This window comes from Tauraco erythrolophus, chromosome 3, assembly GCF_009769465.1.
Source record: "Tauraco erythrolophus isolate bTauEry1 chromosome 3, bTauEry1.pri, whole genome shotgun sequence".
Taxonomy (NCBI): Eukaryota; Metazoa; Chordata; class Aves; order Musophagiformes; family Musophagidae; genus Tauraco; species Tauraco erythrolophus.
Genome location: NC_141467.1, coordinates 60,454,561 through 60,598,739, shown reverse-complemented (window position 1 = coordinate 60,598,739; position 144,179 = coordinate 60,454,561). Strand labels below are relative to the sequence as shown.

Genomic DNA, 144,179 nt, shown 5'->3' with positions numbered 1-144,179 from the left:
TACATTAGTGTGGGTGATAGAACAAGAGGAAATGGGCATAAGCTTAGTCAGGGGAGATTCAGGTTGGATGTTAGGAAGTATTCTTCTCTGAAAGGTTGTCAGCCACTGGAATAGGCTGCCCAGGGAGGTGGTTGAGTCCCCATCCCTGGATGTTTTTAAGAATAGGGTGGATGATCTACTTAGGGATATGGTTTAATGGGGATTAGGGACGGTTGGACTGGATGATCTCTAAGGTCTCTTCCAACCTAGAAATCTATGAAATCTATGAAAAGAAGCATGGCCAGCAGGTCGAGGGAGGTGATTCTGCCCCTCTACTCTGCTCTCATGAGACCCCACCTGCAGTACTACGTTCAGCTCTGGAGTCCCCAACACAAGAAGGACATGGAGCTGTTGGAGTGAGTCCAGAGGAGAGTCACAAAGATGATCCGAGGGCTGGAGAACCTCTGCTATGAAGGCAGGCTGAGAGAGTTGGGGCTGTTCAGCCTGGAGAGAGAAGGCTCTGGGGTTATCTTATAGCAGCCTTCCAGTACTTAAAGGGGGCCTACAGGAAAGCTGGAGTGGGACTTTTTACAAGGGCATGTAGCGATAGGACAAGGGGCAATGGCTTTAAACTGAAAGAGGATAGGATCATAGAATCATAGAATGGTTAGAGTTGGAAGGGATCTCAAAGATCATCTAGTTCCAATCCCCCTGCCATGGGCAGGGAAACCCTCCACTACACCAGGTTGCCCAAAGCCTCATCCAACCTGGCCTTGACACTTCCAGGGATGGGACATCTACAACTTCTGTGGGCAACCTGTTCCAGTGCCTCACCGCCCTCTGAGTGAAAAATTTCTTCCTTATATCTAATCTAAATCTACCCTCTTTCGATGGATATGATGGATAGTGGCTTAGCAACTTCATCTGCCAGTTCCCTCAGGACCTGCGCATGCACCTCATCAGGTCCCATGGACTTGTCCACCTTCAGGTTCTTTAGATGGTCTCGAACCTGGTCTTCTCCTACAGTGGGCGGTTCTTCATTCTCCCAGTCCCTGCCTTTGCCTTCTGTGACTTGGGCCATGCCGCTAGAGCTCTTGCCAGTGAAGACTGAGGCAAAGAAGTTGTTGAGAACCTCAGCCTTCTCCATATGCTGAGTGGCCAGGTCCCCCGTTTCCTTCCGGAGAGGGCCTACATTTTCCCTAGATCTCTTTTTATCACTGATATATCTATAGAAGCCTTTCTTGTTTCCCTTGATGTCCCTGGCCAGATTTAACTCTATCAGGGCTTTAGCTTTCCTAACCTGATCTCTGGTTACTCGGACAATTTCTCTGTATTCTTCCCAGGCTACCTGTCCTTGCTTCCACCCCCTATAGGCTTTCTTTTTGTGCCCAAGTTGATCCAGGAGGTCCTTGTTCATCCATGCGGGCCTCCTGGTGTTCCTAGCTGACTTTCTCTTTGTTGGGATGCACTGCTCCTGAGCTTATTTATTCTCCTTAAGATTTTATTCTCCTTAAGTGAAGCTTGCTTAACCATATTAGTAGACACCATGGTGAAAGAAGTTAGCAGAATCCTAAAAAAAAACATGACAGGTATTCAGTAGGATGAAGTTCTGTATGGAGGGGAGAGGTGGGAAGTCTGAAAAATAAAATAGATATCACAGCTTAGAGACGGTCAAAAATCAAAATTAGGGGAGCAAATTAACACAGAACAAGAAAAAGCAGAAGAAGAATACAACGAAATTGATAGCAAGGAAATACAAGGATTAGCCATAATTTAACATTTATCAGGAAGAGACAAGAAAATTAAGAAAGGTTGAAGTGAGGAAATAAGTGATTTGTTAATATTAATCAAAGCAGCTAGGGGAAATCAATTAATGCGTCAGGGTGATACATCCTAGAAAGAAGAAACTGCACCACCACGAATATAAATGATTCAATAGAGGGAAGACAGCCTGAATAAACAGGAGGTGAGTTATATCTCATTAAAGAGCAGATGTAGGAGTACTTGAAACACTGTGAACATGCTCATATTGACTATCTGAGACAATATATACTTCCCATGATACTGGTAAACAAAATTCATTAGCACTGAATAGTCATGGAACACAAGGAAAGTAGCAGATGACCAAGACTTTTTGACTATGGATAGATACTCACAGCATTTATTTTGTGTGTATTTGTGTGTATTTATTCACAAAAAGGACAAAGTGTTGCTGTGGCAGCTTTTATTCTTTGCATTTCTGCCACTTTTTCTTGAGCATGACATGAGTGAGAGAAGGATAGAATCAAGAGAATGGTTAGGATTGAAGGTACCTCAAAGATCATCTAGTTCCAATGCCCCTGCCACAGGCAGGGACACTCTCCACTACATCAGGTTGCTCAACACCTGGATGTAGTGTTCACCATCCAACCTGGCCTTGAACACTTCCAGGGATGGGGCATCCACAACTTCTCTAGGCAACCTAGTGCCTCACCGCCTCAGAGGGAAGAATTTTTTCCTCAGATCTAATCTAAATCTCCCCTCTTCCCGTTTAAAAGCCATTGCCCCTTGTCCTATCACTACATGTCCTTGTAACAAGTCCCTCTCCAGCTTTCCTGTAGGCCCTCTTTAAGTACTGGGAAGGCTGCAATAAGATCACTCTGGAGCCTTCTCTCTCCAGGCTGAACAGCCCCAACTCAGCCTTCTTCACAGGAGAGGTGCTCCAGCCCTTGGATCATCTTCGTGGCCCTCCTCTGAACTGTAAGATCTGTAGAAAGGAAAGAAAAGATCACCAAAATAAAATTTTGCCCTGCTTCAGTACTCATTCCCACATTCCCACGTTCCTAGGGAGGAAAAAAAAAGTGTTTTTTTAATTTTGTAGTATTGTAGTTATTTTTTTATAGAACTTTATGAATATTGGCATATAACTTAGCTATTGAAGGGAATGGATAACTCCTACTGATAAGTTTCTTTAGATGTTTAATGTTTATGGATGTGGAAAGAACAAATAAAAGGTACCATAAAGGCTTCCCAAATATAACTCCTAGGATAATATGAAAATTTGGATAAGATTAAATGTCAGGCCATGGTTTAAAGCAATAAATTTAGTTAAGAGGTATAAACTTTATTTTGCCTTAGGAAAAATATTTTGCCAAATGTAAGGAAGTTGCCACATCTCAAGAGCCTTTACAGGGCTGACTTTTTATTTTTATAGTATTTGTTCTGTGAATATAAAAGTAGAGAATTTTAAAGCACATTTTAAGAGTTCTAGAAAAAAAGTAGGTTTAGCAGACTAAAGGAGAGTTCTTTCTCAGATGATGCTAATAAACAAAATATGACAGTAAATCTTTCCCTGTAGGACCACAGGAACTTTCCTACGTAACCAGAAGACAGAGAAGACATGTCATTAACTCTGAGAGACCTTTGTTCAATGAAGGAATCAACCAATAGAGAAGGAAGATTTCCCAAAGCTCTTCCTTGTAGACAATACGGAAGAAAGCATGAGGAATGGGAGAAATGGAATTGCTAACATCCAAGATTTCCATGCTACCTATGAAGGAAAATGGAAGATTTCTCAATCCTTTGGAAAGTTTGTTTCTTTTCGACTATGTGTACACATGCATGCAGAGACAGAAAATATGACACTTTGAAATACAGTAGTAAGGAATAAAGAAGGAAATAAAATGAAATGCCAATGAGATGAAAAGTGTAGGGAACAAAAAGATAGGATGCCAACGCTATTGGAGATGGTAAGGAAATAATCAACTAGTGCATTTTAGTCATAGCGTAATGTTAGCCCCTGTGTTAGAAAAGTATCTTTAAAGGGTATATAGACTGAAATACTGCCTTTTTCCCCCCTTGTGATTCCTAGAATAAAGTTAACAAAGTCTCTTTGCTGTTCTTTCTCTCAAACTGATTTGCTGTCCTGTTTGATTTCTCCTGAACACTTTTTGGTATGTCTTAACAACTGTAAGGACATCAGGACACTGTGAATAACAAGCCTCTGTATAAAAGGCCCAAGAAGTAGTACTAGACCTAAAACATATGAGAGGAAAACAATTGAATCTGTTGCATTATTCCTGAATGAGGGGTAATGCTTACAAGATCACAAGCTGTCGTGGTTTTTTGGACTGAGGGTCGAGACAAGAACCGAGAGGGAGCACCCACCAACCATGGTCCCGGGCAAAACATGACTCAGGCTTTCTTCATAAAACAAAACAATTTATTAACAGTTACTTAACAGGAGACATAAGGGAACGAAACCGGTTACTTGAGAGGAGAGAAGAGAAAACAAGGCCAGATCTTAAAACAACACCTCCCCACCCCGTTTCCTTTCGTTCCTGCTCAACCTTTCCCCCGGCGGCGCAGGGGGACAGGGAATGGGGAGTGCAGGTCAGTTCATCCATGTTGTTAACTGCCGCTCCTTTCTTAAAGGAGGAGGAGTCTTTACACCATTTTTCCCTTGCTTCGGTGGATCCCCTACTCATGAAGAAAAAAGTCCCCAAACTTTTCCAACGTGAGTCCTGCCCGCAGGATTGCATCCTTCCCCATGGATTGTACCAGTTCGGGCTTTACCAGTCCTCGGCCTCTTAGGGAGCTGCTGCCACTGACCTGGTCGTTGTGGTTGTTTCCTCTTAGATCTTAATCTCCCTAGAGGAGCTCGGCCGGCGGGCACCCCGGGAGCGAGGCGCTTCCCGCCCCCCATGCGGCTCCCCCGTCGCCATCTTAGCACATGGCGCCGGCCCCGGCCCGGGCAGTCGCCCAGCCGGGAGCGAGGGCAGCGCCCTCCTGCTCTCTCCTCGCTCCTGAGTAAAAAGCTCTTTCCCGCCCCTTTGTCCCAACTTAAATAGGGCAATTCGCAGAGGCGCCAATTTGGCTCACCCCCCGAGGGGGGATGGGACTCAGATCTGTGGCACAGGGAGCAAATCCCCTCTCCTGCCACCAGAACAACCCCCCCACACAGTCAAACTATCACACAAGCTAATGCGTATTCTATGCTTCTACGAGGCTACAAAGGAGCAAATCTTCCATTCGCACTGGGACTCAGCCCTAGTGAAAAGTGAGTGATGCACATACAACCTAGTGTAGTCCAGATTTAATTTAACATATGCTTGCTGTTGCAAATTAATCTTAACTATCAGTTTTCATCATGAAAAAGCAGATGTGTCTGAAATAAAATTTATATAATATATTGATTGCAGAATAAATAACAGGAATCACTTAGACATAAATGATTAGATGAAAGCTACTTATTTCCATGCAACCAGTAAGATGACAACTAAAAAAAGGTATGACTGATTGCTACGAAACAGAAGAAGACACTTGATTCACTTTACTATTGACCCTAAAAAGTCAGTAAATTTGGTGATGTGGGGGTATATTTATGAACAAGCCTGCTTATGTTTTCTGATACCATTTATTTTTTCAAAGTCAAGCATTTACTTTATTTATAGAGAGATGTTCATCACATTTCTTAAAATTCTGTCATTCTATCCAAATCACTTTTCATTATTTCTTACTAAGGAAGGTTTTTCAGTTATGGATGTTATATGCTGTAGCTAGGAGTATTTATTCTTAGATATATTGTGCTCAGACTGAAAAACAAATGCAGATCTTGTTGCTGTTGTTCAATTTAACCCTGCTATTTAATACAGGATATTTCTTTTTCAGCTATCTCCATATCTTTTCTTTTCCTCTTTTAGTTCCAGTTTTGAATTTCTCAAAAGTAAGTGAGACAAGTGTTAAGTATTAAGGGCAAATATATTGAATCTGGAAGTAAAATGGAAACTTTGCTAACTGCCAGCTGTTGTAAATTATTATTATTACTGGATTTTCATCTTGATCAGATAACTGAAGTATAAACATACATGAAGCCAAAGTTTGACCAAAAAAAAACCCCGAAGTGTTGATGATTCCTTTGATACGCCAAGAACAAATCTTGAAAAGGCTACACCTTGAGATACTGGCCATACCATTTTATGCCAGTATGGAACCATAGTCACAGAATCACATAATCAAAGAACAGCTGAGGTTGCAAGATGCTTCTGGAAGTCATCTAGTCCATCTGTTACCCAACAATAAAGGGGTTAAAGTTTTGTGTAGCAGTTTCATGAAGGGTTCAGTCGGCAGTAGGTAATTTACACATACCTAAAGAAACTAACAAGAGGTCCAGCCTTGAAGCTGTCAGCAGTGATTAAAACAGAGACTCTTTATCAAGAACTGTCTGCCCTTGGAGGGAACATCCCAGAAACTGCAGAAACTGCATAAACTTTGTTATCATGTTTTCTAAACTGTGAACATGCAGTGACTTGGGGGAAAGGTAATTCCGGCAAGGGGAGATCGCGACCACCGACCTCACGACCACCTACCCTAATTACACACCCCAGACCCAAAAGAAAGGGGCGGAGGAGGAAAACTGAGCATGCGAAGTGATTTACATAAAAAGCGAGAGAAAATTAACCAATTGTTTAAGAATATGTAAATATGTTATGAATTATGCATGATTGTAGTGTATAACTAATTTTCGGTCCAGAAGCCGGTGTGCACGCTAGGAGGAGAAATCCCCCGTGCACCCAGCGCTGCAATAAAGAATACCTGCTTTCTAAAACTTTAAAACAAGTCTTGGAAAGTTCAGTTTCCTTTTCAGGTATCACATCTGCCTGCTCAGAGAAGGTCAACTCGAGCAGACAGCCCTGAAAGTGTTCAAGGCCAGGTTGGATGAGGCTATGAGTAACCTGGTGTAGTGGAGAGTGTCCCTGCCCGTGGCAGGGGGGGTTGGAACTAGATGATCTTTGAGATCCCTTCCAACCAAAACCATTCTAGGATTGTATGATTCTATAGCTGTGTTCAGTTGGGTTTTGAATATCTTAGAAGAATGGGCATCATTTTCCAGTGTTCAGTCATCCTTATAGTAAAAAAGGGTCCTTTTTTTGTATGTTTAAGCAGAATTTCTTGTGTTTCAGCTTGTGCCCATTGTCACTCGTCCTTTCACTGGATGCCACTGAGAGACAGTGAGTCTATCTTCTTTACTCCTCCCATCAGGTATTTATATGTAAAGTTAAGGTCACCTTGAGCCTTCTTTTCCCCAGTTTAAACAGTCCAAGGTCTCTCAGCTTTGTATGACACTTTATCTGCTGCAAGGACACATTGCTGGCTTGTGTTCCACCTGGTGTCCACCAGGTCTTTTCTGCCAAGCTGCTTTCCAGCCTGTTGGCTCCCAGCCTATGCTGGTGTCTGGTGTTATTCCTACCCAGGGGCAGACTTTGCATTTTCCTTTGTTGAACTTAATTAGATTCTTGACAGCCCATCTCTCCATTCTCTTGAGGTTCCTCTGAAAGGCAGCTGAACCCTCTGGTCCCTCAACCACTCCTCCAGTTTTGTATCATCAGCAAACTTGCTGAGGGTGCACTTTGTCCATCTAGATCATTAATGAAACACTAACAGTATGGGAATCAGTATTGACCCTTGAAATCTTGCATATGTGTAGTAGGCCATTGTGTATGTGTGGGGTCATGAGTTCTGTCTCCATGAATTAGCGACTCTGAATCTACTGCTTATCTCATAGTTTTTGTTGTATTTGAGAAGTAAGGCAGAAATACAAACACTTTGCTTTGTCTTGTTAGTGCTTTATATGACAGGAGACTGGCACTGGTGGAATAGGAGTGCTCAGCAGAGAACTACCAAGAATATTGGAGAAATTGTACTTATTTTTTTAATCTTTTCCTTTTCTCTCATATGGGTTCTAAAACATTCTTCCACTACTAGTACTGTTCACAATATACACAATATATACACAATGCAGCACGATGTCCACACTACACACAATACATATGAGTACTGTCAGAACTGAATCCTAATTGATAGTGACAGTCTAGCTAGGCAGGGAACTTCTCTTAACAAACTCGTCAGAATTTCTGAAGTTCCTACTGATGATTTCCACATCAGGACATAATTGGCATCACAGAGACATGGTGGAATGACTCCTGCAATTGGTGTGTTGGACTAGAGGGTATAAAACTGTTCAGGAAGGACAGGCAGGGCAGATGAGGAGGGGGTGTTGCCCTCTATGTCACAATGGCTAGAATACATGGAGCATTTCATCATCACCTGGCAAGTGATGACAAAAGAACCAAGTGCCTGTGGGGCCAGGGTGAAAGGAAGGGTAGGAGACTTTACAGTGGGGTGTGCTACAGACCACCCAATCAGGAGGACCAAGTGGACGAGACCCTACATAGGCAGGTAGGAGTTAGAATCATAGAATCACAGAATGTTTAGGGTTGGAAGGGACCTTAAAGATCATCTAGTTCCAATGCCCTGCCACAGGCAGGGACATCCTCCACTACACCAGGTTGCCCAAGCCTCATCCAACCTGGCCTTGAGCACTTCCAGGGATGGGGCATCCACAACTTCTCTGGGCAACCTGTTCCAGTACCTCACCACCCTCAATGTAAAGATTTCTTTCTTGTATCTAACCTAAATCTGCCCTCTTTCAGTTTAAAATCCATTGCCCCTTGTCCATCACTACATGCCCTTGTAAAAAGTCCCTCTCCAGCTTTCCTGTAGGCCCCCTTTAGGTGCTGGAAAGCTGCTATAAGATCACCCTGGAGCCTTCTCTTCTCCAGGCTGAACAGCTCCAACTCTCTCAAGCCTGTCCTCATAGCAGAGGTGCTCCAGCTCTCGGATCATCTTCGTGGCCCTCCTCTGGACTCGTTCCAGTAGTTTCATGTCCTTCTTGTGTTTGGGACTCCAGAGCTGAAACACAGTATTCCAGGTGGGGTCTCACGAGAGCTTAGTAGAGGGGCAGAATCACTTCCCTCGACCTGCTGGCCACACTCCTTTTGATACAGCCCAGGATACAGTTGGCTTTCTGGGCTGCCAGCGCACATTGCCGGCTCATGTTGAGCTTCTCATCGATCAGCACTCCCAAGTCCTTTTCCTCAGGGCTGCTCTCAATCCATTCTCCGCCCAGCCTGTACTTGTGCTTGGGGATTGCCCCCGACGCACATGCAGAACCTTGCAACTTGGCCTTGTTGAACTTCATGAGGTTCTCACAGGCCCATCTCTCCAGCCTGTCAAGGTCCCTCTGGATGGCATCCCTTCCCTCCAGCGTGTCCACAACACTACACAACTTGGTGTCATCTGCAAACTTGCTGACGGTGTACTCAATCCCACTGTCCATGTCTCCAAAGATGTTAAATAGCACTGGTCCCAGTATCGACCCCTGTGGAATCATACATACAGTTACAGTTGGGGTTTGACCTTGATGATTTAAGCCTGTGCTCTTTCTGAAGTTGGAAAACACTGATAAAGAGGATAGAAAAGAAAAGGGATAAGAGCAGCTGGCATGGGGAGTGTGAGAAGCTAGCGCAGGAGTGTGAGAAGCTGACATAGGGAGTATGGGAAGATGATACAGAGTGTGTGAGAAAATGATATTTAGTTTAGGCAGGTGGAAAATAGCTCCTTTTCAGGCATAGCCAATAGTAAAGTTAAAATAGGTGCGTGCACTGTTGTTTGTAACCATCACAGCTGGGTGAGGGGCGCGTGGACACATCGTGGGCTAGAGTAATAATCTATAAAAGCTGCCTGTATAACATAATAAAGGTCACTCTGCTATCACATCTATGGAGTCCGTGCATTTAGCCGCTGTAGACCCCTGAGGAACACCATTCGTCACTGCCTTCACGTGGACACTGAACCGTTGACCACAACTCTTTGAGATCGGCCATCCAGCCAATTCCTTATCCACCAAGTGGTCCATCCATCAAAACCACCTCTTCCATTTTAGAGATAAGGATGTCATATGGGACAGTATCAAATTCATAGAATCATAGAATGGTTAGGGCTGGAAGGGACCTTCAAAGGTCATCTAGTCCAACCCCCCTGCAAGGAACAGGGATATCTCCAACTAGATCAGGTTGCTCAGGGCCTTGTCCAACCTGGCCTTGAACGTCTCCAGGGATGGAGCATCCACCACCTCTCTGGGCAACCTGTTCCAGTGTTCTACCACTCTCATGGTAAAAAATTTTTTCCTAATATCCAACCTGAACCTACCTCCCTCTATTTTAAAACCATTACCCCTTGTCCTATCATAACTGGCCCTCCTGAACAGCCTCTCCCCATCTTTCCTGTAGGCCCCCTTGAGGTACTGGAAGACCGCTATAAGGTCACCCCGGAGCCTCCTCTTCTCCAGGCTGAACAGCTCCAACTCTTTCAGCCTGTCCTCATAGGAAAGGTGCTCCAGCCCTCTTATCATCTTCGTGGCCCTCCTCTGGACCCTCTCCAACTGGTCCATGTCCTTCTTATGTTGGGGACTCCAGAACTGGACGCAGTACTCCAAGTGAGGTCTCACGAGGGCAGAGTAGAGGGGGAGAATCACCTCCCTCGACCTGCTGGCCACGCTCCTCTTGATGCAGCCCAGGACGCGGTTGGCCTTCTGGCCGCAAGAGCACATGTGCCGGCTCATATTGAGCTTCTCGTCCACCAGTACTCCCAAGTCCTTCTCCTCAGGGCTGCTCTCGATCCAATCACCACCCAGTCTGTATTTATGCCTGGGATTGCCACGACCCAGATGTAGGACCTTGCATTTGGCCTGGTTAAACTCATGAGGTTGGTACGGGCCCACCTCTCCAGCCTGTCAAGGTCCTCTGGATGGCATCCCTCCCTTCCAGCGTGTCGACGGCACCACACAGCTTGGTGTCATCGGCGAACTTGCTGAGGGTGCACTCCATGCCACTGTCCACGTCACCGACAAAGATGTTGAAGAGGGCCGGGCCCAACACGGACCCCTGAGGGACGCCACTTGTGACCGGTCTCCACTTGGACATTGAGCCGTTGACCACTACTCTATGAGTGCGGCCATTGAGCCAATTCCTTATCCACCGAGTGGTCCATCCATCAAACCATGACTCTCTAATTTAGAGAGAAGAATGTCATGCGGGACAGTGTCAAAAGCTTTGCACAAGTCCAGGTAGATGACATCCATTGGTCGACCCTTGTCCACCGATGCTGTCACCCCATCGTAAAAGGCCACCAAGTTGGTCAGGCACGAACCAAGTTGGTCAGGCACGATCAAATTCTTTGGATAAGTCCAGGTAGATGATGTCAGTTGCTCTTTCCCTATCAATCAATGCTGTAACCTCATCATAGAAGGCCACCACATTAGTCAGGCAGGATTTGCCCTTAGTGAAGCCATGTTGGCTGTCACCAGTCACCTCCCTGTTTTCTATGTGCCTTAGCATAGTCGCCAGGAGGATCTGCTCCATCATCTTGCCAGGCACAAGATCCTCAGTACTATGGGCAGGTGTCTAAAACCCATAGGTTACAATTAATTTTAATCTATTTCTCCAAAGTTCCACACCTGAAGAAAGAGTAGAGGAGCCTTAGCCTTTTTTCTAACAACATGGCATGTAACCAAGTGTTTAGGTGTGTGTTGGGAATCTGGGAGCTGTAACAATAAATCAGGCAGAGGAGGTAGAAAGACATACTCTGAATAGTACTCCAACAAATACGTTCTAGTCTGAGGCAGGCTTTTCCTCCTGCTGTATTTTATAAGAAAGCAGTAGTTATAAATGCTTTCTACTTGAACTGTCAGGATGAGACTCCAATTCAGGCCCTGTGTATACACACAGTTTGAGTGAGCCTACCAGACTGACCCCATCTGGGAGAGAAAAGCTCACTCTGTGGCTCTTCAACTTGTTTAAATATGCTGGTTATTTGTTCAGTGATGTTCAAGCTGGATAATTCTGCACATATGCCAGAGAGGTACCTGGTGAACTTTAGAGTCAGAAAACCCTCACCATCCAGGCTTATTTCTAAGGAATTAGAGATTCCCAGGGGTGAAATAGCAGCTGGATGAAGGTTTCTGAGGTTATTTTGGATTAGTGAGAAAGTTAAGTCACTCACTCTCACTTAAGTGCATTTTTTATTTGAGCTGGCTACGGGAATAAAGTTAGGTAGATAGAATCATAGAATCGTCTGGTTGGAAGAGACCTTCAAGATCATCAAGTCCAACCATTCACCCTGCACTGTCAGGGTCCCTAAACCATGTTGCACAGCACCAAATCCACACGGTTTTAAACACCCTCCAGGTATGGGGACTCCACCACCTCGCTGGGCAGCCTGTTCCATTACTTCACAACCCTCTCTGTAAAGAAATTCTTCCTGATATCTAACCTAAATTTCCCCTGGCGTAACTTGAGGCCATTCCCTCTCATCCTGTGTTCGTACATCTCCCTACAACTTCCTTTTAGGTAATTGTAGAGAGCGATAAGGTCTCCCCCTGAGCCTCCTCTTCTCCAGACTAAACAGTCCCAGCTCCCTCAGCCGCTCCTCATAGGACAAGTTCCTCTAAACCCTTCACTAGTTTCGTTGCTCTTCTCTGAAACCTGCCCCAGCACCTCAACGTCCTTCTTGAAGTGAGGGGTCCAAAACTGGGACACAGTACTCCAGGTGTGGCCTCACCAGTGCTGAGTATAGGGGGACAATCACTTCCCTGCTCCTGCTGGCCGCACTGTTTCTGATACATGCCAGGATTCCATTGGTTTTCTTGGCTGCTTGGGCACACTGCTGGCTCATGTTCAATCGGCTGTTGACCAGCACCCCCAGGTCCTTCTCTGCTGTGCAGCTTTCCAGCCACACTTCCCCAAGCCTGTAACACTGCAGGGGTTGTTGTGGCCCAAGTGCAGGACCCGGCACTTGGTCTTGTTGAATTTCATACAGTTAGCGTCAGCCCATCGATCCAGTCTGTCCAGGTCCCTCTGTAGAGCCTCCTGACCCTCAGGCAGATCAACACTACCTCCCAATTTAGTGTCATCTGCAAACTTGCTGAGGGTGCACTCAATCCCCTCATCCAGATCATTGATAAAGATGTTAAAGAGAACAGGCCCCAACACTGAGCCCTGTGGAACACCACTGGTGACCGGCCACCAGCTGGATTTAACTCCATTCACCACCACTCTTTGGGCCCAGCCATCCAGCCAGTTTTTGATCCAGCGAAGCGTACACCCATCCAAGCCATAAGCAGCCAGCTTCTGCAGAAGAATGTTATGGGAAACAGTGTCAAAGGCTTTGCTAAAATCAAGGTAAACAGCATCCACAGTTCTTCCCTCATCCACTAAACGGGTCATTTTATCATAGAAGGAGATCAGGTTGGTCAAACAAGACCTGCCCTTCATAAATCCATGTTGACTGGGCCTCATCATCTGACTGTCCTGTACATGACGCATGATAACACTAAGGATGATCTGTTCCATGAGTTTACCTGGCACTGAGGTCAGACTGACGGGCCTGTAGTTCCCTGGGTCTTCCCTCTTACCTTTCTTGTGGATTGGCATCACATTTGCCAGCCTCCAGTCAGTTGGTACCTTCCCTGTTAGCCAGGATTGTTGGTAAATGATGGAAAGTGGTTTGGTAAGCACTTCCGCCAGCTCCCTCAGAACTCTTGGGTGGATCTCATCTGGTCCCACAGACTTCTGCACATTTAAGCTGTGCAGCAGTTCGCTTACCATTTCCTCTTGAGAGAAAACCTTGATGAAGCTCTCCATCTCCACCATTTGGTTCTAGAGGCATATCACCCAGTGATTTAGCTGACCATTAAAGACTGAAGCCAAAGAAGGCATTGAGTACCTCAGCCTTTTCTTCATCCGCAGTCACTATTTCTCCCTTGCATTTAGCAAGGGGTGGAGATTCTCCCTAAACCCTCCTTTTACTGTTAAGGTATTGTAGAAACATTTCTTATTGTCTTGTATGTTAGCTGCCGATTAAGCTCCAGCTGGGCTTTTGCCTTTCTAATTTTCTCCCTGCATCGTCTCACAGAATCCTTGTAGTTTTCGTGAGTGATTAGCCCCTTCTTCCATAGGTCATAGTCTTTCTTCTTGAGCTCTAGCAAGAGCTCTCTGTTCAGCCAGGCTGGTCTTCTGCCCTTCCGGCTCATCTTGCAGTTCACTGGGACAGCCTGCTCCTGGGCTCTGAAGATTTCCCTCTGAGAATTGTCCAGGCTTCCTGGACCCCTTTGCCTTTCAGGACCAACTCCCAAGGGACCCTTCCAATCAGTCTCCTAAGAAGGTTGAAGTCTGTCCTCCGGAAGTCCAAGGCAGCAGTTCTGCTGACCCCTCTCCCTACAGCTTCTATGACTGAAAATTCTGTTATTTCATGATCACTATGTCCAAGACAGCCTCCAACCTTAACACTGTCAATGAGTCCTTCTCTGTTGGTTCTCTGTTGGACCTTCTCTGCAGGTCCAGCAGGTAGCCTTCTCTGGTTGGTTCCCTCACCAGCTGTATTAGGAAGTTAATCAGCTGTAAAGTTGCCTTTTTCTGCCCTTTAAAAGGAAATTGAAAATAGCAAATCAATTTAGGTCATAAGTAACTACAATGACTTCTTAATTGCCTCAGTGCAGGTCACCACTCCAGCTGATGTTCTGATGGGCTATTCAGAGATAATCTTCTGACATTTTCTAAGATCCCTTAGAGATGTCTGACAAAACCAGTGGTAGCGGCTGAGCATCCAGATGACCTCCCTGCTGCACTGTGTAAACCGCAGGTTGCTCCAGTGGTTTGTGAACGTGCATCTCACCACACCATTTAACTGCCGGCTCAATCAGATTTGCTGTTGGTGAAAGTGGATGAAATTAAGCAGCTAAACCATCAACTAGGGAAGCAAGGTAGAAGCGTACGTTCCCTTTTCTTGTCTCCCTACAAGGATGACCTGTTAGTGATGGGACAGAGAAGACGATCATCATTTGTATGTGAGTTACTAAAGGATATCTTCTGAATCCTTTTCTGAATCCAGGAAAAGGATTTGGAAGTGTGTGTCCTTCCCTGCTTTTTTCTAGCTCCTTATGCTGGCTGCCAGAAGAAAGAGACCCAGCTAGAGAAGAGATTTTGATGACCTGCAGACTCCTGTAGACAAACAGGGAAAGGTGGTGGTCACACTGAGGAGGAAGGAACTGAAGAGTCAGGGTGAGATTTGGTCCAAGCTGTGTCAGATGATGGTTTTCCCTTCCTTCACCTCCCCAGGGAAATCATGCTTATTTTGTCTATTGCCTGTGTGCATCATGTTTATCTTCTCTACCCCAGGAACTTCTAAACTCCTAGAACTGGTTTCAGATTGAGTGCTGCACAACACTGAGCTTTCCCATTTCACATCTGCTTATCAGAAGGTCTCTAGGATTGTCTCTAATGCCTGCCTCAGGACTTTCATCTGGAGGACAGTCCAAACATAGTATTTTGCAGAGAGTCTATGGAGAGGAATCACAGTGGTGAAGGATGACTCGTGCTGAAAGAGAGCTAGATGGGTGAAACTTGGGCTTTTTTACTAATTGTATATCCACTGTGTTGTCCTGCCACTCTGACACAGAGAAAACAGGACATTTCTGACTTGGACTGGACTGTAAATTTTCTTCATTCAAGCTATGTGCATTCTCCTTTGCCTGAAGAATAAAAATATTTAAGTCATAAACAAATATTAATATTTATTAACATTTAATTTATTTTTAATATTGCAAACATATTCAGAGGTCAAATCCTGCCCTGCTGAAACTAAGTGGTAGAACTTCATCCAACATCAGAAAAGCTAAGACATTGTCTGCTCTTAGATATTGTGTGTATTTCAAATAAAACAAGGCAACATTTGTTTTTTAACTTCAGGGTTAACTTTTAATACTATCATTGCCATACTGATGTGGCTTGTGTGGTATTTGGAAGTAGAAAAAGAGAGGCTTAATGCAGATGATGTAGTCTCCTCCTCTTTGTTCTTGTTATAGTCTAGATGACAGAGTGTTTTCTTATTGCAAGGCACATGCTTTTGGAAAACCAGTTTGTATGCTTTAGAAGTTCTTCAGTCATATAGATTTAAATATCATTTCTAGTTGACATCAAAATGCATATATGTAATACTTATTAGAAACTACATGTTTCCATGTGAGTGGGGAATGTGGCGTGCACATAGTGAGGATTGTTTCTAGCACCTTACTTTTCCAAAGCAAAAATTATGGCATTACTAATGAAATCAGATCTTTCCATTTCCCACAGCTTAGACTTCAGACTAAGTTGACAGAGATGTTTCACTTTTTGTTTTTTTCTTTGTTTGTTTTTGAAAGGATTGAAGAAAGACGCAATATTTTGAGAAGTTTTCGAGCCTTCCTGAGTCTTAAAAGATCACGGTGATCATGTTTAATAAGATCTGTAGTTGGAAATTTCCATGGAAAACCCAAAAGTCTCAGGATATTATTTTATATCAGATGCAATTCCTGTGTCTGAAGTAGTATCCTTCAATTTCACAGCAAGCAGGAGAGAATTTTCTTTCCTGGTAATGTGTCCTTCCTGTTCACTAAAAACTCTTATTAGCCAGCCAAGAAGTAGGGGTATTCTGTTCTCTTTAGGGTGGCATCCTGCTGCATCCAACAAAGGATGGAGAGTGTCCTTAGCCCTCCTTTTGTTGCTAATGTATTTAAAGAAACACTTTTTAATTGTCTTTTATGGCAGTAGCCACATTATGCTCTAGCTGGGCTTTGGCTGTTCTAATTTTCTCCCTGCATAACCTCATGACATCCTTGTAGTCCTCCTGAGTTGCCTGCCCCTTCTTCCGAAGGTCATAAACTCTCTTTTTTTTCCTGAGTTCCAGCCAAAGCTCTCTGCTCAGGCGGGCTGGTCTTCTTTCCTGCTGGCTCATCTTCTGTCACATGGGGATGGCCTGCTCCTGAGCCTTTAGGATTTTGTTCTTGAAGAACATCCAGCCTTCCTGGACTTCTTTGCCCTTCAGGTCTGCTTTCCAAGGTACTCTGTCATCCAGGACCCTAGTACAAACCAAAGTCTGCCCTTCAGCAGTCCAAGGTAGCAGTTCTGCTGACGCCTCTCTTTAATTCTCTGAGAACCAAAACTCTTATCATTTAGTGACCACTATGCCCAAGATGGCCTCCAACCATCACATCACCTACAAGTCCTTCTCTGTTTGCAAACAACAGGTCCAGCAGGGTGACTTCCCTTGTTGGCTCACTCACCAGCTGTGTCAGGAAGTTATCTTCCACACACGCCAGGAATCTCCTAGACTGTTTCCTTTTTGCTGCACTGTATTTCCAACAGATATTTGATAAGTTGAAGTCCCTCACAAGAAGAAGAGATAGTAATTGTGAGATTTCTCCCAGCTGCTCATAGAATATTTCATCTGCCTCTTCATCCTGGTTGGGTGGTCTATAACAGTCTCCTACCATGAAATCTGCCTTGTTGGCCTTCCCCCCAATTCTTACCCATAAAGACTCAACCCTTTCATCACCATAGTCAAGCTCTAGACAGTCAAAACTCCCCCTAACATACAGGGCTACCCTACTGCCTCTCTTTCCTTGCCTATCCCTTCCGAAGAGTTTATAGCCATCCATTGCAGCACTCCAGTTGCCAATTCATCCCATGTTTCCATGGTGGCAACTCTATCATAGTTTTCCAGATGCATAATGGCTTCCAGCTCATTCTGTTTGTTGCCATGCTGCCTGCATTAAAAGAGGTTGGAGGAGGAAGGAGGAAAAGAAAACAAAGGGTTTGGTTTTGAGTATATTTGACTGAACGTACTCTCTTTTTAACTTGATAATTTGAATCTAAATTTTGAAAATAATTTCTAATTTGGAAAGCAATTTCCAAAAACACTTCTAGCTAGCCTTTTCAGAAAATGAGAATTCTGTTTTAATGAAAAAATGATGTTCCAAATCTTGTTTTTCTTCCACAGTTAAATTAAAATGAAAATAAACTTTCAAAATGAAAATAAGTTAAAGTGAGAATAAACATATTCAAAAATAGCCAAAAGCCTGTTATTTATACACAGGTTCAAATCTCAAGACTCTCTTGCTCTCAGATACTTGCATTCTAACCTGAGAAAACTTCTGCTTTTACTGCTGTTATTATTTTAATGAGAGTTCCATAACAAGTCTTTTCAGAAATTTGAATTTTTAAGTCCTTATTTGTCCATTTGTCAAATAAGTGCCATTAAATATAGCATATGCTTTATGCTTTATCGTAATTATGTCAGACATTTACGGAAATTCCATTCTCTGCTTTATTGGGCTTTTCCTTCCACACACACATACCATATTTCAGATCACAGTAGGACTGCACAAATAAAAAGGCTGAGTACTGGTTAATATTGAAGGCTATCATTAGTGAAAATGAAATTAATTGGATTATGCGTTATGTGCTGTTGGTTCTCACAGAAATACTAGAATAAAACAGCAGGCTTTCTTGAGAAGGAAAAAATCATGTAAACAAAGCAACAAAAACCTCACCAGGCAGCATTAAAGTTCTGAAAACTAGAAAAAAAATAACCATAATTGCTAGCCTACTGGGGAGATTACAACCACAGACTCTTAAATATTGTATGCACTTTCTCAAGAAAGCAGACTTTTTTCCTATAGAGGTGAGATCTACTGAATTGGCTGCCAATACCCCTCTAATGGCAGAGAATCCCTCTAGCCAGGCATTACACAGAAGAGTTTGTGGTGTTTATTCCATTTACCTCAGTGCAAAAAGGCATGTGTCCCTGCATGAGGCTGCTGGCCCTTGCTGGGATTTGTGAGGCCAGTGGCAAACCACGTCCTGTGGCCAGTGGCACCACTGCAGCCGTGAATGCCCTGCTGTCCCCCCGAAAGTCAACTAGCATTTAATTCCCTTAACTTGCTGGGATGAGGCTGCCTCTTTTGCACATAAAGACTTGCACACAAAGAGGAAGACAGATGATTAGGGGTGGTCTTTTGCTCTCCACCCTTCTCCCACCATACACATCCAGCCCCCCGTCTCCCTCATTTGCAGTCAGGAGCTTCAAACTTTCCTGCTCCAATACCTCCCGTCCCCGTGGCGAGGCTGCCTGATTTGCGACTTGGTCACCAGCAGCTTTTGACACAAGGATTGTGGGACAGGGATGTGGCGTTGTGCTAAGCCGAGGACCCACTGCCTTGTGGGACCCCCTGTGTGTGTATCCCCACTGCCAGATACAAGCCCGCTTTGGCTGCAGTTTAGGGGCTCCTGCCCCTCTCAGTCACTGGATCGGACTTTCACTTGTTACATGGCTCTATCGGATCTTGGAAATGAAGAAGATATGAAGGTGTTTTGGGTCTTTTTCTACTGGTAACTATGGGGTTTAGTAAAATTTACTACTCTAGCAGTTCCCCTTTTAGGACTCCAGAGAAATTTCTGACGCTAAAAGATTCAAGTGTATTTTCATTAAATATTTGGTTACTGGATGTTTTCTTGTTGTTTTGTCTAGCTCCATTAGACATTCTCTGCAGTGACCATGGCACAGAACTAGTGTGGATGCTTGGCCTCCTGTTACTGGGCACCTGAGAGCTGCCTCCACCAAACCTGTGGAATTCCTTTTGGTGATGTCTTCTTCCACAATTAAATCTTCCCACCTTTTACTGTGTGGAGCATTACTCACTCTTCAGTGCTCTTCTTATCTTACATCAGTGAATTTCCTTAGTCTTTTTAGACTATTGCTGGTAAATTCAAGTAGTCTTCAGAGTAACTTGTTCCCACCACAGAAATGTTTTTCAAACCCTGGGCATCTGGATAGGACTACAGATCATGTTTAAACATAGTGCTCAGACTGTTCGTCATTTACTTCATTCTGCTTGAGAAATTCATGAAAGTTTTTTAAAAGTTTTTCTCTTTAAATGACAGAGAAAAAAATCTAGCAAGACTAGATTGCAAAAATCTAGCAGAAGGAATTGTTCTCCTCCATCCAAATGAAGTTTTAAATCTTTTCCTTTTCTGTGCATGTAATTTTGTATCGATTACATGTATATCAAATTGATCCATTAATTTTTAGTACGCTAATCACTATGCTATCTAGAATGTGAATAAAATACTGATAGGTTAGCCAAGCTTGCTGTTATTCAGGAAAACTAGCCTTAGCCTTAAAAAGCATCCCAGTTGAGTTTTGCAGTTTAAAGGCATGCAAATTTAGTGAGTTACATTTGTACAATGCCAAATGTAGCTGATCAAATGCTTTTTTATGCATCACAAGGTCTTGTAGCCTGTTCTTATCTGGAGTCTGCAGGCTACATAGGCCATCAACATCTTCTGAGTATTTACAAATTTACTTCTATTTGGAAAAGTCATCAGAAGGAAACATACGCCCTCCAATGACTTTTCCAAATAGAAGTGAGCCTGAAGTGTCTATTAACGTTTCTCAATTTTTGTGAAACTTTTAATATAATATTGGTATTTAATAGTCACTAAAATGCAAAAGTTTAAATACTTAGGCTGTGTACAATGAGGTATTTAATTCAAATGAACACTATGAAAATGAAAATACTGCATTACTGTAGTAAGCTGTCAGTGGTGTTTGCTTGCTTATCTATTTTCTTCTTGCTTTACAGATGAGAATTAATGCAAACCAGACAGCAAAATATAAGTATTTCTACTTCTTTTTTTCATTTTTCCTCAGCTATTAATTTAGTGATTCACTTCTTTTGGTCTCCAGCTGCAGATTATGCTGCAGATCAGTATGAAAATGCATATTAATTTGCCTTCTCTTCTCTTCTCTTCTCTTCTCTTCTCTTCCTCTTCTCTTCTCTCTCTTCTCTTCTCTTCTCTTCTCTTCTCTTTTTCTCTTCTCTCTTCTCTTCTCTTCTCTTCTTCTCTTCTCTTCTCCTTCTCTTCTCTTCTCTTCTCTTCTCTTCTCTTCTCTTCTCTTCCTTCTCTTCTCTTCTTCTCTTCTCTTCTCTTCTCTTCTCTTCTCTTCTCTTCTCTTCCAAAATATTCTGAAGCCTGTCTAAATGGGAAGACTTCTCTCTGCCCTTGAAGACTGTGCAGAACTGCTGATTGTGCTCCTGGCTGATATGAATTTCATTTAGAGTAAGGCTGGCAACTGTCTTTCTTTCCAGAGAAAAGTCATCCAGTCTAGAAGGAAGCAGCCTGGATCCTAAAGATAGCTCAACTCCAGAAGAAAACTTAAACCAAGGATTACAGTATTTGATTTTGACTTATTCAAATATATATGTAGTGCTGTGAAGTGGCATTTAGGATGTGGCTTCTCTAATACATATTTAGTGGATGTGTAGCACAGATACTAAAGCAAACTGAGACACTGTGTTATAAACTGCAAAGTATGACTCTTGGGATTTTCACATTGGATTGGTGTTAGTGCTTTTAATATTCAAACAGAATTTTTTATCCCTTTACCCCAAGATCACATATCGTATAATTTTTTATCAATAGAGTTTATCTGGAAATGAAGTTTAATTATATTCATGGATCGCTATTCCAAAACTTTTGATTTTATGAAGTATTTTGCATTAGATAAGCTAAAATGTAAGTAATACTGCAGTCTTAACCCCCTTGGTAAAATCAGTGTCATTATCTATAGGACGTCTTGATGAACTAATTGATTTTCAAAACCAATCTCCTGAAATGTAGATTTCAGCTTACAGCTGATTTGAGGAGACGAACGAGAATCATAAGATAATATACAGTTATAAAGGTGAGAATGTATGTGGTGGAAACTGATCTATGAAAGTAAGTTGGAAAGCAGGTTTTAGTACAGCAAAATACAATAGATAACTGAGAGATGGGGCTAAAATTTTGAATGACCACGAAGCAGCAGTTTGGACCAGCTTGGGAAGTAAGGATTTTGCTGAGACATATAAAGAGAAGAAAATGACACATTTTAATGGCATGTGAACGTGACTGCTAGTTGGTCAAGTGGAACAACAGGACATGAGTTAGAGAAGAAAAAGACAAGGACTCTAAAGAGTGTCAGTGATGTAAACAGAAAACTGGAATCTGTAAAACAAACCCCTTGACTTGGAGTTGTGAAGTGAGCTTGAAGTAAGAGCTGCTATCCAGATTGTCCTGCATAACTTGATGAAAAGTAGGACATCCAGATGTACCTGAGACAGGGGTTTAGTCTTCTTGTGGAGACTGATATTTCAAAGAAAGAAAAAAAAAAAAAGACTTTTTCATAGAAATAGCCAGATCACTGACAAAATATTGTTAAGGAGCTTTAAATCCCAGCTGATTCAACTGAATTGTTTGATTTCTTTTATTTCTTTTTTCCCAAGTGACTAAGATGGCATGAGTGAAACAAAACTTCCAGAAGCAAAACGAAAAATCTTTCTTTTCTGGAATTGATGATCACTAAAAGAGGTGTTGCATAAATTATTTTTAAAAGTTTTTGAAGATAATTTGATCGCTGGTGTTTGCAGGAGGGCTTTATGCATTCAGCTGTCTCAAGGTTGATGTATCAGTGATTAACACAGCGAAGTGGAGGTGGAACACTGTTTGCGTGGTTTTCACCAACGCCACAGCTATCAAAAGGGGAACACAACAGCAACAACAAATCTTAGTTCAAACTGAGTAATGTGATTTCTGCAATATTTGTTTCCCTCTCTTTTGCTTAGATTGAATTCCTTAGAGTCAAGGGAATTTTTTTCTTTTGGGTCACTGTTAATAACAACTTTGGAGATGATTTAAGATATGGAGGTTTACATCAGGCCTAAAAAGGTGCATGTATGCATTTATAACGATTTCCAATACTGTGTGTTGTAAGGTGATAAACCTTTAAAAACGTGTCAGGTAGTGCTAGGCACAGCTTAGCAGGATTGGTTTAAACAACCATCTAAAACATCAGACTTACCTGAAGATAAGTCAGAACTTCTGACTATTTCTTCAGCATTAGTAGATGGGTTAGTTAAGAGAAATTTATTGTATCCTCCCATAATGACTCTTATTTTTACATGAAAAGGAATGCTGTGATGTCTAAGGTCTATAAACATGTATTCAAGTGGTGGTATTGACTTTCTCATTGGTGAGGAACACACACAGTATTGTGCTTGAACGCTTTCTGTAAATTAACAGTCATCTTGTCTAAAGTTGGCATCTGAGTGAATGTCCTGGTTTCAGTGAAGCAGATGAGTAATAAGTATCCCTTGTAGGCTTTGCAAAGTTCAGAATTAAAACTGTGGTCTGTGTTAAAGGGACTGTTGGAGGTACTAGTTCAGTAAGATTAATTCAGACCCAGTGAGGTCATTCTTTACGGTAGACAGTAAGACAGTGACCGAAGAGCACAGAAGCATGTACTCCTCAGATGTCTTTTGAACAGACAGGCTGAGAGATGTCTGTATGAAGACAGGCTGAGAGAGTTGGAGCTGTTCAGCCTGGAGAAGAGAAGGCTCCGGGGTGATCTTATAGCAGCTTTCCAGTACCTAAAGGGGGCCTACAGGAAAGCTGGAGAGGGACTTTTTACAAGGGTGTGTAGTGATAGGACAAGGGGCAATGGATTTAAACTGAAAGAGGGCAGATTTAGGTTAGATATAAGAAAGAAATTTTTCACTATGAGAGTGGTGAGGCAGTGGAACAGGTTGCCCAGAGAAGTTGTGGATGCCCCATCCCTGGCAGTGTGCAATGCCAGGTTGGACGAGGCTTTGGGAAACCTGGTGTAGTGGAGGGTTTCCCTGCCCATGGCAGGGGGGTTGGAACTAGATGATCTTTAAGGCCCTTTCCAACCCTAACCATTCTATGATTCTATGATTCTATGATTCTATGATTCTATCTTTCTCTTCAGTCCCTCCTATTGCAACTCCAGATACTTTTTCAGCATCTCTTATACTATTTTGAATTTTGTTTTCTGCCTCACCACTATTTGTGACAGTGATGTCCAACATACACTTACTCTGCAAGAAATACTATATCTGATGTAAAATGTAAATTTGCTGCTTTCAGTTTTACTGCTATTGACTCTCACCTTGGCTTCTTAGGCTTATCTAGCTTTCCTTGGATGTGTTCAAAAACTCTGTGCATATGGTACCGTAACTACCTCAAATACAGACTAAAATTTGTTTCAGTTGCTTATCCACACTACCTTTGAAAAATAACTTGATGCGCATCCTTAATTTGCTTCTTCTAGAGTGGTTATTTATATAGTCTTCGCAAGAAAGAGGCAAGATTCAGTCCTGAAACAGTACATGTGCTTAAGTCCATTGGGTGTATGCCTAAACCAAATAATGAGTTTGCATAAAAGGCTTGGGCATTGGCTTGGAAAAAGCTAACGCACAAGGATCATTAAACAGTGTAATAGTCATGCAAAGGTAATCATCACAACAGTTTTCTGTTACATTTTCACGGCTACATAAAGGTAATTCTATAACAATTTCAGTTACATTTAAATGCAATTTCATTTTGAAATTACATTTTGAAATTACATTTTCATTTTGTTTCAATTCATGAAAATTCAAATGCATTTTCATTCAGTTTCCTGTGTAAAGCTGAAAAGCTGACTCTCCATTCCCTGTTTCTTGATGTTAACTCTCACGGTGCTCTCACCACTACACTTGTTCACAGATTTAACAGTCCTTTACCAGATGGATTAAAGCAGATGGGCTAGCTTTATCTCTTCTTCTTTCTTCCCCTTTTAGTCTCTAACTAAGCGTAAATTTCTTGCACCTAGTAAATTGCCCATATTTGGTATAGGAAAATAAAAATCTCATAAAGCAATTATTTAGCCATAATTAGTAACTTGTGTCTGAAAAATTTATGAACATTCAGAAGACTGTCCATAAAAATTAAATTGCAAAATCCGTGATTCAATACAAGATAGATTTTCCTCCACTGAATGTAGAAAACAATTCAAATGCAAAATGTAGTTTTTTTCAGAAACCCTTTTTTAAACTTCTAGATCATAATATTGCCAAAGCATTTCAGAAATTCAAATGAATATTTTCTCTTTATTGATCACTCTTAACAATACTGTTAAAAAGGTTGGCTATACAAAGCCTTGTGAAACCTAACATTTTTGTTGCCAGTAAATACAGATTTGTGCCTATGAAAAGCTTCCTAGGTGCTCATTCTACCCTGTAGAGACAAAACCAAATAAAATCAATAACTGCTTCATCAAAGGCATTTCATGCATTAGTGAAAAGCTAACCACGTAGGTACAAGTTTCCAATATCTCATGGAAAGAGATATGGGTTTCATGGGAAGCACCGTCTTCTCAACAGAAATTTGGCTGAGCATCTGCTCTAGCCAGCCCAGCCAACTGCTGTGTTTTGTACAGGGAACATTTTCTCCCTGTGAAAATACAGTTCGGCTTCTTGTGGAAAAAGATAGCTGAGCCTGGAAGAGCCACTACATCAGGTAAGGTCTACTTAAGAAAACAGCTACATGAGGAAAAGAAGGCTTTAGTAGTGGCTGAAGATAAACATAATTGGTTTTTGGAGCAGCATGGTTGCAACAAGCAGCAAAGTATTGCAAAAGAAATGTAGAAAGGGTTTGTAGCCAAAGAAACATTTCCCCCTCAGCACCTCGTAGCAAGTAATAAAAGACAAAGCCATTTGGGAAAAGTCCTGGCTTGAAATGAAACTGAGCCTCCTCAGTCCTTGCTGTGTTTAGGGAAACAAGGTGTTCACTTTTTAATAGTTAAAAAAAAAAAAAGGTAACGTCATTAATTTTTGTGTTCTTTTTCCTTTTGGAGAAACACACAAGGCCTCAAATCTCTCTTAATGATGAGATTTGGTAGGGTGATGCTATGAAGGAAACTAAGTTACAAATGAACACTCTTATGAAATATATACCTATCCATCAAAAATGGAATAATGATTTTTGTTCATCCTTCTAGTTGCCAGTGGTATACCTAAAGTCCATTTTAAAAGTGTGGAGCTTTTTGGCACAGGCAACAGGCACAGTCTGTTACTGTTCTTTGAGCTTTCCAAGTGTGGGATGGGCACTGAATGAGGCATCAACATTATCATGAATTCAGCTTTCGCTGAGCCTTGTAAAACATGCTCATACAAAAGCTGTCCAAAGCTTACAGCAAATCTCTTAAAAAGACGTGGCACCATCAACATATGTAGTAATGAGATTTTATAAGTAATAGTAATTAAGAGAGTAAAAATGTTATGTTTTTTCAATTTTAGATAGAAAGCAGCATGAAGTGTAGGAAGGATTCCCTCATAAAAGCACATGCTATGACCGAAAAATATGTATAGGCATAAGGAAAGAGGGAGAGGCAGTAACTATAGGAATTTAATTTTAAGACAAAAAACAAATTGAAACCTCAGAGCATTTTCAGTCTTTAACAAGAATCATAGAATGGCTCGAGTTGGAAGGGACCTCAAAGATCATCTAGTTCCAATGCCCCTGCCACAGGCAGGGACATCCTCCACTACACCAGGTTGCTCAACGCCTCATCCAACTGGCCTTGAGCACTTCCAGGGATGGGGCAGCCACAACTCCTCTGGGCAACCTGTTCCAGTGCCTCACCACTCTCAGTGGGAAGAATTTTTTCCTCAGATCTAATCTAAATCTATCCTTTTTCAGTTTAAAGCCATTGCCCCTTGTCTTATGACTATATGCCCTTGTAAAAAGTCCCTCTCCACCTTTCTCGCAGGCCCCCTTTAAGTACTGGAAAGCTGCAGTAAGATCACCCTGGAGCCTTCTCTTCTCCAGGCTGAACAGGCCCAACTCTCTCAGCCTGTCTTCATAGCAGAGGTGCTCCAGCCCTCTGATCATCTTCATGGCCCTCCTCTGAACTCACTCCAATGGATCTATCTCCTTGTATTGGGGACTCCAGCTGAATGCAGTATTCCAGGTGGGGTCTCACGAGAGCAGAGTAGACGGGCAGAATCACCTCCCTCAACCTGCTGGCCACGCTTCTTTGGATGCAGCCCAAGATACAGTTGGCTTTCTGGGCCAGTGCACATTGCGGCTCATGTTGAGCTTCTTATCCACCAACACCCCCACGTCCTTCTCCTCAGGGCTGCTCTCAATCCATTCTCCACCCAGCCTGTACTTGTGCTTGGGATTGCCCCGACCCACGTGCAGGACCTTGCACTTGGCCTTGTTGAACTTCATGAGGTTCTCACAGGCCCATCTCTCCAGCTTGTCAAGGTCCCTCTGGATGGCATCTCTTCCCTCCAGTGTGTCCACAACACCACACAACTTGGTGTCATCTGCAAACTTGCTGAGGGTGCACTCAATCTCACTCTCCATGTCATAGAATCATAGAATCATAGAATCATAGAATCATAGAATCATAGAATGGTTAGGGCTGGAAGGGACCTTCAAAGGTCATCTAGTCCAACTCCCCTGCAAGGAACAGGGATATCTCCAACTAGATCAGGTTGCTCAGGGCCTCGTCCAACCTGGCCTTGAACGTCTCCAGGGATGGAGCATCCACCACCTCTCTGGGCAACCTGTTCCAGTGTTCTACAACTCTCATGGTAAAAAATTTTTTCCTAATATCCAACTGAATCTACCTCCCTCTATTTTAAAACCATTACCCCTTATCCTATCACAACAGGCCCTCCTGAACAGCCTCTCCCCATCTTTCTTGTAGGCCCCCTTGAGGTACTGGAAGACCGCTATAAGGTCACCCTGGAGCCTCCTCTCTCTGGGCTGAACAGCCCCAACTCTTTCAGCCTGTCCTCATAGGAAAGGTGCTCCAGCCCTCTTATCATCTTCGTGGCCCTCCTCTGGACCCTCTCCAACTGGTCCATGTCCTTCTTATGTTGGGGGCTCCAGAACTGGACGCAGTACTCCACGTGAGGTCTCACGAGGGCAGAGTAGAGGGGGAGAATCACCTCTCTCGACCTGCTGGCCACGCTCCTCTTGATGCAGCCCAGGATGCGGTGGGCCTTCTGGGCCGCAAGAGCACATTGTCGGCTCATACTGAGCTTTCTCGTCCACCAGTACTCCCAAGTCCTTCTCCTCAGGGCTGCTCTCAATCAATTCACCACCCAGTCTGTATTTGTGCCTGGGATTGCCACGACCAGATGTAGGACCTTGCATTTGGCCTGGTTGAACTTCATGAGTTTCTCACGGGCCCATCTCTCCAGCCTGTGAGGTCCCTCTGGATGGAATCCTCCCTTCCAGCGTGTCAACGGCACCACACAGCTTGGTGTCATCGGCGAACTTGCTGAGGGTGCACTCCATGCCACTGTCCACGTCACCGACAAGATGTTGAAGAGGGCCAGGCCCAACACAGATCCGTGATGGACGCCACTTGTGACCGGTCTCCACTTGGACATCGGGCCCATTGACCACTACTCTCCTGAGTGCGGCCATTGAGCCAATTCCTTTTCCATCGAGTGGTCATCCATCAAACCCATGCCTCTCTAGTTTAGAGAGAAGAATGTCGTGCGGGACAGTGTCAAAAACTTTGCACAAGTCCAGGTAGATGATATCCGTGGTCGACCCTTGTCCACCGATGCTGTCACCCCATCAGTCGCCGACAAAGATGTTAAATAGCACTGGCCCCAGTACTGACCCCTGAGGAACACCACTCATCACTGGTCTCCACTGGACATCGAGCCATTGACTGCAACTCTTTGAGTGTGACCATCAGTCAATTTCTTATCCACCATGAAGAACATTTACAGGACAGAAGTCTGCTTTACAAATGAAGGCTATGCAATATCCTTCCAGTCAAGTGGAATTTTAATTTTTGCAATTTTATTACACTATTGTGTTGTGGTTTAGCCACGACAGTTTAGCCCAGCCGGCAGCTAAGCTACCATATGGTCACTTGTTCACTCCCACGCTCGGTAGAGTGGAGAACAGAAAAATGTCACAGAAGGCCTGAGGGTCGAGATAAGAATACAGAGGGATCACCCACCAATCATGGCCATGGGCAAACCAGACTCAGCTTGGGGACAAATCAATTTAATTTGTTAACAGTTACTTCAGAGAGGATGAGAAATAAAATCAGATCTTAAAAATACCTTCCCCCACCCCTCCCTTCTTCCTGGCTCTACCTCCTTCCCCAGTGGCAGGGCCACTGGCCATATTAGAAGCCAGTTTTCAGCCTTCAGATCCAGCAGCAATATGCCAACATTTGGGCACTGGAGTAATTATTTAACAACAAGTAGTTATTAATTTCATCATGAACATACGCAGGAAAATGCAATATAAATAATTTGTTAGAAATGCAAAATATATTTAAGAGGGAAAACTGAAGGTTCAACCCACCTGACTACAAATGTTAATAAAATTGCTAATCTGCTGCTTGCTCAGAAAACAAAAATCAGAGCTGATTGCAGTCATTTTCATCCTCACAATTTCAGTGACAGAAAATAATCACAGGGAAGCAAAGTCTAAAGCAATCCAAATTTGGTTTAGTAAATATAATTTATCTTTCTACCCACACTCAATTAAACAGGAGGGTATCAGGCTTATCCGATTTCCTTGTTCCAACACATAGACACCCATCATTGAAGTTAATGGTTTTTATTTTATTTTACAAAGCTATTCCAGCTAAGCTAAATTAGCTGGAAATTAATGAAATAATTCATTTTAACCAAAACTTGCAGTGGACAGTCCCTTGCCAGTCTCAGGGGTATTACAGCTTGGAGCACGCAGGGGGTGTGTTCAGTTAAACACATCTATACTCTGATACATGGTCAACTCCTCTCATGAACACAGACAGCAGCTCTGACAAGCTTAAATTGATATCACCTTCCTTGCTTTTGTGCAGCTTGCAGAACAAAATTACAACCTGAGTATCTGGAAAACCGTGCAGATTGTTGAACTTTGGGAAAATATGGAGTGAGCAAAGGTAAAGCCAAGCTTGGAATCATGGCAGCTTCCTGTCTTGCTGTGGTTCCTCCAGCAGAGAAGTGCAGTCTAGGTGTCAATGAGTTGGACTTCTTGTATGTTATGAAATATTTGATGTTTGCTTTATGGTAATGTTAGGAACATGTTACCTCAATAAACCATCTCATTTTAATATTCACTTGTTCAGTAGAAGTGCTCTTCTGAGACCTATTATATTTGCTAGAATCACTTCTCATCAAAGATGAAGCAGAAAATATAAAACAGCATTCCTTACTGAAAAAAATGTAATTGAGTCAAGTGAGCTTAGGTGAGGTCCCTAAGTCATTAACCAAATAGCACCGTATTTCTAACAGTATGTGCGTCTGTTTTGGTCCTCTGGAAATGTTAGAATCACTATTTGCTATGTATTCCTAGTCTTCTTCAAAAATAGCCCAGCCAGTTGGAAATGTGATTGCATTAACCATGTTAAAGGGGTATATTTTTACACTAACAACAAACACAAGACAGTTTCACTTTCATCCATAACACCTAGGATACCATAATAAGAAGACAGAGCCACGATCTTTATAGCGGAGCAGTGGGGGTATGAGAGACCACAGGCATCGAGAGGTGCTGACTGGATATAAGGCAGTCCTTTTTCCCCATGATGACATTTCCAGTCGCTTATGGGGATCTGGTAATGCATATCCTGTTCAGCTCCACCATGTGGAGTAAGAACCCATACTCTGGGCCTTATATACATTTATAGACATAAAATCAAGATAGATAAAATCGCTGCAGTCCTTTGGAGGGTCTCAGATCTTAGAATCATAGAATCATAGAATGGTTAGGGTTGGAAGGGACCTCAAAGATCTTCCTCAAGAACTCTTTGCATCCCTCTTATAATCAAGAGCTAATCTGATTATTTTTTTAATCTTCAAGAGTATTTGTATAATTTGTCCTAAAAAACTTATTCTCCCATTAAATATTTTTTCTAGTGTTTTAAAGGACTTCTAACAACAGAGATTTTCAGTAATTAAAATATGTTAAAAATTTTAAGTAAAATGAAATCCTGTATTCTGTACTGCACACTTTCATTAAAATTAATTGTTACTGGTGAACAATAATTCTCCAGATGAAAATAAAACACTAGCATAAAAATGCCTTTATTTTGAACTGTTGTCTGAGAAAAATTAGTTTGTGCTGTTGCTCACATTTCATATTCACTATTGTCTTTGTTCACTGTAAAAAGGATTGCTTGGTGTATTTTCAGTAACATCTTCTTTGTAAGAAAGCATTTCTGTTGGGTGAGATAAGGTACTCTGAACAAATAGGCAGCAAAATGCATTCTGCCCAGGGACTGTGAACAGTGTCCTGCTCTTTCCTTGACCTCTCTCTTGACTTCTACATAAATGGAAAACATCGAGGGCCCAGAAGAATTTGTTCCTTGTGTGGGTCTGGGTGCCCAGCCCAGAATTGATCCATGATAGAGACTACTTGTCGCTACAGGCAGTAAATAATCCTTAAAAAGAAAGAAGAGCTCCTTTAGCAGATGGATCAGATGCCATGCGCACAGAAGTCTTTCCTGACCTTGCAGCAGACTGTATGCTGCAGAGCTAATGACAGCAAATTTCGCTGTGTAGGTGGAGTGGAATAGGGTGTACAGTCTTTAGGCTCTGAAGTGTAGAGCACTTCAGTGTGAGGCCCTGAGCTGTCAGTAAGAGCTGGTTCTTCTCGGCACTGTCAAAGAGGAGCTGTCAAAGGCTGTCGCCATTACATGCGCACTGAAAAGTGCCTGTCCTGGGTCTGGCTGGGATGGAGTTGACTTTCTTTATAACAGCCCAGATGGTTCCGTGTTGTGGATTTGTGGGCTAGAACAGCATTGAAAACATAGTAATGTTTCAGCTGTTGCTGAGCAGTGCTTGCACAGCACCAAGGCTTTCTCTTCTTCCCCCTCTGCCCCAACAGTGGGCAGGCTGGGGGTGTGCAAAAAGCTGGGAGGGGACGCAGCCAGGACAGCCGACCCCAACTGACCAAAGGGATAGTCCATAGCACATAACGTAATGCTCAGCAATAAAAGGAAGAAGAGGGTGGAGATTTGAGACCATTGCTCAGATACTAGCTGGGCCTCTGCTTGAGGGAATGATTGCCTTGGTTTTTTCTCTTTCCTTCACTTATTAACCTGTCTTGATCTCGACCCAGGAGTTTTCTCACTTCTTCTCTTCCTATTCTCTCCCCTGTCCTGCTAGGGGAGAGGGGAAGTGAGCAAGCAGCTGTGGGGGTGCTCGACTACTGGCTGGGGTCAAGTCATGACAATGTCTTGTTACATATTTTTTAATGCTGTCAGGAGACACAGTGAGACTCCAAAATAGATAACTTAAGCAGGATTTTAAATTAAAAAGGAGTCAGTATTTAAATGTCAAAGAAATTGCTAAGATAACTTAAGGAATTTGAATGTATGACTTCTGACTTCTCATTAACTAACCAGATGAGAAAGCAATAATTACTAACTCCAGCAGTTAGCTTATAATTGGATTCATCTTTAAGAAACACATTCCGAAATACAATTACTTAGAGCTAGTAACCATCACAGATCTAACCACCCACTTCTCAGTGACAAGCTGAGTTTCTTTGACTTTTCCTTCTCTAACAAAAAGTATCACATGTATTTTCTTTCTTTCTATAATCCAAAGGAGAACAAAATATTTTGTCCTACAAACCAAAATGTATTTCACACCTGATACCCATGGTGCCTGAGGACAGCATGAGGCAACAATCAATAATTGATATCTGCCAGCCACAGTGTGATTTTTGAGGCAGCTACCTTAAGTATCCTGAGGTGTTCCCTGAGAGACACACACTTTTCTCTGACTTTGGTCTTTGATACAGCTATAGGACTTGCACTCAGGTCTGTAGTGCAAAAGGGATATTGAAAATTGAATATTCTATGGGATGATGCATGGGACAGGGGGAAAGTGTGAATAATACCTTCAGTTCTTTCCTTCACCATTGCACTCTCTGTAAGAGGAACTGAGCCCTAAGTTGATGCTTAACAGAAATGTTACTTAAGAGAACTTATACAAAACAAAATATTTAGCGCAGGTGTCTGCCAGATGATATCACACAGTTTCTACTAACATAGACAGCTATGAAGAAAACTAATGTATGCTAATTAAGTTTTCATTTTCTAACATCATTCTCCAAACACCAGTTTTGGCACCTCAAGCAAGTAATAACAGCCATTAGCCTGTCTGGGAGCACATTTGGCTTTGACAGGTTTGTTGGATGCCAAAGTAGAGAACATGTTTTGTTCCCAGTGATATCTGGGTCTTTGCTTTGCTCTTTGCCAGATGCTAAAAGGGAAAATGTTTAAAATGTTGAATGATTTTTGGATCAAATGCAACATGGTGTTTCTTTCTTCTGGAATATATATGCAAAGTAGTTTAAAAACAAAAACACCTTAGTGATGCTTTAGATAGCTAAAGCAGATGGAGGAGAATATGTGTGAACATTTTATTTATGCATTTTGAAAAGCATTAAAAAACCTTAATATATTGCTCTATACTGATCTTCTAACAAGAGAGGGAATTTCACTTCTCTACTGTAAGACCTGCAAATTTCTTCTTTTAGTTGTCTCTTCTCTTCCTTAATAATAGCAATAAAGTTTTATTTGAAAAAAAAATCATGGGAAAAGAAGTATTTCAGTGGAATTTCTCTGAAGAAATGACATGAATGTTGCATTGTATTGACTCCAAATGTGCTCTGAATTTTATATTTTATCAGTTTTAATCAATATGTCTAGGTGTCGTGGTTTAACCTAGCCAGTAGCTACACTACCACCCAGTTGCTCACTCACTCCCACCCCTTCGTCAGATGGAGAGGAGAAAAACGTAGCAAAAAGACTGAGGGTCCTTTTGAGACAAGAACAGGGAGGGATTACCCACCAATCATGGCCCCAGGCAAAACAGGCTCAGCTTGGAGACAAAACAATTTAATTCCTTAACAGTTCATTCACAGAGGATAACACGAAACAAAGCCAGATCTTAAAAACACCTTCCCCAACCCCTCCCTTCTTCCTGGCTCTACCTCCTGCCCCAATGGTGCAGGGGGATGGGGAATGGGGGGTTGCAGGTCAGTTCATCCCATGTTGTTTCTGTGATTCCTTTCTTAAAGGAGGAGGACTCCTTACACCCTTCCCCTGCTTCGATAGATCCCCTCCTCATGGGACAGTCTACAGACTTCTCCAACATGAGTCCTTCCCGCAGGATGCAATCCTTACCCATGAGATTACTCCAGCACAGGCTCTTCCCACAGAGTCACAGCTTCTTAGGGTGCAGCCACTGCTCCATCCTGGGGTCCTCCACAGACTTCAGATGTGTCTCTGCTACTTTGTCAGTATTCAGCAGCGTGGGTTTCTTCCCATGGAGACAATCTACGACGTCCTTCATGCACAGGCATCTCTGCTCCAGCGTGGGCTTCTCCACGGGCTGCGGGTGGAGTCTCTGCTCCACTGTTTCTCTGAAGAGCAGCAGCGGGCCCACTGCCGTCTCACACAGGCTGTGGGAATCCCAGCTCCGGCACCTCCTCCCATTCCATCTGCGCTGACCTTGCTGTCTGCGCGGCCATTTCTCTCAGCTCTCAGTCCTCTCTCTCTGCCGCAGCCGCTCCGGGCCCAACGAACCTTGGCCGTCCTGGCAGGACAATCTCTGCCCAGTGGGTGCCCCGGGCGCGAGGCGCTGCGGAGCTCTCCAAGCCGCGCCGCTGTGGCCATCTCCAGCCCAGTGGCCACAGCCCAGCGTGGGCAGCTGCCTGCCCAGGAGGCTGGAGGGGTCAGCCCTCGCCTCCCCCCTTTCTTCACTGTAGGTCCAGCCCATTTGGGCTCCTTTGTCCCCTTCTTAAACAGAGCATTCACAGAGGCGCTGACTGGCTCGGCCCTGGCCAGAGGGGAGGGTGGTCCTGCCTCGCCAGAAACTGGTCTGACTGGTTTTGAAGCCAGGGAAGCTTCTCACAGCTTCTTACAGGGGCCATCCCTGCAGCCCTTCCCATGCTACCAAAACCCCACTACATGAACTTAGCACACCGGCTCAACTGCTGTTGTATTTCATGAAAATTTTTGTTCATTCACACTTTCGGTCTTCCAAGAGATCGACTTATCTCAACTTGCCAAGTATCTAACACAGTTCCTCAGTGTACCATGGCCTTTCCGTCTGGTTGAGCTAGGGGAGGATTTGATGTGGAATGAAAGTAAAGGTAATTAATTTTTGAATTTTCTCTGGAATGGAATATGCTTTTTCCAGTTGCCTACAAACCCAGTCACCGTCTCCCCCACATTTATCGCTGGTCACATTCTAAGAGAGTAAATAGTTTAATCAAGTTGCATAGCTGGATATCAAGTGATGAAAATACTAGCAGATTGAAAACATTGTAACTAGATTTCCAAGTACAAGAATAGGAGCTGTCTGTGAAGCCAGGAATTCCCATGCCTTGCATGTTCCAGATGCCAAATTGTGTTCTCACCTTGAAGTACAGTCATCAGCATGTTTCTTTCAATGAAAAAGTAAGCCGCTTCCAGCCCTGAGTCTTGCTTCTGTCCTACTGTCTTATTTATATGTGTGATCAACTGGAAGGGGAAATTCATGGCTGAAAATCAAACCACTAATGGAAAAAGGCTATTTTTATGTGTTCCTGTGCCTTGTTTATCACACAGCTCCACAATCGTAGTGGTGCAACTGAAGCAATGACACTGGAGCAGTAGCTGACATGACTGTTCAAAGAAATGTAAGTATAAACAAATCATTTTCCTTTACTATGATGAGCTGGGTACAAATTCTTCAATGCTGGAATTTGAAGAAGTGCAATTAAAGTTTTCAGGTTTTTTTAGTATTAGTATCTTTAAATAAATCCATTTAGGAGGTTGGAACAAGAAGCTATCCAAATTATTTTAAGTATTATTTAAAAACTACAGAGAAAGATTTTTTTAAAGTAATTTTCCCCTTTTAATAATTTTTCTTCATCTATATCCAATCAATTTCCCAGAACTGTGTACATGGAAGACAAAATCTTTTTAGAAATTATTTCTCAGCTGTTCCCTATTTTGACATCTCTAAACCGATTTGAGCATGACTTTCAATACTAAGAAGTTATTTTCCACTGAGCTGAGCTTCATTCACCTTTGCTAGTGGCAGGGGGAATATCTGGAGAGGAGGAAAAATGTGCTTCTTTGTATTCAGGGAAGAAAAATGAAGACAGCCAGTTGTCACAGTTACAGTTCCACTTTTTCATTTCTCATGATGTGGATGCTTTTGAACTTGCAGCCTAGCTAGCTTTAGGTGCTTCCATGCAGGCAGCAATTTGGGAAGAGTTAGCTATGGGCTATTTGTCTGACCCCACTTTCATAGGAGGGAAAATGTGCTAGTTGCTCTAGCACCAAAACCAATGCAGATTCTTTCCCATAATTTTAGGTTTTTCTGTAACTCAAGCAATTTTTTCAACTTTTACACATTTTTCCTCATAGCTTGCCAAGTCAAGACTTTGGATCTAATCAGTGAATGTGCCTTTTCTTCATACATGCACATTATGTCTTTTGGTTTTCCATTACCATGGTCTCATCTCCTGCAGGAAAGCAGCTTTTTCTTGCTGGCACTGTTTCAAGGTGCTGCTGTTTGAATGGAAGGTTATTCAGGTTAACAACCACTTGTCGTTGCTATACCAACTCCGTTGATGGCGTAGCCTCATTGCTGAGCATCTGGCTTGGTACAAATAGAGGTTTTACAAGCTAAATCACAAGCAGCTGGGTCAGTTCAAATAGAGGTTTTGCAAGACAATCCACAGCTCCTAAAGTCTGCATTAACTCATTTGCTGAAATATGAAGTGAGTGGTCAGGAATGTGTTCGGCTGTAACTCTAAAACTACAAGTTTTCATTTTAACGGTGCAATTTCTATCCTCATGAAATACAAGCTGCATTTATGAAATCTCGCTAAAAAATGCAAGTGTTCTGTAACAAAACTCCCTATTTTCATTGATTTTTATGACCCATCCATAAACTGAGATTAAAATTAGAGTTCTTTTATATATAATTTGGAGAAAAGTCTGATTTGCTTTTACAAATCCTCTGCTCTTCCATCACCTAGGAAATTATTTGATAAACTGTCAGTACAAGAACAAGATAGTATTTCTCATTTAGAGAAATCTCATTTAGAGCTGATTGATTGACTTAAACAAATGCAGTATTTTTTTATTATCTTATTTGTTAATCAAATATTTGGCTTTATTACTGCTATGTAATAAAGGATGTGCAGCTCCCAATAAAAGTATTATTCTTTGATGCAATTCATGTCACACGTGAAACTTTTCTACTTAGAAATTTTTTTTAGATCGTTCAGAGTAATAGCTCTCTAAACTCGTCATCACAGGCACAAACTTAACAATTAAAACCTTCTTCTGAGAACGTGGGAGGGCTGAGTCTTTTTCTTAATTTGTCCATTTGTTACCAAGAAGTGGTTACATGGTACTGAAAGAATATTCAAGTTCAGACGGCAGATACTACAGAAGCAGTAAAGTGGCCATAAGATAACAGCCTGTTTTGAAAGTGAACCAGAAAGTAGATTAGAAACAAGAAATATTGTGCCAGCCTTTAAAAAGGGCAAGGTGGAGGGTGTAGGCTGGTCAGCCTCACTGCTGCCTCTGGTGGCATTATTGAGCAAATCTGCCTGGAGGCCATTTCCCAGTATACGCTGGACAAGCAGACAACCAGGAACAGCTGGTTGGGCTTTACCAAGTCAGCTGACCAACTTTCTTCCTTTCCATGAGAAAGTAACTGATTCTGTGAACAAGGGGAAAAATTTTCAACTATGTTTACCTTGACTTTGGCAAGGCCTTCCACACCATCTGTAATGGCATCCTTACAGACAAACTGGAGGGAGAAGATTTGGATAGGTGTATGTTAAAGTCAGTAGAAAACTGACGGGACTTGCAGGCTAAAAGCGGAGTCCACAGTTTGCAGCCTGACTGTGGCTAATGCCAAGCGCCATTCCCAGGAATCGATTCTGGAGCAGTTAGTGTTTAACACCTCCATTTAGGACCTGAATGATGGGATGCATACAGAGCACCCTCAGCAAGCTTGCAGGTGGTGCTGAATTGGAAGCATAGTCAATATGTTGATAGAAAGGGCTGCCTGCCAGAGTGGCTTTGACAGGCATGAGGAACAGGTTTCCTGGGAGAAACCTCAGGAAGTTTACCAAAGATAAAGAGGAAGTCCAGCACCTGGGATAAAATAATCCCATGCAACAGTAGAGATTGGGTTCTGGCTGACTGGGGAGCAGCCCTACAGAAAACAGTCTGGGATGTTGGTGGACAAGTTAGGTGATATGGCTGCATTAGCAAGAGTGCATTGAGAAGTCAAGAGAAGTAATTATTCCTTTCTAGTCAGCATTTGTGAGGGTAAGTCTGACCTACTATGTCCTCTTGTGTGTCTTCTTCCTCCCCCGTACAAAAGAGAGATTGAGAAACTGGAAGGAGTTCAGCAGGAAGGCTGTAAGATAGTTAGGGCGCGTCAGCATAACATATGAGGAGAGTCTAAAGAAGGTGGCTTATATTAGCTTGGAGAAGACTAAAGGTGAGGGAGCATAACTGTAATCTTCAGCTACCTAAGTGCAGGCTATAGAAGACTCTCACTCCAGCTTCTCTATGAAGTATATATGATGACAGGCAACAGCCACAAGATGCAGGAGAAATTCTGACAGGTATAAGAAAAAAAAAATCAAAATGAGAGTGGTTAAGCATCAGAACACATTGCCCAAAGATGTTGTGAAATCTCTGTCCATGCAGATATCTGAAAGTTGACTGGACAAAGTCCTGAGTAACCTTATCTAGCATTGAAGTTAGCCCTGCAAGTTAGGCTTGGGAGGTGGGAGTGAGTTGGATGCTGGAAGTCTCTTATAACCTAAACTAGTCTGTGATTCTAAGCTCAAGTTAAGCAGAGGAGATCTCTGTTCTTTCCCCAGAAAGTAATATATGGCTATATTTACTCACTCTGATAAGGTCAATGAAAGCAATAAATACCTTCTTAGAACTGCTGAAAATGGATCAAACACTGCCTTCAGCTACCACAATCTGACCACTCTTTGTCACTCATTGTCCAGTGACACATTTTGGCAGTAGTGATTTATTAGACAAATGTGTCAACTACAGGGCTGAAACTTGTTCTGTTTAGAGATACTTCCCTGAACATCTATATCATCCCTTTAGGCATACTCTATTGGCAATCCATGTACTATGCTTACAATTAGTCTGTCTCAGAGTTGAAGGCTTTTGTGCAACTCCTACATATTTGAAACTATGACACAGGCACTAGTGTACAGCATTATACTATTATTTAGGGATATAGGTGTTCATAAGATGTGATTTTGACCTTACTGAAAGAAGCAGTTAAGTCCCACTAATTGTAATAGGATTTCACCCTGGTGTTTCAAGAAGATTCACTGACACATCAGCTCCAAGACCTTGATGCTCATTTGGTGACTATTCCATAATATAAGAACCAGGGATCTTCACTGATAAGAGATAAAGAACTATCAAAATGGAAGGCTTGTACATTTCCATGTCTCATGACCCTTCCATCTTCTGAAATTTTTAAAAATATCTACTGATACGGAAGAACGGAGAACAGGAATGTTATCTCAGACCCCATCCTCAGGAAGATGCTTTACAGAGAATTTCGCAAAGCATTTTGCCCTGTTGTCAAAGAATAAGGTTTCTGTGAAACTACACAGCTCGATGCATCCAAGTCCTTTTTTATTGACACTTAAAAGTAAAATTAGAGTCCTTGCTGGCACTGACCAGTACTAGGGTGTGAGGATATGCACTGGTTATCTGAAACATTTATTATTGCATTAGTGTATTACTATGCATCTTTCACTTTAATACACAGCGTAAAACTCTATTTTACCAGTTTACGCACATTCAGAAAGTGGGAAACACACTATGCTTTCTTCATCCTTCATGTGCTAGAAAGCCTACCTTAGTGTTAAGATGCTTTCAGCATACTCATACGACTATTAGTAAGGCTAAGGTAATTCCCCAGTGAAAAGCAGTCAGATTCACATATTAGAAAGATAATAGATGTTGCCTCTCATATCCTACTGCTAGGAATAGTTTATGATTTCCGAGGTCAAGCACAAATAGTGAACTGAAAACAGTTCAGCTGTTGAGTAGTATTATGTATTTTCCCTACAAGGTATAATTTGGACAATCAATCTGAACTCTAAAAACATTTAAGAGACAACATTAAATCCAAGAAACAAGCACCACACAGACTAAAATGTTTCAAGTTCATTGTCAGAAATTTAATGGGAAACAGATCATAAGGGAAAACCTTATTAAGTGATTTTAGACTTTCATACTTATTGAGAGCATTCTGTTCAGTTGTGATGCTAGTTCAGTATTCTCATACTATTGAATCCATTATTGTTTTCTTTCCAAAATATGCTAAATATATACATTCAACTGCCATGACATCCTCTGTGGGAAAAGGAAAATATTGTGAATATTTAGGAACTCATCAATATCTTTCCTTTAACAGTCCTGAAAACTGGAACAGGGAATGAAATCTCAAGATACCTCCAGTGTGCTTATAAATGCACAGATCCTCTTCAGACTCAGGTAAAACCACCAGTGGAGGATTACATTGGGAATGCTTGGTCTCTATTTTGAGTTTATTAGTGTCCAAGGACTCCACAAAACTTTCATCATTTTTTTACGTACATGCGTGTAAGTATTTTTATTCAAATTTAAGTTTGCTTTGATAGCCAGAGTACATAGGCTACATGACCCAGCTGGACTCGATGCTGCAGCAGGTGTTGAGGTTCTGGCTTTGGGCCAGTAACAACAAGAGCTGTGGTCTGAAAACAACACTGATTAATTCTTTCAATCGCGAATAATAAATATTGTCATGATTATTAATTCACACATAGGAAATAAATGTGGATGCCCTTAATCACACTGACTAGATTTATCTCAAGATCAAGAGGTTTGTTTTAGACAGTCTTTGGCCATTTAACGTGTTGTTTTGACTGAATTTCAAATTAGAACTAATAATTCCCTATTGTTAACTGTGACTCATGAAAATGTCTGGACTGCTTCCAGGTAATAGTTTACCATTACGGTTTATAACAAGTGATACAATTTGAAGTTCTATACCACACAACCCACTGTAAGAAATACTTGCAGGAATGCAGAGGAAATGGCTTCTGAAACTACCACTGTGTTCTTCTGTAATTACAGTGAAATGTTCAGTGTTCTTTTTACAATGCAACTTTTTTCATCTATATATTTACCTCAGACTGTTTCTTTCCTTCCATTGCAATCAGAACTAACTTAGATAAATAATCACAGTATCAACACACACGATGCAAAGTGTTTCCTCTTCGAACACAAAATGCTAATTTTATGGTAAGCTTTTATTTGCTGAGGCCCAAATTAGTTCTTAGGGGGAAAAAAAAGTCCATTTTGACATCTACAATGTATATATATTCATGACTTACTAAATGTACTATATTTATCTTGCATCTATTAAAATCAATGGAATGTTTTAGACCTCTGAACTGCTGCTAACATTTTCTTTAGCAAACGGATCAGATTAATAGGCAATATAGGTTATTTGAATTAGGCTGCACATTCAGATTTTAGATTATACAGATTTAATGATTAAATACTGTTTATCTCTATATGTTGTGTTACATCTATATTATTCTGATTCTTATCTAGTGTAAAATGAAAATTTCTAACAATATGAAAAAAATGGCAGGCATTTCCTGGAATATTTTATTCAATAAAGGCTTATTTGGAAGACCATTTCTATTAATGTGTGTTTAGCAATAACTGCTAATGAATAAATTAGACAAATAAGACTTCTGTGGGCATGCAGGTAAGTCGCTACTTACAAACAGCCTCACAAAGCTTGTGTCCAACTCTGCATAACTACACATCGTAATTTGAATTTCAAACTAAAAATTGACTCCTGCATCACAGAATTGTTAATAGTTGCTAATCTTGTATTTCACTATCCTTTAACACATTTAAGGAGTTTTTAGAAAGGAAAATATTAACATTTCTGACCATCATGACACTAAAAATCCAAGTCCATGAGAGACTTGTGCTCAGGGAGTGCTCATGAGTAGTTCAAGCAAGCTCTTGGCAAATTTGTCGCCTTAGAATTGAAATCTAGTGTGGCTGTTTGAAGCTTGAAATGTATGTGAGATATTACAGTTTTGTTTCACAAGCTCACAGCAGTACTGCTTGGTCCAGATCTTTTCTTAATTCTGACATTCAAGCACACCTGCCTTTGACAGCAGCAAGGGCAAAGACTGGTAAAACAAGAGGAACAAAACAGAAAGTTGTTTCTGCATAATCTAAATATTTAGAATGCTATCATTACTGAGTTAGCAAAGCTTGAGTTATAGGTTATATTGCATAAATTAGCAAGAAAAAAAACCAGTTTAAACCAATTTCTTCAAAATAGTTCTCCGATTCAGTTGTCAGCTGTAACAAGTGTGGCACATCACAAATGCCTAATAGAAAAATATACATAGCTAATAAAAATAATATGAATAGATGAAAACAAGGACAAATATTTTACTTTGCACAAAATTTGCTCTTTTAGATTCGATATGGATTAGAAACTTTCAGTTCCTTTTTCATTGAAATGGTGGAGGCAGAACTGAGTCTGGAGAGAAACACCCACAATGATTTCCAACACTCAAAATGAATGAACAAATGATGCTTTCCCCAGTCATTTGTTCAACACTAATGGCTGTAGCAGTTTTATAAATAAGACTCTGAAAATCTCTCTGAAAATGCATGTTTGAGAAAACAATGCCACTGGAAACAGCGTTACTCTGAGCTCAGAAAGTACTTGCTATTTAACCACAAAACTGTAGAAATGAAAGGATGTATATCCATGCAATAGTAAGTTTTTTGTTCTGTCTGTTAATGTTTTCTGAGGCTATTAATGTTTTAAAAGGTGTGGATAAAAAACAGTTTTGAGCTTAGCATTATTTTATACATTATCTGTAAAACATTTATTCTGTATCTGACTTGCTCCTACAACTACAACAGCATAATGTCAGAAATGTCTTCATTTGCATCTTTACCAAATGATGACACAAACCAGTTAGACTGTATTTTCATTTCCTGGGGAATTTTTCCTGTCCCAAAGAATGACTCTGTTGAACAGTTTTAGGTTTTTCTCTTCAAGTCTATGACAGAAAACTGATGTTGAAAAGCAACATTTTGAGTAAAAGGCATCTAATCCCAAGCAAATTATTTGCTATCCAGCTAGTGATTGAGGCTGTACACAGCCCTGGAGCAGCAGCGTTTCAGCCTCGGGTACCCGTGCTGCCATGAGAGCAGGCTTAGATGCTTCCCTGTTACATGCATCAGGAACAGGTTCAGTCTCCAGGCTGAGACCTTTCATCTACTATTGAGTCCTACGCTGAAGAGTTGTTTACTTCTACAGTCCTAGGAAGGCAATTGAGGATTGACAAGCAGCTTCAAGGAAATTCTTGTTTACTACGGATATGCAATAGCAATTCTACTTCTAAAGCAGTGTGGAGAAGGTGCATTTCTTATTACTGTCTATATTTTGGAACTGATTTTTTCTCAACCTACCTACATGCTGCTTGCAGGTGCTAAGCTCCATCTGACAGTGTCACGGGCAAGAACCTGCTCTTAAATAGGTGCAAATCCCCCTGAACACATCCCATCTCTGATACTCCCTGGGAGGGCTTCTGTAAGGACTGCTCGCAGACTCGTAAAATAGCATGTGGCTTGGATACTTATCTCTGTGTTCCTTTAGTCTCGCTTCCTTTTCAGAGAGAGAAATGTGGGGGAACAATGGTTTGGTTTAACAGGTTTCATTCTGCCTTAAAGTTTCTTTGACTGAAAATAATCAGCCCTCTCTTCAGTTTTCCTTCTACCTGCACTTACAAACCAGCACTTTTATCAGAGTTTACTATTGACCATACCCGAGCATGACAGTAACGAAGCAAATCACCCACCACTTTGAGATTATTTGTTGTGCTACAGCAGGAACTTCTTGTCAGATACGAAGAGCTCTTTGTACTATAAAGACAACTCATACTTGCTCTTTTGTACTCAATATACTACTCAACTATCCTACAATCAATTAAGTCGTGTGGTATGTTAAAAAAAAGGGCATGCTTTCGTTCATCTGTTCTTGATTTAGACTCAATGAAGAAATCTAAGGTCAGTCTGCTGTTTTTCATTGGCTCTAGACCATGTTTCATAAAAATCTGAGTATTATTGGAGCATATCTTGGGTGTAAATCTATCACTTCTTAATAAAGCAGGAAGCAGTATTTCTAGTTTCCCTTTTACAGGTTAAATCCATCATCTGTCTCTCAAAGAAAGTGTTCTGATATGGGACCTGGAAAAACCTTTGTGATCAAACCTCTGTAGTAGGTTCTTTTTTTCAGTGTCCACTATATGCTTGTAACAAAGATTGTTAACTAAGATCGTGCTTTCCAAAACATATTGTCTCCAGTTGCCAGAAGGCATCATGATTTTAAATTAAAGTTCTGGTAGGCTACCTCATACATCTAAAATACAATGTCCTGGGACCCATTCCTATGGATTTATCTAACTTTTCCATTTTTATTGTGAACAGCATATTTCTTTTATATCTGTCCTACTACTCTTTTCTTTTTTCTTTGAAACATAAATATGTTGCCAGTTTGTTGGCTCTGCCATATTTCTAACTACTGACCATCTTTATTTTGCTCCTTCCAGAGATGCTCACAAAAAAATGTACTTTTACTTATCTATTATTACACTGGATTTATTGCTGATATCAGGAACAGCAATGGCTTAAGGCAAGAATAATTCAGATGAATGCTTTTTCAGTCTTCAGAGCTTTGCTGCATGTGAATTCATAGATAAAGTACCTGTTTTAATCTAGTTTTCAAAGTCCTTAATGATGAGACTGTCAGTGATGCAAAATCTTTTACCAGATGTAATTTACATTTATCTGACTCTCTCAGGTCTGGCTGTCAGCTGGATGCAGGAAAAGCGAGATTAGAAATGACTGGATAGTACCTTACCAGGAACTGATGTAGACCTTCAACATCTAAGATTCCAGACACTGGATCATTTCACAGAGATGGACATCTAGTTTTAAAATAACCATGAGCCAAAGCACAGGCTCACATTACTTAGAAGCTGTGATTTTCAGAAACACTTATAAGCAAAAATCTCTGGTCTTATCAAGATATAGTAATGAGGAATAAAAATAATGTTTCTTTAATATACATATAGATACTTCTTTTCTGTTAACAACCTCTTCTCTCAAGTCTAATATGGAATGAAAGCAGAATATGGGTCCTGTCCTTCTAGTGCAGTGATCCCATTATGATTTCATTGTGCAAATTTCGATTTTAGCTGTGTCAGGAAACCAAAAATCCCATCAATCTTTGAATTAAACACCACATATCTTTCTGAGAAAAGAAAGAAAATTGGGGCATTAATATACTAAATACTACAACTAGAAGAAAATTTAGCCAAACTGACAAGATCAATAATATTCCCTGCACACACACAATATCTAACTCCAGAAATAACATTAATGGTGTATCAAAGATCATAACACATACGCTTAACTGAATCTGTGTTTCCAATTATGTTCATCTTCAAAATCCTGTTTGCAATCACTATCTTCCACTGTCATCTAGTGTCCAAAAAAACTTTCTGCAAGTGTTTGGTGAGTACACAGAAGAGTTAAATACCATTTTTTCCCAACTTAATTTAAAATCTTTTAATCAGAAAGTAATTCCTAAAGTTTGGATATTCAAGGTTTTCTTTTGCCTATATAGTTACTCAGCCTTGAAAACGTCTATGCAGCTTAACATGCATGTCCAGCAAGGAAATATGAAATGGAAAGGAAATACAGAGCTTTGAAAAACAATACCATTACAGAAAATGGTGGACGGAACAGGGACCGCAGGTCCCAGTTGTGTCAGGGCTTTAAGGGAATTGTGGGCTAGAAAAAAACAGTCAAAATATCTCAGTACAATTGAACAGAACAAATAAGTAAATATATGTAGTGAAGAACAATGTTAGCATATACTGCTAAAAAAAAGACCCTAATAAACAAAAACATCTAAAACTTTAAATTGTCAAAACAAGAATATGCAAGAATATGCATATATCTCACACCTTCCTGTGATTTGTCCCTCTTTCCTACATAAAGTAACAAGAAAGCAAACATGACAGGTTTGAGTCATGCTCTCTAGGGCACTTGCAAGGTATTTCAGTGAGCAAACTGTTTCAGCTTGCGTAGTGAAGAACTGAGCCATATTTACAGCTAATAGTTGCTATAGCAAAGTTTATAATTTTGATTAGTAGTATTACACTGAGAATATCTGATCACCTTTTCAATGAAATATTGTCAGATTTCAAAGAGAAAAGTCACATGAAACTCCTGTATCTACTCCCATGTACTTGCCACAGCCACATGATTTAGTTTTCATTTCACAACATTCAAATACTGCACAAGATTTTCTGAGAAAAGCGGGGACTATGCTCACATATCCAAAAGGAACAGGATTAAAAATAAACGTCAATAACCTGAGATGTTATTAATGTATTTAGCCTTGCTGAAATTAGCCTCAAGGAACCACGGCATCAGACTCTTAAAATGACAAACGTAACACAGGTCATTAATATCTGTTCTTGAATCCAAGGTTGCTGCAAAATGTACATTATATGTTTATTTTGTAAATGTTATTCCAAGGGTACAAGGCAGTATAGTGAAGGTAATAACCCAGAATGACATAAGGGCAATTTATTAACAAAAAATACTAATAAAAGAGTGGGTTTTTTTAAAAAAGACATAAAAAGTTGCCTTTGCAGAAAACAAACAAACAACAAAACCTAATATTACTTATGTAGGTGAATAGGTAATTCAAATATAGAAACAACCTTGATTCCACCCTCGGATGACCTATGAAAGACATGAAGGTTTTAAAAGAAACTTTCGATCTTTACAAATCAGATTGATGCCACCTTAGACTGTAAAAAATAATATTCAGAATATTACAATTATTCTTTGAATAATAACAATAATTAAAGGACAGGCAAATGTTACACTGATTTAAAGGTTTAAAAAGAACAGATCTGCTCATCCTTGCAACACGGCAGCAATATTCTTACAAATTCAAGTGAAGAAATCTTGGTGCTCATACAACTTTAGAGTAAAAAAATAAAAAAGCTCTCACAAGGATTTAATTTTAAAATATCTATTTGGCACTTATTGCAAGAGTAAAATAAACTCGTTATTCTTGATTAAGGTAGACACTAAATTTAAGTGGGTAAGGGGAATAAATTTTCAACCTGTATAACAGGACTTTTCGTAACTTTTAAGCTTTCTTCGTGTATTTACTACATATATAATAATGAACCACAATGACCAGTTTCTAGTGACCAAGAGAACAAACACACTGTCATCCTCTTTCAATTGGTGGCTTACAGTAATGAGTGATGAAGTACTGATATTAGAATTCCGGTTATTGTTAGAATAAGATGAATAGGAGGTAATATTTAAGTCCCAGTATGTCCTCAGAGAGGTCCGTATGGCAAATGCAAAGACATTTAGAGCCCAATGAAATATGTGCATTATTTATTATCCTGTCTATTGCTTACCTAGTAACTAAGGAAATTTCAGTAGCTTGGGGTTCTGGAAGTATTTTAACTCATTTTTCTGTAAAGAAAACAATTTATTTCGAAAATTAAAGTGTGCTGAAAGACAATCTAATAGTAACTTTGGAATTCAGTTGCAAATACCATACCAGAGATGAGTATCCCATCTAAAATTTTTCTTTAATACAACAAAAATTTTGTTCCAATAAGAAACTTTCTGTTATGGTTATCTTTGATTTTTGAACAGAGTAATTTTCAACTAGCAGCCCAAGAACCCACTAAGCAATTTCAATAACTTCAATCCTTTGTGAAATGAAGTCTATGTATCTAACAAAATATCTAAGCATCTTAAACATTTGACCTCGAAATTTCTACTTACTCTTTGAGCAAGACCATTAGAGCATCAAAAATATTCAAGAAAGCGTCCTTTTTCATATACTAAAAGACTTTCAGACAACTTTGCAATCACTGGACTGTAAAAGAAACAGAACAAAGATAAAGTTTCTTTCTGAAAAACCCTCCTAAACTCACCAAGGACTCTACGTACTATATTCTGCATCACAATTCAGTAGAAGTTCCCAATATTGGCCTTTAATGAAAAATATCAAAAGGAAATTCATCCTTGCTAAATGAAAGATTGGGACAGTAATTAAGAACCAATTAGAGAGTAAGAAATAAATTGCATAAGACAGACATGCAGGTTGCTAGACCATCGTGTGGGTTTTAATTTAGATATTCTCTTATCTGTCCTAGGACTGCTTTCCGACTCCTAAAATAATTTCCAAAAAAAAATTAAGAAAACCCAAAAACCTATTTCCTAAAAAAAAATTTATAAAAAATATCCAAAATAAAGTTTTAAAACTTGTGAAACCATACATCGAGTGGGATTTGGATCCCAGAAATACTTCACATGTTGTATGATTAAAGAAGAAAAAAAAAAAAGTAATTCCTACCGTTAAACTCTGAGCGCTTCACTTGCTTTCAGGCAGATTAAAAATGTAAAGACTAGCAATGACCTCTAGTGTTGCGTTTTAAGCACTGCAATACAGAGTTGCCAGCAATAAACCACAGCATCCATGAAACAGCCAGGTAACTCTAGACTGTATTATTCGACTATATGGTGTAACACAGGAGAAGCTCTTTTAAAGAAGAAAAAACGCTTTTTCTATTAACTAAAGCTAACAGCAACAGAAATACTCTACCTTTTTCCTTAAAAGCTGGTACAAACTAGTGAAATACTGTTGGGGTTGATAGCATTTGTGGAGGGAGCTTTCTGTACTCTTCTTTGCACCTGGTTCAAGACCAAGGATTATGTATCAGTAGGACAGGGGGAGCAGGAGAAAGTGAATTAAATCCCAGCAAGAAGAGCAAATGAGAGGCTATTATATTTCATGCTATTACTGGATATGTATCCTTTGGAGCATTCATGGAGAAAGGACAGAGCAGTGTTGCTTTCTAAGATGACCTTCATGCAAGGATAAGGCTATTACTGGCCCCTACACAAGCAAATGTCCCTGTTGCATATTGGCTTTATCAGCCATGAGCATCAACAGCACAAGCCTAGATGCACAGGTGTGGTTTAAAAAAGACAGTACTAGGACCTGAATCAATTGCCCATTTAGGCTTGAGGGGAAATATAATACTTCTTTTTGGTAACACCACAGAATTCTTGGCTCTGAATTACTCTAACATCTCAGACCTTGCTTTTAGATTTCCTGTGCAATTATTTAAGAAGTGGGATCAATTTATTTCTACTAAATACTAAAAAAAAACTGAAACACTATCACTTCAGCAAAATCAAAAAGTTGTCTTTAGGGACAAATCACCACAGCAGGATGGTTAAAAAGATCACATGAAATCTGCTGTGAAACCCTTGTCTAGCTTACCTGAGAATTCAGGATTACTTCACAAACATTCCAGCTGAACTGGAATCACAAAATGGTCTTCCCAGGTTTTTCCAGGGCTTGCTCTGGTCACCAAGCTCTGAAGAGAGCAACATTTCTATGCCTAATTCCACTTTTGGATCTGATTTGCACTCACTTCTACCTCACTTTTTTCCTTCTTAATATTTCTTTCCTTTTTTCTTCCTAAGAACCATGTTAAGCACACTGCTGAGCTACTGTCTACAGCTGTCAGAGTTTTCCTGTGCTAGTTAGTTAGCTCTTTGATTTTCTTTAAATGCCTCCATTTTATTGCTACTTCCTGTATCAATGTGGATATATGTTTATTTTAGAGTACACCTGGGCAACACTCTAGTCAATCTTTATCTGCAATTTGAGATTATTTTTATTGTAGACATTCAGAAATGTAATCCTGTAATTAGAGAGAAAGTCACCATAAAACCTCTTGTCAAAGGTTCGACTCTGCTAGCCCTAAATTGATTACGGCACTGCTGGTGCCGTAGCTGCAGCAACACAGAGCTCGGGCTGGGTTAGCCGATTGGGAATTTCTCCTTTGCTGGCTTTGCAGCCTTGGCTGAGCCATATGATGTTTCAGCTGTACCGCCACTGACAAAAGAGACAGTTGCACAAAGCAAATTCCGCTCTGCTTCTACGATCTGAAACCCCATATAGAGCATTAGCACCGTGTGTCGATTCTAAGATTAGCTGTCTGCAGCAAAATCACAAAACATCCCCATTCATGCTAGAAGGTACCTCACAAAATATTATGGGGCACAATGATCTTAGGGGTGTGTGGAAAACAAAGGCTTTTTGAGGGGGTAGTCTGGAGTATTTCTGAATTAAAGATAATTGCAGGAAATGCTTGAATTTCAATATGGCTCTGGAGAGCCATAATGAAAACCCAAGCTTAAGCAGGCTCAGATTTTAAGAAGCATTTGGGACAGACATGGGGCTTCTCCTGCATCCTAAGCAAACTCCGAAGTTGAGTTAGTGCTCAGAGAAATACTAAACAAAATTCTTTATGACAGTTTCTCCAGCTCTGTCTTTCAAAAATAACCTCTTATAACTAAGCTGGAAAAAAAACAATTTCTCCTGCAGATAAAACCAGATTAACTAATTCTTCAAGTGGGATTTGTGACTCTTTAGTGACCATCAATACTTTTTGTCTCACCTTCAAAATAGGTATATTTTGTTCAGATTAGGGGACATAGGTAAACTCGGCAATTCCTTTTGCCTAATTTTCCAGAGGTAAAGGTAATGAGCAAAATTGATCTGAAAAGGCATATACAAAGAAAAACGTAGATGAAAATTGAGTATTCTTTCAAAGGATTTAATAAGCAGACAAAAAGCCGCAACTCTGCGATCTAGAGAGCTACTGCTAAGAGTCTATCCAGGTTCACCAGTTATATAAAAGACACAGTTCAAAATTAAACAGCAGCAGCAACAACAAAACTAATCAGTATTAAGTAACACACCCGAGGAAAAGAGAAATGGATAGGAGCAACGTCAAGTGGAAGCTATGAAGCATGGAACACTGAAAAGCTAAAGTCCTCAGTCAGTCAAGGCAGGGGTCAGTTGCTCTTTTGTTCCCCAAGTCCTAGAACTAAACAGTGAGTCTATAACAAGGTGCTGAAAATGTGAATGACATGAAAATTGTCTACTGCTAATTAAGAAAGTTACTAGACACAGAATTTAAGTGAGTTCAGGTAACTTGAGGTTGTACACTGCGGTCCACTAAAGTTAATATTAATAAAAATGTGAAAATCAGGGAAACTTCAGAAGACTGAAAGAGTATTCATGTCAGGGCAATGTTCAAAAAGGCAAATAGATAAAACTGCTTAATCTATACTTTCATGTGATGCCTATATCACACTTTTTCTTTATGATGCCAACAGTTCAGTTCAGTTAATACAGCTAAAAGGATTAAGAACACAGTTGATGTTGCTCAGAAAGGTTCTGTGAAAATGCATCCAAACCAGTAAACGTTAATTGACTGGATTATGTATTTGAGGAAACAACATACATAGTGCTTATTGAAGTTAATTTCTTCACTGTTAAATCAGGTACACTGCAAATCTTTATGTATAAATTTGTATATGATTTTGTATGTACAGTGTAAAAAATAAATTAAAGCAAACCCCCAAATCAGTCTTTAAGAATCTTCTTCCCAATTGGGGGGGAGTATTACAGTTTTGACATATTTTTCTTTCTTTCCTGTGCACAAATAATTATGCAGGTATTGATCTCTCTTATCTCTAGCTTGCTTATTTCAGTAGAAGAGAGTAATCTCTACTTAGTAGAGATTTGTATGTATTAGTCTCCATTTTGGTGTCCATCATACATTGGAGTATAAATATATTAAATGTAATCATTTTAGAAATGCATTTTAGAAAGACATTTATTTAAGAGCTTTGGATATTCTTAACTTCAAAATAGCCTACCACAATCTCCATCTCTCTAAACAATTCCCTGTCTACACTAATTTGAACAATCTATACATGCTTTTAAAATGCATAGGGAACATAAATGATGCAATCAAACCAGCAGCCATCTGAACTGCTGTATTGGAAAGCTCAGGCGCAGAGCAAATTCCAAAGCTGCAAAGCCCTGAAAGAGGATTCTACCAGCACCCACGCCTGATCTCATCAATGAATATAAAAAAGCTCCTAAGAATAAGTAATGAATGCAAGTGCACTCAGAATAGTCAGATTTCTTTTTTTTTTTCCCCCAAATGATTTAAAACCTAGTTTAAATTAGTGTACTCCTACAGTTTCTTCTAAAATAATGTAACTAGGTACTTAGGAATGCTTGATAGGTGTAGTCTCTTCAGGAGATGTAAAGAATCATCATTTCAGTTTATTCTGTTAACTGTGGTCAATGACTAATGCTTTGAATTGAGACTCTGGGAGCTGTAAAAAAATGATTTTGTTTCTATTCCATTCAGGAATTAAACTGAAACAAAAAGGGCTGAATGCTGTAAGTTACTAGAACAAAGGACAAAAAGTTAATTCAATATGTCAATAGATGATATTTTCATTTAACAATTCGTCTTCATATAAGCACAAAGTAGGTTTTATATTTTGTTTAAGGTTCTTAATCATTTATTTAAATATAATTAATAAAATATATTAAACGAAGAGTTTCTGCATCTTGAATTTCCAGTTTGTGTCAACAGAAAGCTTGGGGAAGAGAGGGGAATTTATATGCTTATTTAAACAGGCAATTAGTCCTTATTAACAAAATGTAAACACAACAAATGTCTAAATTAATGATTTAGATTAAATATAATCATACTTTTCTAGCTTTTAAAAAAATAGACTGCACATTAAAATCTAAATATAGAAGGAGTAGACATAGTCTAGAAGCATCTGAGTCTGTCTCGCTGGAGTCCCCGATGAGGCACGTTTCCAGGCCAGCTGCTGTGATGTTGGCTGGCTTGTGGCCTGGGGTTTCAACTGGAGATGCCCAAAATCCCTGTTTCTGGAACAAAACTGCCATTTATATCTGGCTTCCTATATCACTGTTCTAGGCGTTATAGTGAGAGGCAAAGTTCACTGCCAGGGCTAAGGGAGGAGCTGAAGCCTCACAGGTATGTCCTTGGTTTATAAATTCAGTCTTTATGGTTACCAAACCAGGAGTGACTGATGCAAATCATGAAAGGATCGGAGTATGTTATCTGTGAACAGAAAGATCATTTGATACTTAGAATGTTATTTTGCAAATGGGGACCACATATCCTGTGCCATGACTGTAAAAAGAAAAATAAATCAGGTTTCTTGCAATGTAGGCCAAATTAAGTTCTAGTGTAACTTCTTCAATTAAAATGTCTGCTCACACAATAAATTTTATTGTTAGCAACAATTAGACTTAACATTTAAAGCCATGAATGTGTATGTGAACACAACTTAAGTGCTTTAATTTAAAAAACCAAAGCTGCTACACGGTAAAAAATGGGAACTCTATTCTCAGTAACACTAAATATTATAATATTAATGCTAATGTATAATGCTAATACAGCAACACCTTTCTATAAATGTAACATTACTGTTGTCCCATATAGCCTTCAGTGTATTACTCGTTTGGCCTTGCTGCGTTCAGTATCGTCCGTGTGTTACAGAGAGCTGGTGGTGTGGGAATGTTCAGCTGCTACATTACGCAAATGCAGTCTCTCAAATCAAAATGCGTAGCAGGGGATTTTTATAGGATTATTCAGGCTGCCCGTTTTCCCTTGAGAGCTTCTGTCCTTAACCACTTCTGAGGTTATGTCCATTCTGACTATTTTATCTGAGGTTTAAACATCCTTCGTGTATTTCAGTTTGCCCAGGACCAAGAACTGATCTCGTGACCTAGATGCTAAATCGAAGCTAACTATCCCCTTCCTTCAAGGAGCTTGGGCAATAAGTAAGAAAAATCACTTATGAATTCAAAACCTGTGTAGTCAGAATTACTAAAACGTATTGGGAGGCCACACAGTGTTAAAATCACTGGTTAGGAATGATCCATAAAGGAGTCAGAGGGAGTGGCTTGGTTTCAAAAATGGCTTCAGCTGCTCCTGAGTCATTGACCATTCAAAAACAAATCACTGAGAGCTTACGGACCAGTTGGCGCTCTGGAAAAGAAGCAAGAGATGAGACAGTACTTGGTGTTTGCTGTGGACTGCCAGGCTGCACTAAAGGATAACCAAAGTTCTTGAAGTATCTCTCCCTAACATATAGAAGAACTTGTGTAGTTGGAGACTGGTGTTTACTTCGTATATTCCAGTTCAGAACAATAATAATGATTAAACTGTTAAATTGTAGGAAAACTTAAATAGAAAATGAATACTTATTCAAGATTACTTTAAAAGATGCCACAAAACCTCAACAGAGAAGGAAGGAACTCGGGTATAAAACATCAGCCTGGCTTAGCAGGGAAGTGAATGCAGCTGCTCCCAATATTGAAAAAAAAAAAAAAGAAAAAAAAAAGACGAGAAAAATGAAGGGAAGTTGATGAAGATAGCAACTGTAAGGGAAGCAGAAGTATACAGGGTGAATTTATTGCAAGTAGAGCTAAAGAAAATAGGAAGATGTGGTTTTTAAAGTACATTTGGAACTAAATAAATACTGACAGTATTGGTCCGTTACTGGCACAGCGGATTACAATCATACAGAAAGATTGATATGCTACTTCTCTGTTTGATGTTGAAATAATTTTTCTGACCTGCTGTTATCACTCTAAGAGGGGTGTTTCATGGAGAAGTATTAGAGCTGAACTATGGGAATAAACTCTTAAGAGCAGAACTAAGGAGGCTTAGTTTATTTGGTGCTGTGGAGAAAACTAAGAGGTATTAAGGAATCACACGTGAATAGACATCTCTAGAGAGAAACACAGAACAAATTAAACAGCTGACAGTAAAACTGCCCAATTGAGGTACTAGTATAATGCTAATTAGTCACTGTAATCCTTGAAAGTTTAGATTCACATTTGATGTCTTTCCTAAAACACATGGTAAATCAAACAGTAAGCCAAAAGGGGTCCCGAATGCAACAGCTAGGGCAGAATGCACGACCATATTCGGACACTAGGTTGGACATAATTTTACAATAAATTGGAAAACAAATACTTTTAACAGATAAATAAATTTTGAGGTTGAAGGAGATGGCAATCTGTAACAGAAATAGGTTTACCTGTTTATTTCATATTGCCTTCTGTATCTACACTGTGTTTTAACTTTTCAAATATATCTGCTTCCAGCCATGGCAGCTGTCACGTGGCTGCCCCTGCCCAAGGCCAGCTCTGGCACAGCGCGGCCGTGGCACCTGGTCAGGCTGCTGTCAGAGCACTGTGCTCAGGTTGCTTGCCCTTCACTCTGGAGCTGCATTCGAGCTTCAGCCCTTGGCCTTGGCCCTTTCTTGAGCTCGGTCGCAGCTGTGACCCCACTGATCCTGCTGCACTGTGCTGGCTTTACCCCAGACCTGCCTTTTCACCATGGACTGGCCTGCCAGTCACTGAGCTGGTGGCTGAACTGGGTTTTTGTCACCAGATCTCACTCCAGTGCTGCGGGACTCTGTCCCTTGTCATGACAGTGCCACTGCCCGCCTTGCTGCCAGCCTTGGCTCCCAGCTTGCCTTCCCTTGCAGAGCAGCCTGTTCTTTTTGCTCCTTGACTACAGCTGCGTAAACATGTAGTTTGAGAGACGCATTCTTTGGTATACCAAATTTAGCACCCAAAATTAAAAGCACACAGTGAAAAACTCCTTCAACCTTCTTGCCTATTTTACAGAATGCGAAAAAAATACACAGGTCAATCCTGAACAGTATGTTGAAAGAATAATAACCTGCATTTGGTATAGCACTGTGAAAGTGAAGAATTAGCAGCAACACTGATTTAATGCTTTCTTTTCACATATCCTGGACCAAAAAAATCTTCATAAAATACTGCTTTTTCAGGATACAAGTGCTAGATACAACATTAAACTTTTAGTTTTGTTCAGACAGGCTCATGGAAAAACCCTGTAATTAGTTGCTTGGCACGAAGTGGCTCTCGATCACTTTGAGAGGAAGCAACATAATGAAATGTTACAAGAACGAGCCAAACCAACCTGCTCTGCCAGCAGCGCTTTGCTTACTCCCCAGTTCCTGCTTCAGTCCTGCCTGAGCTGCCTCCCAAATCAACAGTTGTCCCACACGTGCTGTAAAAAAATGAACTGTGCTTAAGCGCCTGGAGCCTCATTTTTATGCAATTGCCAAGAGCTTGAGTGGCAGAGGTGCCTTGCCAGAAAACTACAAACCCTGTCAGCACTGCTAGTTGCTGCTGCTTCTCTTGCTGATCTCGCAGCTCCTCAAACTGCAAGAGGTCACTCTCAGTAGTATCTCCCCATGACAAGTTTCACAGTGCTTCAGGCTTACTAAACCTCAGTTATTATTTACCTCTGGCTTACCTCCCTGTTTATAGCATGTGTCACTTGTTTTGTGAAGTTCTAGCTGCATGTCATTCCCTACACACTGAAGATTAGTCCTTCATCACAAAGAATTTATGAAGAATACCATTTTAGGAGATGCAAAAAGCAGAAGTTGACATCTGTAGAACTAAAACAACACAACTTTGACACAATCAGTGTTATATTACACAAAGCTGCCTTGAATTGCTTTGTTAGAAACGTGCATTTCCTATTACATTACATCTGTTCATCAGAGTACTGATGTCTTTCTTCTCAGCTCCATTCATTGTTGCAGCATGAAGTGCGCCAAAGGTGTCTTTCAGAACGTGGGTAATTAAGACATCTCCCAACAAGCTGCAAAATCGAAGAGCACTTACCAGGTGCCACAAGGTGGCAACTGGGCGTAGAGAAGCCCCGTTTACTTTCAAAAGCACACAGCAGTGGCATTTTCCAAGAAAACCTATCCTTCTGGACAGGCTGTGATCATTCAACGTTGTCTTTAAAATAACACAGGCAGGAAGATCTTCAACCTGGCAGAAGTAGCTACTAAGAGTTTATTGTGAAAACCATAAGCCTGGTCCAGATTGTGAGAAGTGGTAGTCTTGCAAGATGATGAACAAGAAGTAAAAAACAGAATCAGGTGAAGGGTTGTGTGTATGAAGTTTAAACAGGCCTAGGAAGAAACCTTAGGTGAGGGGAAGAAAATGCTTTACGCAATGAACCTAGCTATTCTACTGAATGCATCTGTCCTGCAGGCTGAAAATGAGATGCTTGCACTCTCTTTTGCATTCCACTTCCGAGGTGCTTGACTCATATTCTGGCCACAACACTGTGCTTTGTATTTCTTATATTCCATGACCTACAACGTACAGTGCATGTTACGGAAGGAGAGGTCACGATGGGGCAGCACAGATAGTATGACCCAGCTCCATGCTGTCCTCAAGGGATCATTGCTAGAGGATGTCCACAACTCCAGCGTCATGATCCCCACCTGCAGCTCCAAGTTAAACAAACAGCTTCCTTGCACCCCTTCCCAATCCACTCTTCTCTGATTTATGTGGCTACATCCCCATCTCAAAGAAAGGTTCAGTGGGCTAAGCCTCTAAAGAAATCTGTAATAAAAAGAGAAACCTGAAAGTGACGTACGTGAGGGTCGCGTTTGTTTTCTCGGGACGGGAAGAAGAGGCCAGCTCCTACCCCACAGCTCAGGGCCTGCTCTGGGTCCCACACGGGCCCGTCCTTCCCTACAGCTCCTGTAAGGAGGCAGCACGGGGAGCCCGGTCTTGGCAGAGGGTGCACCCGGGGCCTCCCCTCCCTCGTCTGCCAGGCAAGGAGCGAATATCACGTTCGTTAAGCGTGGCGGCGGGCTGCTGCCTGCCCCGTTACCCGTCTGGGGGTACGGCCTCAGCGGCCCAGGGCCCCGAGCCGGGAGGCCTCAGAACGGGCCGGGCCGGGTCGGTTCGCAGCCACGGGTCACGAAGTCGCTCCGCTCCACTACACTCCTCGCTTCAGCGTTCCCCGGGGTCTCCCGGGGTGAGCACGAGGGCGCAACTTCCGCCGCTCCCGCCCCGCGGTTCCTCCTCCGGGCCGCCCTCTCCCGGCATGCACCCGCGCCGGAAGCGGCTGACGACAATAACAAACACCGGCGGCGGCGGCTGCGCCAGGACCGCCCGGCCCCGCGCTCCCCGGCCCGCCCCGCCCCGCCGGCCCCGCGGCGCCGTTCCAGCCCGCCTGCCCCCGCCCCGCCCGGGCGCCGAGACCGCTGGGGCGGTGCGCGCCCGCACGAAGCCGCCGGGCCCGGCCGCGCGGTGGGGGGGGGACGCCGCCTCCGCCGCAGGATGCGCGGCGGCGCCGCGGGACCTTCGGGTGAGTGGTGCCGGGTGAGGCGCGGGCTGCCGCGCTGTCCCGCTCCTCCTCGCGGCCCATCCCAAGCGGGAGGAGGGTGGGGACCCCGCCGGCGGGCGCTCCGTTACCGGGAGGGCGGCCTGGGCGAGGAGCGGCGGTCCCGGCTCTGGCCGCGGGGCTGTATCCGCGGGGCGGGCGACAGAGAGCTCGGAGGAGGCGGTGGGTGGGGAGGCGGAGGTGTCGGGAGGACCGGGATCGCCGGGATCCGGCTGCTGGCTCCGGTCCCGGCGTGGCGGGGTGACCCCAGCGCGGCCGAGGGAGGGAGGCGGGCTGACGGCGGCGGCGGCGGGCGGGCGGGCCGGGCTGCGCCCTCCCTGCCCGGGGCTCCGCTGCCGGGGCGAGGGATTCGCGGGGAAGTTACTACGAGGAATGACTCAGCCTGGCTGCTCCTCCGTGCCCGCCGTCGGCAGCGGCGGGACGAGCGCCGTGCAGAAGCGTCGTGTTTACAAACGTTGTTCTTTTGCCTCTGCCTCGGTTGTTTACGTGGTTCTGCTCCCGAGGAAGGACGCGTCGTGCGCTCTGTTTTCCTGTTGGTTTCTCGTCATTGCTTTCCTGTAGGCTTTTAGGCTGTTGGGTTGACCCGTGCTGGCGTTTCCTTTTCAGTACCTCCCAAAGTTCTGGCTGACAGGGGTCCAGAGGTAGAAATGCTGACATGAACGCTGGGGGAATTTAATGAGCTGATCTTTGTAACACTCCTGTTTCTTACCTAACTTCGTCTAGAAAGGAATGGGGGGGGGGGGGGGGGAGAATCACAGCATACCTGAACCTGAGATGCTCAGAACTGACTCAGAATTGTTAGTTTAGTCCTTTTGTAGTCAAAGCTTTTTTTTTTTTTACTGTGTCGATTTTTTTTTCGTCTGAAGTAATTAAATGGTATGTTCTATCTGTGAGCCATTCTCTGTGGTTTGTATTTAAACCTTTCACCTTTCTTTGTGGAAGAGAATGAGGAGGTCTAGTATTTTTTCTGCCACTCACATGAATGTGCGTTAGAAGTAGTTCATGCCGTTGGCTTTATGGAAGAACTTAACTTCTGAAGTTGGTTTTCTGCATGGTCAAAGATACCTCAGCAGTGCTGCAGAAATAATGAGGGTGCAAAAGCGTGCCTCTCACACTTGAAGTTCATAGAGCTGGGAAGGACTGTGAGGACTAGACACTATAAACACTTCATAACAATAAAGAAAACTTGTGCCCTATTGTGATATATTTAAGCTGAGAACTTTAAAAATGTTTAAAATCTAGGACCTTGGGAAGTTTTTAGAAGATGAAACACACGAAGAAAGGAATTTACTGTTATCTAGTGTTTTAACGTAAACTTTAGTGCCAAGAAGCAACTATTAACAAGAAAGTAATTAGACATTTCAACATTATTAAATTTAGTTTAAATTAAAGTGTGCAGAGGATATGTTTGTACTTATTCTGAATACTGTCTGGAACTCAAAATGGTTTTGTTTTATTGTGTTGAGAGTATTAAAAAAAACAACTTACTGAAGAATGTGAGGTAAGGGACTATTCCTGTGCCAGTTATAGAGCTGGGAATACAAATGGGATCTTTTTGGGTAATGGATTAGTGTAAGATAGACCTAATTGCACTTCGGAGGTATATTGTTGTTTTACACTCTGTACAAATAGCTGTGTATTTTGTAGAGTTAAAAAGAAAAAAGTGAACCTATCTTATGCTGTATTGTGTTGATCTAGCCTTGTGCTCCTCACAGATTTTAGGTTAGTAGTCTCTGAGATCTTATTCGAGGTGCTGGCTCTCTCCCCATGTCATGTTACCGTATTTATAATTAGAAGCGTATGCAGCAGACCTGCCCTCTGACTGGAGAAGAGGGCAAGGGTTATTTTGAGGTCTTTTGTGGCGTCTGTTTGAAACATGGTTTGTCCTGCATGTTGTCTGAACACAGCTAAGGTTACATCGTCTTGCAAAAATTGAGATGAAAAATGTAATTTCTAAACTATTAGTACGTTTCTTAGAATTTAAGTTATTCTGGTTAAGTGTGTGTGTGGGGTGACCGTATGGGGGGGTAGGAGTAGCATGTTGATTTGTTCCATTTGATAAGAGAGTGGCAGTTATAGTTGGATTGTTTGAAATAGTTTTTCTGTATGTTATCCTGTGGTGTAGGCTGTTATCAGTGTGTTCTTAAGTCTTTATTTGATTTTAAGCTAGGAGCTAGTTTCTGTGGAAGACTGGCTGTGGTGTGAGGGTCTTGAAAGTTCTGTAAACTTTTGCATATTGTAGTAAAGCGAAGTAAGTCAAAATGAAAAACTATACCGTGCGTACCTGGTTGTCTCACAAGCTACTTCAGAGTCAGCTTGGACACTGCCCAAATGACATGTGTCTCCTTCTGCACAAGCATATTGCTCAAGAAAGTTGGGCTTCTGATTTTGGTCCACAGCTCAATGACATTGTGTGAGGAGTTTCTGAAGAGGAAAAAGGAAAAAAAAAATAAATTTTTTAATATCCTGCTACTCTCAGGGACCTTACTAATAGTTAGGTTCTGATGCAAAGTTGATAATCAGTATTATTGAGTAGCAAACACTTGATTACAAGATGCCGACTTACATAATAATATTGTAGGACCTGCTTGAATACACTGGTACCAAGCAGGCTAAAAAAGTATCACCATGAAGTAAATTACTACTCTAACTGCTAGAATTACAAAGTGTCTGTTTTGTAGCTGATTTGTCAGAGTGATGGTTTCAGCCTGCATGTTGGAAGATCCTTATGTGAATTCTTTGTGGTAAAAGCCAACAGCATGATTTATGGTGACAGAGAAATTGCTAACGATGATTTTTTTGTGAGCTAATTAGGATTTTGTGGTTATTGTAAAAGTTGATTGTCTATTTGAGTTAATTCGTATTGCGGATTCACTTTTAATTTAGTTTTATGTTCGGTTGAAAGAAATTGGAAGACGTCGTAGCCATGTATCAACTATTTCTATCCCGTTCTTAAGCAGAGTTGGAAGTGGATATACTTAGGTGATATGTTTTCTATTAGGATTTCAGTGTAACTAAATTGAAATATTATTTGCGTATTATTAACAATCTGAGTTGTTGGCCCTTGCTGATAGAAATATCGAAACAAATTTATTGATACAAAATGTTCATTCAGAGATTCAGATGGAGCTGGCTACTGTTGGCTGGTCAGAGAACCACCTGAGGTTTCAGGGCATTCTTGCTTGTCTTCTGTCTGTCTCCAGGTGTGTATTTTCCTTTTGTTGTTAAGGTTTGCAGTCTGTGGTTCCAGTAGGGATCTGAACTCAAACTACCAGCTCGAGCAACAGCTGGTATAGCTTTTTATGTGCATCCGAGATGTTGACAGTTCCTTTTGGGAACAGATTTTTGCAGCTGGGCCCACTGTCTTTGTCGCATCAAGGTGAAATGGTTAGACTGGGCTATACCTAAATCTCTAGTGGTTTGTGCTTCTAGAAAATTAGTTGGTTTAGAATGTGGTAGCCTGCTTTCTAGGTGAAATGATTTGTTTAAGTGTGATATGAATTTCTCTCTGACCTGTTACCTGTTGATTGATAGTAAAATGTGAAATGCTTTGACTACTTGGGTTCCAAATATCCGGCACCCATCTTGCTGTGTAATGCCATAGGTCCGATAAGCAGACTGCCATGCAAATATTTGAGAGTGGCTCTGCTTAAGGGATGCTCTAATGGGTCTCTGACTTCAGAACATGCTTTTATTTTCTTGTTATGAAATAGCTTATATTTTCTACCTCCAAAGACTTAATTTTGAAACAGTTTTTTTGCCTTTTCAGGAGAGTAGGAAAGTTTTGGTGGTGGGGAAATAGTGTGTTCAGTATTTCAGTTGCCTCTCCTTTTTATTTGGAGGGATTAGGTGAAACTGTCTGTATGATAGAAACACAATACGTCAATCTTCATTGTTATTCTTGAAGGCATGTTTGAAAGGCCAGTGTGCTGTTTTCAGTTTGAACAGATGGAAAGCAATGTGGATTTTAGAGAAATAGAAAGTAGAAAGCGAAAGCAGCGTTGAGGGACTAATTAAACAGGAAGTTTTACTTCTATCGTGGATTAAAAAGATCAGATAATTCTTAGCAAAGCTAAAATATAAATTCTGTTAAGAATGGCACTTTGAGATCTGATTTCTGTGAACATTTGAGGTAGCTACTCCTAAATTCCCAAATTCTATTTTGATTTAGTGCTCAAGTTCTGTTTTGTAACTGACTTATCTGCAACTTTTTTGTGTGATTTAATATGTTCATGCTACATTCTGTAAAATGTGTTCTTTTTTCTGATATGTATATTGTAAATATGGCTGCAGCAATTTTTGCTCTTTATCATTTGAATAGCGGTGTTTTCCTGATATTGCAGGAACTCTAAATGTTGGTGGCTTATCTCAAAGCTTGTTTTGAGTTTTTTGCCACGTAGCTGTGCTGGTATGTCAAAAGTGTGGATATTTGACTCTTATTTAGTGTAGTTGTGCCTAGGGTAGACAGTTCATACTGATGAAATGATGCTTTTATTTATACAGTTTTCCTTCCATGCTCCAGAGTGTGTATTTTTATTAAATTCAGATGAGGTGGAGATTCTTATATAAGAATATATTGTGTAACTGGTCTAGTAGCTCTGTTCTAATATATTATGCTTATGCTATATTGCAAGTATTCTGCTAGTAAAGTCAAGATGACGTATTTGTCTACTGTATTTACAAATATTATTTACAAATACTTACGTTGTCTACTGCTTGAAAGAGACTTGATTCAAACCCAGTGAATGCTTCTTTAAACAAAAATTGAAAATATGACTCAATTCTCAATTCTGTCTGAACGAAAGGGGGTGTAGGTGTAATATGTAAACTTTCCTTTACTTATGTGAAAAAATCAGAGATAAAATACCTATACATTTCAAAAATATAACAATAGTTTCACATGCACGTTATGGCTGCAAACAGCACAATCAGAGTTCAGTAAGGTAGGAGTACAGTTGTAGTATCTCAACAGTTGTGGATTGTTGTTTTGTTTGGGTTTTTTATGAGCTTTTTTGTAGTTCTTAAGTTGGTAATATTACATGAAAGGATTTATTAGTGCGCTTTGTTAGCTGTTTTAAACTACCAAAGATTTGTCCCAGAAAAGTAAAGAAGGGCAATTGAAAATTGCTAAATACCTTCTTAGGTATGATAAAATGTAATATTCTTCAAACCCATCCTGCAGCTCACATTGCTGTTGTCTTCTTTCATATTGATGTCAATAGAGATCTGAAGGTGATTTGTAACTATGTAACATGCAAATAGAGTAGTAAGCTTATTTGCCAAAAATCTAGATGTGATTTTTGAATATGTATTTGTAAGGAGGGTGGGGGTTATGCCACTGATGGTCCTTTACTTGTCTGGTTCAGATACTACTGGAAAACAAATGTTGATAAACAGGAGAAGGTTCCTAGATGACATGTAAATTATAAGGAACTGAAAAATTAGATATTGGAGAAATTCCATCTTTAGATCATGAAAGTTCAACTGCTAAGTTTATAAACATCCATATGAATAAGAAAAATTTGAAACAATTTTGGAAGTTGCTAATCATTTGAACAGTTTACTAAGATGGTGGTATTATTGGAAAACTTTAATGTTAGTTTAAAATATGATTGTTAGTAGAAATGAGTTAAGGAAAAACCTGTGACTTTTATGTAGGCAATCAGAATAAATCACAAGGATCTTTACTTGTCTTATGCTTCATTATTGTCAATGTTTTACTTTATTTTTTATCTATAAATGGCATTTATTTCACAGGAGTGAAAACACTCACCAGTCTTATTTTCTGTGCTTTAATCTTTTAAAGTAAGTCTGGCCGAGTTACCTTATCCACATAAGATAAAAAACCCTCAACTTACAGTATTACACTGGTGTACCTGGAGAGAGGAGGGAAGGAAAAGTGGCCTCATAGTCTGCCGTTTGAGAAACTGTGTCTTCAGTTGCATCTGTAGGAATTGCTCGGTTTTGAGTTATCTTAACCTGTTCTTTGGGAGGATACAGGCTGAGAGAGTTGGGGCTGTTCAGCCTGCAGAAGAGAAGGCACCGGGGTGATCTTATAGCAGCCTTCCAGTACTTAAAGGGGGCCTACAAGAAAGCTGGAGAGGGACTTTTTACAAGGGCGTGTAGTGATAGGACAAGGGGCAATGGCTTTAAACTGAAAGAGGGGAGATATAGGAAGAAATTTTTCACTCTGAGGGTGGTGAGGCACTGGAACAGGTTGCCCAGAGAAGTTGTGGATGCCCCATCCCTGGAAGTGTTCAAGGCCAGGTTGGATGAGGCTTTGAGCAACCTGATCTAGTGGAAGATGTCCCTGCCCATGGCAGGGGGGTTGGAACTAGATGATCTTTGAGGTCCCTTCCAACCCTAAATATTCTATTTTTCTATGATACTGGCATTTTATTTAATAGGTTACCATTTATAACAACTTATCTATTAATAACTAACGATGGCATGGGCAGTTAGGAATGTGAATGATGCTTTCTGGAAATTCTCACTTGTCTTCTTGGGTGATGGTGCCCCTGTATTCATCAGCCTCTTTCCAGCCTTAATTGCAGTGTAACAGGTTTGTGGGGCTGTGTAGTGAGCTGGGTCATAATTTGAGCTAGCAGTAACCTGGGTAAGTATGCAGTTTCTAACTTGTTACAGCAAAGTAATCCAGTTTACTCTGTAGAAGTATGGAAAGTTGCACCACTGAAAGATGGTGGGGGGAGGGGAGCAGAAGAACTACTGTCTGAGGAAAGGGATTTATGAGCCTGATGCTCTTACTGTAACTAGTGTTTATGTGATTGTGGTCTTGGTTAACCAGAGGGAGAGTGTTAGTGAAAGAAGCATTCGTGCTGACTTGTTGGACTTTGATGTAAGAAATAAATGAAATTGCATTGTCTGTTTCTTGCAGAATTGTTTGCAAACACTGTAGGATTTTATGTGCTAATTAATTTTAAAGAGTATACATCTACGGGGAGAACCTTCTCACCAGTATGGAGTCAGTCAGTAACTTGAATAAAACCACCTGAAGCTCCACATAGCAAAGAGCACCATTCTTTGCAAAGTGAGTGTATTAATCTCTGTAATTGGAGAGAGACTTGTAGTCTACAAACGCTTTTGAAATGGCAAAGTTATACATTAAAAAAAAAAGCTGACAAAACCTTTATTTAACGTTGTCAAAGACTGAGTTGCAGACAGCTGCGGAAAGACTGTTTCTTTCTTTTTTATTTTTAATTGATAGAAAGAAAAAGGGTATTTCTACAGGCTGTGGGCTGTTTCCTAGCAATAAGAATTAAGTCAGAAAAGCTTGGTTTGTTTTCTGATTTGTACCTGTTAACTAAGGCACAGAAATTTCACTTTCTCTTAGGTAAGAGGTGTGGGGTTTTGAAAAATGTAGCAAAGTTGCACCTTTATTTTTTTCCACTCTTGGAGGATAAAAACTTGTCTGATCCATTATATGGTTTGTGTTTTGGCAGCTCCTCAAATCAATGAAAAGAGCAGTGTAAACAGATGGTAACCCTCAGATCTGAAGCGTTGTAATTACATACTTATGGAATCATGACACAATGCCTAATAATGTGCTTGTTGCCCCATAAACATGTTTGAAACTATTACCTTCTTACAATTTGCTATATAAGTTGTGTCTGAACTTGTAAGAAGCTGCATTATTTTGGACCACACCCATTTCAAAGCTACTCTTTTGTGCACAGTGTTTTCATACCTGCCCAGATGCAGTTGCTTTGGATCTCCTGCTGTTTTGCCGTTGATGTTGTTGAGGATCTGTGAAGTTATTACTGCACCTACTTTGCTGAGTGAGGAGCTTCCATGTAATTCAGAGTTGCAGGAATAACTCTGAATACAGTGATCATATATAACTGTTAAGTTGGTATTGCATAAAATGATTCATTTCAAAGGGGGGAGGGCAGGGGGAAGCCTCTTATACTGTGAATTACTGTGTACTAAATTATTGAGTTTTGAAATTCCTCTTCAGTGAATTGGGAAGTAAGGGCTTAGGCGTGTTTCCTGATTTCTTTGCAGAATTGCAGCGTAGTTCTTGTGTTGAGTGGAAAAGACTGACTTTACTGACCAGCAGCTGAGTTTGAGAGCTGCTAACAACACAGTGACTGTTGGAGATGCTGTAATTAAGTAACCGCCTCTGTGCCTGATGCACATCTCAACGCAGTATAAATAGAGCTCCAGATGGCACCTTACAGATGTCAGGGATTGACAGCCTTTCTTTAAGACTACAGTGTGGCTTGAACATGAGGTTTATAGGCTTTGATAGAAGGTGGTAATGGGAAATAAGATCTTCACCTGGAGTAACACATATCTCAGTGGTTAGGTGTGGTCTTCTGGTTAAATTTATTTTGCAGGAGCGGAGGATGAAATTATTCTCTGCAACTGGGTCAGGAGGAGCCCTACTATTTATTCATCACATAGCTTAGGATTTTTTTTTTTCCCAGAAGTTTTACTTGAAGTTTTTTAAGTGCCTTTTAAAGCATTTTTTCTTTCAACACTTGGTTGTCCAGATAAGGGTATGCATTTGCATTTTGTTTTGGAAACTAAGCCATTTCTGTTGCTAAAAGCATTAGTAAAGAATGTGTGCCCTCATAATGAGATCATTTTGTCTGTTCTTCTGGTGGTGGTAGAAGTCTTCTTCAAAATTAAGATATTTCCGGTTAGATGCATTGGTTGCAGGATTGAAGAAAGCTCCTTGAACTCTGCTTTTAGAGATGATCTTACAATTAATGTGAGACAAGGTGTTTGTTTCCTTACATTCAGCTTCAGTCTCTATGTTCATTTTCCTTTGATACTAGGATTTATGTGCTATAAAATCCTTTGCTTATGAGGTGAGGTGTGCAAGTTTGAACAAGAGAGCATTTTTTTGAGAAGGGCATCTGAAAAAAACAAAGGAAGTAGAGGTAGAAGACAGGTTTGTAGAAGAAAATGAATTGGAAGGAACATTCTGCACTAATCTTGTACCTTTGTCTATTATAGAGTTGCCTGAGTCGAAGAGAAACAGGAAATCTTGGTCTAAAAGGAGAGGAGGGGAGAGAAGAGTGAAATCATAGGAACTGCAGCATCTCAAAGGCAGGCAAACCTTAAGATTTGGTGTATGGATATGAAGCACAGCTTAATAAGATGTTAATGCACCCCCAATTTAGCTCTCCATCTCCAGAGGTAATAAAGGTGTATTCCCCTTGAGGGGAGATGTTCTCCAGATGAGATATTCAGTGAATGAGGAATAGCACTTGAGTCTTTCAAGCATGTGACAGACTTGTCAGCCTGTGCCTCCAGTGAATTGACCTTTTGACAGGCAGGAATTTTGCAGTGATGTCCTGTGAGACGCCTAACCCCTGCAATCACGGGTAACGTTTCTGACTCATATTGGAGGCACTATCTGTTACCTGCAGTATAGCCTCAGCTGGTCTGCAGTAAGAGAAGAGAACCTTCCTTTGTTAGCAGCACACAGATGTTCATACACAGCTACCTGAACGTCTAATAATCAGCAATGTGGAATTGCAGGCTTCTGAGTGAACGGTGACACTCTCGCCTTGCTTAGGTAGCTAAGTTAGTTCCATCTGCTTTCAGAGTTGAGCCCCTTCCAACCTGGAGATATAGATGAGGGGAAAGAATTTGGGCCTTTTGGTCCTCTGTGACCTGGGAGATGAAGCGTTGCTAAGTATGGCACTTACTGTACAGATGTGAAGCTGTACTTCCCCAGGCACACAAAGCAAGGTACCTTATACTGCTGGTGTGTTGCTGCTGTAGAAGATGGAACTTAAAGCCACTGAGTTTAAAGGAAAGCCAGGCTTTGGCACAGTTCGGTTTAAATTCCAGGGAGTTAAAGAAAAATGTATTAATATCTTTTGTTTGCTCAAGTTTAGTTTGTAATCCAGTTTATAAAGGAGGCATGGGAAATGAAACGTCAAAACTAGAGGAAACTTAATGACTTTACAGTGAAGTTGATAATGCTCCTTTAAACCCAAACAGCATAAATGTTGATTTCAGTCTTTGTCCTACCCCAGATGCTGTATTTCAGTGTTTAAGTTTCTGAAGTTGGAAAGAATTGTACCGTGAAACAATGGAACAGTCAGAATTGGATAAAAGAGCAAGTATTCCGCACTTAATGGCAGAATTGGATGGTTAATGTAACTGTAGGATTTTTGTGGAGTGCTGCGGAGCCTGTGACACCTGTACTGTTATTACAAAAAGAAAGTGTCTGTAAACAGATATTCATTTCCTTTTACAGACATAACAATGAGCATGTTCTGAACTAAGTTTCAAAACTTCTAAACAACATACATTGAAAGTATTGGTCAACACAGACTTCAAAAGTACTTGGTTGTTGAAGAAGAGTTTATATTGAAGAGGAAAAGCTTGCAATACTTTCATGAAGTGAGGCTGATGTAGTAATTGCATTGCAATGTAAACACAATGTAGAGCAGTGAAATAAATGTTACAACCAGCATAAAGTATTCATGGCTGGTTCTGGTGTTTTGTTTGCTAGTGTAACAAAATACACATCTTCTGAATTAATTCTGGAAGCTTTTTCTACTTTGTAATATTCTTACTTTCATATTTGTCATCTCATTATTTTTCTTATATGCATGTCTGCCATCTTCTGTCTGCTGTGGCAGCTGCTACACAAATTTCCTTTTCAAATTTTCAGCTATTTTTTTAATGGTGTAACTGATAATTAATGTCTGTTGATCATACAAGCTTTCGTCCCATAATTTGAAGGATCTAGTTTATATGATAGAATGGATCTAAAGTTGCAGGTCACATGGTTCAAACAAATAATGTGGATGGATTAGTCATCTTGTTACAGTTTGTCTGATTATATAGTTAGCAGCTCTGTCTTCAGTAGTTGACAAATTCTGTAATTGTTCAACCTCTGTTAAAATGAAATAATTTCAGCAATGTAACACTAAAAAGCTTGAAACTTGTAGCACAATGTAACAGTGTAATGCTAAAAAAAAAAAGCCTGAAATTCCCTTAATGGCCTGTTGAGGTAATATAAACAGAAGAAGAATAAAGTGTATGCATTTATGGATATATTCTATTGAAGCTTGATGGTGCCTGACTTTGACTTCTAGCTTATGTTAAAAACTTTTGTTACTACTGAATCATAATATTCTTGAATGTTTGGATCAAAGTTAAAGACTAATTTTTGATATGTTGACCTTGCTTGTAATAGTTGGCTGTAACCTGACTTTTGAAAGAAAAGAGACTTAGGCAATTGTGACTGGTTTTCAGGCATCTCCTCCATTAAGTAATCTTGCAGAGATGCAAGACTAGGGAGAGCTCTCAAAATTCAGCTTCTTCCAGTGTTGTGAAAGCAGGCAGCTGCAAAGAGGCACTCGACATAGTTCCTGCTGAAGAGAGGACTGCAGCCTGCCTTTATTGGGCATCAGCGAATCTGCAGGAGAGCTCAGTGTTGAGGGCATGTATTTTCTGAATACTTTGCTTTGCACAGGATTCCTCTGATCCTGAAAGTACTCACTGAAATTTGTGGCAATCTTGAGAGTGGGTGAATTCTACTTTTTTTTTTTTTTTCTCCCCCCTTTAAAGAGTAACCAAATACAAATTTGTCCTGCCTGTGTGAGTGTAGTTCTGTTCTGCCAGGATTGTTTGTTGAAATGTTGGGTGGAAGAAACAACACTTGTTTGACTTCTTAATAGTTGCAAAGGAGTTAGAAGAATAGAGATCATAGTGTTGTGATCCTACTTTGTGGCGGAAGTGTTTTGGTAGTTTCTCGTTACTCGTGTTAATGTGCATTACTTTGATCTAAAGTAAATATTCATAAATTTATTTTGCTCAAGTGCAACTACTGACTGCTGATAGCTAAAGTGGAAGAGGACACTTCAGTTACTGGTTTTCAAATTCTCAAGCACATTGCTTTCTTGCCTTTTGTTGCACCTTTGCTTCTGACAAGGTGATGTTTGTGCATTTTGCATAGGAGGAAAGAAGGAGTGGACAGGAGAGAGGAAGATAATAGTTCAAACAGCAGCCTAGCAAAGTGCTATCTGTTCCATGCACATAAAATACATGTAATAGCTGTGTAATTTTTTCTTTTATCGTAAGGTTTTCAAGTTTGAGGTGAAGTGTTTTTGATTTACCATTAGTAGCATGAGTTGTGTAAAATGACTTACACGTTCTAATGGTTTTCAGGCTTCAGCAAACCTATTTTTAGTAATGGATTATCACCCTTTAATAGTGCCTGATCATCTTCTCAGAAAGCTTGCTAGGGCATTAACATGATAGAAAAAATGTTCGTTTGCAGTTCAGAGTTTGATTGTGTGCTTGCCTGACTGCCCTGAGCCCAACTGCTCATCGCTGCCTTCCTCGCCAAGGGCTCTTTCTCCTTTCACACCGCTACTTAACAGACAACAGTTAAAATGAACTAGGGTGCCCTAAAAAGACCACCTTTGTTCATCTGGCTCATTTTGATTTTTGTAGTGTAAACACAGTTCTGAGAGGAAAAAAAGCCTCTGGCAAGGATGCCAGTGATAAGCAGCTAGGAATAGTAACATCTTCAGTTTATTTAAAAATAAAGAAATAATTTAAAAAAAAAATCTTAACAAATGTTTTGAAAGTAGGTGAATGGCTTAACAAACAAGCTTACCTTGTTTCAGATAAGGAAGGTGATGCTGATTACTGAAGGAATCTGTTGGATACAGCTGCAGGATAAGGCTGTTCATTCAGCAGTAGTAGCATGTGTGTATTTTTACACTGGATTTTCTTAGATAAATTGCATTCTGTATTGTTCTTAAGCATCATCATATCAGCATTCTTCCCAATTCTGAAAAATACTTTCAGTTAATGGAAATGCAAGCTGTTCTTTTTAGTGAACTGACTTTGCCTCCTTGTAAATACTGAGAAGTATCACTAATGGTTACTTCAAACTGAACTTATGGGCAAAAATATTCAGGTGTGTAGCAGTTTTGAGCAGACTTGTAACTAGATGGCATTGTTAATTGGGGAAAAAAAAACAGACTACCACATAATTATTCATTCTGGCATTGACATACACTGACTTCTGGGTTAGATGTAACAATGACTGTAAAATCCTGACATTTAATAATACCTGTAATTGCATTATGCATCTTTTCTTTGCAGATCTTCTCTGGCATTGAACAGCCATGTTACTCTGTTGCCAAAAATCAAGTAGAGCGAATGTGCGCATTTTTTCTCCTCTTGAATTTGAAGAAGGTGGTAGCTTCGTATAGTGCCTGAGGTAATTCCTTCTTTACTTGAAGTTAAAAAGTTTGAGACCACTGATGTGTGGCAGATGCTGTCATAAATGTTTTTGATCTTGGTAATGTTTTTTGTTTTTTTTTTCCCCCTGTATTTTGGATAATTAGCTTTAGTGTTAACGTATTGTGATGGGTTGACCTTGGCTGGATGCCACGTGCCCACCAAAGCTGCTCTATCACTCCCCTCCTCAACTGAACAGAAAAGAGAAAATATGACAAAGGGCTCCTGGGTCGAGATAAGAGAGATCACTCAGCAATTATCGTCATGGGCAAAACGTATTAGATTTGGGGAAATTAGTTTAATTCATTACCAATCAAATCAGGGTAGGATAATGAGAAATAAAAACCAAATCTTAAAACACCTTCCCCCACCTTTCTCTTCTTCTTGGGCTCAACTTTATTCCCAAATTCTCTACCTCCTCTCCCCCAGCAACACGAGGGGATGGAGAATGGGAGTTGCAGTCAGTTTGTCACGCATTGTTTCTACTGCTTTGTCCTCCTCAGGGGGAGGACTCCTTACATGCTTTTCCTACTCCAGCATGGAGTCCCTCCCACGGGAGACAGTTCTCCACAAACTTCTCCAACCTGAGTCCTTCCCATGGGCCGCATTTCTTCATGAGCTGCTCCAGTGTGGGTCCCCCACGGGGTCACAAGTCCTGCTGGGAGTCTGCTTCTGTGCAGGTTTCCCACAGGGTCACAGCCTTCTTTGGACATCCACTTTCTCAGACATGTGGTCCTCTGTGGGCTGCAGGTGGATATCTGCTCCACTGTGGACCTCCATGGGCTGCAGGGCCACAGCCTGCCTCTCACCATGGTCTTCACCATGGGCTGCAGGGGAATCTCTGCTTTGGTGCCTGGAGCACCTTCTGCCCCTCCTTCTTCGCTGACCTGGGTGCCTGCAGAGTAGTTTCTCTGATATTCCCACTTCTCTCTCTGGTTGCAATTCCTGTTCGTTTGGTTTTTTCCCCCCTTTCTTAACTATGTTAACCCAAAGGCACTATCACTGTCACTGATGGGCTCAGCCTTGGCCAGCAGTGGGTCCGTCTTGGAGCTGCTGGCATTGACTCTATTGTACATAGGGGGAAACTTCTAGCAGCTTCTCACAGAAGCCACCCCGGTAGCCCCCGCATGACCAAAACCTTGCCATGCAAACCCAATACAGGTGTGGAAGGTGAAATACTTGATTGAAACTTCACCTTATGTGCATGAAGCTTCTGGACAGATTCTCTCTTAAATGTCAGTTGAGCTTAGAAAGTAATGTTTATATGAAAACTAGATACTATACAAGCCTTTTACTCTTCTTAGGTGGAAAAGAGCTTTTTGTGGTGAGTGCTCCATGGTACTTGCTTTAAGTGTTGTTTTAACACCTTTTTTTCTAATTCTGCCTGGACTACAGTCACAGATATACCTTTTGTGAAAATAAGTCTCTCAACGTATGAGACTGATTAATTCTGAAACCCAGGCCAAAGAATTTAGTAATAAATTATTGCTACCTTGTTCTTGGCATTTAGCAGTTTTTGTCTATCTAATAACTTTGTTCATAGAGTATATTCTTCTTTTTCCAATGTAAATTGGAACTGGTGCCAGTGACTATGGTAGAGTTCAAGTATAAGGACAACAAAGCTCAATTCTGATCAAATTATTTAACTAGGGCTTTTTTATTTGATATGGTTCTGTTTCTGAAGCCTTGTTGTGAAAATGTTTGTTTTGACTAGTTTATGTGCTGTAACTAATACTTTAAAAGTGTGTGGAAAGCTACTCTCTTGAAAGAAAGCTCTTCTGACTTTCTGGTCTTGTTCTGGTAAAACCTCTCCTTCTTCCTTATTTTAATGGTGCCTTTGTTATTTTTCTCTATGGTTTGTCAGCTCTTCTCCGTGCAGGCAACGAGGCAAATTCAGACTCATCGCAGAATAACACAGTTAGCCGTGTAGACCTTATGTGTGCGTCCTGTTCGTATTTCAGGGAAAGAGGGACAACTTACACTTCTTGTGAAGTAATTTAATCCAAAAAGTAATTTTTATAATGATAAAATAATATAGTTGAGTGGCTAAAACTTTTGCAAGTTGACTTTCCGTATCTCTTTCCACATCAAAAAAATTGCAGATCATTAGTGAGTGCAGTGCTAGTTGTATTTTTGCAGCAGCTGTATTAGTGTGGACGAAATTATTCCCAAACTTCTGAGCTCCTATGGAGGAGGAGAGAAAAAGTCTCCTTTTGATGAAATCTCAGATTAAATCTCATTGTTTTACAAAGTAGTTCACTGGTTTTCTTCTATTATGGACACTGGAAAAACATGCTTATAGTACTCAGATGTTTGTAGGGCACAGGACTGAAAACACGTCCAGTGTGTTGGACTGCACTGTCTTTCTTGATCATTCCATGTTTGCTAGGAGTGACAAAGAAAGCTACGGATTTAGCTATTGCTGGAAACAGAAAAATATTATTTACAGCTATTACTTAATTATGGAGGATACAGTAAGAAAATTTGCATAATCTTAGCTGTTTTTTTATTTTTATTTTTTGCTAATGCTTCCATATGTTTGAGTGAAAAAGCTGTGGGTAGGGATAGTAGTGAGCAGATAGACTTTGTAAGTTGAGGAATGAATACTTATAGCATAGATCAAGCTGCTGTTTGTAAAACTAGAAAAGTAGTCTGAAAGTAACTGTATCTGGGGCTTTAAAAATGCGTTTCATATTGAGAGAAGCCAGGTTGTGATCTGAGATGATAGCTTCTGCAACTGAAAGTCGTTTTTTTTTTTTTTAATTCTCCTCAATGTATATTTTCATGTGTTCTCCTAACCATCTGCATATGTGGAGGCTTACCTTGCCCCTGTGTCTGGTTGGAGGATCGTCTGTATGTTTAGTACTGGATAAAGAACTATGGAATATGAGAGCTGATGTATCCAGCCACTATATATCGAGAAGTATTTTTTCAAAAGTATATACGTGTCTTTTTCATAACTTGTACGTGAAACTAACACTTGCTTTTTTTTTTTTAAGTTTCTAAATGATTTTAGCAGTGGAAGTTATAAACTTCAGAGATTTAAAGAAATCATCATGAAGCTATATGTATTTCTGGTCAACACTGGAACTACCCTTACCTTTGACACAGAACTCGCTGTACAAAAGTAAGAAAGTAAATTAATTACATGTTATTTGATTTTTAATTTTTTAAAAAAGTATATGTATTTTTTGTATACTGAATTCTGGAGAGATGATATTCAGCTGGTTTTTAGTATGTCCATGTAGTTGTCTTGTAGGTTTTAATGTATCTGAGTGAATTTTGAGATCTTTTTGGATAAGTGTTTTCAGTGCCTTACAGGTGGTTTTGAGCATTGGAGATCCAATGAAAGAGTGGACAAGTTATTTACTTTCTGGGGCAGTGACAGAAGATTACATGCTTGTAGCAATGTCTGGTGTCATGTTTGGTGCTTTTTGGAAAAACTGTCAGAGTAACTTCTGATCATCTGTGACCTTTTATTGGATAGCATTTTTATTTAGGATTCTTCTGTAAAAGGTAGTTGTGGTTTAACCCCAGCCAGCAACTAAGCCCCACTGAGCCACTCGGTCACACTTCCCTGGTGTGATGAGGGAGAGAATCAGAAGGGTAAAGTGAGAAAACTTGAGTTGAGGTAAAGACAGTTTAATAGATAAAGCAAAAGCCATGCACACAAGCAAAGCAAAACAAAGTATTCATTGACTCCTTTCCATGAGCAGGTAGGTATTCAACCATCTCCAGGAAAGCAGGGCTCTATCACACATAATGGTTACTTTGGAAGAGAAACGCCATCACTCTGAAGTCCCCCCCCACTTCTTCCTTCTTCCCTCACCTCCATATTGCTGAGTATGACATCATATGGTACGGAATATCCCTTTGGTCAGTTGTGATCAGCTGTCCCAGCTGTGTCCCCTCCCAACGTCTTGTGCGCCCCCAGCCTACTTGCCAGTGGGATGCGGTGAGAAGCAGAAACCACCTTGACTCTGTGTGAGCACTGCTCAGCAGCGAAGAAAACATCCCTGTGTTATCAGCACTGTTTTCAGCACAAATCCAAAACATAGCCCCATACTACCTACTATGAAGAAAATTAACTTCCAAATTACCCCAGCCAAAACCAGTACAAAGATTTGTTTTTTACTGATTGGTATCACAGAAGAAACTCTACAGATTGTTCTTTCTCCTGTCAGTCTATACTTACTCTGAAGAAAATGTGTACTTTCTAATATTTCTAGATTGGATGCTAAAGAACTGGCATGTAGGCTTTTGTCTCATGTCCAGGATGGGTAAAAGTTGGTTCTGTCCTATGATGTAAGACTTCAAAACATTTTACTGCATTTTATATGTAAAACATAACTCCCACTGAGTGAAACATGAGCAGTGTTAGAGAATCACAGTTGAGTCTCAACAACTGTGCTATTTGTATTTTTTTTTTGCTGCACATTAAAAGCATCTTGCAAATGGAAAGGTGCTTTTAGAGAGGACTAGATATACTGGATGTATTGTATGCTTTTCCCTTGTTCTGGTGTAGGAATAAGTAAATCGTATAATACTGTGAGAGCCCATATACGTTGGAGCTAGGAAGAGCCAAGCTTGTCTGCTGTCTTCGTATTCTATTAGTGATGAATGAGTTTCAAGTAATTGTGCTTAAAGACTTCTAACATGGATTGTTTCCTTTCTCCTGAATTCCTGTTTGTAATTTTCATGACTCAACAAGTGAATTTGGATTTTGAGACTTCTTAGGGCTCTTCCACCTCATAGACTGTCCACACTGAGTAGTGGTTTTGTATGCTTTTCTGCAAAGGCCACTAAGGCTCAGGGTATTATTGAGCATGAATTAATGTTTCATCTCAGCCATTCTGGATGTACTGGGTCATTCGCAGATGTATCGGCATGCCTGTATGCTGTCTGGTACATGGAGACACTGTTCCTAAATCATGGTGAGGTGCAGCATCTGAACTGCCAGACTGGGCACCTCATAGTCAGGTATGGGCTGACTTTTTGGTCAGTTGGATAGTTCGTTGAGAAAGAAACTTTCCAATGGGTGAACCACACAAAAGCCAAGACTATTTAGTTGAATGGTTTAACTTCTTATGCGGTGTATATACAGACTTGCTCTTTTCAGCAAGATAAACTTTCTCGGGTTCTTTGCCAATCTGCTTGTACATGGACAGGCCAAGCTATCTTCCCAAAGACCGTGCAGATGATGGGAGAATGCTTACTTGAACGCAGCTAGTGAGTACAAGCTTATGCTCTTGAGGTGTTTGTAGTGACTTCATGATGTCATATTGCATCATGGTTATTTTAGATACCTGATCTTTATTGTTTAATTTCCTGTTATTGTTAAATGCTATACTGCACTTCATGTACAGTGAATCAGGTTAAATTGTGCTTATGTTATACATAATGAAGTGTTAATACTCTTTTTATGGTCTTCTAGAGTTTCAGTGAGCGAGCTGTTTGTTCATAAAGTATGTATTCAAAGAACATAATTTGACTTTTACAGTTATTATACTAAATGCTTGATGTGTCTTCATCCAGAATTTCAGCATGTTATCAGATCTTCTTGGAAAAAGATTGTTGATGAGTTACCTGTAATGCAGAGGCTGTCGTCTTTTGTCTGATAGCTTATTAGTTGGATATCCAGATAGCAACATATTACAGCGCTTACAAAACGTAGAAGTATGTCATTGTTCAGAATAAAAAGTAATAGTTCTTTAAAGAAAGTTCTGCTTTGACATAGACAAGTCATTTGTCTCTTACAGGAATGTGTAAAATTAAAGGTACAAATATGCTGATAGTGTTGTCTTATCTTCATGTATTTTTTTCCCCAGTGTGGCTGATCTGAAACATGCAATTCAAACTAAGTATAAGATTGCCATTCAGCACCAAGTACTGGTTGTCAATGGAGGAGAGTGTATGGCACCAGACAGAAGAGTGTGTAGTTACAGTGCTGGAACAGTAAGTGCATACTGGATTCTTCATCTAAACTGTCATTTATAGGGGAAGAAAAAGATGTTTTACTAAGGGATCTTTAAGTATTTTTCTGTAGTGTACTGTTTGCTGGATTTCTTTGCTTTGAGAAGCAGGTGGTTTATGTATTCAGCTTACACGTTAAGATTTTAACGTGTTCTTGAGACGTGTTACCCATGTGATGAAATAGTGGGTGATGGAACAGTATGTTGCCTTTGCTCAGTGTTTGGTTTCATTTTCTTTTTGAGTATAGGACACCAACCCAATTTTTTTATTCAACAAAGAGATGATCTTGTGTGAACGTCCACCAGCTATCCCCAAAACCACATTTTCAGCAGAGAATGAGATGGAACTGAAAGTAGAAGAATCTCTTATGATGCCTGCAGTGTTTCATACGGTAGCATCACGGACACAGCTTGCTGTAGTAAGTAAATTCTTACTGTACTTGCACACCAAAGGAAAATAAACTTTTTCCGTGTCAGAGGAGAAGCTTGATATATGAAATAATTTGTTCAAAAGGCAGTAAGAATGGCGTATTAGTGACGCTGTATTCTTCAGAGCCGTTGCCTCGAAGTTTCAAGGTAGGTATTGAAATGTGCTTGCTTCTTCAGCATATTCAAAGCTGTCAAAAGCATATTGTAATACATCTTTATGGATGCGTATGTTTGCAGCTTTTGCAAAATAAAAGCAATCTGGTTGCTTTGGACTCATGCCTTAATGCTCTGCCTTATTTTCAGTGTCTTCGGTCTCCCTCAACCTGAAAAATGTAAAACTTTGTTACTTTGTAAATGTTGTTAACCCAAGTAGAAAACTAGCAGTATAATCTTTGGAAAGCATCTTGTCAAGCTTCTGTTTCGATTTGTCTCTGAACAACTGGTGAGGAATTAATAAACTTAAGCTTCCTTTTCCTAAAATTCAGGTCTTATTATTGAGTGCTGACTTTTACTTGCATAGAAAGCAAACTTGTCAGAATTTCAATTTGATTACTTCTGTGTTGTTTTGACATGGGGAGCTGGTTCCCTGAAACATGGTCAGTAAGATACCAAGTGTGCATGCAGTAGGAACGGCTCTGCGTTCAAGAGAGTGAGTGACACAATGCCTTCAGTAGCTAGACTGATAGTTTTCTTCGTGTTAGGAAATACTACCCTCATTTTCCTTTTCAAATTTTACATTCTACATGCGTTAAATATTTTTAATGTCTCTAAAATTATTTAAACTTCCAATGGCTGAGAGTGGGGGAATGGTTATATATAGCACTTAGCACAAAATGAGTAGTAATGCGTGTTCTTAATGTGTTGTGTTGGTAATAAAGTTTCTTAGTTTCAGTAACAACTTTAATGCAGTCTAAAAGACTATTTAGCACTTGAAGTGGATAGTTTTTAATAGCATAAATCGGAATTCAGAGAAAAGTGCCAAGTCTTGCTTATAGTGTAGGGTTTTTTTTTGTTTTCCCCGGTGGCCTCCTGACCTGTCAGGAGGGGGAAACTTAGCCTGAATAATCTGACCTTGACATACTGCCTGATTTAAGGCAAGGATTGACTTCTGTAGACTCTCCTTCTCTCTCCACCACCTGTTGACATTTACTGCTGACTTAGTAAATAGGACCTTGAGTTATTAGGGATCTATGAATCATGTGACTGTCACACAGAGAAGAATGGATATCAATGTGAATTCAGCTAGGAGTGGGAGGTTTTCGTTTGTACTCCTTGAAGAGTGTGAGGATTCTGGTTTCAGCAGCTGAAACTGAAAGTGCTTTAAAACCCTTTTGTTGTGAGGTATTAAGAGTATCTTATAAAAGTCAGCAAGACTGTTACCTGTAAAATGCTTGACATTAATTGATTTGATATGAAAGGGGGGCTGTAGTGATTACATGGTCTCTGTGTTTGTGCTTGACTTAAGGTAATGGAAGTGTAAGGTGGTGGTACCCAGTCTCACATTTCTCATTGTTGATATTTTATCTTCTTTCTTCATCCCATCCCTGATTTTGTGGTCTTGAAGATTCTTAACTTTGATTTTGGTCTGATGAAGTTGGTATACACTGACAGAACAGATCTATTTCCTCTGGAGTAAGCTTGTATGTTCCACGAGTTTTATGAAAAATACTCCTACTTAGACTTGAAAAGAATCATTAGTGCTACTTTCTCTTCCCTCTTGATTCTGAACGATGTACTGATACGCAGAGCAAGTGAGTGTATTGCTTTCTGCTTTTAAATTAATTATTTAGATCTTTACTGACTCATTTTGGTGGCAAGTCATCTGTAAGGGAAGCCCATATTTCAGAATACTCTTAGAAGTCTCTGTATGGAGTACAGCTTTTATTGGCTAACTGGAGTGATAGTATTTAGCTAGAGACAGAAAAGTTAATTTAGAGAGAGTGATCCTGAGCTGATTTGCAAGCAGAAGAAAAATCTTTCCATCCTTTATGGTGCCTATTAGTATTATTATGGGAAGGGGGAAAGGAATTTAGTATTTAAAGGTCTTTAAACATGGATCTAAGTAGAATGGAGGTTTTATTTTTAGCCTGCAGATTTATCTTGAAAAAGACTATTCTCTGTTCTCCACTTCTTCCAGTTATTCCCCACTTGTAAAAGGGCCATAATGATAGCTTAATCTTCTAGGAAATGCTTAGAAATTTATTAAAACTTTAAATAGGTAACAATATTCTTAAATCTGATACAGTCATATACCCACAGTTAATTTTGTTGAAGATTTTAAATCTTTCAAAACCGTAGCTTTGTGTTAGGCTGTGAAAATGCCTAGGGTATTTCATTGGTAGGTCAGGGGCACGACAGAACCATCCTATATTGTGGAAGATAAGTAAATAGGCTGTCATGACTTTAGACATACCAAGGTGTGAAAGCTGTATAAAGGAGTATTGCAGTATTGTACTAAAGCAATTTTTGATGATGCCTGCTTGAAGCATATTGAGCAGTAATTCAGAAGAAACTGAGGGAGGACTGGAAGTGTGGTTAGAACATTAATCTTCTTCAGGCTTCACCATAAGTCTCTTGTCTGGGATGAAGAGAGAACAAGGGATATTAATCCTTCTCAAAATTGATTAAGATCTGGGGAGAGCTAGAAAGGCTCTGAACCTCTGTAGTTGTGAGTTTGATACATCCAAAACCACAGTGAGAATACTGTATGCAAGACTTTCTGCGAAATCAGCATGAAAAATCTGCCTTATAATGATCCAAGCTTTGTTGTCTTATTAATTTTACAGAGACGCGAACTTGATTTACCAGAACAGCAGAGTGGCAGTACTTGATGAAGTGGTTTTGCCTGTTTGTAATTATTTAGGGTAATTGAATTAATTAAATTTAATTATTAATATTTAATGTTAATACATGATAAATGGAAAATAAGTTACTATTGAAATAATTGCTCGTGATAGAAAGTCTTACCTATTCTTGTCAACAATAAGAAACAGCGATATATGACTATGTAAAAGCAGGGGAGAATATTTGATAGCTACTATTTTCTATTTTATTTGGTATCTATTCTGCCTAGATGATACGCAGTATGATTTTAAAATCAAATTTGATATGAAGTTGTAAGCAGCATATGAAATAGTAAAAATTGCTTAGAAAATGGCTGTTAACTTACTGTGCGAGAGCTCTTGGTTGTCTTGTACCTCATGCCCTACATCTACTTTAGTAATAAGCAACTTTGTTGTGCAGAAGGTTGTGAAATGTCAGGGTATGAAGACTTTTTTCTCTCTTGTTTCTCCCTCATTTTTAAGCCTGCCTGAAAATTTGAATTTAATCAAACTTTTCAGCATCTGTGACTTGAACTGTATACTATTTAGCAACTGTGCTGTAGAATTGTATGAAAGGTGTTGTGTTTTTTTTTTTTACCTTACCTTATTTTGAACCTTATTTCTACTATGGAGAAAAATGGACAGATATTTCTGATTCATTTTTTCTGATCCATACTTTATATACACTTTTTTAACAGTAACAAGTAGTACTAGTTCTCCTTTAGGAAATTATTTTATTAATCCATGCCTTTATTTCATCTCTGTTTTTTGCCTGTATAAAGCTGACCATTACTGATTTAAATTCTGTTTTTAATTTTCATGTATTTTTGTCATAATTTTCTGATATTCTTCGTTACTCTTCGGGTATAAGCAAGAGTCATCTTTTAGTTCACAGTGGAGGCCCTGGCATTCTTATGGCCTTTTGTCCATATATGCATAGGGTACAGAGAGATGTAAAAGCAGCCTTCCTGCTCTCCACCAACCCCTGCCCTGAATTGAGACTAATTTTATTAACTTACATGTAGCCTTTTTCTTGATTTTAATACTTTCTAACCAAAAATCATTCCTTTGAGAAACGTATTACCTCCTGTTTGGTTTTCTGCTGTGTTGTGATTATCATACCAAGATACCTCATTTTTTTTCTTTCTTTTTACTTTCATGATTTTAACATCTTTACATATTTTCTTAAATTTCTGTTCATTACACTATCTTATGTAAAATTTACAGTTTAAAGATTCGATAGCTTAAAAGAAGCTGTGTCTTACCTTGTTCCTTTATGAATTAAACTGGAAGTCTTGCCATAGGTTATGTCACATGTGACGCAATGTCTTTGTCTTACAAACTTTTTTTTATCAGATCCTCTTTGGTCGGTGTTTGTTGCATCTACTGCCTGGCTTTTAAATCTCAGTTAAAGCAACTTTCTAAACCTATTTTAATTTTATGTCCAAGTATCCTGGTTTCCTTTTGACTGAGAACTTACATTTGAGACGTCTGTGCCTAAAGGGTTACAGCTTGCCTTTTTACAATTAGTCTTGTTTCCCACCTCTCTTCCAGTTCAGCAGTTTTGGCCTTGAGTTGCAGTGTGTGGACAATGATGTGCACACAGCGTTTGCAAAAAGTTACGTACACACCGGCTTAGGAGAGGACAAGCTGTTCTCTACACAGCGTGTTGTGCAATAAGCTACATAGTGTGCATCTTGTCTGATCTTGTGGTCTTTTAATACTACCGCTTACAATAATTTCTGGTAGCTTAGTGTTTAGAAAAGAGTGATTTTATATTTTTTTTTAGTGATCTAACTGAAGTTTCCATGTTATTTGTCCCAGAAGAAGGATATTGCTAACTTGGACTTTTTGTTAGTGGGTATATTTCAGATTTCATGTGATACTCTTGCTGTCATCATGAAACTGTCAATTCCAGTCAGTTTTTCTTTGAGAAATGAGAATGAGGATGAGAAACTGTATGGTCACTTCATTTGATTGCCTAAAACCCTGGCTGTAAGTCATAGTACCTAGATCATTCTTGGTTTAGTTCCAAACACTTTGTAATACTTAAGCCAAAAAGTATAGTCATGCTTCCTGAAAGCTGCATATCTACTATTTGGAGAAATGCTCTTTCACTTCTACTGGAAAGCTGTTTTGAGAACCTGGAAAAGAGTTACTTTAAAATTTTAATGTTCTTTAAGGCATGTTTGTAACAACTGTATACCTAAATTCATGTTATTCATTCTTTTTGGCTAAATTCATAGATTTATTCATAGATTCATAGATTTCTAGGTTGGAAAAGACCTTAGAGATCATCGAGTCCAACCGTCCCTAATCCCCATTAAACCATATCGCTAAGTAGATCATCCACCCTAATTATTGAATTATTAAATTATTAGTCTAATAGCCAGACATGCTTCTAGCTCCTCCATAGAAGTCTAATTTTTTTTGTAAATCAGATTAGTGGTCAATCTCACCATCTTCTAAAGTAATCAAGCTGGATGGGCTTAAAATGGAGTAGGTTTTAGTTTACCTGGGAGATCTACCCGAAGGTGTGCCGGGAGATCTACCCGAAGGTGTGCCGGGAGATACAGCATTTGTTTTGGTTGACTTTTTAACCAGAACTGTTAGATCAATCAAGCCTTTAGGAAATTCACCAGGTGAAAGACTTGAGTGGCTTGGAATCAAGCTAGTAGAAGTTATCACTTACCTTATACCATGGTTTAGTTACCTGGCTGTGGTGGTTTGTCAGCTTCTCAGTATTATTTTCAGTGGTAAATTCTGTCACTTGACTTCTCCTAGCCTGCTTTTAATGTCAGAGCCAAGTGCTGAAGAAAAAGTCATTAAGCTATAACTTACAGAATAACTTGTTCTGTATTATGCTGATGAAAGAAATACTTTCTGAGTATGTAATAAGTCATTAACTGTGTGGACAAATGTTCAAAGGATGCAGTCACCAAAAATGACCAATATTAAAGGAGAATGGAATAGTCAACTGCCTAATGAAAGGAGAGAAATTGCTATGAAATATCAGTCTCCCTCACAGTGAAGTTAACTCTTCCATTTGCAGGTTTTAAAAGCTGAAATCTTGAAGAGGTTAATCTAGTAGCTTTACTGATGTTTTGGTTGGAGATGCATGAGTTAAAGAAAAATGGTCTTGGTTACAAATTTCGGTAAGCAAGATAACGGTTACCTTTTGTGGAAGCATTTATCTGCTGTTACAGTATATGCCTGTGTGTAAATTCACTCTCAAGGATCTTTTTTGTTGGCCTGAGGTTGTTTTTTAGGGTGACTGAAACCTATAAGGAGTCCTTTTTACAGGATTTCAGGCACATGGCGATAGAGGACTTTGATGACTTGTTTCCTTTCACCACAGGGTTGTAGAGAGTGGAAAGAACCCTCCATTTCCTGAGAACTTTTGTTCTTTAGAGGTAAGTCCAAAGACAACTTCAGACAAACAGACCTTCCTCGGACTTTTTTCATTCAGATGAGCAGAATTACGACAGTAGGACCCAAAGATGAAGTCTTGAAATTGATGGGAAACACTTTACTGATGAGTTTCTGTTTCAGTTAAAACAGACTTTGCTGCTTCTGCTGATTTTAGTTGAAAGGTACTAAACTGAAGTAACTATAATCAGAAGAATTGCCTAAGTTTAAGTTATGGTGATTGAAGGAAATAATTCAAGTAAATGTTCTGTTAAAGCACCGCACCAAAGATAAAAATCTTTCTGGTGGACTTGTGGATTTCTTGACAAATTAGGAAGTGAAAATGCTTTTTTTTCTCTTCAATGTAATCTCAGCAAGTTGAGATTAGCCTCTCTTTCTCTAGTCTTGTACTGGTAGCAGTGCTTCTTGAGGTCCACATGCCAGGGGAATGGTGAAGCTGTCAGTGTTCTAGGTATGCTGGTATAGCAGAGTAAGATGGTCTTAGCTTTACAAGGCAGCTGAAGTTAATTTTTATGCTTTGTGAACCATTGGGTGTCTGCCAATTACCCTCGAGTGAATCCATGAAAAATCAATGACAAAAGCAAGCCTGTTAGGCAGATTTCATTTTCTGTGCTGGAGCTGACAACTTTGCTGAGAAGTGTTAAAACGTGCTGGATTGCAGGTCTTTGTTTATATGCCTGACATAATTCTGTTTTTAGACTTTATTAATTTAGCAGAGCTGCTCAATTGTTTTCTGTGTACAGACATACTGATTATGTGAAATAGATCGATCTTGATCATTCTAAAGTAGCCTGAGGAGGTCTCCTCAGAAATGTTGTCTATGGAAATGATAGGAGGAACAAACCAAATCACTTGAAGATGTATTTCAGTAGTAATTGAATGGTAAGAAAGATACATCTGTAGTTTTTAATTTCTTAACTACTTTCAAGCTACATAGATACTCCAAAGGAAGCAAAAAGCTTCACTTCATTTTCTTGATGCACACCCTCACATTTTGAAAGCAGGGTTGTAGGATTGACTGAAACAGTGTTTTCTTCTTGTCCTCTCCATGCAGCATTAAAAAAATAAAATAATGGTTTAACATAGAGTTCTTGTTCCCTGCATTGGTATCAATTTAGTATAGTCCAAGACTGAAACAGTTCTGATAGGTGGACAAACAGTTACACCATGTGGTTTGAACTTTGTTAGAACCATTTACTTGGACCTCCTGAATTCAGAGTAATATTCTTTACTGTTTGAACATAATGAGCTTGCTTCATGATATTGCCTAAGGAACCAGCATCAAAAGAAGTCCTGGGTTCTGGTGAACTCTAACTGCCTTCAGGTTCATCCATGCAGACAGAATTCTACTGCTTGCCCCCCACCATCCAGAGAGAATTTATTTGACATTTGGGATACACATGTAAAAATAACTTTAGGAGGATGATAATATGGAATGCTGTTGTAGTATCTTGCGTATGTGTCCTGAAATAGTCATGTGTCTGTTTAGTTTTGCAATTTGACTTGTGTATTAGCTTGCAGGTGCCTTAGAAAATATGTTATTTGAAAGAAACTTAGCTATATTTTCAGGCTAATGAATTTTGAGCTCAATGTTAGTTCAGTTTGAGCTCTAAATAGTTCAGAAAAAATCTTTTGTCTCTCACTATTGTATTTATGATTGCTTTCATAAGGAGATGTTTTTGTTTTAATATTCACATCTGTGTATACAACGAGTTGCAGCTCATCTGACAGTGAATACCGGATTGAATACTTAGATGACATTGGGGTGTTTTTATTTTTATATAACAGTTCCTTTGGGCATGTCTCTGTTATATGACAGATCCTGACACTTATTGGAATACCCTTCTATTAGATGGTTTCTAAAAAATAAATAAATATTAATTTGCCACTCTGGGAAATACTGTTGTTTAGTCTCACTTTTCTAGGAGTCAGACTGCTGGGACACAAGCTTCTGCTTTGGTTAAATTTGAGTAAATCGCCACAGGTTAGACTCCTAGATACAGCGTCAGTGCTGGTCATCGTAGTGTAACAAGCGATCTCAATTGTAATGTTGATTATTTCCCCCCCTCTACTAAAATATGGTAACTTGTGACTTCTGTTTTGTGTTTGAAAGTGTTTTGCTGAGGAAACAACATTGTTAAAAATGAAATCTTAAATTGACAACACTTAAGTTCTCAAGGGAACATCAAGAATGACATGCAGTAAAGCTTCATAGAACACTAACTTACATGCAGTAAAGCTTCATAGAACACTAACTTGTAACTTTTGACTTCCATTGTGAATGCAATAAATAGATCTAGCTAAAAAAGCAAACACTGTCCGCTAGTTAAGAATGTGTCTCAGAGTGGAAAATCTGGTCACATCAAGCCTAGTGTATACTTTTCCTTATTACATATTTGAACTGTACCATGTTAAGTTAGTTTAAAAGCCCTGGGTAGAGGCTTTTGTTCTATTCTTCTTTGGAAAAACTAACATTTTTGTTTGAAGGTGGGAGAAGTCCAGTCTTTACTTTCCTCAGTAAACTGTGATGCTCACTTGAAGGAACTACATAAAAAGACTTTATGATCAGTTTTGAGTTTGTAGATGACTTGTATTGTTTTAGTTTTCAAACTAATGTGTTCTGCATGTAGTCCTGCTTCTGGAATTACTGCCAGTAGTTTGGAGGAAGGTTGACTTTGGGAAGAGAATAGCGTTTGTGAGTTGAAAGTAAAATGCTTGTGTGCTTTCCCAGGACATACATTAGAACACCATGGGGACATTCAGTTACCTTTTCAGCCTCATATTTTTGATGTATTTTTTCAGTATGCTGTAGGGTAAAACTGCCCGTTCTTTTGGCTCTTAACATGATAGAGGAAGCAGTAATTCTGCTTTTTTTTATACACTATGGAATTTGCATTTGAGTAACTTGTATAAAAAATGATTTTGAGAAAATAATAAAAAATTGTTCAAGTTGTCAATGTTGTGTTAGTCAGCTTCTATCCATTTAAATTGTGTAGATGAACTGCAGATAGTGCTGAAATCCCCAAGTCATTCTCTTCAGACTATCTACTATGTGGATGCCATCCCAGTTATGTTATTGGTTGATTGTGACTTAGAAGTGAGAGATCATGCAGCAAATAAAATAACTGTTCTTTTCAAACTGGAATTCCTTATTCTCATATGCACAGAAAGTGACCAAAGTTCAGAAAACAAGATGGCAAATATAATCTTTACCATGAAGTGACAGAAATTTGTAGTAGCTTTTGATTGCCTTAGAGTTTCATGTATAAATATGTTTATATATTCATTGTTCACGTGCTGATAGCTTAGATACCAGTGATTTGAAGGACAGTGGAATTTTGTCATGCTGCTTGAGACAAGGCTTGGACTTTTAAACAAAGGGAGGGGGTTGATAACTTTCTGGTTTTGTCAATATTAATTCTGCAATGCTTGGATAAAAACGCTCTGCAGTTTTGTAGTTTATTTCACGAAGATAATGGTGTTGGGCTCAATTTTTTCTGTGTGTGCGTATGTGCTGCTAACCATGTGTTGAGCAGCAAATGCGTTCTTGAAATATATTGATGTGCTGGGTTTTTAACACTGCCTTCTCATGGTATTTCTATAAATTGTTTCTCCACACGTGGTTTTTTCACATGTACTGGAGCAGGGGGAAGTTATGTTTAGTTTAACATAGTTAAACTAGTTATAAAAATTAGTTAAATAATATAAGTTATATATAAGTTAATAAGTTAAATTTATATATAATTATATATATATAAATATATATACTAGTATATATAGTATATACATATATAAACTAGTGATACTAGTTTAATAGTATGCTCAACCTGCAAGTAGTAAGATTTTTCTTTCTTGGTGGGTAGGTAGATGTTAAAACCCAACATACAAATATGCTCAGGAGAATATTTTCCATGTAGTATCTTATCGATAAATTATTGAGCTGAAGAATTTATTGTATGACTTCTGTTTTACTTTCTCATTTGGGTATTTGAGTAGTAGGCACTTGAGGGGGAGACAGTGTTTTCTTAAATTGGTAAACTTAAAAAAGTTACTCTTCTACTAGTACTTAAAACTTTAGAATTTACTAGGAGTTACTGTTAGTGCACTTTTAGTAAGATATGGTACCCGCCATATGTAGGTCTCTGGTTTAGCTTTGCCAAGTTGGGTGGTAGTTAAATTCTCATCTTCTTATGGCAGTGTAATGCCTCTGTATCATCCAGCTGTTTAACAGAAACTTGGTTTGCATGTATCAAGTTTCAGGGTGTATTTTAGAGTTTTGAGGATGCTCTGTGCTGCTGTTCATCATTTTGCATCTGGTTTATTAATCAGTAGGAGACTTCTATTAATTATCTGCCCTACTGTTTTCCTCATGCATCTCTTCTTGCATCTGATGCACCTGCGCTTCTGCTGACTGATCCTGCAGTTCATTGTCTTGTTCTGAGCTTTTGCTTGGCTCATCAATAGTTTTCTCCTTAATGGACAGTTTGCCAGCTCCTTCTGTCAGATAGTGCAAGCATTATTATGCATGTATGTGTGCACTGAATATTTTATATTAGCAGCATTGATTCATTTTATAAGGTTTTTTGGAACTGCAGCTTTCACCTGCTTATTTTGAAGATATTTCTTAGTAAATTGTATGAGCTTTTTGTCATCTTAAGTTTTTTCTAAGAATAAAGGAATATGTTATTTTTGATTGAAGTTTCAAGGTGCACAACTTTTTACCTATCTAAATTTAACACATTTAATGTTAATATTTTCTAAATGTCTCAATTTAATGTTTTATATAGTTACTGTAGTAATAACTTCAAGTGATTTGCATTTTTTTGTTGGATTTTTTTTTTTCAGGAAATGTATGAGGTTGCCAAGAAGCTTTGCTCCTTTTGTGAAGGTCTTGTACATGATGAACATCTTCAGCATCAAGGCTGGGCTGCCATAATGGCCAACTTGGAAGATTGTACATACTCCTACCAAAAGCTACTTTTCAAGTTTGAAAATGTATATTCAAGCTATTTGCAGTCCATAGATGATATCAAGTTGAAACTTACACAGTAGGTTTAACATTAAAACTTCAGCCTCAAACTCCAAAGTTACCATATTAAATTTTTTTGAGTGTTTTATGTCTGGTGTTAGTTCTAATTAATCAAGCATGTATTTGTTTGATTGTGTGTCATGGAGAACATTCTTTCTGTTCTATGCTAGTCAATTTTTAACTGACTTTTTTTTCCTTATATTCATCAGCACATGGAAGCCTATATTGAATTATGTGGAAGATATGCTCGTTAATGAACAGCTGTTTAAGAGCTGGAATCCTTCCAAATGTGCACTAGAAATAGCTAGATAATAAATTTAGACATTAATCAACATTTTTAATATGTATTTGCACTTTTGAATTAATTACTTTTTAATACACTTGAGCAGATATTAAGAATGACAACATGTTGAAAATATGAAGTCATAACGCAAACTTGGGGTGTATATGTATACCTTTGAGGGGAAGTGTGTGTGTGTATACTTGCATCACGCAAACTCTGGATGTTACTTCAAGGAAAATCTTTGACATTTTTCTGAACATTATAGTATTGCAGTATTTCTGAGTGTTTTGCCTAATAGAATATAAGTGGATGTTGGATACTTAAAGAAATAAAGCATAAATATGTTTTACCTTTAAAAAAAAAAGTTGAACTTCCCAAATATAAACTATTCAAACTCCACAAAAGTAGTCAATCAGAGGACACTCCAGCTTTGCTAATAAGCGTTGGTATCCATGCAGATTGGAAACATAAAAGTCCTAGTTGTGTGTTTTAAAAACAAACAAACAAAAAACCCCAAAACAACAAAGGACTGTGTCTGTATACTGAACATGATATTTTGGAAGGATGGTTACCAAATTCATTTTGAAATCTGCTTTGATTCTAAAATAAATAGTACTTTATATTACGAGTGGTTTGTATCCAGGTTTTTGTCGCATTGGCTTCCAGATACTGATGTTTTTTTCTTTTCACCCTTTTTAAAAAAGCTTGGGTTCTGCTGTTTCTATCATGGCCAAGATACCACTGCTGGAGTGCCTAACGAGACACAGTTACAGAGAGTGTTTAGGAAGACTGGATTCTTCAGCTGAGCAAGGAGGAGCAGAAAGTGAAGAAACTGAGGATGGGAAATCTGCTGAATTGGTGCTTTATCCTGATACATCTAAAGTGAACAATAAATCAATGTTAGCCTCATTTTGCAAGTCAGTTGAACATTCAGCTTTGGAAGGCACAGATCTTGAAAATGTAAAAGATGATAAGGAATCTGGTCAAAATGCTACTGTCCAGGACAATGAAACATCAGTAGAATTGAAAGATGATGATCAGCCTTCCTTCAATGTGTCTTTGTTAGACTGGATAAATGTTCAAGATAGACCTAATGATGTTGAATCGCTGGTCAGAAAATGTTTTGATTCTATGAGCAGGGTAAGTTAAGAATTTTTTAAAAATCAAATTGTATCGCATTGAATGTTGCTGTTTATTTTCCAGATGCCAGTGCTTTTGAAGTGACTCAACCTTTTATAGCTCGTTTTTTTTTTCTCAGATAACTTTCTAAATGGAGACCAAAGCAGAGACAGGGGAATGGGAAGTATTTTAAGACTTCTTGAGCATTAAGAATTTGACCTTTAGGAAAATGTATAATTTCACAATGAATGCTTGTTATCTTGCTTGTTTCTCAAACAGCCATTCCTGTTGGAAAGCCAGTAGCTTCTTGTAGTGTATAAGCAGTGTGACTTGACTTCTATTCTTCTTTGCCTTTTTTGTAGAAATTATAATGAAAGTAAAGATTTTTGTGGACTGAAGCTAATGTTTTTTTGTGTAAAAAATACTGAAGCCTTTTGGAAGCAGTATTTCTACTGCTGGTAGAATACAACATTGCTCACTTTCTTTACTTTCCAAATGATTATTTTGCCTAGTGAGCATTATAACCCTTTAAAAACCTTTTGCCTAGGGATTTCCTTCTTTGCTTTCACTGTATCCTGTATTTCTTACATTGTCCTGCCTTGTTTGTGTATGTATAAACATTTTCATAGAATATCTCAAGTTAGAAGGGACCCATAAGGATCATCGAGTCCAATTTTATACTAGTACAACTCAATATACCTTGAACAAAGAAAACAATTTCTGTTGTCTTTGACACTTTATTTCCTTCTGAAGGTGGAACTGGAAGACTGTCTCAGTTATGTTTAAACTGCATCTGTTGTAGGGAACTTTATGATGCGGTCGGTTCTGTATGTTGTTTTTTTTTTTCAATTCTGCCTTAAAAGGAGTTGAAAAATTTGACTTAAGGGCTGCTTAAGATATTGAGCTGTCTAAATTTTAGTAGTACAGAAAAGGCTAAAAGAAAGATAAGGCTAAGAATTTTACAAGTTTTTTTTCTTTAGCAAAAACAATATTCAACTTTGTGTGTGAAAGACTTCCTAATTGCTGAAGTCTATTTGTTCAGTGCTACAAGGTTGCTTTCTGCTCTTTCTACAGGAATAACAAAACCCAGGAGTTATTCTGTGAGAGAATAAATTCACTTTATACATAATATTAACAGGGCACAGATGTAATGTCTTTTAAAAATCAATATTTTAAGAGACAGAGATTAAACAGTTACTTCCAAATAAGTTTCAGTGATACTAAAGGCTGAAAAATGAAAAAATAACCATTTTAGTTAAATACTTATTGTTCCTTTTTTTGATCAGCTTGTAGTCTTATCTGACATACATCACATGTTTTAGAGAGACTATCTTGTAGATGTGTGCTTGTCTGTCCTTGCCTTATCTAAGACTAGTCAGAAATCCTTTGTTTTAACTGTTGTATTGTAACTTAAGCTGATTTTTGTAGGGGGAAAAAACCATGATTGCTCCTGCAAAAATGAAGCTTCTTTTTATTTTCTTGGCATAAGCAGAATTGGCAGGTAGGGAAAATGCTTTAGTCAGACTATTTTGTCCACAACCAGAATAATGGTGATAGATCAGTCTTGATCTATTCAGGTGCACAAAAAACCCAAAGCTTTGAAGTAATGCGGTAGTTTCTAGTTTTTCTTCAGAAAACATTAATTTACTCAATTTTGATAGCATCACAAAGGATTGGATCTTTGCCTACCATTGATTTAGAATTAGTTTGAAAACAGAATTGACCTGTAGCTGAAAAGGAAAAGAAAATACTATATAAGTTTCTTGCAACACATTTGTTCTTTTAATGTTTACTTGAGATGACTCTTCCACATAGCAAGCCAGAATAAAATGGCACTAATTTTGTTTGTTTGTTTTTCCCACGTTCTCCCCATGCCCTTTCCTCCTTGGAAATACGAACCATACAAATGGTTTGTGATTGCAATTCTTATTTGAAACTCCGAATTCAGGTAAGGTTTTCATGAAAGTGTAAGCATCAGAGTATGAGCTTTACACCTTTGATACTGATAGGCTTGGCAGAACTGGTGTGTTGCACAGGGTGCTGCTAGGTATCTGGTGGTTCTAGCCTCTAGGTGTTTCTACAAAATGATGCTTCTAACTGCAGAATCCTAGGCTGCAGTAAAAGCAACGGGTTGTCATAGCCACTTTAGTAAAAGGCTAGAAAAGGAAGACTTGTGAAGATGAGGAGAGAGAGAATCTGCCAGTGAAAGTAGGGCTGAGTGCTACAGATGCAGTTGGGTCAAAGATAGGATAAAAATATTGGATGGAGGCAATAAATTACAGGGTGGAATGAGAGGAATAGGCATTTTTGTAAATAGAGACAAAAAGAGAAAAAAACAAACCTCACTGTATTGTTCTTCAGTATTTTGTCTGTTAAGAAACTGTTCTGGATGCAGCAGTGGAGTGATTCAGGATATCACAGGAGAGTAATCCTAAATAGGATGGCAGTGAAGATGATTCTATAAAACAATGTGGTTTAATCGCAGAGACCATTGTTGTTACAGGTTCTTGAAGATGGATAACTCACTTGAGAAAGACCATTTATAACATAGTAAAAATTAGCCTTTGCTGTTTTTGGAGAACTTTGACATATTTTGTCATGTTAATAATAGCATTAATTATTTATTCTGAAAAGCTCTGGGCTAATTACCAGTTTTTAGCACTTCCTCTGTGGGTTTTGTTTGTTTGTTTTTGATTTTTTTGTTTGTTTGTTTTTGTTGTTGTTTGTTTGAAGAGAATGGAAGACCTGTTCTTTGTAGTTACTCCTTAACTTGTAATGCTTTTCCTCTTCAGATTCCTCTCTCTATACCCCAAAGGGGTGTTTTCAGAATGAAAAAGTGCTATGTGTGAATGCTTTTGTACAGTTAAATAATAGATTGGAGGGAAAATAATACTTTTATTTAGGTTAATACTGAGTCATATCAGTGGCTTCTTTTTCGAGGGTTAATTTGTGTGCTCTGTAAGTTGCATAAACCCTGTCTGTTGATGATGGAAGCCAGTGCTGTGACAGCTTGTATGACCTCACAGGATAGTGTCCTTTTCACTAGATTCTCCTATAATAGGTGGCATACCATAACCATTTTGGATAAATTTGGACAACTTTTTTCATATTCTGCTTACACCTAATAACTTTTACTATGTTCCTAACTAATATATTCCTAATATATAAATTCTGTCCTATATAAGCTGTTGCAATTATCTATGTTGTTTTTAGAACTAAGGAAATAAGACTCTAATTTTTTTCACTACTCTTATGGTGAAACCGGAAGAGTCACCCTTACTATCTGTGGACATTGATAACCTCTTAACACTTCAAACACTTTTTTTCTCATTTGAAGGAATACGATGAAATAACTTTTAGAATGTATTTTTATTAGGAAAAACGTTAACAAAAAGTATTAGAAATATATTACTTTTCCATAGCTTGTTTTCCAGTTGTTTACAACTGGTCTGCTGTCTAAACTATCAGTTAAAACTTTCATTTAGTGAGGAAAAGGCTAACAGATCTTGCAGCTTTGTTATCACTCTCCCTACTGCACTTTCCACTGAGTCATATTCGTCATTTTTTTTGATTGTAACTGCATGGACTCTGTTCCAGGGCGGACTGTGTCCAGTAGTTTTGAAGTGCCTCTTCCCTCCGCACTTTGCCTTGTCCGCTCAACTAATGTCCCTTCCCCTGTGAGGATCCTGATTTCTATGATGGTCTAGTTGGAAAACTTCAAAGAAATTCATGCTGTGGTATAAATCCACTGACTTGTTAACTCAGAATCTGGCACAGATGACAAATGTAGGCATGTGTTAGATTTTTTTTTTAAAAAAAGAACACTAACATCACCTTTTATTATGTCAACTGCTAATAAACATTTGTTTATTTCCTTTTTTTTAAGCTTGATCCAAGGATCATCCAACCCTTTCTGGCAGAATGTCGACAAACTATCGCCAAACTAGATAATCAGAACATGAAGGCTATTAAAGGCCTTGAGGATAGGCTCTATGCCTTGGACCAGATGATAGCAAGCTGCAGCAGACTGGTGAATGAACAAAAAGAACTTGCTCAGGTAATACACATCTGCGCGTGTAATGTTAGAAGATGGTAGATTTTTGATACGCGTATGCTGTTAAAGATTACAACAAAACAATGATGTGTCTGAATGCAAGATAGTTTTCAACTTATCACACCGCAGATGCTCAAGAAAGTGCTACATTCCTAATAATTTTGCGTTTAAATATTGGTAGCTTTTACATCTTGTGGTCATGTTTTTCAGCTCGTATCTCCAACTACCACATTAATTTAAATACTTTTTTAAAATGTCATACTAGTTGAAAATCAAACAGTGGGTGGTGGACAGCACCAGAACTTAAGTATAGGGCTTATATTTACGTTGCTTCATCTATGTTGGAGAAAAAGCCACTCTACAAAATAAAAATGTCTTACTTGTAATATTCTAGACTTAATGCGTTAGGAACATGCTTAGCTGTAGTTCACTGAAACTTTGTCAACTGCATATTAAGGTGTATATTTTTATAGCTAAGGTATTTCTGTCAACATTTTCTTGGTTATAATTTGGAAGAATATATTTAATTCAGATGCAGCCAATCAGCATTCTCATAAAAGTGCCAGTATAAAACTTCTGGCTTCTGAGATACATCATTATTATGGTATTGTTTCTGGAATAGAATACATCTAGTTTATTTTTATTTTAGAAATCAAATTTCTTCTGGATGTGGAAGAATCACTTAGAAAATGATAAAATTTGAAAACTTTGAAAATAACTTTTAAGATGTTTCTTGTTGTGTTAAGATGTATCTTGTTAAATCTGGTGAATGGTTTACAAACAGATTATGCTGTATTAGAGAAGCATTTTGCACATCAATGTAGAAAGCTGCTAATAAATAAGATCTGATTAAGATATCTAGCATCTATAAACACTGTAGATATTTACTTTAAAGCTTATTTGAAAATTGATGTTTTCAATGAGTATTCTGAGTTTAAGGAAAAGAAAGCATCTGGCTTAAATATTATCTTAGTATCTGCTCATACATCTATTTTTCAAATCTGTCTAAATTCCACCTGGTTTTACAGCTACATTTAAGAACAGACAACTTTGCCAATAGCAGACTGTCAAAGACAGCCTGTAGTTTGAAGTTGCTCATATGCTGGAGACCAGGATGCTGTGAATGGATTTATCTTTGCTAGTTCATTCCATCTCTTGTTAAACGGAAAGTGGGAAGGGAAAATGAGGCATGAAATTGGCATTATGCCCAGGCGACATGTCCTGAACGCTTCCTGTCACGCCATCTGATTTGTTGGTTTGTTCTTAGTATGTTGTCGTCTTCTGACCATCAACTAGTTCCAGAGTCAAACAAATATAACCAGATGGTTAGTGAGTTGCTCCACTGTCCTTTTATCCTTCCTCTTGGTAATGTTATTTAGCTCATGTGCTGCTCCTTGCAGTCAGCTTTTCTTGTTCTGAGGGGGCATGTTGTTTTATTTTCTGAGTTGAAAAGGGAAATTATGACTCTGCTGCATTACATAGTTCAGAAGTTAGAGAAGTTTGGTGCCTTCAGGTTTGATTTGTGGAAGGGTTTTCTGTTATCCTTGTGATCTAGAAACAGAAAAACAGCTATAAAATCAGAAGTTCAACTGGAGATATGGAATAAGAGATAAGTAGTTTAAATTTAATTTTGAAGAGTAATACTTGTCACTCCATGATACAGGATCAGGGAAGAGGCAACATGCTGAATGGTCGATCATCAAACTCGTAGTGAGGAGAGTGAGTCGCATGCCTGCACTAGCCGGTGTCATTTGAAGTTATAAGAAATTTGATTACAAACTATTTTGAGTGTAAAATATATAACGCTTTTGTTTTAAACATAACAGTACCATATTAAAGCTTCTTGATTAAATACAGTTTCTGTGAAGAGCTTTGGTTAACTTAATACCTAAGATTTTCCTTTAGTGCCTTGTTTGCAACTGAAAGTATGTTAAAACCTATATGTGGTCAGTATCTGATACTCAGATTTTCACCACTACATAAGAGCTACGACTGTGAAGAAAGGCATGAGTTTATTATACACTAATGTGCAATCAGAAATTATTAGTAGGAGTGAGTGAACAATGTTGCGTCCCTATCTTGGAGTGGTTATTTCCTCCTCAAAAGGGGGATCTAACTGGGCTGCCAGTCACGTAGGACCCAGGCTTCCTGCTCCATCTTCTGGCTGGTACATAAAGGTGGGTGCTACCGGTACTAATGGCAGCATTGTTTAAAAGTGGAGCCTGTCTTCAGATAATTTCAATGAGTAAGTTTAGAAGTAAGTTTGTGCTAAATCTCAGTCTTGCAGTGTTTATATTGTAGGCCAGTGCTAAATAAAAGAGAATTTAGCATGGTGGAAAAGCTACTCTTCATCTCTATGCTTGGTTGCCCAATGCTGTGAGTGGTGGTTTTAGCTACCTGTTCCTTCTTCACTTGGATGAAAAGCCTACCTCAAGTTTACCAATCTCCCTTTTAAGCGAGATGCCTAAAAGTCATGGAAGGATACTTTGGCACCTTCTTTAAGTGCCACTGTAAATTTAGAATTTGTACCTTCTAAAGACTTGTCAGAGACTGGTAACTTTCTAGTCTTCATCTTTGCTTTTTCTTTTTGTATCCTTTACTTACGATACAGGCCTTTTTAAAAACAGTCAGATAGAATGCAATGGTGTGTTTGGGGTTTTTTTGTTGTTTTGTTTTTTGAAGTGTGAGTTAATTATTTGATTGTGGTTAAGCAGGTAATTAAGTGTACCGCCAGATGCTTTTATTCCTTGATTTGATATTTAAGCCTTAGAAAGTATTTTCATATGAATCTTGGCAGTTGTTTGGGTACTGTTGGTTAAAAATTAGACGCTTGTAAGATATTAGAGCTGATATGTTACTCGTTCAAATGGTAGTCCATGTAGAAATCTAAGCAGAATGATGAAGTGCAAGGTCTTAATTATATTTAAAAATATAGATGAGGACTTGTGTATTTTCAAAGGTACTGCTCAAGTTTTTTGTGATTAGCTGTTAATATTTGGTGTTATCTGAAAAAAACTCATAATTTTCCTTTACATCCCACCTTTCAGCACTGAACTATTCTGTTTATAAAGAAATACAGTGGCAGTACATTATAGAACAGGATAAGGAACATCTCAATGGTAATCCTGTTGGCAGTATTTGTATTGGAAGATGTAGACTTATTTTCCCCGAGCTAGAAAAAGCTGATGTTCTATCCAGAATTTGAGTTAATTTTCTATTCCAAACTCAGTTTCATTATTAAAATTTAAACCAAACTTATCTCATGAAACAAAATCATCTGCCCCTAGAAGACCTCATTGCTTACTTTGCTTGTTCCCAGACCTGTCTTAGGGTTCTTTTCCTTCCAGTCAGCCTTTTCAATTAACTGACCATTATACAGCCTTTTATGGGAAAACTGCATCTTGAGTTACATAGCTGAACAGTTGATCTCTAGACCCTGACACTTAGAATCATAGAATGGTTTGGGTTGGAAGGGACCTTAAAGATCATCTAGTTCCAACCCCCCTGCCATGGGCAGAGAAATCCTCTGCTACACCAGGTTGCCCAAAGTCTCATCCAACCTGGCCTTGAACACTTCCAGGGGTGGAGCATCTACAACTTCTCTGGGCAACCTGTTCCACTGCCTCACCACGCTCAATGTAAAAAATTTCTTCCTTAGATCTAATCGAAATCTCCCCTCTTTCAGTTTAAATCCATTGCCCCTTAATACGGAAAGTTGCTTTGTTAAATTAAAAAACTCTTTTTCTCTGGACACTGGGTTTTCTAACATAAGCATATAGAATTGCCGTCAGTAGGTGACATTACCTAATGAGAGTACGCCTCTAGAAAATTTGAAACCTCTCTGATCTTTTCAGAATGATTCTGCCCAATAGCTTATCCTTTCCAACATTTTCTTGTTTGATTTCCACCCCCCTATTAGTATAGCTTTTCAAAACATTTTGTTACATCCAAATGTGTTTCCGTCAGTTAGGTTCACAGAAGTGTTACTCTTCTATTAGCGCTGTTAAACATAGTCAAAAAACCTGATTTGCAGATGGTGGTCTTGATTCTGGGCTTGTTCTTTTTCACTTGAAGTTGTTGGGAAAAGGACTTTGTCACTAACATATTCTGTACTTTTGTTTTCCTCCTGTTTAGTTACTGTTACATCAAATTAAACCATAGATGTATAGGTTTACAGTGGTTCGGGGTCTTCTCAGCTGTTTATTAATTACATCACTGCCATAAAGGCATTATCATACCTGTTTTTCAGGACCCTTCTTAGTTTGACTTTGATAATGCCATGAATCCTGTCATCTGATCAGAGCTACAAAGGCAAGAATTTATGAGAACAATTGGTTATTTAAATCTTGGATTTTTCCACAATTTATTGAGGTTCTCTGCCCACCTCCTCACCGCCCTGTTTTTTTGGTCAGTTTACTGCAGGTTTTTCTTAACTGGCCTTTTTTTAGTGTGCTGAGATTTTCTGTTCTGATTTGCATGCTAGGGTAATTTTGGTTTAAATTTTATTTTAAAGATGCATCCACAGATGCAGAAATGGCAAAAGATACTCAAATTTATGAATAGCCTTTTGGAACTGAGAGTAGAGCTGGAAGGGATTTTCTAGCTCACTGCATCCAGTTTTGTGTAACTTCAGGCTCTGTGCCATGTGGTTAATTTAAAAAGCTTACTGCTATTTAAAAGCAATTATTTTCTTGACTTCTCTATTCCTGTTGTAAATTTGTGTAGAATATGATTGTCCTGATGTTTATAAACTTCCGTTAATCACAGATCTGAAAGTATTTTTGGCTATTTCAAATCTGTATGTTCTCGTGCCTATGCTGCCGTTGATTTGGTGCATGGCAATTCCCTAATGATTATCACGGCGTATTTCTTCGATGTCTTTGTCTTCCTAGACTAAACAACCCAAGCTCTTTTGGTGGAGCTGTCCTCCTCTTCATCATCTCAGTAACAGTTCTTCCCACCTTTTCTGATTTCCATTCGCTTGGCTCCATAATACGTACAGTTAAAGCGTTTGCAACCTGCTTTTCTTTCCCAGAGGGTCCTGGCTCATTCAGTATATAAGTTGCTCAGAGTTCAGTAAATGATCGATTCTTCAGTATCCCCTTTCCATCTTCAGTGTGCATCTTCGTCCTTTTCATTGCACTTAATATACTACTTTGATTTCTGTGCTTTTCTCACTAGGATATAAACATTTATTTCAGGCTCTCCAAATGTGTTTTATAGCATCTTATGACAAGATTGCCTTACATTCTGTATCAAATCACCTATTACAGTGGTTTCATTTTTCAGCAGTTTTGTAAAACTCTGGTTTACTGTTCTCATCAACCTTAGTTTCAGAAGAAACACAACTATTGTCTGGTTTAAAATTCTTTATTAAGAAATCAAAAGCTTAATAAACAAGTTTGTAGAACTGTAATCAGCCATCTAAGACATGTTTATCTACAGCAGTCCATCTTCCCTGTTTTGCCCCTGTGGTGGGTTGACCCTGGCTCGATGCCACGTGCCCACCAAAGCTGCTCTATCACTCCCCTCCTCAGCTGGACAGGGGAGAGAAAATATAATAAAAGGCTCATGGGTCAAGGTAAGGACAGGATATCACTCAGCAATTACCATCATGGGCAAAGCAGATTAGATTTAGGGAAATTAGTTTAACTTATTACCGATCAAATCAGAGTAGGATAATGAGAAATAAAAAACAAATCTTAAAACACTTTCTTCCCACTCTTCCCTTTTTCCTGGGCTCAGCTTTACTCACAAATTCTCTACCTCCTCTCTGCTAGCAGCGCGGGCGGATGGAGAATGAAAGTTGTGGTCAGTTTGTCACACATTTTTTCTGCTGCTCCTTCCGCCTCAGGGGGAGGACTCTTCACACTCTTCCCCTGCTCCAGCATGGAGTCCCTCCCATGGAAAACAGTTCTCCACAAAATTCTCCAACGTGAGTCCTTCCCACAGGCTTCAGTTCTTCACAAACTTCTCCAAGGTGGATCCCTTCCATGAGTTTTAGTCCTTCAGGAACAGACCGTTCCAGCGTCTGTCCCCCGTGAGGTCACAAGTCCTGCCAGCAAACCTGCTCCAGCATGGGCTGCTCTCTCCAGAAGTCTACAGGTCCTGCCAGGAGCCCGTTCCAGCACAGGCCTCCCATGGGATCACAGCCTCCTTCAGGCATCCACCTTCTCAGGTGTGGGGTCCTCCATGTGCTGCAGGTGGATCTCTGCTCCACCATGGAACTCCATGGGCTGCAGGGGCACAGCCTGCCTCACCATGGTCTTCACCACAGGCTGTAGGGGAATCTCTGCTCCAGGGTCTGGAGCACTCCTGCCCCTCCTTCTTCACTGACCTTGGTGTCTGCAAAGTTGTTTCTCTCACATGTTCTCACTACTCTCTGGCTGCAGTTGCTGTTGGTGCAGGTGTTTTTCCCCCCTTTTTGACTATGTTATCCCAGAGGTGCTACCACCATTGCTGATGGGCTCAGCCTTGGCCAGCAACGGGTCCATCTTGGAGACATCTGGCATTGGCTCTCCTGGACAGGGGAAGCTTCTATCAGCTTCTCACAGAAGCCATCCCTGTACCCTCCACCTTGCTAACAAAACCTTTCCGTTCAAACTGAATACAGCTCTTCACCCTCTTAGGAGTTGCCTGTTACCACTACAGCAGATAATTCTTTGCTGTGCCCAACTCTTACACGCAAATTAAGATGTCTAGCTGCGATCTCAGCTCTGAAGAAAAATTAGCTTCATGTATGAATTTCGTTACGCAAACAATATATTCTTTAGCCAACAGTGTTACTGAATATGCTATAAGTTGATAAGTCTTGCATATGCCAGAGTTAACAAGCTGGTTGTTTGCAGAAATTAGAATGATGGTTGATCCCCTCCATCCTTGTAGCTGCTTTTCTGTTGCATTAACTTTTGTGATCTTTCACTGGTGTTGGTTGATTGTGTAAAGTTCTTAGAGGTTTGTGTTGGTAATTGTTTCAGAGGGAAATATCAGATGATATTTATTTGGACTGGATTCTAGAACAAAAAGAAAGCAACTTTGACACTTCTCTATGTATTGTTCTGTTATAGTTCTGAATGGTTACGGTAAGTTTATTAAAATGCTTACATTCTTACAGAGAAGATGAATCACTTCCATGCTCTTTGATTGTCACAAAGCTTGTGTAACAAGTGTCTCTTTTCCTCTAGGGATTTTTGGCTAATCAGAAGAGAGCTGAGAACTTGAAAGATCCTTCTGTGCTGCCTGATTTGTGTTTGAGTCATGCAAATCAACTGATGATTATGCTTACTAATCACAGAAAACTGTTAGATATTAAGCAGAAATGTACCACTGCCAAACAGGAGCTTGCAAATAATCTACAAGTCAGACTGAAGTAAGTTACAAGTTTTCAAATTTATATTGTTTCCACTTGCATCATGACTCTTTAAAGAATGTGTGTCATAAGAAAATCTTTGGTAATGCATAGAGTTTCTCTTAACGGCAGAGCAAACAAAAGTTGGATCACTTCAGTTTGTATATGAAATTATTTGTAAGTGTGAAACGATGTATTTTTTTAAGAGAAACTTTTATAAGAATTTTAGTGGTCTTCATATCAGTAAAATGATATCCAAGAACCTACAATCCCCACTCCTCTCATCAACCTCTGAAGCCATCAGCATCTTATTTAAAATTTGACTGGCAATTATATTGATGTTTTCAAAGGATTATAATCGTAAGTGAAATAGCTTGTGATCACATCAAAGCAGAAAAACATGCCAGTAGTTTGATTTACTTGTAGTTCATGAAAAATACTTATATCCAGTTACAGCCAGTAAAACCAGCATTTTTTCATGTAAGCATCATTACTTTATACCATGGAAGGCATGAAAGTAGTCTGTGTTGCTAAGGGAAAAATACAGTTCTTCACCTACTGCACTTAATAATTAAGTTTTATATAATTTGTTGTGACAGATATATAGGAGAAGTAAACAGTTTAATTTTTGGAAGAAAAAACTTTGTTTATGCTAGCAGCAAATAATTAGACAATGTCGTGACCCTCTTAGACTTGTACACTGGTTATTCATGAAGTATATTTTTTTCTTCTTGAAGAGGTTGCAGTTTGTATAGATAAGGCAGATGCAAGCTGCAGGAAGAAGTAAAAAAAAAATCAGCAGTGCACTAGCAACAAACATCCTGTTGTGTTTGTGAAATAAATTACTGTTAGGTAAATCAAAATGTGGCTTTGTGTCTTTGTTGCCTACGCATCTGCTCTTAGCCTGATGAAAAGATGACTTTTTTTGCACCATTTTTCACTGTAGCGGGTATTTAGGGATAGTACGTAGAACATAAATATCACTTTAATTTCCTATATGTTAAAGTACTTGTAGTATGCGCTTAATTCGTAAGTTGTTAGACGAAAAAACTTGCATCTCTTTGTAAGGAACAAGCTAGTGAGGTGTGGAGAATTAATTCAAAGAGGACAGATGTGAAAAGAAGAAGAAAGTATAAATGTAAAAAAAGCAAGCAGCCAACGAAACCCAACAACCCTTTGCCTACACTTTCACCGCCACCCCCCCCACCCCCCCCAAGAAAAAACACTAAACCCAAAAAGCACCCCCCCCCAAAATAAACAACCAACCAACCAAAAAACAAGAAATAGAACAACAAAAAAACCCACCAAATTAAAGAACAACCACCCAAAAAACCCAACAAACAAAATAAAAAAAAAAAAAACAAACCCACAACCCAAAACAAACATATAAAAAAACTCCACTGTGTATTTTGGGTCAGTAGTTGATAGCAAATGACCGTAGTAGGAATCTAATAATGAGGAAAGAACATGAACTTAACTGTATGTACATATTCTTAGAGGAAATACTCTTAGCTGATCTAGAAGCAGCTCTTCTGTGTTTAATTGCTAATTAAGTTGTTTTATCATTACCTAGTCCACCTTCTTTTTAAATCCACAAACTTTTGGTTTTTACAAGTTCTGCAACTTAACTGTATGTTATGTGTAAAAATGTACTTCCCTTTGTGTTTTGAACTGGCCACTTGTTGACTTTGTGTAATGCCCTCTTTTTCTTTCTTACTACTCATTACTATGAGACAGTCGGCAGTGTGCGTCTTGTAGTTTCTCTGTTAGTATCTATGTTCCTAGCTGCTTAATGTTGACTTGCTTATATTGGTTGTTTCACTTTTATTTCACTTCTATCAATAAAAACAGTTTTTATTATTTTGTTACATGTGAGGTATACCTCCTCCACCTTATGCCTTCTCTGGTGGCAAAGTTGCTGTAATATTTCCCTTGAAACACACTAGTTAATCACCTTTTCAGTAGTTATCCTGTGATTAGTTATGTTGATGGCTGTGCTTGAAATTAATGTATTGATTGTGTTGATAAGGTAACTGAAGATGTGGTTACATGATGTGAGAATTTGTATGTTACAGGGGCTGTTATTTGTAGCGTGTGAGTAGAGAATGTGAACTTCCCAACAGAGTTTTGATCTTATTTCTTTGACAGTATCCCTACCCTTAATGTTTCTTGCTAATGTTTTTCAATAAGTGTTTTTAAGATGATGTATTAAGAATCATGTATGCTGAGAGCATCACTTGTCAAAACCAATACCTTTACTCAAATAATAGTAAGTGTTCATTTTTTGAGCACTGATATGGATATCGTACTGTGATAAATTAACAGGGAATGCAAGGTAAACACTGAATTCTGAATTGCTTGGTACTTCCAGATAGCCTGTTGTTGTCCCATGTAAAATTACCTCGCTGTTCAGTTCATTCAGACATGTTGCTAATTTGAGTCATCTTTTCTGCATTTAAATTTCACTAAATTTGTATCTTCTAAAGTGTAACCTACTTTTGTAGGTGGTGTTGTTTTGTAATGCTTCATGCTGACCAAGACGGAGAGAAGCTACAGGCATTGCTTCGTCTTGTGACCGAGCTCCTAGAAAGGGTCAAGGTTGTAGAGGCTCTCAGTACTGTTCCTCAAATGTACTGTCTAGCTGTTGTCGAGGTTGTGAGGAGAAAAATGTTCATAAAACACTACAGGGAGGTAAGTAAGTAAAACTTTGAGACCAAACCTTTGTGTCAATGTACAAATTTAACAACTAACTACATATTTTGCTTTCAACAGTGGGCGGGTGCTTTGATAAAAGATGGGAAACACCTATATGAAGCTGAAAAGGCAAAAAGGGAATCTTTTGGTAAACTTTTCAGTAAGTACTTTCTCTTCTGTAAAATCAGAATTGTGGTTATGTATGACTTTTGTCTTTGTAGTTAAAATACTTTCATTATGTTGTAGTTTAAATACCTGTATAATTTTTTTACTTAACTAGGAAATGCATACAGTGTGCCAGATGGTCCTATTATAAACAAATTATTTTTCTATTAATCTAATTAATGAACGCTTTCATATAGATTATCCAAAATACTGTGAAAGTTCTAATTAGTTTAATGCTTGTAAAAGATAAGTTTTTTACTTATTACATTTGAATGCAGTTTCTGTTTGAATATGCTCTGTGGGTTCTTTTAAATAACACTTCTAAACCGTTACTGAATAATTGGGTACTGCTGTGACTTCCTCTGTACTAATTCAGAAAAATCAAGAACGAAGACCCATGTCTAAAGAGTTTGACTAGAAGTTTTAAAAAAAAATAAAATTAAGTTGTTGGTAAAGGAAATCTGGGCTTTTTTCCTGCAAAGTCTGCAACTGATGTTCTGAAGGAGCTGCTAAAATAATAAAATTGAGCAAAAGGTTATCAAAATTTTGAAAAGGAGATTGGCAAGATTGCAATGAAAATTTAAAGAGAGATCTGAGGCTTTTTCAGGGGTAAACATTGAGCAAAAATAGGCTTCATTTAAGAGAAGTTCTACTTGAATGGTGGGTTTTGTGTCAAGACCTGTATCACTTGCAATTCTTATGTTGACAAGAAATAATGTAGTTAGTAATGTTTTCAAATTTAGTTCAGTTGTTAAAACTGCAGTATCTTATTTTTTTTCCTCTAAGGCATTTTTTTATATGTTGCATGTCTTTCTTTTAAATAACCTTTTTTTTTTTTTTTTTTCCAGGGAAGTCTTTTCTAAGGAATCGTTTGTTTAGAGGACTTGACTCCTGGCCTCCATCCTTTTGTGTATGTACTCAGTATATTGTTGGGTTTTATTTAATTTTTATAAACAGTACTGTCATAAACCGAAAACCTAAGCTGAATTCATTCAAGCTGTATGCCTATCACATTGCCTGTTAACTTTGATTTCATACAGCTTGGTTAATTGAAGTGAGGTGACTTTCCCTGATTCTGATGTTGGCATCTCACTTTGCCTTATTTAACCTTTTCAGCTTCTCCTTTGCAGCGTATTTTTAAAGCATACTTGGAAAAATAAGAATGGTTCTCATTTCAGAGGTTTCAAATACTGAATTGAATTAATACTTTACTGAATGTTTAGCAGCACAATAAATAAAGCTTCAGTGCCATCTCTTTTAAGCACATCCTTAATGTTTATGAAGCTTGGTAATAGGGAGGAAGTTGGACCAGATGATCGTTGTAGGTCCCTTCCAACTGAAATACTCTATTCTACTGCTGCCCGAGGCAGGCACTAGGGATAGATTAATGATTGTAAATGTAAATGATTTCTTTTTTTAGGGGGTGGGGCCAGACATGGTTCCTTTAAAAAAACATGTGAAAACTTTTGAGAGAGAGATGAGTTCAACAGCAGTTTTTTTGTGTTGTTAATGAGACTTTTTTAATCCTTCCTTAGTTATCTTGATATTAATTACCTTAAAGTGTAAATTAATTTCTTCTTAATACAGACACGAAAACCTCGCAGATTTGACAGTGAGCTTCCAGATATCTCATTAAATGACTTGCAGTTTTTGCAGTCTTTTTGTCCTTCGGAAGTACAGCCATTACTCAGGTAAAGCACCTTTTTAAACTTTGTATGTTAGGGAAATAGCTTCTCCCTGCTCCTGCTTCCTTCAGTGCTCCCTAGTTCCTTTGTTTTTTCCTTTTATTTTTTTTGTAAGGAGCAGACAAGAATATTTTTTGAACTAGTACAATTCTTAAGTAATGCTCTTCACTGACTTAATGCAGATACATATTACCTATATGTTTCATGTAGTTAAGCTCGGATGATTTGAGCACATGTATTCTGTATTGAAATGTAAAAGATGTTGGATGTTCCTCTGAACTGCCTCAGATAAAAACAAAAAAAAAGTCAGTTTTAACTGAAATAAACTCAGAATTTTATGTATGTTTTGTCAGATCAGAATTTGATGGATTTTTTTAATTATTTGTTCTTTGTTAAGTGGTATTCTAGAGGAAATAAATTTCTTTAGCGCAGCATGAGATCATAGAGATCTCCTGTATTCAATTACTGCTTTTTCTCTGACAGACTTATTTTACTGAAAGGTGTGTTCTCTAAGTACCTCTGCTGTCTATGGAGAATACATCATTTTGAGCAAAGCTCTGTTTCCATGTTTCTCATCTCCCAGCAATGAGGCAGATGTGCAAATGAGACAGGGAAGTTACTGTTTTGTCTCATAGGGAACTTGACAGGATTAGTTTCTTTTCTGGAACTTGGAGATGTCTTTCTGGAAAAGCTGACTGCTAGATTGAGCTTTCAAACTTGTATGTCTTAAACCCATAGCAATGGGATAGAAAAATGCTGACCAAAGTAACGAGGAAGAAATAGGCAGTAGCAAGTTCTGTGTAAGGTTTTGTCTAGGGAGAAATCTGTTTATCAGTATGACCACAGTCAGATGCTGCGTGTCTCCATCATCCTACTCCTAGAAGAGATCAGCAGTTAGATTTGTTGAGATTCCTTTTTTTTTAAGCCCCAAGGCCACAATCCTACAAAGGATTATAAGGTAAATCCAAAAAGAGGATGCTCCGCTGTCATCTCTTAAGTTCACCAAGAGTATCGGCCTGATACCTGTTGTTGTTGTACAGTGCAGGAGCTGAATTTGCTGCCTTTTTTACCTCTGTTTTGTACTGACATTCTTCTTGATTCAGAATTCCTGGCCATCCTTATGGTATTGCTGCTGGAATTAAAAATAAGCATAGTGAGCTTTGTCTGCTTGATAGTGGATTTGCCCTAGATCATGATAGAGCTTTTGATTTCTCTTGTTATGCTCTTAGGCTTGCTCCTCAGTGATTCTGCAGAAAAAACTGCAAACTATAGTGCCATATTGCTGATGTTTGTCTGATTTCTGGGTTTGAGAATTTTCAAGCCTTCTTGGGAAGTTTGAACTGAGTTCAGGAAGAATTTTGCCTTGCTATTGTCAGAAAACCAATCACTAACCAAACTGGTTTTGCTAGTGCGAATTGTAGTGACATAGGTTTCCACTTGATGGCAATAGTGGTGGGATTATGTCATGTTCCTCCTCGTTTCTGGGCTCAGGATTACATGTGATGGAAATATTGATGATAGTGGTGGACTTGCAACTCAAGCTGTCACACGCCTTGGTAGACACTGAGGTTCAGAAGAAACTTTAAAGCAGTGCTTCCTTTGTTATTTTCATTTAACATCTAAAGTGCAAGCAACAGACAGACAGACCCAGCGCAAAGTCCTTTTCTGTTAGCACTGAACCGCTGAGCAGCTTATTTAAAATGATGCTTCCTTTTACTTCGAGTGCTTCAGTCTTCTGAAATTATATGTTTGAGCAATTATTGAAATCTTATTTCTACAAAAATACACTAGATACCGCTTGCCCTATATTTTGAATAGAGAAGGCAAAGTACATTGAAGTGTAATCTGCTTTTATTATATTGTTAGTCTAAATGAATTCCTTCTTTGTGGTTTCAGTGGAGCTATTCCTGAACAAATGAAAAATTCTGGATATATGGACTCTCAAGAAAAATGAAATAAATGTTGCATTTCCAGAGGTTTAGAAAACTTGCAATCGAAAGCTTATCTTACAATGTGATCATGACATATTAATCAGTCTTTTAATTTAGGTTACCTGTCATTAAAATAAGATAATAGAGAATTAATAGCTACTTCAAAGGATGAGCTAGATTGGAGAGAATCCAACTGGAGAAAAGAATAGTCATTTGCAAACATAAGTGATTCCATTACAGATCTAGTCACTATCAATTCTCTTCTGTTACTGTAACTCTAGATACTACTGGTGAATGTTTTCCTCAGAAGGAAAGACTCTGACATACTACTTCCCCTTCATTGTGTTTATCATTATACTCCTTAAAAGCTCTGAAGTTCTTAATTTAAAACACAAATACCAGGTGGTAGTGGATTTTCCATGTAAAATAGATGAAATGAAGAAAATACAAACCTTATACAGAGGAAAGCTTAGTTTTGTTGCAATATACACGTAATAATATATTTAAATATAAGATTCACAGTGGGGGGGGAAAAAAAATTAATCATTTACTGTTTTTAAGGGTTCCCATACTTTGTGACTTTGAACCTCTTCACCAGCATGTACGTGCTCTACATAACCTGGTAAAGGCAGCACAGAGTTTGGATGAAATGTCACAAACCATTACAGACCTGCTGAATGAACAAAAGGTACTTTTGTTTTTCTTTACTAAGAATAGGGAATATTCTATTCAAAAGAGTAGAATATTTTCATAATATTGTTTTATTGTTTTTTATTGTTTTATTTAACTGCATAATACTAGTTTGCTTTCTAATCACATACTAGTAAATATTCTGAGGATTTTGAGCTCTTCAACAAATGAGTCTATCTAGAGAATAGTGAAAAGATATTTAGTATCTTCTAAACATTTAACAGATGTTTATATTTCACATAAATTATAGAAGTAGAATTATTCTGCTTATATTTCTGTTTTCTACCATCTTCTCAAGCTTCTGTGTGCAGAAGCTTCTGTGTGCATTTTGCCTTAGTCGCTTTAGTTTGTATTTAATGATGTTGTCACTTCTCCAGCTTTTTTGCATTGCTTCTTAAGTCCTCTTGAAGTTAATGAGAATTTAGGGCCTTGGTTGATTGTCTCCATTAACCTGAACATTGATGTGTCACCTACTCCTGTGTTGGCAGTCCTGCTTTTTGAGGAAAGGAAGAAATATGTGTAGTCTTTGAGTATAGAAGGAACAGATGGCACAAAAAAAAAAATCTCTTCCTCATTTCACTCTGCCTGTCAAGCAGATTTTTTCCCCTAGAAACTGTTTCTGCCAGTCACTTTTGATTGCTTCTGTGTATTGAGCCTCTAACTTTCATAGTACACCAAATGAGATTCTTTTAGTTTCTGACTGTAGCCTGTCCCAGTGAAACTCTGTGTGAATTTAGCAATGCTTAAACTTCCTATGAAGTTGACTGCTCCAAATTGGGTTTCTTTAGCAATTCTGCTATAGAAAAAAGGTGTCATTTTTGTGGGACTCTGTTGTCATCTCTGGTGTGTTTGTATGCACTTTTCCGACTAGAAGCACCTTCTATAACTGTCAAGGTTATGGGCATGTTCAATTTTGAATTAGCAAATTTCTACTTAAACCAGGTGACATGAAGCCCTCTATCTTCTTATTCCTGAGACTTGAAAAAGAGATTAACTGGAAGTCTTTCATTTATGTAAAATATGAGATCTGGGCTGGTCTTCGTTCTGTAATATAAAGTGTGTTATTTATGTCTTTTCTTTTGCTCTTTTGCTCTCTATTGGTTTTTATATGAACAGCCATTAAGGACAAGAGTATTAGGGCCTGACCACTGTATTAGCCAACAGAATGGCTAGGAGTGGTGTAAATTTTGTGAAATCTGTGAGTTTTCAGACCATGCTCTTAAATATGGAAGTCCACCCCCAACTTGAGCATCCTGAAATTTATCTCATAAGAAACCAGAATAGTTCTAACTAGACAGGTGTTCTAACAAATTAATTTTTCACTAAGGCTTGCAATGTCAGAAGAGTGTGAAATAAATCAAAAGAGCAAGTTTCATTTAAAAATATGCATAATAACAATAGAAAAATAAACAGGAAAGGTGCCTTACTTAATCAAGTCTTGATAGTTTGCCCTTTTTGGTTCAGACTTGCTTATCTGAGAAATTTTATCAGTATCTGGTTGCACAAAAAAGATGTTTGCCAGATCAGGAGAATCTGTTCTTTCCACTCTTCTCTTCTGCTGTGCTTTGACCAGTTTGGATTCTTGGCTGACTCAGAAATGTCAAGTGCTTAGACAGATTTGGATAATTATTTCTTTCCTTAGAGTAAATTGCATTGCACTGTCAGAACTGGGGCATTCGTGATGTCATCTTGAAAACATCCATCTATGTGTGTAATTTCAATGATTCATTTGAACTCTTTTTTGGAAGTGAAGCAAATAGATCTGTCAGATTTTTTCATTCTCAATGACAGCTCTCTTGTTATTACTTCAGGAAAGGTACTAGGCCTTTCTCCATGTTGCTTTGTTCCACAGATGATCTAAAAGTTTTTTTAAAATTATACTACTTTTGCCTGACTTCTTTTTTTGCATAGAATTTTTGAAATAATTTGAAAATGTTCTTTTCTTATCCTTGGTGTTACTGGAAATTTATAGTATATAACTAGAAGGATGAGAAAACATTTAATAATAGCAGAATGTTGCTCTTGTGCTGTCCCAAGGGGACACATTCAACCTCAACCTCTTTTTCCATACGTGTGGCAGCAGAAGCCTGGTTCTTTAAATTGGACTGTGGTAGTTTCCCTGGCTTGTTGATAGTGCAGCAGTTTAGCTCTGTCTTGGTCAGGTGGGAGTTCATCCTACTGCATCAGCCACAGCAGCTGGTCTTTTGATAGTTGCTTTAGGCAGGAGAGAAGCTGTGACTGCAGACAGGTGAGTAAAGAGCAAGTTAGAGAGAAGATCCAATACCTGACTGGGGATGTTAGTAGCATTTCTTTTTAACTGTGTCCATCACTCTTTATTATTTCAACTTCCAAATTCATACACCATGAATAGTATGCTTCTCTATCTAAAATCTGATTTCTTTTTTTAGTGTTACATCAGAGTAGTTAAAGAACATTGTGGATTTTTGTTAAATTTGTTACTACTTTGAAATCAATTTTCCTTTTTAGAGCTTTCTGCTTTTTCTTTGTAATTTAATGGTCTCACACCAAAGACACTGTTCTGCCTTCTCATTTCCATAATACAGACAAAATTTAAGCAGATCAATGATTGGGTTAAAGATGTCCAGGAGAAAGTTAAGGTGCCTGTAAGAGTCGGATAAGATGATCTTTAAGGTCCCTTCCAACCCAAACCATTCTATGATTAAGATATCTTCTCTACAGTTAGTAGGCGATTAACATATGCAATCCTTTGGTATTAAAAGTTTCTCTTGTAAGAGAAGCTGACTTTTCAAATCAGATTATGAATCTACCATTTGCTCTAGGTGAGTTTGAAATTCAAACACTGTTTGTAATCCTTCCAGGAATTGCTCCATTCCCTGACTACATTTATCATAGTAACATAACTAGAACAAGACATGTAATCCAGCAACACCTGAGAACTCAAAAATTATCTCTGCTTCTCTGTCTCTGCTTTCTATTTTTTCTTGTTTGCTCTTGAATCCTTTTCCTTCGTCATCACAGGAATTAGACACATATGCATACATTGCTGCCTGTAGATTGTAATAGACTTGATGGCAGGCACCACCTTCTTGGGGAAATAGGAAACAGTAAACAAAGTCTTCTGTATAGTTTCAGCTACTCAAAATGTGAGGTTTAGCTCTTCACTGGGCAGTAATCTGGTACTCTGACTAGAGACTTGGCTCACAGAAGCCACTGTAGAGGCATAGAGTTCGTTACAGCCCCAAGTCATGAGGAAACCAAGCTCAGAAGAGTGTTGGTCCACACAGTGACAGGGTTTTTTTTTTTTTCTTCTTCATGCTATGTCCTTACTCTTTACCTTCTAGAATGATTCTGCAGGGGTGTCAAAAGTAGATACCTCTTTTCTTTGCGTGTGGCTTTCTGTAGGGCTTTCTAATTTTCAAAGTCTTTGAAGTGCTTTTTTAGTATATGCTTACTGGTATCTGCGATGCTAGCTCTTATTACTGTTAAAGCTCTGGTTTATCAATGTTAAATATTTGTCACTTAAAGCATATGCTTTGAATCCAGGCACGTATCAGCATATATAATATCCTTCAACAGTTCTTTTTCTAAGTTTTCTCATATAAACAGCAAGCTGAATTTAAACTCAAGGGAAATGCTTAAACCTGCACTAATAGTATCTTTAAAAAAAGGAGCATTTCCTTTTAAGTTTTTTGTCTTATGGTGCTGTGTTCATTTTTGATAAAGACAATGTTTTGTGTGTAATGAAAACCTACTGTAAAAAAGCTTATGTTTTAAATCCAACTTATTGGATTTAAAAATCGTTGTATGACTTTCATATAGATGCAAAGGCTAACGGAGGTGAGGTGTAAATGCAGCTCTGCTAAATAGATGAGTGTCAAAGCTGGAAATAGATTCTTGCTAAATCTCAGTTCAGAATTCAGTTAGTCACACTACATCTTCATTAAGAGAACATTTACATGGTAAGGGGAAGAATAGGGTCCCTTTTTGGGTAGCAGTCATTTGTAAAAGATGGAGAAAACAATAATTGGCTATTTATACACCAGAAGTCTGATATCTGTCCCTGCTATCTGGGTTTTTTGGAGTTCTGTTGCTGACTGTTTATGGCTCAGCTCCACTAACTGTCACCAGTCTAGCAGCTGAGTTCAATGGATGGCAAAAGTTTATACAATAAAAACTTAGCATACTAAAGAACACTAGACATGTGATTTGAATGCATGGAGACAGTGTGGATGGTTTGGAAAAAAGACACAAACAGATCATCAGAATTATCAGCTGGAGATAGTGTTGGCTCTTTGACAAAGAAGAGCAGCTGATAATGAGATTTAAACTTGTTATCTAATCACAATTAATTGGAAAATTGATATGAAGGTAAAGTTTTAGCCTTTTAAGAATCAAAAGCACTGGAATTGATCAGAATTACTTGGGAATAGTAATATTTATATTGGTTTACAAGCTGCTGTTACTCATGGATGATTATGGGTGGCTATTCTAACCATTAGCTTTTCAGCTGAATATTGAAGCATCTGATGCTACAGAATCAGATTTGGTGGTATCCAAGGTCAAGAGGCAAAATAACAGAAATTGTGAGCCATTGGGAGCAGCACAGAGGGAGGAAAAAATAGTCTGGTCAGACTGTGATATCTTGCATTCTGAAAATTCAGAATGTTGCTTTTAATTAGAATGCACCCTTCATTATACGGTACTACTTTTACACTCTTACAAGCAGAACAATTCTCAGGCGTTTTTTTAATGTGTGAATAGACAACAGTTTTGTTGTGGTAAAGCTTTTTGTAAACCACCTTAGTTTAGTATATTCATAGTGACTGAATTACACTGATTTTTAATAGGAGTATTAGCAACAGTAAAATAAAAATAGCTTCGTAACAAAATTGTTAAGAAAACTGAGATCCGTAGGCTGTTGAAAACAAAGCCTATTTCTGATGGGTTACATCATTTTTTTTGTATCATCCAAACTTACGTTTCTGCCCTTTCAAATACTGTGATATGTGATCTATGTAGAACTTTTGGATCAATGAACATTTAATACATATGTATTTAGAAATGGGGCCTTTTTAAAGCACTAAAAATCTCTTTGAATTTCTGCAGTTTTTTTACTTAAATTTTAGTTGTACTTATTTTGGACTGTTACAGATAATAAAGCTTACTTTTCAAGTTCTTGTTTTGCCTGGTACTTTTTAATCGATTTAAAACATTAACGGTTTTGCCTATAATTTTGTTAAGTGTTTGTTTCATATTTTATAACTTGTAGGCCTCCAATAGTCAAGCATCGCCACAATCTGCTACCACACCAAGGATGGAAAGTACAACAGGAACTGCAATTGCTACCTCTTCAAGAACTCCTCCATCGCTCAGTCTTCAGGGTCCCCTGTGTCCTCCTGTGTGTCCCCCAGCTCCATTAGAAGAATTGTCTCCAGATAGCATTGATGCTCATACATTTGATTTTGAAACTATTGCCCATCCGAACTTGGAGCAAGCTCTTAAGCAAGGATCATTAGACTTGGATTCATTAGCAGAAAGTCCAGAATCTGACTTCATGTCAGCAGTAAATGAATTTGTAATAGAAGAAAATCCAGTATCTCCTAACGTAATAAGTGATCCACAAAGTCCAGAAATGATGGTGGAATCTCTTTATTCTTCAGTTATCAATGCAATAGACAGTAGACGTATGCAAGATACAAATACTTGTGTAAAGGACATTTCAGTAGAAAATGCATCTCTCAATGTTTGCGTGGAGAAGTGTAGGGTTATTGCCCAAGACTCAAAGGTACATTTAAGAGGTATAAAAGAAGATCTTTGCCACTTCAGAACACTTGTACAAAGAGAACAGTGTGACTTTTCTAATTCTTTAAAATGCATTTCGTTAGAAATAGTAAATACTATTGAGAAGGTAAAACTTTCACTTGAAAAAACACTAAAAGATAACCATCAAAAAGAATTACAGTCTTTGAAAAGTGAATATGAAGCTAAAATTAATAAATTATTGGAGGATGGCGAAGAAAATAAAAAGAAGATTAAAAAATTAAAAGGTGACTTGTTAGGCCTTGAGGAAGTTCTTCAGAATAAGAATGATGAATTTGCAATGGTGAAAAATGAGAAAGAAGCTGTAGTTTGTCTTCAGAATGAAAAAGACCAGAAATTACTTGAATTGGAATGCCAAATGGAGACACAGAATTGTGAAATTAAGGAACTGAGACAGTCACGTGAGGTAGTACTTGAAGACTTGAAAAAACTTCACGTTGAAAACAATGAAAAGCTGCAACTCCTGAGGGCAGAACTTGAGAGTTTAGAGCAAAGCCATTTAAAAGAACTGGAAAACAATCTACAGGCCAGGCATTTACAGGAATTTGAGAAGATGCTAACTGAGCACAAGGACTGTTTAGATAAATTAAAAAAAGAGAACCAGCACAGACTTGAACAAATGCAAGAATCTCATGCTGTAGTTATGCAAGAGAAACAACAACAAGTAGAAGAGTTACAACTCAAGGTTTCAGATCTGTCTGATTTGAGGTGCAAATTAGAAGTTGAACTTGCCCTGAAAGAGGCAGAAACTGATGAAATGAAGGTTCTTTTGGAAGAAAGCAGAAACCAGCAACAAGAGACCTTAAAATCTCAGATTGATAAGGAAACTGAAATTCTAAAAAAAGAGATAGATAAATTAAACAATAAAATACAAATTAACAGTGATGAATATCAGGTGGGCTTATCGGAACTTAGGACTCTGATGACAATTGAGAAAGATCAGTGCATTTCTGAGCTAGTAGACAGATATGAAGAAGAATCAAATTTGCTTAGAACTGAACTAAGTAAAGTAACGCTTCTTCATCAAAAAACTTCTGAGGCAGAAAAAAGACTTTCAGAGCAAATAACGGAACTACAAAGTAAGTTAGAGTTGGAAGTGAATGCCTTAGAAAAGGAAAAAACAGAAAAATTGTCTCTCTGTGAGCAGCAGGAAAAATATGAAGCTATTATCCATAAGCTTAAGGAAGAGAAAGAACTGTTAGTATCTAACCAAGAACAAGACAGGCAGTTGCTCATTCAGAAGCTCAATTGTGAAAAAGAGGATGCAGTACAAACTGCTTGTAAAGAGTTTGAATTACAGAGGGAAGCTGCTGAAAAAGGGCTTTTGGAAAAAATACAACAACTTGAGATGCAAGTAAATCGGAGGTACTGTAAGAATTAAGTTGCTGTGTTTTCCTAGTATTTTAAAGTAATTAACATGTTATGTTCATGATGCGCTATGCAGCAAGTAAAATTTCTGTGTATTTATAATAGTCTTTATCTGGTTGATTTCTATATTCAAGTTACTTTCGTTTTATAGGTAGTGATATTCCTGTGTCTGTAGTCAATCTCAAAGATTGTAAAATATCTTATACAGTATTATTTCCAGACAGCAAAGAAGGTTTTGCATTTCAGTCTTATAATGTTACGTTGACAGAGTGTTTCAACAATAGCATGTTGCTCGAAATTCCAATTTTGATGGTCTTGGCCTTTCTCTCCTTTCCCATCCTTTGCTCTGGTATTAGCACTGTGTGAGCATACAGTGGCTACCTTCTAGGCTGATAACTTTCTTGCATTGGCTAACTGTATGCTCTTCTTGGTGCTAATGATGGCATGAAAAAATGTGTGGGGAGTATATATGTATGACTGATTGGAAACTGTCGCGTGGCCACCTGGTGTTCCATTGACTTTAGCTGCCACGGTTATGTATTTCAGGGTCTTCAGTTTGAACTTAATAATGAAGTGTATGGGGGCAACATAATTTTCAAGAACATCCTAACATCATTGTCTTTCATTGTTAATTTCTACAGTGTTTTTCTATTTTAAAAAGAAAAATATATTTTCACTTGCCATAAATGCCTAGAATTACTTTCTGACCTCTCATATCTACTTAATAGTTCATATTGCCTGTCAGCAGAGTAGATTATGATGATGTGGAATGGAAATACTGAAATTTTTTGATGTGACTACTGCTTAGAAACAATATTCTAATTTGAAATGCTAGAATTTGTCATTTATGTTCTTGCAGTGTGAAGGAACGCAGCGGATATCTGTACGATATCTGAATAGAGCATTTTTTCTAGATACTATGTTATACCAAGTATGTGAAATGGAAAAAGACCAATAAATTGACAAAATGGACACAAAAGCCAGAAGAGTACTGCAGAACATGAATACAGACTTAAGTTAGCATTTAACTTTTGAATATCAAGGTAATGTTTTTTTTAAAAAAAAAAAAAAGGAAAGAGGAGGTTATGCAGAGAGTCCAACAGGTGCACACAATTCACTTACATAGTGCAAGGGAAATCTGAATGTTCACTTCACTTGAATTATCCACTTCAGTCTCATTACTGCAGGATTTTGATATGTGAATATATTCATCAATTTTGATATGTGAATATATTCATCATTAAATGATGTATCAGTGCCTGTATTTTGAAAAAATACATCAAGATAATGAAAGGTTTTTTCAATTAAGGTTGGAATATAATGAAATTAAGAAGTGCCCTTCTTAATTGAACAAAATGGTCCCTTATGGTGAAATGAGGAGAAAAAGGATAAACTCTGTGTTCTTTTCCTTTTATATGTATTAATGCATTGTAGAAGTTTTTTAAAAACTTGACGCAACAGGAAAAAGATGTAGCTGTGTCATCAGACTTTTTAAAAATCTACTCTCTACACTTAAATTTGAACAATTTCTGAGCACAGCTGTGTATGTTCTTAAACAAGCTGGATAAAAGACATAGTAATGTATTTCAAAGAAATGGTATCTGCTTCAGTCTAAAGAAGTGTTAGTAGTTTGTTATGAGTTCTGTCAAGCAATTTAACTTTCAGTGTGACATTAGAATATGTATCGCTTCCTGAGGGTCCTCTTTAATGTGCTGTTAGATTTTTTTCTATAGGAATAAAGGCATGCTGTGTTCTGTCTCCGAAGGGCATATATGTTATGTGAATCTGTCTTAATATTTCAAAGTTGCTGTCTAGCTGTTCGATATTTTTTTTTTTTTGAGTTCCTGAAACCCCAAGCCATGTCAGTAATTCGAGTTGACTTGTTATCCTCACTCAGTCCTTGTTTAGTAGTTAACTTGTAATGGTAGAAACAATTTCTACTTTGGCATGTGCCCATATGCTTGCCAGATAACATCCTTTTCTGCAAGAGCAATGTTATGTTAGCCGTCCAGGAGTCACAGACAGGGAGTTGAATTGTTAGATTTGACTTGAGTGTTGCGCTGATATCAGGAATTCAGTTTTTGAACTTACATGAAAACTATCAAAAATATTTAGAAGTGACAAAAAGAAATGTTTGACCGATGCATTACCAACAGATGAAAATTAATGTGTTTTGGTTATAGTGTGCCTGAAATTCAAGTCATCATGATTAGGAAAGACAGTAAAACTGCAAGGCATTTGTAACTCTCCTATTTAATCTTTCTACAGTGTGTAGTGTGTACTGACCAGATTAACTGAAAAACACAGTTTCTGTAATGACTTTCATTGTTAAGCAGTTTGCTGGTTAGTTAAAAGACATACATATAATGTATATATTGTACAGAATGTTAGGATAGGAATCCTGACTGCTTTGAAAACCGAATTATAGCTTTGGTATCTTCCAGCCTTGGTATTCTCCAGCCACTTTGATTTGACCAGCGTCAGTACTGAAGCTTCTCTGTCGAGCATGCACTCTCTCTCACAGCTAGGCTTAATTTAATAATAAATTGAAATTTAACGCAGCACAAAAATGCTTTCTCGGTGGCATAAAAAAGATTGTGGTGTTCTCTGCTTGTTTTACTTCCAATTTCTGGAATGTCAAGGGTTGTTTTGCCCCTCTGAGAACTTCAGTTGACTTTCAGGACTCTCTTATTTACAACTTCTTATGGGCTTTTTGAGTGCTTAGCTACTACATAATATTTTATGTCTTCAGTATATGCCCCTGTGGTAGAAGAGTGGAAGCATTGCTAAGTATATTCTTTGTCATCTTATAGCAGAGTAAGTACAGCGTTTACTTGGCAAAGGAATCCCAGTCTCTGAAGAAATGTGCTTTGGTATTTTGAAAAATTTAGGTTCCCTGCCTCCTCTGCAATTCAGTTTTCATTAATATTCTCCATGCTGAATCTTTCCAATGTCGCCGAGTTTCTGTAGGCCTTAGTCTTAAGAGAATCTTTGCATTAAGAAGCAAGAAGAATACTTGGAGCGTTTTTAGCATTAGGAGTTTTGCTTGTGGGTGTTACTATGTTAGCACGCAATGTTTTCATTTCAGCACAGCCTGCCTAACATCAGCAGACCATACCTCAAGGCTGCTCTGACTAGAGAAAACTGTTGACACGTATATAGATGGAGAGTTGGGTTTGGGGGGATTTTAGTTATATTAAATATAATTCTGGTGTAGAGGGATAATAGAAATTTAAAATAAGTTTTTCACAAAAGTTGCCCAACAAAGGGATTTGTCTGTTTCAGTTGTCTTCAGTGGTGGTTCTTGATAACTCAAGCCAAAAAAGGAACCATTTAAGATCTTTATCCTTCCTGCCTTGATGACCATTGATGCTTTTCTTTCATTATGATTGTTACTACTGTTGTCCAGATTTTGCAACCCAGAGTTTTGAGTTTCATACCTGGATTCCTTAGCATCAGATTTATTGCTGAATTGCTTTAATTAAGTGAGAGTTCTGGAGGCTTTGCATTTTGACATGCTAAGAATCTTCAGGGAGTCTATAGGTCATTGTTCCTCTTTTTACCAGTTTACACACTTGAAGAGTGAAAACAAAAAATCTCTCCCCTCCTCCCCCCCCAATTTCAAATTTAGAGCAAGCGTAGGACACTAAAGAACAGAATGCCCAAGAGTAAGAATTTGGTGAGATGCTCATTACTAAAAAGTAGAATTGAAGATTAGTAATGATTTAATTGGAATACAGTATTTATTAAACATTTCAGAAAAATGTCTCCAAAACGAACTTCTGACTTTCGAGTCTGTGCTTATTTCATGTTTTCTGGGACTTTATATATGCTGCAAATTTAAAACCTACACATTTTCTTTTAAGTCCTCCCACTGAATCATCTGCTGAATCAAGCTTGGTTGCTGAACTTCAAGAGAAACTTCAGGAAGAAAAAATGAAGTTCTTAGAGCAACTTGAAGAACAAGAGAAAAGAAAGAACGAAGAAATGCAGAACATCAGAACATCGCTCACTGCAGAACAGCAGGTAAAGCTGATTCTTTTTTATTACTTTTGCTTCCATGACAGTTTTATATGTTGTTTTTCTGTTCTGAAGTTACGGAGGATTTATTTTCTATATAACACACGTTCTAAATTTGACTCTATTATCTGGAGCCAGGTTATGATGTGTTAATCGAATCCAACACTTAAGCTTTAATAAATAAATAAATAAAGCCACCTTAAAGATATGTGAACTTTTCAGATTCACTTTTTGTTATTTTGTGACTCCTTTTGCTTAGGTTGTTAAGCTAGTGCTGAAAACTCTTATCCATTAATCTGTTGAACTCCAGAAAGATACTGGTTAGGTATAGTTTAAGTTAATAACACAAAATTTGTGGACAACACAAAATTATTTGAAATACTAATTGATTTGGAATGCTCCTTAATGACTTTTAAACTTTAGCCTGGGCAGTTGACATTTGAGGTTCAAAGCAAATGTTCTATTTTACTTAAGCAACTTTAAACCAGTGTGTACTCCACACCTTGATACAGAATCATATTGCACTGGATAAACAAACATATCTGTTGCCATGCATTTTTTTTTTGTTTTGAAGCATCTTGAATCTCTCATTTTGTCAATGAGTCTTCAGTTCTTAAATTAAATCTCTGTTAGTAACAGCTATTATCTACAGCTTTGTTGCATTTAAACGCTAAGAAAGGATTTGCTGTTTTAAGCACCTCTATTTACTTTAGCTGTGGTAAGATCAAATAAGGACAAAGACAGTGTAGTGATCAGCCAGCTTGGTGAATGAATCACTTGGTGCAGAGAGTAGAAAATCGCAGACAGTTATAAAGGAAAGTTTTTGAAATTTTTGAACTGCAGTTATTCATACCGAATAATATGCTGTTTTCCTCATTATCTGAAAATAATTCTTTATTTGTGCAGCACGGTGTGGAAAGGAAGGTTCTGAGGCATTAACGGCAAATTTCAGGGAAGATGGAACCTTTTCTTTTTAAAAAAAAAAATAGGTCAAGACAATCTTTAAATTCTCAAAAAAAGTGAAATTATTATTTTAAAATATCCTTTTAATAGATGTTTTGTGGTAGTTTTTGTCTATCTCTTCAGCACAACCTTAAGAGTAGAAAGGGTGAGGGCATAATGGTTAGTAGAAGGACTGAAGAAGCAGAAAGATTTATCAGACTGATACCAGAGGATATGCTACGCTCTTTTATGTTCAGTTAATCAAGCTATTATCCAGGATTCCTGTATGGCTTCTGCATTAATTAATTGTTCACTGAGGAATTAATGCATGACTCGCAATGTATTTTAAATTCAGAGTTTAATATATTATTCTGTTTTATTAATATTGATATTTTTCTTTTTTATTACATGTAGTATACGTTGATGCAGTGCAGCTTTGTCTTAACTATTTTAATCCTTAAAGTAGCTATATTTAATATGAAACATGCAACTGTCCTACTTTAACTGGAATATAAATTGTTATATTTTTTAAAAAAACAACTTACAAATTATTTTTAATGATGTTTTCTTTATAATTATACATGTGTATATTGGCCTTGGGGGAAACAGAGGGATAAAAATAAAAAAATATATATTGTTACAGAAAAACCTCAAAACAAAGCATACAGATGCGTTATCTCTTCATTAAAATAATATGTAAACAAGTTCAATTCCTCGTTTAATTAAAAGTTAGGAAACTGAAATGTTTTCAAAAAAGTACTTTTGTACTTTTTTGTTCTAGTGATGCATTTTGCATTACGTATATTCAGTAATACTTCTTTCTGTTTTCAGACCAACTTTAACACTGTTCTGGCAAGAGAGAAAATGAAAAAAGAAAGCATAATTAATGATCTTAGTGACAAATTAAAAGTGCTTACACTGCAGCAAGAAAAAGATAAGGGTAAGCAAAGTTCTGAGAAAGTGTTCATCTTTCCTAATAGGACAATTTACTAGAGATTGGTTTGATCCTTAGTGCTGCTGTTATTAAAAGAACGTTCATGTTTACTTGTGTCGTAGATTTGATTGAAACACTTTCTGAAGATCGGGCTCGCTTACTTGAAGAGAAGAAAAAGCTTGAAGAAGAAGTTAATAAACTGAGAAGTAGTAATTTTTCTCCGTCGACCTACTCAGCAGCAGCTTCAGAAGCTTGTGGAGCCTGCGCAGCTGATGTTCCCGCTGACACAGACAGGTTGCTTTCTGACATTGCAACTGAAGGGAGAATGGACTCCATGATGGAAACCAGTACGATGGCTGTGCAGTAAGTATGGGATGTCCTAGTAGAAATACACAAACCACTCTCTTATGCTTTAAACGCGTGCTGTTGTGAAGTACAAATGAGAATGTTTTAGCACTCCTGCCTTTGATGTTCTTGCTAAAAATATTCTTCTAAATGTATGCACATAATTGTGATGTCACAATCATCAGAAATGTGCAGGTTTGGTAATTTGGAAGTATGCAACTTAAAGGTGAAACTTGGCCCCACAATTATGAGATTAAAAAAGCTACCTAAGTATATGAAACTTAAGTCAAAGAGGAGAACAATTGTAATAGTGAATGAGCTGGGTGGCTGCATGTTCTTGGCATATCTTTTGGACAGTGGCTGGCTCTCTTTTAAAAACAAAAACTTTGATTGTTTGTGTACGTGTCTACTGTAAGACAGCATAATGACATTCTTTGATAAGGGGCGATAGGTATGCTTGGCACAAATTAGGCTAAATCCTCGGGATTTTAAACAAGTAATGGGATGGAGGTTGGTTAAGTGGCCTTGATGGATAGATGTTTTGTATTATTGGAGAGAAGGACAGGTGTTCAGCAACTCTTTGTATAACCTTGGAGTCATCGTTACTGTCAGCTGTTCTGCTGACTTGCTAGAAGGCAGTGATGGGACTGGGGAAGAAACTTTGTAATGGTTTAAACCCTTACTTGAGGAAAACAGCTAGGGCAAGCAATTCACATTCTTCAAACTAAACTTTTAACTTTAAATTGGTTCTTTTGCGTTTGAATCTAGTTGATAATCTGGATTTACAGCAGATTCAAATAATGTATTGATATTGCACACATTTAACTGTTTATCACCCTTTTTTGTGTGGAGGTTTAATTAGGCAGAGGCTAGTTTGCAGGTAGGTGTCTGAAGCTATGCCTGAAATACTGAGGTGATTACAGAGATCAGAGGGAACTCAGTGGAGTTTTGTTGCAGTCATTGACTTCAGTGTGCTCTCTATTCAGGGTGCCCTATGATAGCAGTGTATTTTGGTACTGGCATATAATGCCTTGCCTAGTAAGTTAAGAGTCTGCATGTAAAGCTACTAGACTGCGATCTGGTCTCAGTACATGACTATGAAGTCTTCTGAACTTAAATACTTCTGACTGGTACAAAGTTGTCAAGTTGTCCTGTTGTCAGGAATCCAGCCTACTCTGGATGTATTTTTCTGCTTTTTTCCATACTGGCTTCTCTGAAAATGTACATCGAGTTTGGAGCCTGGATTCTTACTTTAAATGTGCCTAAAGTAATTTTGTGAAGATTTTTGTGTAGTAAAGACTGATGCTTGAAGAGAAGGGGTTCTGATGATGCATGCAAAAATCTTATTTTTTTCAATTTTTTAACAATTTTTGTTTCTCTTGATAAATGTAGAATATTAGGCTTAAAAATTCTCTATTCAAATGAGTACATTCCATTACCTGTACTTTGACTAGAATAAGACAAAATGAATAGCACATGGTATGTGTGCATTAAAATAGGACTCATTACTAGAAGATAATCAGCTATTGTCATGCTCAGTGCAGTATGAGAATCCATTCAGAGCAGATTACTGAAAGAGAATTCAGAAAAAAGGGGTGAAAAAATTTTGTCTAGGGCATTCCAATTCTTTTTAACTCCATATAAAAACTGGATAAAATCAGAAAATTAATCTACAATATGAGTATGTTCTGCTATACCAGCCTAAGAGAAAACTGAAATAGTCAACACTTAGTGTTTTCTAGTAATTCATGAGAACTGTTCTTTATGCTAATTCTTTCTACCTCCTTGTGGTGGAAAACTGCATTTAATTTTCTTATACTAGGAACACTCATTTTAAGGTCCTTTTCTACAATGTCTAAGATGATTAGATTTGAATTGGAAGGCACTTCTAAGTATTAGCAGTCACATGGAATGTTTTGGTTTATGCTCTTACACCTGCAGTAGTTTTTTAATAGACTTTTAATACATCAGTTACGATTGCATTGTGAGATTTCCTCTCTTCTCCTAATCCTCCCATAGACTTTCTAATTTGTGAATTTGATAAATATCATAGGCTGTGTCATGTTACCCTGAATGAACAGTGAGCCTGCTTTGTTCTAATAACCTCAGTGCAATGAGGTGTTTCAGGAAAACAGATCTTGTCATCTTATTCTAAAAAAAAAAGTTTATATGCTCTTATTTCCCTCTTGTTTCTGAGACTTCTTGAAATATCTGTCTGATTTATGCTCCAGAACTGTACAGTGTAATGTTTGTTGTATTCATTTGCATGAAAAAAAGCTTAGAATCCCACCCCTTCTTTTTATATGTATATATATCTCTCCATCCCATCCCTACATATAAATATATATATATATTAAAAATACCTCTAATATGTTAAAGGTTTCATTTTGCTCATTAAGAAATTGGCTGCATTTTTTAATCACCCACTTGATACAGCTTGCAAATTTCCACTGCGTTGTTGAAAGGAAAGCACAATAACTGACTGTAAGCTCCGGGGTGCTACCCCTTTACCTAGAATCTTTGTGGAACATCATTAAGCAATTGCAACCTATATATTTTCTCACCCTTGTGCCACTAGCTTTTTGAACAATCACAGACTTCTACTTACCTCTCATAAAAATAATGAACCTGACTGGAAAACACATGAGTGGACTGAGTTTTTGCTGGAGAAGCAAAAGCGGAGTTGTTGATTTACTTGTGTTCATTTTAATCAGTGCCCATCACAACTGATGCTACGTAACCCACAATAATATACCCAGTACGCTAAATAACTGTGTGAAAGCAAGCATGAAAACAGTTGTTGCTTAGCAAACTAAACTTGCACTGATAATCAATAAAACCCTGAAATACACTATCTTTAGAAGGTGAACTATTTCTTACATTAATCCTTATAGCCCTGAACTCTCAAGGCAAGCTTACAAAAAAACTTGAAAAGATAAGCCTGGGAACAAAGAAATTTTGGCTCAATGTACTAGAAGTCAGGTAATAAATAGGCAGAAATTATTACAGACTTCTGTTGGCTTCTTCCTGTTACATGAGAGCTAAACAAGCTTTTAACTGAAATGAAGTAATGATTCACATGGTTTAATTATAATCTTTTAGTTCTACTTGGTGTTTTTCGTGGATTTGTAGCATGTCTTGTCAGACTGGATGAATGGACTCTAAGTCCAAAAACTTGCCCATTTTCTTTTCCCAATAGAATCAGTTTGAACTACGAAATACATTGTTTCTCCCCTATTAACCTGCCTTTGAAAAATATATTTTAATGGTACTAGGAATTACTCTCCATGTCCTCAGGAAATTTCTCGTTATTCTTATTCTTTCTTAGCATTGCCACAGTGCCCAGTTTGTCTCACAGATAAACGGAGACAATTAACAAGTTCACCTGAGTGTCTCTCAACCAGACAGTCCCAAGGCAAAGAGCCTTTAAACTACAAAGATTAGGAAAATATGACATTGTAGAGCTAAACTGCAATGTCAAGGGTTAGCTGCCAAAGCATTTGGAGCTGTATCTTTCGTCCCCGTGTTTTGAAAACAATGCAAAATATGTAGAAATAGTCCTGTGTAACTTCATAAACTAATCAGTGGCTGAAAATGTACTGGCTTGTTGCAACAAAGAGGCTCCTTGAGTTTAAACAGAAGGGAAAAAAAAAAAAAGAATCCCCCCAAACCTTCTGCCAGAAATGTTGATGCTGATCTTTCTATGCTGTTCCCTCTATGCTAACAAATATGTGACTGTCATCACTGAGTGATGATGGGGGAATGAGAAAGAATTTTTGATAATGAAAAAGAATTTCATTTTTAACCTATCCATTTTCTTTTTTCTCTTTTAGTGAAAATGTCCATATGTCTGAAGAAAAACAGAGGATAATGTTGTTAGAAAGAGTGAGTAGATTGTTTGTGAGGTTAAGCATTACAACTAAGTACTTAAAAATATGTATACGTGAAGTTGTGCTGTGGTCAGTTATATATTCTGATGCAATATAGTATCTGCAAGGCTTATAAGTATCATTTCAGGGAATATTTTTTCATTGTACTCATTTCAGATCAGTATAATTCATTGAAGTAATTAAAAAAAAAGTATATATTATACTTAGCCTAGCTTAAAGTTTGTTTATTCTGCTTATGTAGGCTTCAGTATGAATGAGTCAGGTGTAATGTTTCTTCTTAGGAGTGACAGGTCACAGATCTAGGGAATTTCTGCAGGAAAAAAAAAATGTTTGTTTATTCAAATTAAAGAATCCAAAGCAGCTGGACAGAAATTAAGGTTGATTTACCTGTTTCCCTTGGGAATGGGTAATTTCTCTTTTTAGGCTGCTATTACTTAGATCATTTCAGTTGTACCTGGGGTGCATTATAATCTTGACAGTATTGCTTTTGTAAAAAGTGAAATAGCACTTGTTATGAATATGCTTAAAAATACAATTTTCTGAAGTAATGTCATGCTCCTACAGACTAGAATTGTCAGTTTATACCTCACCCCGCTGCTTCTCCCAAATGCATATCTTAAATTTTCACTTCTGTTAAAACTTTTATTTTGAGCATACCTTTCAATGTACACTTGTAGTAATTGCACCTTTTTGATGAAATTGAACCTTTTTGTTGGAATTAGATGATCTTCAAGGTTCTTTCCAACCCAAACCATTTTATGATTCTAAACAGAAGTTGCGACTCTTGGTAAAAGGCTAGATTAGCCCTTAATAGTTACACTGAAATTGTTCAGATTCTAGTAATTTTTAACTATCCAGTTGTATCTAACTTCATTCTGTTTGCTTTTTTTCTTGCCTTCTCAAAGTTGACCTTAAAAAACAGAAAGTTCAGCTTTCTAAGATCACTTAGACTAAAATCTGTGGTCAATTAGAGAACATGAATGTTTTCTGTTAATGGATTGTGGCACGGTATGGTGCAAGTGGCTGGATGTTTCTGACTAGGAGCATTTACATGCTTTATTCTGTCATCTGCTTAGAAAGGATTTGTCACAGGTAGAAGCTATAAAATAGTAATATATTACATTTCTTTTGCTGTTCTATCAGTGCAATGTTTTTCTAACTTAAGGAGAAGGATGAGTACAGAGATAAGCATAGCTTAGCCATGGGTTTTGTGGCACTGTGGTAATTGCTAGACTTCAATTTTTTTTACATATTTGTTCAAAAGATGTTTTGATATTGTTTTAAAAATGAAAGATATTTATATTGTAGAAAGTGTATTAATTAGTTAATCACGTTTTTCTTTCAGACTTTGCAGTTAAAAGAAGAGGAAAATAAGAGATTAAATCAAAGATTGGTGAGCATTTGTGCAATGAGTGTTTTAAGTCTCATAAAAAATATAAGAAAAGCTTGCAAATGTTAAGTTTGTTAAAATCTCAAAACATGGGGGTTTTAACTTCAGAAATGTTTTAAGATAAGTGGCAAATAGGTAACTTGAGGTACCTCTGAAAGGCTGTCAACTTAGCAGTCTTCTCATGGGAAAGATTCACAGGACTGGAGAGAAAGAGACTTCTTCCCAAAGAACATAGACCATCCAGTCTTGGGGTAGGAGGAGTTAATTTCAGTAGTGCCATTACTCAGTTTTTCAACAACAGTAGATTGAAGGCCAGTTTACAAGAATGTAAATATGCCTGCACATATAATTAGGGCACAGCATAATTAGGAGAGTTAGCAATAACTTAGAGATTGTTTTTGGAAAACTGCACCTGTCATTTTTGTAAAGTGTGAAACGACTGGAAATACAAACAGCCATCACCTTAAATACTCAAATAATAGTCAATGCCTATGGAAGGGAAAAGAATACAGTGATAGAGTTCCCTTGATTCCCATTCCATGAATCCTTTTCCTTTTATTTATCCACAGTTTATCTGTGCTAGCAGGTCTCAACCTTAAGTCTTTAAAAAATCAGCATGTATGGGAAACAGATACATCCTTTAGTAGTTTATAGATTGGACTGGCCATGGAGATGTCGCTTTCTTTACATGACAGGTGATACCTAGGAGTTTGGTAGGAACTGATATTTCTGTAGTTGCAAGTTGTGTTTCATAGCAAAAGTGTTTGGGAAGTTTCTTCAGTAGGAGCTGCCGTTTTTCTGTCTGGCATAGGATTGAAATTTACTGTATAATTTACTCCTGCTACATATTCAGATATGAAATTGCATTTTTTTTTTTTTTTTTTTTAACTTTCCACTCCACATTAAAACCTGTACATAACTTTGCTAGTGCAGGGTAAGAAAGAATTGCAAGACATCTAAAAGTGTATTTTATAAAAGAATTTTTTTTTATTCAGAATGTCAATTAAGTGCACAAAAGCTATTTCAATGTAGTTTTTACAATAAAACTCAAAACACACTGGACAGTCTTCTAGACCTTTTTATAGATTTCCTGACTCAAACTGTTGATCTCTTGTCATCTCAGAGTAATGTGAAATTGAAGAAAACAGAGTTGTACAAGACAAATACAAAATTTATTTTGTTTTTATAACTAATACCAAGTCATATAGGAGAAATTGGCAGTTCATTGATGTCTAAAGCCATGCAAAATTGGGTTCTAAATGGGCATAGGAGCATAATATCTTTCAATTCCTTGCTTATAAGTTATTTCCTAGATAAAATATATGCACATCAACACTTATATATCAATATTTATTTCTATCAAGCTACTTCAGATAAGGAATCCAGAAGGAGTTCTGCACAATAAAAAAAAAAAAAAAAAAAAATCTTTTTGAGTCACTGACTTTTGCAGCAAAACTTGTGGATTATCTCTGCAAGCAATAGAAAATAAAAAGGAGCGCCTTTTAATACCAAAAATATTATTACAGTATTTTTATTTTACATGAATTATTGAGAAAGAACCTTTTTTCTGTGTAAAGGCTATCACACAGAAAGGCTATTTTAATGAAAATATTCCTATCATTCTAATTTGTTCTGTTTTTCTTAGTTAGAGATGAATGAAAAATAGGGAAATAAAGCTAATTTGCATTTTACTTTAACACTTATTCCAATTTAGAAAAAAACAGTATCTTTGGTTTTAACATCTGAAAAGAACTCTCAAAGCACTTACACGAATTATCTAAGCAAATTATACATATTTGACAACATTCATGTTAGCTGCAACTTTTTCAAGGAAGAAAAGTGTAATGTGAATAAGTCAAAGAAATGTAATCTCTAACAAAAAAAAAAAAAAAAAAATTAATCTGAAGCTGAACTCCATAAAGAAAACTGCTGAAAGTGTCATCAGAAGTTGGGAAATTTTGTGTTGCACTGTATTCAATTTGGACTCATTCTTTAAAGAAATTAAGAAAACCAACTGTGAATAGACTTCAAGCTCATATTAAGACAGGCTGATGCTGTTTCCAGGGAAGACTGACAATAGGAAATATGCTGTAGGTAACAACATTTGAGTTACAGCTGAAAAGTCATGTGCTAAACTTCAAGTATGAGTAATTTAGATTTTAATAGCATGTATAAATGGTCCAGGAAGTAGGAACCTACGGAAAAACTGCAAGATCTCTAGTCAGAATTTCTACAGGGCAATTATGAATTGCCTTCTGTAAGGAAGTTACCAAAGGGTAATGAAAGGTGTACGTTTATATCAGATCAACTTCTCTATCTCCTTGCCTGTGTGTGGGCTATGGGTCCCTTTGTAGATACAAAGTACCGTTACCCGTTTTCAGCTCTTATCACAGTTACTGTAAACTATATTCAGTTTTAGATCTAGTTTATCCTACTGAAATAGGTTCATGTGCTAGTATTAATTAACTTAAACAGATTTAAAGGCAAATGTCGTGCATATAGGAGATAGGAATTATGTCCAAAACCTTACATAATTTAGCCTTTGTTTGGTCTTAGTAAATTTGACTCTAGTTTTATTCCAGGAAGTGCTGCTCTGTCTACTACAGTAAACTTCAGATTGTGTGACAGTCCTTAGTAAAACTGAGAGGCCGTATGGAGTTCAACATCCAGAATTTAATTGCAATAAAATTTTAACCTCCAGTGTTTCACCATCAGCCTTGCATTAGAATGCCGGTGGCTTTTATGTTAGAGGGCACAGCTGTATCATAGGTCTTGTCTCTGCTCAGAGCAAACTTTCACTGGCACTGATCTGGAAAGCACATAGGAGTTTTAAATAATGAGTGAGAAGTCAGTTACATAAGAAATTTCATAATCAAAGGTAAGTATTAAAAAAAACCCTACTAAAACATCAAAAAACAAACAACCAAACCTGCTACAGAACAGAATTACAGAAAACTATGCTGTTTTCTTTAGTGAATATAAGATCTACAAGAATGGACACTGTTTGAAATCAATAAGGATTTATCGTAACCATATTGTTACCTGCAATGTACATTTCATCATAGCTTACAAATGCTTTATAGCTTTTCTCTTTTTTATAGATGTCCCAGAGTATGTCATCAGTATCCTCAAGACATTCTGAAAAAATAGCAATTAGAGAGTAAGTACATGTTAATTTTCATAAAAACAGGTGGATATGCCTTCAATAATAAGTATGTGGTTAAGAAATGTCACAATTCTTCTGTTCCTGCTCTGTGGTGAAAATATATATGTAGATCATCTCTATAGTTTAGCCATCAGATATTGAACCATCCCAGTTGGGCGTAAATCAAATTTTATAAACCCTTTTTTTAAATGTAAAAAAAAAAGACCTTTCTGAATTCTGTATGTCAGTGGCTTTCTTGAATTCCATGCCATTCTTTTCATGAGGATGAAAAGATCGTGAAAAGATTTCACGATCCTTTTCATAAGGATAATACCTCATGCGATTTCTAGAATCCTCTCAAAGTTTTCTTTGAGTACTTTTTGTTTATTTGTAAATTCTTGAAATCATGCTAAGAAAAAGTAGAAGGAATTCTGTTCACCCTGAATATGTGTAGTGCTCTATTATATTTCAAGAGAAGTTTTACCTTCTTGAAGTCTTGAAAATTTTTGGCTTATCTTGACAGAATGAAATGAAATTAAGTCAAATATTTTGTTAGTTATTATCAATCTGTTAGCAGCTGCATATAGAATTGTTGCTGGGAAAAGAACTATTAATTTTTGCAAAATATGAAAGCTACAGACAACTGTTCTTAAATAATTCATCAGTCTGATATTAACCGAGTAACATAAAAAAACGTTCTTGGAGGGAAAACCAACAGAGATTATTCCTTTAATGTTTTCTGAATTTTGTCAAATTGCATTTCTATTGTACCGAGATCAGTATGTGCAGAATGAGCTTTTCTTATGAGCATCTGAATATTCTGGCATCTCTTTTGATAAGGAAAAAGTCTTTGGTGAGGAAAATCTTGTGAAACAAGAGTTCAAGTATTCAATAGAGATGTCTTTAAGTCATAATAATTCCAAGCAGAAAAGCTTGGAGTATTGTTCGTTCAATCTGAAACTGAACTTCAAAGATGATGAGATAAATGGATAAATCTAGATGGAAATTATCTCTAACTGTGTATCTGCAGTCTCCTTTCATAGTGAGGAGTTTTCCCCTTTCTTTGCCACTTCCTCCCCTATCCCCAGGTTAGTAGTAATATTTATCCTTAGAGCCCTCTCATGGTCTAATGCTTCATTTGTAGCTATTTTAGACTTCATTCCATTAATGGGTAAATAATTTACTTCCAACACATTTGCACTGTGAAACAGAAGTTTGAGACAGAAAAGTTCTCTGAATTCTGTTAATGAAATTTGGCGTGAGAACTTGGTGACTTCTTGTGTTATCCTGGTGTCAGGAAGAAACAGGCTTTCACTTTTAATGCTTTGACCGAAGAGGAACACTTCATCCCTTCTTTGTCCTGTTTGCTTAAAATTTTAAGATTGAATAACTGCATAAATATTATGCTAGATTTTTCTGTGTTCGAACTGATTGCAGTTTAAAACATCCAAAGAGTGTTTGTAAACACTAGTACAGTGATCATTACCATGAGTATTGGCGAATGAAAAGAATATAAAATTGGAATGTTAATATTTTGTTATATACTTCCGTTTATATTTTAAAACAAAGCTGTCAGTTCTTTTGAAAAAAAATAGTTTTAGCTGATATATGTAGAAAAACATTTCAAAAACACTTTTTAAAAGGTAGTGTTTTGTTGACTTGAGAAAATAAAATATGTATATGAGTTGTCATAACCAGTAGAAATGTCTGTACTGCTGTTCAACTGAGTCTCAGTCTGAGCAATACTTGGGAGGAAATTGTAGTGTAATTAATGTAGTCTGAAGCTTCTATACTTTTTTTAATTAAGTTCCCTGGTTGTTTTTTTTTTTTTCAGTTTTCAAGTTGGCGATTTGGTTCTCATTATCTTGGACGAAAGGCATGACAACTATGTATTGTTTACTGTTAGTCCAACCTTATATTTCTTGCACTCAGAATCTCTTGCTGCATTGGATCTCAAACCAGGTGAGTGTGGTAAGTGTCAGATTACTTCCATTTATTATCTCTCCTACATCTAACACTCTTAACTTTCTAACACTTAGTAAGTGATTTTATAAATACATATGTGATAAATATGAGAAGCATGTAATATAAATAGCTGTCAGCTATCTTTGTAGCTTTTGCACTTTGTTTTGATGTTAAACATTTTTCAAGGCAGAATATTTTAAATGGAAATATTTATGGAGATGTTAACATCTTGGTAAACTAGGGAAAAATATCTGCATCTTCAAAGCAAGCTGTAAAAAAAAAAAAAAAATAAATGAGAGAGAGAGAAAATGCAGAGTATGTTAACATGTTTATGGGGAATACATTCCCATCAGGCTGCTTAGCTATTCACTAGCATGAATAAAAATGTATAATTGTGTAGATCTCAGGCCTATTTTTATGTAGATTTATGCTTTCAACGTCATTATTGATGAAGAAAGTAAATACAAAACTCGAGGTAACATTTCTGTCAAAACTGCGTGCTCTGTTCTTATTTTTCGATAACTGATTTTATGATGTTCTTTGAAGATTGGTTTTGGATAAAATTTTTTTCTCCTTGTAGCTCATCTTTTGCAAAGTGACTGGAATTTAGGAAACCAAATACATGTCTGAAATAATAAAATGTAGTATATGAGGATTCCAAGCAATGTGTTTCTGATAAAGTTTTTCCACCCAATTTAAATGGTGTTTGGCAGGGCTTATAAGTTTTCAGAGAATAGTTTCTGGATTTTTTGCTCATGTTCATGTAATGTTCATGTTGATGGCACGTTTGCTTTTTTCTTCCCCTAATCTTCATGTTATTTGTTGACTGGTTTTGGCTGCTGTGTAAACTTAGTTAAGTTGAAGTATTAGTCTTTTTTTAAATGAGGAAAAAATAACCATGCTTTGCACTAAACTTTGTGCTACATGAAATAGATTCACGTAAATATCTTTAAACTGTTACACATAGTGTTTGTGGCAAACCTATCTGTGCTCCCAACTTTGCAGAAATGTCTAAGAACATGCATCAAAAGGAAATTTTATATTAATTCCAGATTATCAGTATAAGTTTCTATATGTTATTGCATGTCAGAAGCTGTCAACTTATTTTCAATCAGCAGACTCATTGTAGATTTCAGTTATGATGAAAGATGATAGCTCTTAAATAATCGCGTAGTCTCCAGAAGACCACCAAGCTCTAACCGAATTCTGAGACTGGTGAAGGATCTGTGCCATATGTGTTCTGCGAAACATACGGGAAGAACTCCTGTCTTACAGATGTAATACATTCTGAACTATGGCATTAGTAATGCGTACATAACTATGTAAAATATGATTGATTTTCTTCCTTTTGGCTTACATATGTAAGGTAGAAGCCATGTCAGTTGAGTACACAATTCACTGACCCATATGTTTTCAAATGGACTTTGCTTGCTCCGTTACTTACCTCTTGCTAACCAGAGTTAGTCTCGAATTTAAAAAAAATGCACATAAAACGCACACAAAGACTTACCATTTGCTTTAGACACATTTGTCTGTAGCTCTACTTCAGGAAACCATGTATTAATTTTATTTCTGTATTGGGGAAGTAGGGAAAATGAAACCCAGAACACTAGTATTATTTGTGATGGATCAAAATTGGTGTGGACTTTGGTACTGCAAATTATTGTTTTAAGGGCTGCCAAAATGTCGCATGTAAATCTGATTTTGTATCAATATGTACATATAAAGTTAATAATTCTCTATAGATCCACCTACAGTATTGTCAGGGATCTAGGGATCGTAGGTTGACTCTGCCTACATGAAGAGCACTTAGAATGCTATGACAACACTGAAATTGGTTGAGCACTGCATGGTTTCTGTGCTGTCTCTTGTCTTTGGGATATGAAAGTTTTAGACTGAAAACGTAAGGAAAAAAAACCTGCATCTTTCTCACTGTCTTTGTTAAATCAATGAAATCTGTCAGCCAAGCAAATTCGAAAAAACTTAAGGGTTTTTTTGTAATTTAAGTATTAGTTGCAGAGCATTCAGGCTAGATACAAGTACTTTGGAGCATGGAGCAGAACTGAATCTTCTCCATTACAAATAGCCAGATTAATCTTGAAGGGTAAGATTAAAATTTTCAAACTCCAGTTCTTGAGTGACTCATGTTCTAGTCACTAGATACAGTATCTCATAAATAGTCATGCTTACAAAAGCATTGATTTTACTGTTATGCAGAGCATATGTGAGCTGTCCCTCTGTCTGTTTTGATGTTTTCTTCATGCCTGAATAACAATAGTTAGAAAAGAGCAAAGTGAGTAAAATGGATATAATTTCTTGGAATACCAGACAAATATGCATTTCCTTACTGTTACAGAAATAGATACATGCTGAAAGTTTATTTATGTCCACTGCTGCTCTTTTGACCTGTCAGTTTATTATTGAGGTTTTTCACTTTTCTTCTTTCTGAACAGCATCAGGTACTCTCAAAAGAATGCAACTAAAACTACTAGACTTGCAGGGCTTTAAAATTATGGTTTATGAGTAATTAATTTCCATCACTAATACAGAAAAATGATCAAATGTTTCAGTAAGGAAAATAATAACAGCTGATACAGAAGACTTTCTATCCTTTGAAATACTTCTGGAAATTCTCAGCTTATCAAACCCAAAAGGCCAAGCTTGGTTCAGAGGAATAATTTTGAATGATTAAATGAATTTCAGTTTTGATTTTCTTTTGTCTCCTCTAATGTTAACTTTTAAAACAAAATTTAAACTTTTTTTTTCTTGAAAACGCCAATGACCTGTCTTGACATCTGACCTTATTTTTTTTATTTATTTCAAAAAAGTTTTTGAAGAATTTCTGCTCGCAATAAAATAGTTTTAGCAAATAAACTTTAACCATATTGAATGTAATATCCTGTTATCTGTAGTTGATGATATAAAATAATAAATACATTGTCTCTTTAGCTTCAGGTGCATCTAGGAGACCTTGGGTGTTAGGAAAAGTGATGGAAAAGGAATATTGCCAGGCAAAAAAGGTAAGGAAATAGTAATGGAAAATCCTTTGATAAAATTAATAGAGAAGAAAAGCAGATTTAGTGTTTGGAACAATCGTGAGAAGTACATTTTGCATAATAAGTGAAATTAAAGTTGTCGTAAGTTCTGCTGTTCCTGCTCTGTTTCTTAGTGGGAAGAGAAGGGGAACTAGGAAAAAGAGAGTGGGCAAGCAGTGGCTTTGGTAGTTGTGTCCATACTGCCCAGAACCTTACCAGGCTCTAAAGGGTCTTGTAAACGCTGAGGGATGGTGGGAATCAGTTGCTACTTATAAGTATAAAAATTAGAGGAATACTCTTACATTTCTAATGCAATTTGATTTTTTTTTTTTTGTAGGCACAAAACAGATTTAAAGTTCCTTTGGGTACAAAATTCTACAGAGTGAAAGCAGTACCGTGGAACAAGAAAGTATAATGCAACAAAATTGTAGTTCATTCTGTCTCCATTCTTTTTTGACTTGTCCTTCCGTGCTAGTTCATCGCTCCAAATACCAGGCCATCTTTTTATACTGAGATCATGTGACAAGATACGTCATTGATGTACTGCTTTTACTTTTTAACAGGTCACATTTTAGAAACAAGAATTTCATCAAAAACTCTGGCCCTATCCGTTCCAATTTTTTTACCCAGAGAACTTTAGGAGTGTGGACCAAATGAGTTCATTTTCTCAAAGGGCAACCACATGAAACATGGTTTGTTAGCCATGTTAATTGCCTGTTAAATATACATTAGCTTGTATTTAGATGTTAAATGTTAGTTACCATTATTACCAGCATATGTCCTTTTGTGAAGTCATTATCAAAGTACTTGCACTCTTTAACAGATTCTTTATATGTGTAAAATTCATCAACTATTTAAAGAAGAGTGTTCATTGCATGCAGATAATCATATAATTTTTCTTCAACATGAGTTTGCCTCAGTAGATGAATAAAAATAACTACTGCAACTTGTTTCATTACATGAAAATGCTCTTTAATGTTAAAAAAACTTGTAATTTGATAGACTGATTTTGAAAATCAGTCACAGTTAGATCTGCAATCTTCAAAAGCACTTTCGATGGATTGATCACACAGATTCTGAAGGGAAGACACCTGTGCTGTTTGTTCAAAGAGAAGCACTTGTTCTTCCCAACAAAACAGAAATCTTGTATTAATCTATTTAGAAAAATCATATTGATGAAATTGTATTTCATGGTTGAGTTTCAGGAAAAAACTCATTGTACATTAACCATACAAGAGTCATTTAAGTAACAAATTATTGTAATTGTAAAAGACATGTAGAATTTTAAAACAATAAAGATTTGAAACTGTATGTGTTTGAAGTATGTGTGCCTTTTAAATATTATCTATAATATTTATTTCATGTTAATCTGTTGCAGCTTCTCTCTGATTCCTCCAGCAGTTTCATTACATAGAAATATCTGAATTTTCTACAAGAGCCATTAATATTCAACAACATTCAGGAATTACAAGAATTAAGCTTGTAAAGATAAAAAAAAAGTAGACTGAAATTAATTTTGTCAGCATATAAAACGGATAAATGACATTTTTTCAGAATAGTTATACTGGCTATGTTTTTTAAATGTAGTCTGATTTGTTTTATTTTTTTAATAACAGTATTAAAAGATGTACTATAAATGTGTAGCCAATGGAAAGAGATTCTGGATTCAACTGTGAGCTTATGTCTAGACTTAATCCATAGAGTTATTCAACTGTGATTTATCTTCAGAAGGTGTGGAGTGGAGGAGGAAAGAGATAAAGAAATGATCACATGAAAATGTCAATGCTTCTCTGCCCATATGTTGGAAATAATATTCCTCTAGACTAACCAGTCCGCTTGAATACTCAGAAACTTCTGTATATGCTTTATTTAAAATTCTGTTCCATAACAATTTTAAGTTCAGACTTTTATGAAATGCATGGGCTTGTAATTGTATCATACCTTTGATGAAATAAATCTAAGACATTTGATCTCTGGAAAACAGAATGTCATTTCGTCTAGTTGCATTCTTACCTCATTGTTAAATTTGCTAGTTGATGTACTGACTTTATGAAATTACATATCAAAAAATGTGCCTTGTTCTTCAAGAACAATATTGCCATAGTTGAGCAATGCCCAGTGTCAAATACGTAAATAACAAAGATCTATAGAACAGGTTTAAAGGGTGAAAAAAAAAATTGCAATTATTTTTTTACTACTGAATTTTTGGTCTTAAACTAAATGGGAATTCAGTTCTGTCTGCAATTTGGTGCAGTCTTGTTCCTTTAGTCAACTGAGTCACAAGTGGTTTAAGAAGGTGCGCGTGTAGCACGATTCATTCCTTCTAATATGCCAAGTGTTTAGAAGCCTCAGTATCTTTTACCTCACTGACAAAACTTTTCCAGCCTCGGATAATCTCCCTACTGCTGTGAATGTTATTCGTCCTTCAGGAACTAATTATCTTCCAGAAGCTGACAGATTTAGCTAAGAGGCACAGAGTCCTTCCATTTCTGGGAGAACAGTTACTCCTTGAGTAGCAGTAATGGGTCTGTGTAGCAACATGTGATCCAGCACTACAACATAAGACCCCACTCTTCTGTTACTGAGTAGCCTGCCTCAGAGATAATTAAAAGGTCCCCCAGAATTCTCTCCATGTAGGAAAGAATGTGTTTGTCAAGTTCTTCCAAGTTGGATAAAACTGCAGATTTGATGATGGCCCTACAGGACTGCACACCTACAGGCAGCGCTCCTTTCTGGGGATGCAAGAATTAGTGTTTTTTCTGATACTCAAATCTCATTAAGCACTAAGGCCTGGGTGTCTTGCTACTCTGTGTGGAATACGTACCATGAAGTTCATTGCAAGCTCTGGGATGATGTCCTGAGCGCAGAAGTGAGGTGAGTACAGAATTCTCTGCTGAGAATTAAAAAAACAAGAATCAGAAATTCTTTCATCTTCGTCTGTAAAAACACCCTGAGCTTTCTAATCTCGGTTTATTGTTGCCCAGATTAAAATATGTATATTTAAGTTTATATGTGGACAGTAGCCATGATGATTTATGATGCTATGAAAGTTGGCTTGATTTTCAGCTCAAGGCAGACAAAGGTGTGACTGACGTTTATATAACTCGAACACATGAGCAATATATAAAAGTGAACTTTTGAAGCACCTAAATAAATTGATTAAAATAAAGTACTGTAATGCAAACTATGAGGGAAGAAAAAGTCCGTCCCTGTTGATATCTGCAACTTAAAAGAATACCAGGATGTATCTGTTATTGTTACATGACATCATATTTTTAAAATATAAATAACCAGCAATGACTTTGGTTTTTAGGAATATTTGTCATGTGTTTCATTTTATAATCTTTATGTATATTCAAAATGGAAACTGTCAAACAAACTCCTAACATACTCAGTAATGATTCTGAACAGTCATTGAAAAAAATGTAGTTTACATATTTTTTTGTGTCACAGCCTTACTAGTTCTTGAAACTATGCTTGTTATGCACCACCTATGTGTTTCATCTTGCTCCATAATAAAACTTCGTATATAGCTATATAATTTGCATGAGGAGTGTATTCAGAGGGGATGGGGAGAAGTTGGAGGACAAACTCAGTGATCTGAGGTTTCTCTAATTCTTTTGTGCAGCTGCCTGTTGGAAACTTACTAGAAAAGCCTCTTATGCTACTACTAATATCTGTTTATTCCATAAGTCTGGCTTTAGACAAAGACAACTATATTTTGAAGTACAAAAAAGGAACATGAATGGTAGAGGAAGATGATTGAAAGCAAATGTTGTCTGGCAGACTTAACACAAAAAGTATGTGAAAATTTAAAGGATTTGGTTTTTTTTAATGTTCTTGGAAGGCTATATCTATTTGAGTACTCAGAGAAGCATGTGACTTTTTGCACCCCTGTGCAGTAGGCCTCAAGTCAGGAGTCTGTGCTGTTTAGAATTCAGCTGTGGTTCATTGGAGTCTTAAGATGCTCTGAGTAGGACCAGTTTACGCTTAAGTATACACTTTTCCCTAAATATAGGTGTCATTACATATGTCACATAGCAGGACTGGAAAGTCTGCCCTCTTCTCTGCAAAATTATTCTGTGCCTTTTTGCAGCACAAGTTTTCTCCATGACCTAATATTACATCCTTTCTTGTTTTGTGGAATTTTAGCTAGAAGCCGGATTGACTGTAAACAGTTTTAGCAAAAATTGAATAGGACTATGTAGTGCTTATTCATTCCTACAAATTTTTCATTAATAAATTGTAATGGAGGGAATTATTTCTTAGTGCCAAATTGATAATTCTAGAAATGGAGCATTCACCGTACAAGAACTCTTATTACCTTTTCAAGCTACACTTGCCTATTAAACTTCCATGAGCTACCTCAGTGCTGCATTTTAAGGTCACTTTTGTCTTTAGATCACTTTACAAGCCATTCTGCAGTCCTAAAGCATTGATGATAAATGATAAAGGATAAACAGTTACTTCCTTTAGCACTCACTGTATGAACACTCACTCATATTGAAATCTATGTGCAATGCTGAGAAGCATGGGAAAGTCTAGTCCTCAGACTCTACTGGCTACGAATTGAGTTCAACCTTGGTGCACTCAAGCAGTGTCAGTGTCACAGAACGGCTGAGGTTGGAAGGGACCTCCCAAGGTTGTCTTGTCCAATCTGCTACTCAGCCTGAATCCCTGTGACTTTTTCATGAAAGGTCTTGAGTTTACGAATAATTTGGCAAACATTCAATTGAGTCCTTTGTTTTGAAGCCTGGGTTGAAACTGATGGAATAATTTGAGTAATTTTAAAATTTTCCCCTCAAAAAATTCATTATCTTAGTAAATATTAGCATTTAACATGCTTTCACTATAAATTTGGTTTTTTGAAAAGTTTTAAACGCAAGAAATTACACCCGACCATTCACAGCTGCCAAATTATTATTTCTATGGCTACTCCCAGCAAACATACTAAACATTTTTCTTTATATTAATTCCATTTCATAGTTGTAATAGAAAGTTTCATGTACCACAAATTTATGGGGGGAGGGTGTATATATATATGTGCTGAATAGTTGCTCCAATATTTTTGTCTTAATTCTTTGAAATTGATCGTGGGTAGCAGCCTTGCTTTTCTTTTGCTAAGTTTTTCTTGTTGTACTTAAATTTGCTTTTTATCTATTTGTCTTGGGATTTTCTTAGCAGGAAGTTTTCACTATGTATTTTACTTTTTTAGGCAAAATTACTGAGTAAGGAGCAGATTTTTTTCTGCAGTGGGAGGAACACTGCTAGTATCTTACCTCCAAATCAAGAATTTGTACAGTTTGCTGAAGAGTGTTAATGGACAACCTTTGTCATCACATTCATGCAGATGAGCTAATTCCTGTTTCTGCCCCAGATCTCTACATGAGATCTACTTGTTCTAAACACATAGATGTATGCTTGTGCACGCACCTTTAACAAATGCTGACACTTGCAGGCAAGGCTACTACGTTTTAGTCCTGTTTGCCTGTGGTGGGAGTATTAGAGGTCCAGAAAAATTCAAAAAGTAATGCCTCTGCTATTATTCTTTTTATGAAAATTAGCTACAGAACTAGGACCTGTGGGTTTGTATAAACAAAGCATTTCTGTTTTCTTGGGAGTTTAACACTTACAGCTTACCCATTCTATAGGCATTGTAGGAAAAACATTAAGAACAAGTAAAAGAGCCTAAAGATCCTGGATACTTAAGGAAAAGCAGTCAGTTTTGAGTACCTTTGTCTCTCTGAGCCTGTTTTAATTTAAGCCATTGAAATGTTAGCCCTTAACGTGGAGTGTAATTGCAGCGGTAATGGAGAGGCTGCTGAGCCATGCCTGTCACAGGGTGCTGGTCAGCATTAATTGACTACCATGTCTCTTGTGAATGGTGGGGTGTATTTTCAGCACAGTAGTTGAAATAGCAGAAAAAGCTTATGATGAATACTGAACTTGTCAAAGAAGTTGCTGATAATATTGTAGAAAACTGATCATTTTTTAAACTTCAAAAGAGAGCTTGGTGTAACTACTCTGTATACAGAAAAGAGGTATTTAGTTTCAATTGAAACTAATGGCCTAAAATCAGTTGTCTGCTTTTAAAAAGGCTGTAAGCTGGAAATAACCATTCTTGGTATATACTAAGCTTTCTTGAATTAGACTGAAATAATTTTTCAGAGATTGTACCTTTAAAAGTATTTAATCAACAAAACAGCTAAGCAGTAAAACTCCCTCTTTTAATTTTAGACATTGTAATACTCATCATATTTATAATCCCTATAATTGTAGCTCTTACTATGCTTTTGTACACACAAATAATTTGCTGTGATGTGATGCATGCAGTTAAATATGCTTCTGTTGACCTTCTAGCAATACACTGTACACTTTTCAACAAATTTCCAAATTAACGGTAAAGTGTAAGTAAATCTACAGTTCTGTGCTTGATTCGTAGCTAGTCCAGAATACCAGATCTTTTATAATGTGATGGCATGTGCTTCAATTTTTGCAATGATTAAGTTTTTAAGCACTGAAAAATTAGGAAATGTCAGCTTATGACTGCTTGTCGAACTTTGCTTTCATATTCATGAGGATGCAGTTTTCAGTTAGCTAATTAGGGGCTCTTTTCTTGCTCTTTTTTCTTCCACATCTGTTCACACAGTTCTGCATTAAAACCTTGACTTCAACATGTGATTACAATCTTGTCCTTTTTATGATGACAATTTCTGAGCAGAATGCTCGCTATGTGCCTCTTGGGTAAGGCATGAGAGTTTCTCTATTATCCACTTGTTTTTGGTACCCGAAAGCCAAGGTGACCAGTCTGAGATGCTTGAGCTGCTGTTTCAGAGGATAGCAGTTTGTATCTCTGACTGCTATGCTCTCACAATTTGTGCTCTCTCCATTATGTAAGTGAGAGCTGCTATTGTGAGGAGGGCCATGAAGATGATCCAAGGGCTGCAGCACCTCTGCTATGAAGACAGGCTGAGAGAGTTGGGGCTGTTCAGTCTGGAGAAGAGAAGGCTCTGAGGTGATCTTATAGCAGCTTTCTAGTACCTAAAGGGGGCCTACAGGAAAGCTGGAGAGGGACTTGTTACAAGGGCGTGTAGTGATAGGACAAGGGACAATGGCTTTAAACTGAAAGAGGGGAGATTTCGATTAGATCTAAGGAAGAAATTTTTTACATTGAGGGTGGTGAGGCAGTGGAACAGGTTGCCCAGAGGAGTTGTGGCTGCCCCATCCCTGGAAGCGTTCAAGGCCAGGTTGGATGAGGCTTTGGGCAACCTGTTGTAGTGGAGGATTTCTCTGCCCATGGCAGGTGGGTTGGAACTAGATGATCTTTAAGGTCCCTTCCAACCCTAACCATTCTATGATGATTCTATTGCAAAGTAAAACAATGTGTGCAAAGGCTCATAGCACCAGAATTTAGAATTACAGCCTTGCATCTATTCCCTATTTGACACTTCTGATTCTACTGTCAGGTACCTCTGGAAATGGTATGTTGATAGTCTGTGCGGGTCAGTTCTCGCTCTTTAATCCAGTTTGCTGTATAAAAGACGGCATGTAGTTGTACTGTGCTGTGTATCAAATCACATACTCCTTTGAGAATTTATCTTTGAGTAAGACCAAATACACACAATAAAAAAAAAATAAATATTTTTTACAGTGGTTGCTTTAAAAAGCTGTAACTTATTTTCAGCTGAGTTTTGTAGAAGGTTCAATTTCTATCTACAGGGTTCTTGTGCATCTTTTGGCTTTATATTAGACTTCCATAACATGCGTATTTGGAAAAAAGGAAGGAAAGAATCCATCTCAGTGCTTCTCAGTCTGCCAGATTACTACTTTCTTTCCTAATCTAGAAGGGTCATCTTGAATTTTCAGTCTTTCTGTGGCTATAGTTCCCTAGCAATCATCTTGAGAAATTTTCTTAAACTTTTTACCCAATACTGCACAGGAAACTTAAGATGAGCCATGATTTTTATATGGTGCCTTTTGACTGTCTATGATGATCTTTCTTTTTCTGTCTTTTTAGTCTCACTTTACTCTTTCCTGCTTTTCAGTGAGTTTTGAAAGAGGAACTTACTGTGGACAACTCAAGTCCGTTCTCTGTATCCCTGTATGGTTGAATGAAGCAAATGCATTTTTCTCGTTGTGTAGATGAATCATATTTTCCATTGCACATACGTAGTTTAACCTACCCACTGTTGACAGAAAAATAGTTTATGAGCTTTAATGCTCTTGTGCTGGAGCTGGATGGTAAGTTTTTACTAAAAAGTTTTTTTTTTGGAAAAATCCAACTCTTACAAACTTAAAACTTCTCATGGAAGTACATCTAATAATGTTTAGGAATTCTCGTGAGTCGACATGCCGCTGTGTAATCTGGTGTGAAGGGAGTGATCTTCTGTTAAGGGAAGACACCTTGCTGTCTAATGTCTAGGCCATTGGTTAAATAGCTTTCTACAAGGGTCCCACAGTTATGTTTTTTTGTGTGTTGTGGTTTTTTTTCCTTAATTACAAGAATTAAGCATTAAAACTGCAACACTATGCAATAGAACAGCTCTTTAGTAGCC

At 38.2% G+C, this 144,179-nt stretch overlaps 1 protein-coding gene across 3 annotated transcripts; it reads left to right on the top strand.

Moving 5' to 3' along the window:
- Window positions 1-57,812: 57,812 nt before the first annotated feature.
- RB1CC1 (RB1 inducible coiled-coil 1) lies at window positions 57,813-136,935 on the top strand. Of its 3 annotated transcripts, none has more exons than XM_086608643.1 (24): window positions 57,813-57,857; window positions 71,001-71,118; window positions 74,138-74,265; window positions 76,967-77,093; window positions 77,359-77,529; window positions 88,636-88,838; window positions 89,807-90,242; window positions 94,108-94,278; window positions 101,460-101,644; window positions 104,128-104,314; window positions 104,396-104,477; window positions 105,331-105,392; window positions 106,070-106,173; window positions 108,660-108,786; window positions 114,040-115,955; window positions 119,825-119,984; window positions 121,752-121,860; window positions 121,977-122,217; window positions 126,033-126,084; window positions 127,435-127,482; window positions 130,581-130,639; window positions 132,459-132,586; window positions 135,539-135,609; window positions 135,962-136,935. In XM_086608643.1, the coding sequence occupies exons 3-24, from the start codon at window positions 74,195-74,197 to the stop codon at window positions 136,037-136,039; spliced, it is 4,788 nt and encodes a 1,595-aa protein (XP_086464769.1). In that variant the 5' UTR covers window positions 57,813-57,857; window positions 71,001-71,118; window positions 74,138-74,194; the 3' UTR covers window positions 136,040-136,935. The 3 variants fall into 3 exon arrangements, with proteins under 3 accessions (XP_086464769.1, XP_086464768.1, XP_086464770.1); XM_086608642.1 differs by having other exon boundaries at window positions 132,459-132,595; XM_086608644.1 differs by lacking the exons at window positions 57,813-57,857; window positions 71,001-71,118; window positions 74,138-74,265; window positions 76,967-77,093 and adding an exon at window positions 83,720-83,774 and having other exon boundaries at window positions 77,490-77,529; window positions 132,459-132,595.
- Window positions 136,936-144,179: the final 7,244 nt, after the last annotated feature.

Coding starts and splice junctions, on each gene's coding strand:
- RB1CC1 (XM_086608642.1), top strand. CDS start 74,195: ATGAAGCTATATGTATTTCTGGTCAACACTGGAACTACCCTTACCTTT. Junction 77,094..77,358: donor GTAGTTACAGTGCTGGAACA/GTAAGTGCATAC, acceptor TTTTGAGTATAG/GACACCAACCCAATTTTTTT. Junction 130,640..132,458: donor GAAAAAATAGCAATTAGAGA/GTAAGTACATGT, acceptor TTTTTTTTTCAG/TTTTCAAGTTGGCGATTTGG.